At 46.3% G+C, this 143,294-nt stretch overlaps 6 protein-coding genes across 11 annotated transcripts in view; 2 read left to right on the top strand and 4 right to left on the bottom strand.

Moving 5' to 3' along the window:
- Positions 1-4,046, bottom strand: part of slc25a48 (solute carrier family 25 member 48) — a 7,418-nt gene extending 3,372 nt beyond the window's left edge. The window contains exons 1-5 of the mRNA XM_068325425.1: positions 3,881-4,046; positions 2,815-2,858; positions 2,315-2,386; positions 1,050-1,302; positions 72-359 (exon numbers count right to left, since the gene is read on the bottom strand). Coding sequence (XP_068181526.1) covers positions 72-359; positions 1,050-1,302; positions 2,315-2,386; positions 2,815-2,858; positions 3,881-3,935 — 712 coding nt within the window. The 5' untranslated portion in view covers positions 3,936-4,046. The remainder of the gene's footprint in view (positions 1-71; positions 360-1,049; positions 1,303-2,314; positions 2,387-2,814; positions 2,859-3,880) is intronic.
- A 40,368-nt stretch (positions 4,047-44,414) lies between these two features.
- Positions 44,415-86,814, top strand: glra1 (glycine receptor, alpha 1). 2 transcript variants are annotated; one of them, XM_068325066.1, is made up of 10 exons: positions 44,415-44,504; positions 55,305-55,429; positions 65,054-65,092; positions 73,718-73,785; positions 75,839-76,062; positions 78,046-78,128; positions 78,217-78,354; positions 81,068-81,282; positions 81,385-81,531; positions 85,608-86,814. In XM_068325066.1, the coding sequence occupies exons 1-10, from the start codon at positions 44,434-44,436 to the stop codon at positions 85,890-85,892; spliced, it is 1,395 nt and encodes a 464-aa protein (XP_068181167.1). In that variant the 5' UTR covers positions 44,415-44,433; the 3' UTR covers positions 85,893-86,814. The 2 variants fall into 2 exon arrangements, with proteins under 2 accessions (XP_068181167.1, XP_068181168.1); XM_068325067.1 differs by lacking the exon at positions 65,054-65,092.
- Positions 86,815-89,921: 3,107 nt separating this feature from the next.
- g3bp1 (GTPase activating protein (SH3 domain) binding protein 1) lies at positions 89,922-94,534 on the bottom strand. The gene is made up of 11 exons (XM_068325059.1): positions 94,411-94,534; positions 93,095-93,209; positions 92,939-93,020; positions 92,688-92,861; positions 92,518-92,608; positions 92,349-92,442; positions 92,034-92,271; positions 91,856-91,960; positions 91,529-91,775; positions 91,338-91,447; positions 89,922-91,252 (listed from the first exon to the last, which is right to left on the bottom strand). The coding sequence occupies exons 2-11, from the start codon at positions 93,187-93,189 to the stop codon at positions 91,004-91,006; spliced, it is 1,485 nt and encodes a 494-aa protein (XP_068181160.1). The 5' UTR covers positions 93,190-93,209; positions 94,411-94,534; the 3' UTR covers positions 89,922-91,003.
- A 1,858-nt stretch (positions 94,535-96,392) lies between these two features.
- On the bottom strand, positions 96,393-105,627 carry sparc (secreted protein, acidic, cysteine-rich (osteonectin)). The gene is made up of 10 exons (XM_068325068.1): positions 105,538-105,627; positions 102,014-102,079; positions 101,868-101,924; positions 100,714-100,801; positions 98,751-98,872; positions 98,436-98,556; positions 97,782-97,915; positions 97,553-97,701; positions 97,031-97,179; positions 96,393-96,945 (listed from the first exon to the last, which is right to left on the bottom strand). The coding sequence occupies exons 2-10, from the start codon at positions 102,068-102,070 to the stop codon at positions 96,917-96,919; spliced, it is 906 nt and encodes a 301-aa protein (XP_068181169.1). The 5' UTR covers positions 102,071-102,079; positions 105,538-105,627; the 3' UTR covers positions 96,393-96,916.
- Positions 105,628-108,946: 3,319 nt separating this feature from the next.
- atox1 (antioxidant 1 copper chaperone) lies at positions 108,947-110,446 on the bottom strand. Its single transcript, XM_068325069.1, has 4 exons — positions 110,332-110,446; positions 109,571-109,646; positions 109,357-109,491; positions 108,947-109,272 (listed from the first exon to the last, which is right to left on the bottom strand). Exons 1-3 carry the CDS (start codon positions 110,335-110,337, stop codon positions 109,367-109,369), a joined length of 207 nt encoding a protein of 68 aa, XP_068181170.1. The 5' UTR covers positions 110,338-110,446; the 3' UTR covers positions 108,947-109,272; positions 109,357-109,366.
- On the top strand, positions 109,624-123,858 carry slc36a1 (solute carrier family 36 member 1). Of its 5 annotated transcripts, XM_068325061.1 has the most exons (13): positions 112,028-112,562; positions 112,651-112,820; positions 113,171-113,311; positions 115,389-115,503; positions 115,574-115,664; positions 117,143-117,231; positions 117,542-117,631; positions 118,050-118,134; positions 118,557-118,781; positions 119,294-119,392; positions 119,484-119,650; positions 119,740-119,909; positions 122,273-123,858. In XM_068325061.1, exons 3-13 carry the CDS (start codon positions 113,278-113,280, stop codon positions 122,539-122,541), a joined length of 1,434 nt encoding a protein of 477 aa, XP_068181162.1. In that variant the 5' UTR covers positions 112,028-112,562; positions 112,651-112,820; positions 113,171-113,277; the 3' UTR covers positions 122,542-123,858. The 5 variants fall into 5 exon arrangements, with proteins under 5 accessions (XP_068181163.1, XP_068181161.1, XP_068181162.1 ...); XM_068325062.1 differs by lacking the exons at positions 112,028-112,562; positions 112,651-112,820 and adding an exon at positions 109,624-109,760; XM_068325060.1 differs by lacking the exons at positions 112,028-112,562; positions 112,651-112,820 and adding an exon at positions 111,800-111,960.
- The last annotated feature ends 19,436 nt before the right edge of the window (positions 123,859-143,294 follow it).

The raw sequence follows: 143,294 nt of genomic DNA, 5'->3' as shown, positions 1-143,294 counted from the left end.
TTTGGTGGTGTTTTGGAACCCAAACACCCCGAACATAAATCTGTTCTGACTTTATAAACAAGTCTTTTTACCTGCAAGTCCTCCAGCCAGCCAGATGGAGCAGGGATGAGGGCTGGACGTGGCGTCTGGCTTCAGCAAGTTGCAGAAGATGGTGTAAGGGATGAAGTAAAGCACGTATCCAGGAACGTCCCTCAGGATCATGGCTCCGGCACCCCGGTACAGGCCCTGCAGGCCCTCGCTCTGCAGGATACTGCTGATGCAGTGGACGGGCCCTCGGTACAATCTCTGGTCGGGAATGTCGATGGAGCGCAGACGGAAGTTGCTGACGGCTGGCATGTTACCGGCGAGTTGCAGGTTCTCTGTGGGGAAGGTTTGAAATGGGTTGGGTCAGTGATGTATCCCACAGCAGTAGGACCTGAGGGGGTCCTGGTCCAAGCTAAACACTGGTGGAAGGACAAAGACCCTTCAGTCAAGAACTCTCGAATCCGCATGGATTTGGTGGAAAGATGGAGGCCAATAATCATTACAGCCGATCCAGGAAAACCACTGAAACAATTTCCTCTGGAGTTTTGTAAAAAGGATTTGGAAAAATAACCAACAACATACTGATTTATAGAAAACTGGGTTGAAGGAAGAAGAAATGAGAGATCTGATTCTATTTGTCCTTGAATGTTGAAACTAGTTTAGCATTATTGGTCTATATCAGATCTTCCTCAGAGATTGGTCGCTGCATCTTTTTATTGTATTTAAACTCACATTTGAACTGGTTGGACACTGTTGCACAATCGTAATAGTAGTCAAACAAATAAGACGACGGCTGTAAACGTGTCCATAGACGTAAATGTTTCACGTGCCGCTTACAGATTAACCCATCGTTCGGCGGGTTTATTGGTTTAGCAGATAACAATTTATGCTCCTATATCAAGCGGCTTCATATCTCAGAATAACCCATCCAGGCCTACAGAACTAACTGTAGTCCATCTGGACTGAGGAATCGTCAAAATTCCATCCTAGAAACAGACGGCGCTGGACATTAAACCTTTGTTTACCTGTCAGAAGCATCTGCGTCTGCATTTGCAGTCGGATCTTGACCAGATCCACCGGGGCGCCAAGACCCACTGACACCAGTCCAGTCAGCATACTGGCCACAGTCAGATCCAGCATACCACAGGGACGCCGTCCATCGCCATAGCGATACTTGCTGATGAGTCTTTGTGTGTTGCTGAAGAAGCCAAACACGACTGAGTTGTAGACAGCGATGCTGGCCAGGGGGAAAGACATGCCCCTAAAGAAACCAGTGACCTGAGGGGGAGATGGAGGTACGTTACAGAGGAATACACTCTACACACCTACAAACGTATGCAGGGAGAAGTAGGTGACTGTTGTGGAAAGGATTCCTTCACATCGGTGGGGGGGAGACGCGTCTAAACACAGCTGTCCGCCAGCGGACAAATGATGAGACCTCTGAGAAAAACAGGGAAGGAAACAAACTGGAGCTCAATATAAAGCAGTTTCTGAGCAAAGCCCCAAAAAAATGCAGAGCACACCACCAGTGGAAGCTCCGTCTCCCACGGAGGAAGGATAATTGAACCTCCAGCTCTAAAAAATGTGTTTGACTTGCAGAAGTTTGAAAAAGTCCTGCCAGGAAACTGGAGCAGCAAAACAAGCGAGACTTCAGAGACTAGAATCAAACGGGAGACAAACCAACAGCGTTTAAATGAAAACACAAACCGACTGAAAAGTATGGGAACGCTGCTGGAGAACCCGATCCAACTGGAAATGAAGTGTCGTTCGTTTAAAAGGGGCCTAGATAAGTTAAAAAAGGAAGATGCACACATTTAAGACCCTACAGGCCCCTAAAGAGATGTAGCCTTTTAAGACCCCTGCAGAGGTGCAAACCTTCAAGACCCCCATAGAGATGCAGACCTTCAAGACCTCTATAGAACCCTACATGGATCAAAACATGAACACTGACAGAGGAGAATCAGGTCAACTTTGGCAGGGACATCTACAAGGCTTTTTCTTTTTTTATATATATATTTTTGGGGTTAAAAACCCCCGTCTAGTAACCGAGTTTGACTGACTGACAGGAAGAGTTGGAATTATTAAAACCAAACAAAGAAAAGATATTTTTTGTAGAGAAACATTTAACTTCCAAGTTCTGATTTTTGAGTCGTCCTAATAATAAAATAGACATCCAGACAGATTATCCAGGTCCAGCAGGTCTGGATCTTTTTTCTAATTCAACGGTAGGAAACAAGAACTGCTGCCAGTCGTACAAGCATTGGCTTAGCGGCATTAGTTTGGTGTTTACCGTTTCCTTCCTGTAGATGGTCAGGATGCAGTGCATCATGTTCTTGTAGCCTTTCCCCGCCTGGAGACGAGTCTGAGGGACAAGAGAAAGCAACTTCAGAGCAGAACGCAACGAAACAGAACAAGGAGCTCAAGTCTTGACCTTCAGAAACCAGTCCTGATCTGGTTTCTGAAGGTCAAGACTGGTTGCTCCCTTAGAATCCAACAGAGCCTTGACTTTGTTGACCGCTGATTAATGTTTGCTGGTTTCGGCTTCCGGGACCAGTACTGACTGGTTCTAGAAGTCTTTCTTGTCTTTCATGGTGCTAAAATCATTATCTTTGGGTTTTGGACAAAAACATACAGAGACAACTTTTTTGTAGGAATTGTGAAAAGCTCTTCTCTGTACAACCAACCAACCAACCATACATGCTTGTTCAAACATATTAAAATCGCACCAATCAATCAGACCAAAGGATCAATAGATATCAGGGATGGATGAAGTTATTGGAGGTCAGTTACCTTCACCGTGTCCAGAGGGTGGCCAACAACAACGCTGGAGGCTCCTGCAGCCAAAAACACAGGAAGACGACAAGAAACCAGTCAGACATAAGCAGATGTAGTAATAGATAGAGGCACCAGTGGAACCAGCTAGTTTTTGTGTTCCACATCACAACACGTTTACATTTATGAAGATGAACAGGTGCGACAAAATTAAGTCCTCTAGGGGGCACTAGAGAAATGCTGGTCAAACATGACGACCATCGCGGGGCCCCGTTGTGCCCTCCCTGACCCCCATGTTCCTTCTGTGTATTGTGTGGCCCTCATTCCACATCACCAGCGACCACGGAACACACGGCCTACTTATCTCATCGAAAACCCAGTTAGCAACCAGTTAGCATCCAGTGGGACTCCAGTCAGCGGTCACCAACAAGTGTCATTCAACAAAGCAATTGATAGGAGACGCTGGCAGGTTTAACCTCGGCGTGGACGCCGGATCCCTGATCCAGAGAAGGGGGCGGGGGGGTTCCAGCAGTTCTCCAATGTGATCTGGGACACAATACAGTTCTAAAAGTCTGATCATATGACCCAGCAAGGAAAATAAGTTGGACTTTTGGTTTCTGTCGATGTTCTGCACATATAAGTTTTTAAGGACTCTTTCGCCCAAACAAAGAAAATCCAGGTGTTAGCCCCCCCAATAAAAAAACCCCACAGAGCCAATGGAGATGAGGAGTAAACATTTCATCACCTTTTTATTTCAGATTATTAGATAATTTAAACACAAATGTTCAAACAACTCTGGAAAATTTTATTTTTAGTTAAATTTTCTTTTTTTAAATTTCATTTCCACATCCCATCTTTTCGAACGAGTCTCTGCTCCTTTCTATTTTATTTGTTTGTAGAGTTTATGTAGAATAAAAGGTTTGTTGTGAGGCAGCAGCGCTCCTACCGGAGACACGTGACACGTCAACGTAAACAAAAATAAACAAAAACAAAAGCAGCGTTTTTGAAGTTTGTCTTTTTTTATATGCACACACACACACACACACACACACACACACACACACACAGAAATAAAGTTTCTCACCGCCGATCCATCCGGCGAGAAAGTCATCCAGCCGGAAGTTGTTGGAGGACTTCATGGGGGGCTTCGGGTCGCGGGTTCGAGTGAGGCGGGTGGGGTTCGGCTCCGTGAGAAGCTGAGGACAAAACAAACGCACCTCCGCTCCGGTCGGCTTTCATAACGAGCCTCTCCGCAGGTTCCAGCGCCAGCAGCCAATCAGGACGGCGAGTGGAACTTCATCAGCCAATCAGGGTGGAGCTCTTCAAAGGCGCACAGCCTATAGGGACGTTGTCATGGAAATGAGCCATGAGGAGGAGGAGGAGTGTGATGAAGACCCCCGAGCCCCCAAAACAAAATGAAATAAAAGCACAATGGAGCAGGAAACAACCGGCTGGGATTGGCTGAGAGCGGGAGGAGGGGCACATTCCCCAGACAGGTGGACACGCCCACTGCCGCAGGGGCTTCAAACCCTCAACCATATTATGGGATGAAATAAAACAAATAAACTCCATAGGTGTGTGTGTGTGTGTGTGTGTGTGTGTGTACGCGGAGGGGGGGGGGTCACGGGACAGGGTGGATGTTGTGGCAGTTGTTTTGCTGACCCCTCCCTCTGCTGCTTCCCCCCTCTGATAAGATGCTGATAAGCCCCGCCCTCTCCTCTTCTTAGGCGTTGTTTCTTCTGAACTGTGTGTGTGTGTGTGTGTGTGTGTGTTCACATAAAGTGTGTGTGTTCCCATGACGTGTGCGTGTTTGTGTGTGTTAACATGTTCTTGAGGTCACATGTTTCACCTCTTCAAAACAAACTGTCACACAGAGTGTGTGTCCTTGAGTGTGCCCGGCTGTGATTGGTCGGTGGACACAGGTGTGGCTGACATCAGGTCAGCTGTCGTCATGGTAACGCTGCTCCAGTGTCTTGATAAGAAATAAAACATCAACATGAAAGATTTGAACCAACCAGAAAAATCGATGTGTTTGAGGTTCTCTGCTTTCAACAAACGGACCAATCACAGCGCAGCGAGTCGCCACACTGCCTTTCTTTGTGTACACCCACTAAACACAGACAGGCTGGGACTCAAACCCACAATCCTCTACCACCAGCACCTCGCCGTCCTGCCTTATGGAGTAAAGGTTGGTCACCTGACCTGCGTTCTGATTGGCTGCTACAAAACAACACCACAGCTGTCTGTGTTGATGTTCTGTGTAAAGTTCACCGACCATGAAGGACCATCGACCAATCAGAGGAAAGATGAACCTCAGGTCAGTGACTGACGGCGAGGAGAAAACATCTCTTCGCTTCCAGTTCCTGGTGTTTCTTCATCAATGTCTTCCTCAGCATCTCAAGGAGAAGATTTTCATTTTTGTTTTCGGGTTTTTGTTGCTGCTCACTGGTTGGTTGGTTTCTGTACAACTGGATCAGAACCAGAACCTGGTGGGAGGAGCAGGACGGAAGTGAACCTTAGCTGCTGGTGAGGATGACATCATGACGTCTTCTCTTTAGTCTAGAAGGTTGTTCTTTTAGCTAAAGATTGGTCTATAGTTCACAAAGACCCTCCCTCACATCATAACTCCGCCCCGATTAGCGTTCCTCAAGCTAGCATGCACCCCTGTTAGCAGGTGTCAGCTTCTGCTAGATAGAGACAAACAGAAGCAATGCTAACCAACCAACAGGAACTAGTGTGTCCAACACTTCCACCCTCTGTGCTGGATCCCAATCGGGTCAAGCCGTACCATAAAACACACCGACCCACAATGCAACTCCGAGAAGCCTTGCCAAGTTTGAACCAAAGACAAAAGAATGAGTGTATGGAGGGCTTGGATCCAAAGAGGCCCTACCGGGTGAGCGGAACAGTTTGGAATAATCACCCATTGGTGCTACGTGAACGTACGGACAGTCGGACTTGATTGGAGGACTGAGGTGACTCGGGAACCTTCCTAGAATCATGAAATCTGCACATTTTAGTAACGTAAAAACATCGATGGGAAACAGAAAACCTCGAAGACTAGGGTTCCCCCAACCCTAACCCCACCTGTTAGTCTTTCACACATGTAACACCTGGGTTTCAAGTTCTTTCACCACTAGAACATCGAGTCAGAACCTGGATCCAATCAATGCCGGGAACAATCCAGTCTTATTGTCCACAAACATCATCTGGAATGCCTACGAGAAAAAACCCCCAGAAGTTTCTTGCAAGATTATCGGGACTTTTGGAGGAACCCTGCTGATGGATAGTTTGAACATGACGGAGGTCATGAAGTTAAAAACTACAACCAGAACTAGACTACAAAGTCTAGTTATAAATCCACTGATTCGCACTGATGACCCAGATCCACCAACAGGGTCCTGGATTGAAACGTAAACTCAGTGGATTAATACATATCAGTTAAATACACCCATTTTTCCGTTTAACACAGCCAACAACACAGAGGGTCAAAGGTCAGATATGTGTGTGTTGAGGGAGGAAAGCTGTTATAGAGCGGAGAACGTGTGGGGACTGTGGAATCATGTGGAACATAAGACGTTACAGTACCTGACTGCTGCCAGCAGGGGGCAGAAGAAGCTCATCTTAGAGCACCAGGAGGGAAGAACATTAATTCTGCCTTTTTTCAATGTCACAGTTTCAATTACCTGCGACCTTTTCGCCTTGTGCTGCAGCGCTCATGTCATGGACCGTGTGATCCTGATGGAGTTCCTCCAGCCGACCAGTAAATATACCTGAACCCAGTGCACGTCACCACAAGCAGCAAACACCTGAAGCTGAAGCTCTGGCGGTGAAGCTCTGATGGTGAAGCTCTGATGGTGAAGCTCTGATGGTGAAGCTCTGATGCTGCCAAGATGACCACATCACTACCTCCTCCATCAGGTCCTGATGTTTGGTTCAGATCATCCATCAGGTCTTCAAGTCGCTGACCAGTTGAGCTAATGGAACCCAACAGAGGGATTGATGACCCCAGTTACCTGAATTAGTCAGGAAGAGCTGGGTCATCCAGAGACTCCGAGAGAGGTCGGAGGTCAAACAGTGATTGTAGCCTTAAATCAGGAAGAACTGTCGGTGAGTGATCACACGTTTCCATCAAAATGACGAACCAGGAGGTTCTCTGATCGATAGTTCGACTCCCACCTCCCGGCTGTCTCCGTCCTGGGTTTCCTGTTTGCTGGTGTCGCGTCTCCTGCTTTTCCCTCCTCTCTGATTGGCTGATTGCTTCCACCTGAACCCAGATGTGTGCAACTCCTTCTTCCACCTGTCCGTCATCGTCTCGTCACCCGTTAGCTAGCAGGCTACCACCTACCTGGAGCTCTAACCAAGTTCACGTGTGAGCGGTGCTAACGCTAAGCTAGCCTCCAGCGGCTCTTTGAAGGGTGAGCGTTCTTAACGTGGACTGACAGAGGGAACAGAGACCAGGCGTGAACGTGTGACTGCCGCTAGGCCAGAAGGAGAAGAAGAAGAAAGACTCTGAACGCTCCAGTAGTTGGTGTTTGTTCCTCTGACGACTTTTAGACGTAGAAATGTCTCCGGATTCCCAAACTGATGCACGAATATAAAGAAATGGATGGCTTCAAACTCTCAGAACTCAAAACTAGACTAAACAGATCCTGAACCCAATCAGAATAAGTTAGTCTCTGGTCCATTTCTTCTTTTCTAATTGTTGTAAACTTCCTTTAAACCAGAGAACAACCAACAGACACCAAACGTTTACATCCAGAACCAATGATCGTGTTTTCCTTTCAAAGCTGTTCTGGAATTCGTATTTGTTCTAGGGTCGGTTCCCTTCATTGTGGGTCGGTTCTGTTTAAAAAGAATTTTTTTTCATGTTGATATAAATCTTTATTTAATGTTAGTTTAGAGAACACAAAACCTTTATTGTTAATAAATGTCTTCCTGTTTCTCTCTTTTTGGCAGATTTCTTGAATCTTAGAGGTTCTCTATGATCTGGGCTCCTTCCTGTATTTTTGCTCCACCCCCCTCGCTGCCAGGGCGCCGGCTCTGACCTCCGACCTGACACCCGACAGCGAGCTAAAGATGGACCTGAGGTTCATGAACAGGTGGAGATCCGTCTCCCAGAGAGGAAAATCAGGCAAATGGATCCGCATCTCGATCCAGAACTGGTTTTTATTCAGAGTTGGAGCGGAATCCATCTCAGAGACGTGAACCCAGACCTTGACTGGTGTTCTGATCCACTACTTCTGCCTGCGGCGGCGAGTCGTAACTCGTTTTGTCCCGACTTTATCGCCGTCCTTCGGGCTGCTCCAGATGGTGTTAGTATTGACGGAGCAGCTCAGCCAATCAGCTTCAGACCTTCAACTTCAGAACTTTTATGGAACTAGCATCCGTCTCTGTGGGATGCTGGTAATTTCATCTCGCCTGGAGACAGACGTAGATTTCATTCGTCGTCGGGTTGGAATGTACGACTTTCTCTACTACTAAATATTCCGGATGTTCAATTTCCATTTGAGGGAATGAAACTCCATTTCATTCCGATTCCTGCGTGACCTTGAAAGCACCAGGTTCGCTTGTCGGATGTCGTCGCACACCCAGACGCCGCCGCCGCCGCGCCAGCTGGTGCCGATCTGAGGGATGAAAGGCCTCGGTGTGGGGGGGCGGAGCCCCGCCTGGTTCATCGCGAACAGATGGCGAAGACACGACCGGAATTAGTTCCCGCGTCATTTTATGGCTCCGACAAACATGAAAGTCCTTGTAGGTTTGTTCTGTCGCGTCTGGAGAAAAAAGTCCTGACTCAGCAGCGGCAGAAGGGGCGGAGTTGAAAGTCGACCAATCAGCACGTGAATTACACGTTTAATTTACACGTGAAATCGTCACGAATTCCACCAGCAGCTATCAGGTCCAAACTGATCAAAGATCGATTGATCTGACATTGATGTTTCACAAAGACACATCAAACGTACTGAGGCCCCTCCCTCTGGGGGCGGAGTCAGTCATCTCTGAGAGCATGGGACAGACATCCTTCACGAAACCACAGAAACCAGCCTCAGCTTCACCCGTTAAGGCTCAAAGGTCACGGACTCCAGTGATGAGATCGTCCTGACAGCTCCGCCTACCCTCCAGCCATGTCACGCCCCCTCCTTCTCCTCCTCCTCCTCCTCTTCCTCTTCTTCTTCAGCAGTCTGTTCACTCAAATTCAATAATCACTATTTTGCCTCAGAAAATTTAAGTCAAGTCATATCCTGGTCTGAAGAAGTTCAGGATCAGAGGTTAGGAAGGAAGGAAGGAAGGATGGAAGGAAGGATGGAAGGAAGGAAAGAAGGAAGGAAGGAAGGAAGGAAGGAAGGCAGGAAGGAAGGAAGGCAGGAAGGAAGGAAGGAAGGAAGGAAGGAAGGAGGGAAGGAGGGAAGGAAGGAAGGAAGGAAGGAAGGAAGGAAGGAAAGAAGGAAGGAAGGAAGGAAGGAAGGAAGGATAGATAGATAGATAGGAGAAGGAGGGGTAGACATCCAACACACACGTGTGTTGTCGTGTGTTTGGCGGTTAGGTCGGTGCAGGCCGGCGGCGGGTGGCGGCGGCCCCCTCTTATCCTGCTGGCCCCCCCATGCTGAGCTCCGGCCCTTGGATGCGATCTAATGTACAGAATCAAATTGCTTCTCTTGTAGGAGCAATCAGGCGGCCCCCGGGGGGGGGGGGGGGGTAATGGGACATACAGGATGACACCGCTGTGCTCTCACATCCCAGCAGGGAGCCGCTGGGAACGCCGGAGCGGAATATCTGACACCTCCTGACCCCGACTCCAGGTGTGTGGGGGAGGGGCTTCTCTTTATCACACACTGACTTAAATGTCACATCATCACAGCGGGACAGAAGACATCAAAGCCCCCCCTGCAATAAAAGTGTTGGACTATCTCGTGGTTCTGTAGCAACCGTCATGGTGCGACGGAGGGTGTGGTCATCTGTTGTCATGACAACCAGAGAGATGGGTGATGATAGGAAGTCAACTTTCGGCAGAACTGTGTGTGTGTGTGTGTGTGTGTGTGTGTGTGTGTGTGTGTGTGTGTGTGTGTGTGTGTGTGTTGCTGCAGTGCTGCCAATAAGTGCTTGATGACCGAGTCGTTGACTCTGCAGCAGCTCAGAGATGGATGTCTCCCCTCGGCGACTCTCATCTCCCTCCATCCTCCCCTCTTCTCTCTCTCAGATAATTTTACTGTCAGCTGCTGCAGTTAGCTCAGTTAGCAATGTCGCTAACCTGCGAGGTTACACTAGATGTTTAGATATTAGATGTTTCAACCCTGCGGTGCTAAAGAATCTGTACCATTTCCTGTGCTGTTGTAGGCGTGGCTCAACTGTACCACCACGTAGCTTAGCCATGTAGCCTCCAGAGGCTGGACCATCACACCTTCACACTACTAAAGCTAGGAGATGATTCCCAGGTGTCCAGCTAGCGCGCTAACGGCCTGATGCTCTCCCACCAAACGGACCCGAAGCTGTTTTGAACTCCTGCTGTCTATTTCAGATTAATTTTACAGTCGGACTGAGACCACAGCCGCAGTCCGGTCTGTAATTAGTGAGCGTGCACCAGAGGAATGACGAACGGTCTGCAGACATCTGCACACCGTTACAGCCAAACAGAGGCCCATTCAGGCTTCCTCTGATTGCCCGATTCTCAGCAGAGATACACAACACAATTATCCATCGGAGCACCGAGTCGCAAATGAAAGGTTTTTCAGGTGTTGGATCCGGGCACCGCTGAGTGGCTACTTCCTGTTCAGAGGAAGCTCAGGGTCTCCTGAGGGATTAAAGATAGTTAATCTGCTAAGCGCTCTCTGGATAAAGACATTCTAATCTCAGGAGGCAGCAGTGCTAACAGCTCCGTCCACACAAGCTAACACCGACCTTAGGGCTGGTCCTATCTAGTGAAGGAGCTCAACAGCAGGACCTCAAGGGGTGTAATGTGTCAGGCATCAGTCACGCCCTCAGGTGTTACCATGGAGACAGTGGTTATTTTAATATTTCCTGGGATAATGCTGCATCTCCTGGTTCTGACCTCCATGCTACCCCATAGTTCCCAATTGTGGCCCCTTCAATTGACACCCGCCCCTCCAAAGTCAATTCTGACCTTGGTCGTACATGATGGCGCCTCTTATCGTCCTCTAAGTCCACGTTCCTGTCCTTTAAGGACCAGCATCAAGCTGGTCTGAGTCTTATGACACACAACTGTTCACACAATGTGGGTTTTCTTTCAATAATGTCATTGGCAGACAAACCAACAACCCTCCAGGTTGGTGAGTCTCCACAGGCAGATCGGCCTCGACAATTAGAGGACTTATCTCCTGTGACCGGGATCAACAGGGCAGACCAGAACCCAGTTCAAAGACGGTAGCCGATGGCTAGCTAACACAGTCATCGTTGAAACGTGAAGGCAAACCAACTCACATTCCAGCAACCCCGCCCACATCACACACCACGCATGACAAGTGAAGGCACCGCCAGCACCAATCAATGGACTCCGAATTCAATGCCGCATGCTAAATGAGAGCATAAATTCCTGCCGTGCCCGAGCCGGAGTGCTGCATCAGCGATTTCAGGGTGGCGCCCTGACCTCCACGGTCCGGGTATAAATACTGGACCGGTGCTGTGTAGAGGACAGATATTGATTCCTGAGAGACTCTTCTGAGCAGGACCTTCTCCATCACCTGCCCCGAGGAGGGGGCATTCACGCCATCGTGGTGTCCGTTAGCAGGATTAGCATCCTGGTTGCTCAGCGGCCAACCAACCCAACTAACCTTCTGCGTCTTCCCTCCTCTTGACGGGGTTGTCTGAGGGTCTTCTGGACACCTGTCAGCAGTCTTTCCATCGACAGCAGTCGTGTGTCCTGAACCTGACTGATATTATAAAGACAATTAAACTCCATGATATTCCAACTCTGAGAGATTAGCTTAAAAACTCCACTTTTATATGGGGGTCAAAGGTCAGGTAGCTTTTACAAAGCTAATCTATTAGCGGGTGTTTCTAGATATATTGAACCAGAAAGTTGGTAATGCTTAGCTGTAGATGATGCTACAACACTAGACGCTAAGCTAACAGTCTTAGCTCAGACGCTATAGTCAAGCTTTAAACTAGTCTCTTCTTCAGGTGTTTAAACTAGTCTCTTCTTCAGGTGTTTAAACTAGTCTCTTCTTCAGGTGTTTAAACCAGTCTCTTCTTCTTCAGGTGTTTTAAACTAGTCTCTTCTTCAGGTGATTTAGACTAGTCTCTTCTTCAGGTGTTTAAACTAGTCTCTTCTTCAGGTGTTTTAAACTAGTCTCTTCTTCAGGTGTTTTAAACTAGTCTCTTCTTCTTCAGGTGTTTTAAACTAGTCTCTTCTTCAGGTGTTTTAAACTAGTCTCTTCTTCTTCAGGTGTTTTAAACTAGTCTCTTCTTCAGGTGATTTAGACTAGTCTCTTCTTCAGGTGTTTAACCTAGTCTCTTCTTCAGGTGATTTAGGCTAGTCTCTTCTTCAGCTGTTTAAACTAGTCTCTTCTTCAGGTGTTTAAACTAGTCTCTTCTTCAGGTGATTTAGACTAGTCTCTTCTTCAGGTGATTTAGGCTAGTCTCTTCAGGTGATTTAGACTAGTCTCTTCTCCTTCTGAAGCTCCACAGATGCTCAGGACCTCAGGAACCTCCTGACTGGTCCAGACGAGGTCAGACAGGTGACTCCAGGCTGTGTTTGGTTCCTATCTCAGACTAACATGTTCGTCTCCAGCGTTCGGGTCGGCTGCTGTCTTATCGATGCAGAGGCTGCTTGGGTTCTGGCGTCCGTTGGCCGGAGGACGATTTGGTGACTGAACCAGACGGATCACACGGCCGTCCAGCTGCAGCCCGTCTGATGGATTTCGAGCTGCTGCCGGTCGCCACAAGCCTTTCCATTCATCTTCTTTTAAGCCTTTCAGTGGGGAACCGAATGAGAAATCCAGTTCTTACCCCGGGACCGGGCTCAGACATTTAGCAGCAGCTGGGGCCGGCCTCGTGAGAGCTGAATATTGCCTTTATCACCAGGAGAGCCGTCACACACTCCTTTCCTGCTCGGGTTCTTTGTGGTTTTGTTGTCGCTCTGTCGCCTGGAGCCAGGAAAAAGTTTCCTTCCACCTGGACGGAACTTTTAATTCCTTGACTGATGGTTTTCTTTGCTGCAGGACAAACCCCTCGAGAAACGCTTGTTCAGTTCATTCATTCATTAACGTGTCGATCGTTACCCGACGCCATCATCAGATCTGTGAGCTTCATCACTGCTGTGTAATTTCAGCAGACTTCACGACTTCCCTCGCTTTCCTCACCTAGGCTGCACAATTGCACATATAGAGTTAATGGGGATCAGATGGCCTCTACTCCTCCTCCTCTTCCTCCTCTTCTTCTTCCTCTCTCTCCAAAACTACACTTCAGAAAGAAGATGTGAAAAACCTCAACATTTTGATTCTCGGCTCAATGGCTTTTCATCCGTCCCCCATTTACACCCAGAGCAAACCTGCAGCATCCAGTCGGACTGATTCACTGCGTGTGTGTGTGTGTGTGTGTGTGTGTGTGTGTGTGTGTGTGTGTGTGTGTGTGTGTGTGTGTGTGTGTGTGTGTGTGTGTGTGTGTGTGTGTGTGTGTGTGTGTGTGTGTGTGTGTGTCTCACAGCAGCTGCTGAGCTCTCAGATCAACAACCATCAACGTGACAAATAAACTCTAGAATCATGTAGGACAACAAACAGGAGCTCCTCTGCAGATGTAATCAAACAGTAGGGGGGGGGAGTGTGGGGAGGAAGTGTGTGTGTGTGTGTGTGTGTGTGTGTGTGTGTGTGTGTGTGTGTGTGTGTGTGTGTGTGTGTGTGTGTGTGTGTGTGTGTGTGTGTGTGTTAGCGCATGTGTTAGAATAGATTTTACCAATAAATTACATGAAATGACCACAAATTGAAAAAAATTCCATCTACATAATTTATGAATGAAGCGGAGGGATACCTTCATGTTTTTAATCATAAGTTGTGGGGGGATCTGGGGGGTCCTGGAAGCAGCTGATTGGTGGAGGGAATAATTAGATGAGTGATAAGAGTATTTGTGTTGCTGTGAGGCCCTTCTGAACGTTCGGACGCGTTAGAATCACTCGCTCGTGTTTTCCTGCGTTCGAGGCTCGGCCAGCAGGGAGCGACCGTAGCCTCGGTCAGGCTGAGGCTCCGGGTCTGCATTGCAGAGGCTGTCCGGACGCCGAGTGATTTGTTGCTACTGGGACAACACTGATACGTTAGCGAGAGCTCCCACGTCAGCAGCCGGCGTCCGATTGCCGTGTGAGGGGGGGACCGGAGGGGAGGAAGAGGAGGAGGAGGAAGAACACCTCCACCTTCCTGCATACTAACACATCTGCAGTTCCTTCATGAGAAGAGGAGGAGCGCCGTGTGAATGTTAATCAGAACCAGAGAAGCAAACACGTCGTGGAGGGAGGGGGTGTGGGGGGGTGGGGGGGGCTAGACCTCTACCAAATAATAAGTTTCTATCTCATCCCAGACGCGACCAGGTTGAAGCTAAGTGACTCAGAAGGCTCGTGTTCGCAGCTCTGCGAGGCTCCGCCATGCAATCAATGGTAAAAGCTTTATTTCCAAGGCGCCACGGAATCCGTTTGATTTACGCTCCCCATCGGACCCGCCTTGAATCACCCAGAACCGCCTCCCATTCAGGGCCGACCTTAAAGTACCCGTTCCCAACTGAAAACGCCATAACGGCCTCTGGTAGAGCCCCGCTAATAGTATCAAGGAGTCGTCGTTCCTTTTTCGCTGTTTTTCTGTGCATTGAGCCCTGAAATACAATTACAGAGGATCGACGGCGATAGCGCCACACAACCCCCGTCACCGTTTACAGGAAACAGAAACATGGTCGCTCATCAGGAACAGTTATCAGTGTTATCGCTAAACGTCCAGTCTGTTCACGGCGCAGGAGAACCTGACGGATTTATCTCCTCCGACAGCTGCTGGTTTCACTGGGATCATCCGTCATCTTTTAATGGGAGTCCTTTGGTTGGTTTAACATCAGGATTATTTTAGGCTGAGGTGGTTTGTTTCGAGGCTGGAGAAAAGATCCAGATGCAGGAGAAGATGGAGGAGGATCAACACCAACCTTCTGGTCAGACTGGACCTGATGTTGCGGAGGTCAAAGCTGCTCTACGACTTTCCTCAAACTTAATTTTCATGAGTAAAACCAACTGAAACAGATCGGTTCTCTGAACACAGTCGTCTGATAGGCTGACCCTAATCATGTGACTCCTACTTGATTTAGAAAAAAAGATTTAATCAGGATCAACAGATCCAGAAAATGACCTGGACCCAGATGAGACTGATGGTGACATCGTTATTATTATTTTTTTATCTGAAAGATAAATCTAGAAATTGTCCCAAAGAGTCTTTTAAAGACATTTTAGATCTAGATGATGATCCAGATCACCACCAGAACCCAATGGACCAGATCTTTTTGTCAGAATTACTGTCATGTCAGCATGTTTTCACAGTATATTATTCATGTGATCGATAATGTGATTGCTCGGTCATCAATACGTCTCTTGCTGTGTTGGGCCGTCACCCACTGACATCCTGCGTATTTCATTGACCTCTGACCTCATCGCTATCAGTGCGGTGATCATAAATAAAACATAGATATCTACCCCGCATGCAGATCAATACAGTTCATATCTATGTGTCTGGGTCTAGATGCACTCTAGCGTGCATCTAAATCAGCCAATAACACTCCAGGATTAAATCCAGTTTAGCCGGACCAGAGTTCCCCAGTAAAGACCAGTTTGGGCTCCACCTGATTGATGCTCGGGGAGCCGGACAGACCACATTCATCTCACCGTGGTGACGTCCAATAAATGGGTTCGTCCAGCATGAATTAGTGAGAACCGTAATCTATACGGAACACATTAGCATAGTGAGTTATGTTCTCTTTAGCTCAACCTCCAGGCAGCAGGACACGCTTCAATTATTCATGCAGGCGTGTGAAGTCTAAAGGAAGTTTACCCAACAGGTCTGTGGAGGGTTCCACTGAGGATGGACCTGAACTTCTTCCTATGTGTTCTTCTTCTGACAGCTGGAACCTGGTGGTTAACTCTGATGCCTTCAGCCTCACACTGCAACCAGGAACTGAGATGTTTTCTGCTAGCAGCAGGTGATGGTACCTCAACAGGAGGTGAAGACCAGCAGTAAACTCCTGGTTCTCCACCTCACGTCTGACCTGGACTGCAGATTAAAGTTATAAAGATCATAAGTCTGTTTCTGCTGACAGTGTCGTCAAAAGCGATTGAAATGTCAGGCGCTTCCAAACTGCTGCCTTGACAACAGATCAGTTTTACAATCCTGAAAATTTATGATGTTATCAGATTAAGCCAGAGATCAAACAGACAAGAGATCAAATATCTCAGGGTCCCGTTCATGAGAGGGAATGATGGGTGGGAGATTGATCGCCTGATCAGATTTGATCACTGGCATCTACAGGTAGTGTGTTCCATAGTAGATATCTATAGGTAGTGTGTTCCATAGTAGATATCTATAAGAAGTGTGTTCCATAGTAGATATCTATAAGAAGTGTGTTCTATAGATGGTGTGTTCTATAGCTGGAATCGATAGGTAGTGTGTTCTATAGGTATAATCTATAGGTAGTACATTCTATGGGTGTATTCTATGGGTAGTGTGTTTTATAGCTGGAGTCTATAGGTGGTGTGTTCTATAGTAGATATCTATAGATAGTGTGTTCTATAACTGGAGACTATAGGTAGTGTGTTCTATAGCTGGTGTGTATAGGTAGTGTGTTCTATAAGTGTACTATAGAGGTAGTGTGTTCTATAGCTGGTGTCTAGGTAGTGTGTTCTATAGCTGGTGTCTAGGTAGTGTGTTCTATAGCTGGAGACTATACGTAGTTAGTGTGTTCTAATAGCTTTTATCTGTAGCTGGTCTTCTCTCCTGGTTTTGGTCAGATGATTTGCAGACATACTTTTTGAAATCAATCGTATATATATCCATATATCTATCTATATTTATATCTACCTAGTTATCTATCTTCCTATCAGGCTGTACAGAAACACCCACTCACGACACCATCGATGTACCAGAAACTTGTTTTAACGCCGTCTCCACACATTCTGTTCCAGAAGCCTCAGACGTCTCCCATATGACTGATGAGGGCGCTCAGTAGCTGTTGCTATGTCATCCTACAGCATCGCTAAGGAAGGAGGGGAGGAGTTTCCACGCTGACCAATGAGAGCAGGAGAGAAAAAAGTTCTATAAAAATGGGAACGTAAAACCGTCCCGGAACATCTCGTGTAAGGAGAGCGGGAGGACAACACTGTCATAAAAAGGATAAAAATATAAATAGAGTTCTGGAAGTGAAACAGCATGAATGGGCAGGAGGAGGGGGAACAGGAAGAAGAGACAGGAGGAGGAAGAGCAGAAAAAAAAGAGATGGAGGATCAGGACGGGAAAATAATGAGGAGGTAGACAAGCAGAGAGAAGAGGAAGAATAAGAGTAGGCAGAGCATGAGGTGTGGCTTCAGTTCGATGATCTTTTCACAATGACTTGTCATGGCATGAATACACACGTAAAATCGAATGGAATGGCAGGAGTAGATGAAAATGAAGCAATGTGAGCGATGCTACGCTAACAATAGAAAAAAGCGGGGAATTTGCTTGAGCCTGTGAGGCATTTGGATGTGTACTGTAATATACTCTACCGTAGGGGTACTGTCCCATAGTATTCTGCATTCTCAGTAGAACACACTGAGGAACTCCAGTCAGTCCGGTTGAAGTTTGACACACAGAAAAACTTGTAGTCCATAATGCTATCAAATTAGCAGTAAACACAGACTAGCTGAGGCTAATTGGATGAGTATTAGCTTCTTCCACAAGTCATAAAGTTTTGGATAAACTGACTTGATGAGTTCATACTTCACCAGATTGAACAGTAAAGGACTTTAAACAGCAAGAAGTGCTATTTCAATGTAAAATCACCGGAGCAGCTAAGCTAAACATGTTAGCTTGCTACCAGTCAAGATCTTGGCGTACCTGCATTGACCTGCCAGTCTTACCTCCAAGAGTTTCAGGGTTCTGGCTGCATGGAGTCACTGTTGGAAAGTATCTTCGGCCTCATCCAGAGCTCCCAGGTTGAGAGTCCTTCATGCCTGTGGTTGGTCCTCCAGAAGAAACACATGTGATCTTTAAACCTCTTATCTGTACGGTGGTGACTTCCTTCTCTGGAGCTCGGACCCGGTCTGCCCAACCATTATTCATGCATCTTCAACTGTGGATAGTTTTCTTCATGGTACCACCCTGGTGAATAAATTTGACCAAATGACACAACGGTGACATAAATTAGCATCCTCTGGTCTCTGGTACCGCTACGCTAAATTCAAACTTAATTTCCCACAAGCCTCATGACTTTTGTTCCCTCCTCAATAAGGATTAAAATATTGTCTGAGGTCCCAAAAAAATTTAAGACATGTAAAAAAACACAACATAGCCTCTACTGCCTCCTGTGCTCATATTGCCAATGAATGATAAACAGTAGCATTGGAATTATGACAGATCTGTTGGCATAGCAACCCAATAATCAGAATGAAAGTTGTTTAAAGCTGCTGTGTGTTTCTGGAAAGAATGGAGATGCTGAAATTTTAGAAAACGTGACAACAATTCTAATCTGTCGGATGAATCCAGCCTCTTATTTTCAAAGTCTGGTGCAGCTCTTCCTCTGCAGCTGTCCAGTGTTACCTACTGATGGAAGTGGACTATGTGATTAATGGTGCTGGTAATGGGTTGGTCAGTGCTGCATATGAGACCAGCTACCAGCTAGCGCTGGGCCCTAACTGAAGTCGACAGCGGAGTCACCTTCAGGACCTCCTCTTCCTTGTTTCTGCTCCTGCTGCTGTAAAAATAGAGCAAGAGTTAAAGGCAAAGAGGTAAAGAGACAGGAAGTAAAGGAAACGTGTTCCATCTCAGACAGGAAGTGGACCATGGAGTCTGTTGGGTTGTTCCAGGTTCTGGTTAGCCAACCATTTTGCTGACTTTTGATCCTCAGGTGAATCAATGGGATGTCACGGTAGGTTAGGGTACATTGGGTAGGGGGTTTTTAAACTCTAATTAGGTCAGGTAAAAAAAGCTGCGTTGGACTAGTCTTTGACAGTTCTTCTACGTCTGTCTGCTAGCTAGCGGGCACAACATCCTGTTTAGCGAGTGACGAACGGCTCGTAGGTGCTGCTGCCTCCCGTAACCACGGCGCCGCAGTCAGTCATCTGCACATCCAGATGTTTCATATTACAGCCTCCTCTCAGCTGGAATAAGATGCTCATGATGAACGATCTACCCTCAGAGGAATAATTCACGTCGGAGCAACCAGACAGCTGCAGAATTAGGCGTAAATACACCTTTATTAGGCAGAACAAGAGCTGCAGCGATCAGAGAGGCTAAACCAGCAGCACGGAATACACATTTGGATTTTAAGTGATATTTCCTGCAGTAAAGCAGAATTCAGAACTGTTTTATTGGCCTCCAGCCGCAGAGAAACCTGATCTGACTTCAGCACTAGAAACACAGACGTTTACCGGAGACATTCAGATTGGTTGGGTCGCATCCCAAATATAACAAAACAAAATGATACGACAAGAAGAAAAACTGTTTTTTTTCTAAATATAATAATAAAGTTGAATCCAGTTTGTATCAACTTTATTAGCAGCATCCTCGTAACATCACACCAACGTTTGTTTCTTTAGCGGTAATGAATTATTTGTTAGCGGCCGGAGCGGCCCCTTTAAGTAGGTAGTCATGACCGGTACCAGTCCACGACCCGGATGTTGGGGAAACTGATCTACGACCACATGTCAAACTCACACCCCAACCCAATCACCAATTTATGTCATTGAGGAAATTGATCTTTTCAAATTGAAATTTTCAGATCGAAATCTTGCAGGAATTTGAAAATAAAAGTAAAATAAATGTAAAACAAAGAAAATAAATTAAATATAAACTCTGTTTGACCCAAGTCTGCGTCTTGTTGTCCGCTGGTGCACTATGGGAACACGCCTATAAGACATCCTGAATGTCCGGGAATGATTCAGGTCTTCGCGGTTGATCTTCATCACTCTAATCGTTCGGTCAGACAAGGCCGCTCGTCTTCAGCCCCTGCTAGCTGCTGAGCTAGCATGCTAGCCCATCACCTGCATTGATCCCCGCTCTGCATTCCATTAGCGAGTGTAAATACCCATTAAACGCACTCGGCTGTAACTAGAGTCTTTTCTCATCCTTTACTCCACTGCATCACAATGTTTGCCCTTGACTCCGCCTGCAGACCACCAATGAGCAGAGCCCCCTATTGGTATGCATGAGCGCTAAAGGTGAGCCGGGGAGAGGGTGGGGGGGATGGGGGGTGGCAGCAGCGATGCCGAGGCCATTTCGCTCCAACACCATGGGAATAAACCGTCAAGTCCTGCCGTCACTCCGACACGCCATCCTGAGCCCCCCGTGCCTTCATTTCCTCTATGTCAACCCGGATTCAATCCAAATAAACAGACAGAACAGATCCCGCCCCCTGCCACCCCCCGGCCCCCAAACCTTCATAAGCAAATTTATTGCTCATTGTGTTTGGATGCAGCTCAATATAAAAGATACCCATTCCAAAGTCATCGCGTTGATCAGATAACCTGACCTTGGTTAGTAATGCATACATGATGTGTATGTGTTAGTAACACACACACACACGCACACACACAGACACACACACACACACACACACACACACACAGACACACACACACACAACATATGGGACGCTTCAGCTTCTTTCAAGCACCTCCTGCAGACCAGAGGAGAACGTTGGAGTGTTATCTGAACGCAGGCAGACCCTCACAAAACAAAGCAATTTAAAAGTAAAGAGGGAGAGAGAGGGGGGGGGGGGAGAGAAGGAGAGAGAGAAGGAGAGAGAGAAGGAGAGAAGGAGAGAGAGAAGGAGAGAAGGGGGTGTAATCCATCATCAGCTCAGGAGAGTCTGGAAGAAACATTAAACACTGCTAGACTTCGAAGAGACTCATCGAGTCCTCCAGGATACTGATGGATGGATGATGAATGGATGGATTAAATAGATAGATAGATAGATAGATAGATAGATAGATAGATAGATAGATAGATAGATAGATAGATAGATAGATAGATAGATAGATAGATAGATAGATAGATAGATAGATAGATAGATAGATAGATAGATAGATAGATAGATAGATAGATCGATGCTAATCGTTAGCAGGAAGCGGCTAACACTGGCTGGTGTGTGAGGCTGAATGTGCAGCCTTTAATTGGACGGTGATGAAGCTGCGGTCGATGGGTGACGGATGAGGAACCTGCAGCGGAGGAGAAGAACCGTTGTTCTCTCCATCCGTCTCCCTCTCTCCTCCAGTGGATCCCAGATATTCCTCATTTGGTGCATCTCTTTTGTCTCTCCCTCTCCTTATCACTCGCACACAATAAACGGCCTCTCATCTGCAGGAACACCCCCCCATTGCCCCCCCCCCCTCTGGCCTGTCGGAGAGTTGGATATGGAGCCAGAGGGAGGATGGAGGAGAAGAAGCGAGGGAGGGAATAGAGAGCACAGGGACATCAGCCAAGTGTGACAATGGAGTCGTATTTCTTTGCTCCGCTCGTCGGATGTGGGCTGAATACTGATTGGCTGCTGCAGAGCCAGAGGACGGATTCCACAGGAGGAGGACCAGAGTCCTCCAGGACCAGAAGAACGTCGGGTCCAGGTTCAGAGTCCTCCAGGACTGGAAGAACCACGCATCAGGTCCATCAGTCTTCAGTACTTCAGTCTCCCTGTGGAACACCGTCCTTGAATTCTGGATGGCGCCTAGCGCCCTCTGCTGGGGGGAGGACTACAGGTGAAGGTCTTCTTTGAACAGAACCAGTATGGACTAGATGAAATGGTGGTTCAGAAACTCCCTTCCATCCTCTGGGTGTTGACAGTAAACATCAGACTCCACCGGATTAGCAACTGGTTCAGCCACCGACTCTAATCATGATCGTATTGGGGGGGGCTTGTGTGTTGGGGGGGTCTTTACAGTTTGATTCCCGCAGGCGGAGCAATATCTGCAGGAAGGATCGAACACAAACACACAGAGTTAATTAAAACCTTCCTCCACGCTCAGCCGGGGAGTTTTCATCGCCAAACATCAGCACCATCTTAGCCTACGGCGGCAGCCGATTCCACGCCGTTAAAGCCCCCCATCGTCCAATAACTATGTAGGATCCAACGTCTTCAGACAGTAATTGCCCCGCCCATCCGTTGTGATGCGGAATAATTAATTGACGGGCTTTAATAGTGTGAGAATAGCCGGTGGGCTCCTGGCACGCAGCATTAAAATGCAAATGAGCTCAGTGACATGCACAACTGAGATCCACCAATGAATCACCAGCGTCCACCATCATCCCCCCTCCCCCGTCCCCCACCCCCGTAGGGGGCGGAGCCGAGGACGAAGCAGAGCCATCCATCTATCAAAGTTCCATCAATGGAATCAGCACAGGAGCAATAACTCCGTGTTTCACCAAAAAAATGGGCTGATGTTGCCACGCAACACATCGGCCAGTGAGGAGAGGGTTTGCAAGGTATGATGGGAAATATTGCGCGCAGCATCGGAAAAAGAATAAATCTGCTAAATAAAAGGAACGCCGGAGGATTTTCCAGCTTTTTCTTTGACACGAGTCTCAATGTGAAAAGATGTTTTCTGGATCAAAGAAGTTTGATGCTTGAAATTTGAACAGCTGGACTTTGAGATCTGCTTGATTTCATCAAATAAGAATAAAAGTTGGTGATGAAAACTCAAATTGAGCAGAACTGTCTCGTTTCGTTGCTCCAGCATCCACCTCACTTAAAACTAAAGTAAAGTAAAAAAAGTCCGATTTAAACTTTCTTCTGATCCTCTTGGAACGAACGTCAGAATGAAAAACCGCCCTTTCTAGCGCCCCGCTAACATGCTAGTGTGATTGTAGACAATGTTTATAAGGCATTTAAAGGGAGGATACTCCTGTAAAAAGGTCTCCCTGTTTCCATGGTAACACGTGGCTATGCTGATTGAAGTGATGGGATGTAGAGAGGAGAGTTAAAGAGGTTAAACTAATAATTGTCAAAGAGGTCAGTTTTACATTAGATTCTCCTTCACTCCCGTTGTTAGAAGTCGGTGATTCGGGGAGACGTTCGGTTCTTGAGACTCTTGGAGTCCAGGTTCTCGATGATGGGGGGTGGTGGTTGTGGGGGGGGGGGCGGTTCCATAAGCGTTCAGAGCTGCGTAGGAACGAGTTCCAGAGCGGCGCATCGGACTGATATCGGATGGAGTCATGAGGCTGCTGCTGGAGTCATGATGGATAAAGTGGAGAAAGGGCAGAGCTGGTGAACTCCGATATGACGGATTGGACTCTGGGGATCCTGTCCCAACAAACGTCTCCAGAGGCAGACGTGAAACCGATTTATTGGCCCCGGAATCAATTAGCGTGACGTTTGTTCTGTTCGGTTCCTGGAACCTGATGATCAGACCCTACAGACGTCACCAAGAAACGCAAACAAGGTTAAAAAAGGTGGCAAAACGCCCTCCGATGTCTCCACGAAGGGCCTCACCTGGTGTGACGCTCCACGTAGCTACAGTTAGCTCGTTGTTCACCGGCCTCACTCCATCAGCGTGCAGCGAGCAGATGGCGAGCAACTCAACAACGAGAGGAAGAAGAAACTCGGCCGCTTCCAGCGATTCAAACGTGATGTCACAACTAATCCCGTCAGGAAAACACCGCCAAGTCTGTCGCCTCCCGGCGGCGGTCACGCCGATTGGCGGTGGCAGCAGCGGTGGAACGGATAGGTCTATAAATACACCCCGGCCCTTTGTGTTGTCATTCGGACTGGACTCATCCGACGGGGAGATGACCCCCCCCACCGACTGGAAGCCAAAACACTCGACCTGATGTCATCTGGTCGCTCCATCACGCCCCGGCGGCGGCGCTGCCGCCAGGCGCATCACGGTCGCCAAGCGCATCACAGTGATGCGCTGGTCGAGCGCCAGCTCCCAGGCTGCTGAGGGATCAGATGCTGCTCCTGTGCAGTCGGACGCAGAGGCGGGACATTCATCTTCATCATCACCATCCGTATGACATCATATGGGTAAATATAAACAAACACTCAAAGTGATCACATGACTCCATCTTTAGCCGCACCAGCAGGTCCTACTCAACGTAGCATTGTCACAAGCTAACTAGCATACCGTAAATGAGCCTCATTACGACCAGAATGTGGCCTGATGGGAATCGGGAGCTTGAAGCCCCCAAACCATTTCGGCCAATGACAGACGTGCCCTCCGGGGACTGGTCAGATGACCCGCGAAGAGTTAGAAGCGAGGCCTGTTTTGAACCCTCCTGTCTTCTGATTGGTCGTAATTCTTGGAGTTTTAGCGAGCGTAACCGTCGGACCGAACGCTAACGTCCTCTGACAGGAAGTCAAGGCGTCACGTCGCGTTAAACAAAGATGGAGGACGACTGAGCGCCTCCTTGACAAACAGGAGACAGACTCTGCCTCTCGGAGGAAACGCCCAAAGCCGGAGGAGGACGATGGGAGCGAAACGAAGCCGCCGAAGGCCACAGACGTGAGAGTCATACCGAATTCCCTTCACTGTGATGGACGCCCCCACCCCCCCAACATGGATCAAGAAGGAAATCTGGAAAACTGTCAGTAAAGGAGAACGAATGACTGCTAAAGATTTTTGTGATAAATTTTACATTTGAAGGAAAAAGTACGACAGCAACCAAAAGACAATCTGGGAGGCTGATGCAGTTTTTAGCATGTGTGCTAACAATGCTACGAATTAAGACGTAGCTCGTGTGTTCTCGTGACTTTTGTGTTTCTTTTTCAATCTTTGTGTATCTTATATATAATTCATTATACACAAGTAATGTCTGCATGTCTATTGGTTGATAAAAATCTGTTTTTTTAAATGTAATTTTGGGGTTTGGGGCTTTTTTACAAGGGTGGAACGGATTAAAATTATTTTAGTTGTTTTAAATGGGAAAATGTTTGATCTATGAGTTCAGACACAGAACAGATTAAACCTGTATATCTCGAAATTCTACCGTATTATAATCTGAGGTTCTACTATGTTATAATCTGAGGTTCTACTGTATTATTATCTATGTTTCTACTTTATAATGATCTGGGGTTCTACTATATATGTACATGTTTGAATGAGGGTTTAAATGACCTGTCAGTCGTCATGAATTCAAATCCCTTAGATTAAAAAATAATGCAAGGAAATCTAGAGAGGTTCCATCACTAATTAAAAGACTTAAAATATTTCATTCTGTGTGGAATGAAAATAAATGTTTGTTCCCCTTTAGAATGGAATGCCTGAAATAAATTACATTTCCTGCGCCTGCAGAAATAAACCATCATGTTTACTGAGAACAAATCAGGTGAAATTCCTGGTGAATGAAACTGAATCAACAGTCCTGACCTCAGATCAGGTGTTTCTGATCCGCCCATTGTTAAAATCCTGGAGCTAAATACAGCTCAGTGTGACAGCCATTCATTATGTCGTTACACACACACACACACACACACACACACGGTACGAGTGAAGGATGTGTGAACGCTGGTTTTCACTGAGTTGGCAGCGTTGCGTTTGTGCAGCGTTCACAGCCGCAGTCACGCTCTGTTAAAACCCTCCATCAGCATTCACACCGTGTTAAATGTCAATCCGGTTTAACGCGTTCTGACTGGTCACCAGTCTGCACCAACAACAGATTAATGGTTTCAATGGTTCTGCTCAGAACGGCTCAACCTCCAAAAAATCTATAAAGTCCAAAAAAATAACAACAATAACAGGCAACAACAAGGAAAAGGTCGATAATCTGACAGGAAGAAACCAAAAGACGCCAAAGCTTAACGGAATTAGAATAAAACGATGAAGCTGTCGTCTTTACCTTCATCACATTTCAACCAATCCTTTGCTTTCTTCTTCATTTCCTCTTCATTTCCATTTCCCCGCTCCGGATGAAAACATCAGGGGACCCGCGAGGCCGTCGTGAACCCGTGAGCGGCAATGGAGCGAATTCACCTGAGGTTTGGTGATTTATTGCGAGGAGAAGCTGAAGTCAAGTCGCCAAACTCTAATTAGAAAATCCTGCACAGCAGCAGAGAGCCGTAAATCTGAGGCGGCGGCGGCGGATGCAGCAGATCTGACCTGAGATCAGCTCAGCAGGAGGGTCTCAGGTCGTCACGAGATGAAGGAGAACCCCAGGGCTCCTTTCCCAGCCCTCCTTTATTCCCTACCTATGCATCTATATGTATAAATGCGGGGGGTGATTTGATGGGGGGCTAGGGGGGATCATCCCTCCTCTGGTTTTTACATCTCTACCGCTGCTGGATAAATTTTCTCCTGGGGGATGTCGAGGCTAAGCCCGGCTTTAATCCACTGAGGTGTTCCACCACACAGATGTGAATGACGCGCTGATGTCACTTCCTGGTCATCAAAAGTCAGACACGCCCCTTTATGTTTGATTGCTCTGTTTTATTTCATTCAGTTTCTCAGTTAACTCCACCAACAGTTAACATCAACTAGTAAACATTCAGAGTTCAGCGTTAGCGTCAGTGCAGAAACCTGACCCGGCCAACATTGGTTCCTACATCATTTAGTTCCTACAGGAGGACAACATTGGTTCCTACATCATTTAGTTCCTACAGGAGGACGACATTGGTTCCTACATCATTTAGTTCCTACAGGAGGACAACATTGGTTCCTACATCATTTAGTTCCTACAGGAGGACAACATTGGTTCCTACATCATTTAGTTCCTACAGGAGGACAACATTGGTTCCTACATCATTTAGTTCCTACAGGAGGACGACATTGGTTCCTACATCATTTAGTTCCTACAGGAGGACAACATTGGTTCCTACATCATTTAGTTCCTACAGGAGGACGACCCCATCAATAATGAATGGATGTGAACTAACAGCAGGTGGTGATAGCTTTCTGACAGGTAGTCTATCGTCTACATTGCTGCTCTAACTTAAACCTGAATTGTCTTCAGTCTTCATGTTGGTGAACATCTCCACAAACAGAAATGCATTGTGGGTTCGTTTCCCGCTCAAAAGTTCATGGTCCTGAAGGCTAATTACAACATCATCATCGTCATCCTTTATCTGAACCAATCAGGTTGCAGGGACTCTGATGGACGCTACAGATCCTTAAGGTTCTATAGCATGTGGAACAACTGTGACACTGTGAATTATTACAGTTTGGTGAAGTTTTCACTTCATTGCTGTTCCACCGCTGCTCCCATCCTGATTCAGAGTTGGAACTAAACACCGAAAGCCGTTCAAAAATGTTTACGTTCACCTCGGTTCCGTCTCCTTTGCATTCATCTGACAGAGGCTCAACAACTCACAGTGATAGCATCTTTATGGTTTGTCACGTTGTGACCTCCACAGAGTAATTCTTCGCTGATGACGCTTCTCTCCCAGCTGTCGGCTGAAATAATAGCGGTTGTGTGGTGGAGCTGTAAAAGCTCGCTTTCAATTAGCCGTCCTGCAGTAAAATTGCTGCCTGAATGCTAACAGCGAGCTAAGCAGTCATGCCGCAGCCAATCCTATTCACTGGATTTTAACTCAGATACAAACACTGTTTTCACGTACACACCTGTCAATAAAAATAGCCATGATAGCATCCTACCTCTCATTTTAAGGTAACATGAGTTACTTTACCTCCCTGGTAGTCATAGAGGCTAACGCTAATGGTGTATTTTCCTTCTTTTGACCTTCAAATGTTTTTTATATGCTAAAATCTGCACCATTAACTATTTAATGTGCGCTGACATGGTATTACTAACTGCAACCATTATTATCTGTTAGCATCAGCATTAGCAAACATGAATAAACAATAAACGTGCGACGAGGCTGCAGTGAAGCTTCGGTTCACGGAGGAAAGCCGCCGAAGGTCGGTTATTACAAAGAGCTAGCAGCTAATTAGCCACAGAGGCCCTCAAGCTCGGAGACTCAAAAAGCAGCTATTAGCAGTTAGCAGCTAGTGCGATTAGCGCTCACCCTCCAATCAGAGGACGAGGATTTATTAAACTACATTCTGGGAGTTTAATTCATTCTGAGTTTAATATTCTACAACAGTCGCCTCAGGGCCCAGAGGAGGATTTACCCCCCGCCCCCCAACGTCTACCCCCTCACCCCCCCCCCCTCCACCCCCCCGGTGGGTGTGATTAAGTGTTTGGAGAAAGTGAAGCCAATAAAACTGAAATCTTCTCTCAACTTTGATCAAAGCGTCAGCTGATGGCTCTCTGGTGAGGAATCCTCTTTATGTTACCACACGCGTTTAAAAAGATGAGGACACACACACACACACACACACACACACACACACACACACACACACACACACACACACACACACACACACACACACACACACACACACACACACGTCTCTCTGTCTAAAAAGAAAGGCTTCCCTCAGATTCTGTTTGTGAATGTGATCCAAGAAAATCCTGACATAGAGGATAGATGGATGATGGATGGATGATGGATGGATGATGGATGGATGATGGATGGATGATGGATGGATGATGGATGGATGATGGATGGATGATGGATGGATGATGGATGGATGGATGGGAGTGTTGTTACCCTGAGGCCAAGGGGGCGGAGTCAAGTCATACCTCAGAAGGTTCGACTGGATTCGGTGCTCATTGAAGTTTCAGTCACAATGAAACTAAAGTCATCAGCTGATCAAGAAGAGACAGAAGAATGGAGCGGCGATGAAGGGATGAGGAAGAGGAGCGGCCATGACAGCAGCGCCATCAGCACATCTATTCATTAACCCGGCGCTTTCCTCAGGGTGCACCCTCAGCCCTCTGGCTGATAGGATCTCCTCTTCTTCCCCATCTCTTATCTGATTGTCTTGTTTTCCTCCGTCCATCTTTCTTTGCTGTCAGACTTTAGTCTGTTTTCCTCTCCTTCATCTCCGTCCCCTCTGGTGCTGAGTCATCACCTGAGCGCGGCAGCGACCTTTGACCTCCATCTTTCTGATCCCTTCAGAAACAGCTTTTCTGACACATTTCTGTTTCATCATTTCATCTTTGACCTCACGATGAGTCAAACATCAGTCGTTGGATCCCAACCCAAAGACAGAACAGTGACCTTTGACCCAGATCATGTGACCCGGGTCATCGACGTCTTTGAAGGGTTTCTTCCATCTGATTTTCGGTTGATATCTCAGGTCATATGATGATGTCGTGGTGGGCGTCGCCTGTCTGATTACACCACATCTTCCTTGTAGTCATGGTAACCGGATTTGTTTATATGCTACCTGTACTTTCTTTAAGGAAAGATGAGGTGTCACCGTTCTGACTCAAGAGGATTGTTGTATTCAAGTAAAGCTTCATCATGATCATCATCATCATCATCATCATCATCATCATCCTCACTCTGGCCACAGGTGTTGCCGCCAGGAAACGAGCCCTCGCCGAAAGAAATCACTTAAAGGCAGCAAAGAGGAGGAGAACGTAAAAACAGAGCGATGGAAAGACGAAGATGAAGAAGAGGAGACTCAGGGCTCTCATCATGGCCCATAAACGCCCCCCCCCCCACCTCCCCAACCCCCATCCCAACGAGGTGTTCTTCTCATTTCTTGGTTGAAGAAACAGACTTTTATTCTGTCCCTTCTGTATCTTTTATTTCATTTCTTTTTTCTCGGATGAAGGCGATTCATCAAAGCCGACGAGCGACAACAAAAAGCTAACGTCTGAGGGTGGTGGGGGCGGGGTGGGGGGGTGATTTATCTCCACCCTCTGCTCCACTTTCCTCCCTCATCACAAAAAAAGAAAGAAAGGAGGAGAATCAGCTGCTGGATGGAGCGATGAAGGGATGGGTGGAGACTTTAAGACGTGGTTTTAATTCGCTGCAGAAGAACCAGGAGGTTCTCACGTCAGAACTTCTCATAACGATGATTTGAAGTCGGTGAGGTTCGGCTGGTGTTTGTCATTCCCATCCACCGCCGTCGCCAGCACCGCCGCCGCTGATTGTTTATCGAGCCGGGAACAACGGCTGAATCTGTAATGCAGGGAAATGTTGTGGGAAAAAGACTGATTGGATTTTTAGTTGTGAATCTGATGGAGGCCGGCGGCCATGTTTACTCTTCACCCCGAGGAAGAGGAGCGGACAGGAACACGCCAACGCTCACACGGACACGCCCAGTCAGGTGGCGTCTGGGCGTGTCCTCATTTACATTCTTTATGTCCCAGGTGTTCATCAGGACACGTTCAAGTTGCAAGATGAAGATGAAGATGATGGTTTGGGCTGAGAAAATCTCCAAAGCTTCAAAACATGACAATGAATCTTCTCTGAGTCTCCATGATGGAGGATCGGATATGTTTCCAGTCTTGGAAGAACTTCCAACCTTCAATCCGCGGATCGGCTCAGATCCTGTAATACCCCAGCTGCCTGTAGGGGGCAGTGTGACATCTCTCCTCCCTCCACTTGACAGAAAACGGATCCGGATCAGCATCTGGATCTGGTTCCAAACAGTGAAAGAAAGTATGGCTGGTTGTTTCAATCACTATTGGTCAAAGAAAGAGAATCCAGGTCACATGACCTCAGGTTGGTTCCATTCCTTACTTTCTTCTTCTCTCCCCGTTCTTTTTTTTATCTCTCTCCTTGTTTGGATCGTAAAATCTGCTTTCATGAGGTCCATATAAACTGTGACACTTTGGGACGTCGTAAAAAGCAGACAGTAAACCTGACTGGTGAATTTATGTCAGTATTTCAATCTGCTGAGCCGGAATGAAAGAGTTTATAGCTGCGACTGGAGGAAAATGAAAACTAAAAGGAGTTCAGTTTGGAGCTCCGACTGCAGGAGTTCATCTGGAATAAGATGAAACGTCTCGGATTATCGTTCTCTAATCTACACGATGATGTCATGAAGATGATGTCAGAGTCCATCATCCACACATGAGCTGCCTTGAAGGAGGCTTCAGGTAGTTCTAGTCTCCTTTTCGTGTCCTTGCGTCCTCGCTCTGCCTCCTTCCACTAGCAGACATCTGAAGCACCGTCGAACGCCTCGGGCAGAACATCTCCAAGGAAACGGCGCCGACACACGGCGCCGACCCACACCGACGCTCTGGAGTCCAACAGACAGGAAGTCAAACAGGTTCTGATTTGTGTGGGTGACCTTTCACCTCGCCGGACTGCATCAGGAACTGACAGTCTGGACTCAGAGGATGTTCTTCCACCACAGGCGTTCAGCCGGTCCCGTGAGGATGACGGGATGGTTTCTGATTGGTCGGTCGCTGCCCTTTGAGCCCTGCCAGCATCCATCAGCAGCCGATGCGGGATGTTTCTCTTTCTTCATGAATGAGTGTGTGGTTTGTTACAGGACGTCCTTCATCGCTTTAAAGTCAGGTCGAAACGCAGCCAAAGCAGCAGAAACGGCGCTCTGGGGGCCCCGCCTCCCCCCCCACTCCAGGATGGAAGGCCAAACGTCCAATCAAATCAAGCAAAACTCTTCTGAGAGGAGCTGCCCACTAATCAGGTCCTCCAAGTACTGAATACCTTCAGCAGCCTCTCCACCCAGAGGAACGCTGCCCCTCGGTTGCCACGGCAACATCGCATCAGCACCGCTGACTGTTCATCAACAACAGACCAACCCTTCAACCAGATGTCAAAACATGACATGAGGATGATCAGAGGTTATAACAGCTCTCAAGGTCATGTGTGCGCAGATGACATGGGTTCTCTTCTGGGATGTGCTGTTGCCATGACAACCACCTGGTTTCACTTCGACTCCTTCCGTTTCTTTAAGTTGTCCCTTTCAACGATAGAGGGGAGAAACATTAGTCCTCACAGAGGCGGCGATGGTGGCCATATCCATGGCAACCTCTCCAAATATGATAATGGTGTTAATCCTGTATGTAAATAGAAGCTCCGCCTCCTCCTGCTTCCAGCTGATGGCGGTTTTCAGGAGCGGAGAGATTGCGTGTCATCCTCGGCGGCCCGGTGATTAATGCACCTCTGCGCCGCGGCAAAGTGAACCTCGTCGCCACAGCGTCATCAATCACGCGCCGCCGCGCCGCCGAACGCTGAGGTGAGACGACTTCCTCCCAGAAAGCATCTACAACAAACAACAACAACAAAAAAATAACACTGGATGGAGGAATAGGAGGGAAACCAGAGAAACAATCTGACCCAAAAACATTCAAACCTGCTGATCGAACCATTTACTCACCAGAGGGGAGCATAAATCACCAGAACCCAAACAGAACACTCTCGTTCTGGTAGTCCAGAGAAATATCTTCATCATCACAACTAAAACTGTTTCAATACCAACCAAAAAAACAAAAATAACGAACAAGTTTCAGCGAAATGCCACCGAACCCCTCTGAGGAGGAGGATTTGGTTCAGTCTGATCAACTTCCTGTAGTTAGAACTACAACTTCCTGTATTCAGAATTGCTACTTCCTGTATCCAAACCCTCATTCCGACCAGAAATTGTTTGCTTGTAATCAACCGATCAATAACCTGAGTGTTCAGGTGTGTTCTGTCCCGGTTTCCCCAGAGGACCCTGAAGTGTCCTTTAGGCTCCTCCCCCTCCTCTCACACACATAATCGGATTAAGATGCTGTGAACATCCGACAGCCCATCGTCACAGATGAAGCACCGCCAAAGACCCGCCTTCGACCTGATCCGCATCATCCCTGTGTTCGAGGTCACGCCCCCCGGCGTCGGGCTGACGGCGGGCGTCGATCGGGTCAGGAGGGGGTTCGGCTGGTTCCTCATCCGATCTGCTAACCAGGAGCCAAGAGCAGTCCCAACCACAGGTGACATCGTGAGGGAAAGATGGAGGTCCAGGTAGTAGCTGGACCGCCCTGAGGTCATTGACTGTCTGTTTGTTTGCATATTATAAACATATAGATAGATAGATAGATAGATAGATAGATAGATAGATAGATAGATAGATAGATAGATAGATAGATAGATAGATAGATAGATAGATAGATAGATAGATAGATAGATAGATAGATAGATAGATAGATAGATAGATAGACATTATAACATTATTTAACGGAGCTTTGCTCAGAAAAGTCTGGATTATCTCTTCTCCTTCATAAACAATTCAGAATTATTTACAATAAAATGAGTAAATTAATGGGTCGGTCCGGGTCAGTCATTTCAGTCATTTTCTGCTGCCTCCTGCTAGCAATGCTATGCTAACAGTGATGTCATTGGTTTCTTCACATGTTGTTCCTCTTGTGAACTCTTGTTTCTACAAGAGGAAGAAACAAACTGACGGAGGTTAGAGTTAGAGTTAGGGTTCAGGTTCAGGTTTGGATTCGGGTTCAGGTTCAGGTTCAGGTTCAGGTTCAGGTTCAGGTTCAAGTTTGGGTTCAAGTTTGGGTTCAGGTTCAGGTTCAAGTTCAGGTTCAGGTTAGGGTATGGATTAAGTCTGATTGTCATGGTAACAACCTCTGACGTTTGCAGCATTGCACCAGGCAAGCCTCAGCCCGGCTGCTGCCTATAGAAGGGGCCGTCCTGAAGAGATCGTCCAATGGGAGCTACTTGGAGGCTGCGCCAGGTGGAGGCGTTGCCTGTGAGACAAGTCAACTGAGGTGATGACGTCATCCTGAGGGACTTCCAGCGTGACTCGTTCATGAGAGGGACGTCCTCTTGTCATCTTTAACTCGTCTTCCCGTCATTCCGTCTCTGATCTTTTCCTCGCCGTCTGTCCTCGGAACATCAAGCGCCATTAAAGAGAGCAATGGAGGCGTTTAACAGCTCAGCAGATGTCACTGCCTTCATCTGACTCATCCTCATCTGGCAGCTCGACAGCATCGTCCTGTCGCTGTGGGGTCCACGAGATCTGAGCCGACACAGACTAGTTTAAACTAATGAAGAGGAAACTAGTCAAAACTAATGAAGAAGAGACTAGTTTAAAACACCTAAAGAAGAAGAAGAACCCGACCAGGACCGGGTTAACGCTCTCTAATGCCTCAGTTACCCCAGGTGATGCCTGTGTGTGTGTGTGTGTGTGTGTGTGTGTGTGTGTGTGTGTGTGTGTGTGTGTGTGTGTGTGTGTGTGTGTGTGTGTGTGTGTGTGTTGCACTGGAAGCCATCCATCATCGTCAGGCTTCTATTGATGTGAACGTCAGACCCGGTGAGGACTCAGATGCACTCAGGCTAATTAAACACACAAGCTCACATGTAGCGCATGCCAGATCTAAGTGGACACACACACACACACACACACACACACACGCACACGCACACGCACACGCACACGCACAGCACACACACACACACACACAGCTGGAATAGACAGAGTTTTTTTAACCTTCATTTTTTTCAGGATATCATCAGTCGGATATTCTGTTATTATTGACCCTTTATTAATGCTTTATTAATGTGTAATACTGTGTTAGTAAAGCTCTTAATTCATGATCTCAAACCTCCGTCAGCTCCGTGTTAAATGAAGAGCTCCGTGTTCCCAGAGGAGGATGTCTTACACGTCCCGGACGAACACCAACATATGGAACGAAATATTAAAACATACCGAGGCGCTGCCAAGCATGAAGAAGACGAGGAGGAGGAGGAGGAGGAGGAGGAGGAGGAGGAGGAAGGCCTACAGATGACTCACAGCGCTGACAATGAAGATTTGTTTTTCTTCATTTTCTTTTTTTTTTCTATCGTTGGAGAGTCAGACTTGCGGGAGGCGGCGAGGCTTCATGTCTGCGGCCGGAAACATCTGTTCCCTCTGCCCCGCGGGAATCCAGCTGGGCTTCAGGAGGACAATACAGAGGAGACGAGGAAGAAGAGGAGGAGGAGGAGGAGGAGGAGGAGGGAAGACAATCATTTCTGCTTTCATAAACTTCACGTCTTGCACACGCCGTCCCAGAAGTCCTTGTTCTGACGCTGTAATGCAGACGCGTCCGCCACGGCCTCTGTCAGAGGTTCTGATGGTGCATCTCGATCACTCAATTTAACCAGAGAAGAACCGGATTCATCCAGAAAACCTGAACCACCATCAGGACCACAATCCCAATGCAGCAGGGGGTCCAGAACCAAAAACACAACCCCCAAGCAGGGTTGGGTTCTGGCCAGAGAACCGATGGTTCACGTTGGCTCTGTGTCCAGAAATAAGTGGACAGGATGGAGAACTCCCCCTTAAAGTCACAGCAAACAGCAGATAGGACGAAGGTGATGACATCATCCATTATTAATGAGGAAACATTGATGACATCACTTGCAGTGGCCCTCCCACGGCAGGAACCACAAAGTTGTCCTTATAGTTTGTGATGTTTACCCACAATGCACTGCAGCTTAACCTCATCAATGATTCAAATCCGGAATCTGGCATTGATGTTAAGGAATGTTCTGTGTTCTACATAGTCCAGGTTCACACAGTGAAACAGTCCAGGTTCACGCAATGAAACAGTCCAGGTTCACACAGTGAAACAGTCCAGGTTCACACAGTGAAACAATCCAGGTTCACACAGTGAAACAGTCCAGGTTCACACAGTGAAACAATCCAGGTTCACACAGTGAAACAGTCCAGGTTCACACGGGAAAACAGTCCAGGTTCACGCAATGAAACAGTCCAGGTTCACACAGAGAAACAGTCCAGGTTCACACAGTGAAACAATCCAGGTTCACACAGTGAAACAGTCCAGGCTCACGCAGTGAAACAATCCAGGTTCACGCAGTGAAAGAGTCCAGGTTCACGCAGTGAAAAAGTCCAGGTTCATACAGTACATGCCATAGGCTAATACCTGTGTGCTACACCACACTACATGCTGTTGTATTTGTCACACCTCTCTGGCCTGAGGAATTATGGGACATTTTCCCATAAGACTGGTCAAACATTCATCCATCAGTTGTAGATCAGATGTACCTGAGAATGGATGATGACATCTTCATCACCTTCATCTTCATCTTCACCACCAGTAACTTCTTCTTCACCCCTGAAGCAGAACCTCCACTGGTTCCACAGACACTGCGGAGCCTTCCTGACGCTGTTAGCAGCGTGATCAGAAGTGTTTAGCTTTAGCTTCTGATCACGCCTTCATAAACAATCTCCCCCTGGCTGCGGTGTCTCGTCTCATCAGGATCTCCACGGACGTCAGTCGGAGCAGACCGTCTATAAACAAGCGTGTTCTTCATCGTGTGATTCATGCCACGGAAGCTGTTTGTTCTACGTCTTCCTCCAAAGTGCCCCAGGAGCTGCTGACTCGCCTCATGTTTACCATCAGGGGCAGGTTTGCATGCAACCCCGAGGAAGGAAGTGGGTTCACGCTCTGCCGCCCTGATGAGGTCCGAGTGAGTCTCACGTTCTGTCACGTTTGTTCACACCTCCAGAAAAACTGTCCCGACTTCCTGTTTCCTCCTTTACAGAGTCACCGAGAGTGTTAGCGTGCCTGTTGTTGGTTTGAGTCCGTTTTATGACTTATTATTTATATTTTATGATATTACTTTATTTGATACTATATTTATTATAGATTTATATTATCAAATTATATTCTAAAGATCCAAATATTCCTTTAAGGTATTTTCTGGGATTATTTTTAACATTTTATGTTACCTTCAGATAAAAACCACGCATCCGACTACGCCGGCTACTAAACTACACCTGATACTAAACTACACCTGATACTAAACTACACCTGATACTAAACCACACCTGATACTAAACCACACCTGATACTAAACCACACCTGATACTAAACCACACCTGATACTAAACCACACCTGATACTAAACCACACCTGATACTAAACTACACCTGATACTAAACTACACCTGATAATAAACTACACCTGCTACTAAACTACACCTGATACTAAACCACACCTGATACTAAACCACACCTGATACTAAACCACACCTGATACTAAACCACACCTGATACTAAACCACACCTGATACTAAACCACACCTGATACTAAACCACACCTGATACTAAACTACACCTGATACTAAACTACACCTGATAATAAACTACACCTGCTACTAAACTACACCTGATACTAAACCACACCTGATACTAAACCACACCTGATACTAAACCACACCTGATACTAAACCACACCTGATACTAAACCACACCTGATACTAAACTACACCTGATACTAAACTACACCTGATAATAAACTACACCTGCTACTAAACTACACCTGCTACTAAACTACACCTGATACTAAACTACACCTGATACTAAACTACACCTGATACTAAACCACACCTGATACTAAACCACACCTGATACTAAACCACACCTGATACTAAACCACACCTGATACTAAACTACACCTGATACTAAACTACACCTGATAATAAACTACACCTGCTACTAAACTACACCTGATACTAAACCACACCTGATACTAAACCACACCTGATACTAAACCACACCTGATACTAAACCACACCTGATACTAAACCACACCTGATACTAAACTACACCTGATACTAAACTACACCTGATAATAAACTACACCTGCTACTAAACTACACCTGATACTAAACCACACATGATACTAAACCACACCTGATACTAAACTACACCTGATACTAAACCACACATGATACTAAACCACACCTGATACTAAACTACACCTGATACTAAACTACACCTGATACTAAACTACACCTGATACTAAACCACACCTGATACTAAACCACACCTGATACTAAACTACACCTGATACTAAACTACACCTGATACTAAACTACACCTGATAATAAACTACACCTGATACTAAACCACACCTGATACTAAACCACACCTGATACTAAACTACACCTGATACTAAACCACACCTGATGCTAAACTACACCTGATACTAAACTACACCTGATACTAAACCACACCTGATACTAAACTACACCTGATAATAAATTAAACCTGGTATTAAACTACACCTGGATTATGGTTTGGCTTTGCGGCCATGACGACCAGACCTGCTGGCGGCGGTCACTAGGTCAGGCTTCAGGTGTTCCCTCAGAGGTTAACACTCCTCCCATTGGAAACCAAACACACACGTTTGCTAGCACCGCACAGCAGAGCTCCCCTAAAACAACTAGTGCAGCACAGATACACGCATTAACATATTTATGTAAAACACACATGAGCAGGTGATTCCCACGGCATCTGAGCCAGAAAACACGACCTCCAATCTAAATGCAGCGATGAAACGCGCATGAGGCCGATGTGTTTGTGTTCCAGCCAGAAGGTGGACCCCATCACACCTCTCTCAGATCCAGCAAAGGTGGACCCCATCACACCTCTCTCAGATCCAGCAAAGGTGGACCCCATCACACCTCTCTCAGATCCAGCAAAGGTGGACCCCATCACACCTCTTTCAGATCCAGCAAAGGAGGAACCGATCACACCTCTCTCACATCTAGCGAAGGAGGAAGGCCTGTGAGCAGAGTCCTCCTCGCTGTCGCTGAGGCCGGGCGTCTGGGGACGACACGCCGACGCCGCTCTGCTCTCCGGCTTGAGAGTCTGCAGACTAGTCCGCAGGGCAAAGTCACCGCAGAGCTCGATAAGGACTTAATTAAAAAAGGTTGGAATCTTTTACTGTGGTCTTAAATGTTTCTTTGTTGGAGGCTCGGTGATAATGGTGTTTGTCTCTGATTACAAACCCAAACGGCCTCTGTGGTGACTCTGACACCACCCGGCTGGTTTCACCTCTAAACGCTCAAACGCAACCAAACAAACGTGAAATGAACCTCAGTAGAGCTTCAAACCACATCCAGACTCAATCCTCAGACTGCAGGAGGATCTGAGCTCCAAAGCTATCTTCTCCTAGCTAAACAACAAACCCCTCCTGCTGTCTGGATCGGAATCTGGATCGAGATCCAGACAACATCAACAACAACAGCCGAAGTCAGCTGTTGATGCTGATGATCCACAGTACGGTACTGTAATATGTAGCATGTAGCTTACCTTTAAAGTGAAGGAAGCGGAGGAGTTATTGTCAGTCAGAGGCAGAGTTGTCTTCAGAGAGATTTGATGTTTGATGTGGAGACTTCATAAACGGCTCGACAGCTGAAGTTTCTTTATCCACATTTCTGGAGCTTCATGATGAGTCAGCGCTCTCCTAAACACTTATTTATCTTCACGTGTACATAGAAAGATAGTTCGTTTATAACAGTACCGAAAACCCATACTGCCAATTTAATCCCAATTGAACAGCTCTGACGGTTTGTCAGCTCCTCCTCCTCCAGCAATATCTGATGTCGGCCTCCTGAGGTGTCTCCTTCTCCTCCTACTCCAGCATCTCCTCTTCCTCCTCCTCCTCTTCCTCCAGCGGCGTCTAATGTCGGCCTCCCGCCGGTCGTCCATCATGATGTTCCTGTAGAGCTCTCATAACTCAGCGGGTCCTCACGCACCATGAGAGCACAATTAGGTGAAGTGACAACTGCATTTTTCTCATCTGGGGTGAGGCGGGGATGTTGACGGATGTAATGAACGGATGGTTTCCTGCTGGGTGGGGGGGCCTCCGCCTCCAGCCTGAGGTGAGGAGCAGACTCTGTTTTTAGGTTGTCATCGTTCCAAAGTGGGTCAGCTGCATTTAAAGGTTGGGACCGAGCAAAGTAAAGGTCACAGAGTCTCCCTTAAATGTGGCGCACCTGAGGGTGACAACCGCGGCTGTGGTCGGCTAAATGTCAAGAGAAGGGTTGTGTTTGATCTGTACCAGCAGGGCTTTAAACCCCTAAACACCAGGCTACGCTAACATAAACACCAGGCTATGCTAACATAAGCCGTCATCAGAGAGCGCTAGCCTGGAGCAGCGCACCGGGATGGGGTGTCTGGATGGACCAAATGGTGGTTTTATATCTGTTAACGTGAAAACTGTTTTCTCCTTGTTCTATCTTTAGAGTAGTTCAGGATTTAATTACGATCCCGACAGTAAAACTCCCTCCGACAGTAAAAACCAATCCTGATCGCTCTCTGGAGGGGCGAAGATATTAGCGATCATAAGGACAAGATAACATTCCAGTCTCCTAATCTTCATCCTCATTCAGGAAGAAGCTCATTAAATGAGATTAAATCCACAAGATCATCTGGATCCAAGAGTTTAAACTAGTCTCTTCTTCAGGTATGTTAAACTAGTCTCTTCTTCTTCAGGTGTTTAAACTAGTCTCTTCTTCATGTGTTTTCAATTAGTCTTTTCCTTAGGTGTTTTAAACTAGTCTCTTCTTCAGGTATGTTAAACTAGTCTTTTCTTCAGGTATGTTAAACTAGTCTCTTCTTCTTCAGGTGTTTTAAACTAGTCTCTTCTTCAGGTGTTTAAACTAGTCTCTTCTTCAGGTGTTTTAAACTAGTCTCTTCTTCAGGTGTTTTAAACTAGTCCGTTTCTGTTAGTGGTCTCTGGGTGGACAAGGTGACTTTACCAACTGGTCTGAGTTCTCCTCGGTGCTCCTCTAACATTATCAAAATGTCCTCCTACCTGTCCCCTAACACACACACACACACACACACACACACACACACACACACACACACACACACACACACACACACACACACACACACACACACACACACACACACACACACACACACACACACACACACACACACACACACACACACACACACACAACCTTGAGTTATGGCGTTGCTGCCACTGGCAATCACATTAAGAGACACATTCCTTCATTTTCACAGGAGACCTCAGCAATCTGCTTAATTTAGCCAGACTGATGAATTGTGTTTGCCCTCTTCCTTCATCCCTCCATCAGCAGGTCTTCCTCTTTTGTCCCTCCTTGTCATCCCTTCTCTCATCCTGGTGTCCTTGAAAACAGGTTCCCCAAATATCAGAACAATCTAAAACAACCAACCAGCTCCACAGTCACTCTTTCACCCGTCCTCTGTAACACTAGCGCTGTTATTCCACATCATCATGGAATGACATCATGGCATGACGTCATGGATTCTGTCTTGGTTCTGTGCGTAGTTCATCTTCTCCAGATATCGAATCTCTTTTCAGTTCTGGTCCAGCTCCGCCTCCTACAGCGGCCATCGATTATTTACTCAGAGGTGAAAAACGTTCCAGGTCAGGCCTCTCCTCAAGCGTTGGTCTGCAGACATCCAGAGAGGACATGAAGACGAGAACCGTCAGAACCATCTGTCTCTATGGGAAGAACCACAACCAGGCTGGAGAACAATGTTGATGTCCTGTCCACCATGAGTGGGATTCCTCTTTCGCCCCCCCCCTACGTTTGCACCACCCTCTTCATCATCGGGCCAGCCAATTGGGTCGACACACTCCAAACCCACTGAAGCCAATTACAGCTGGGGACGACCATCAATAACCAGAAGAGCACTTAAGCAGGTGGTAACGTCTACCTGATGTGTAAACATCCATCAGGACACCGTCCTGAGATTCAGGAAGTACCAACGTCTGGGTTAGAAGGGTTAGTACGATTAGTTAACAGGTACAGTGATGTTATCAACTGTCTGACCTGAATTATTATTAGTATTATTTAAGAAGACTAGTTTAAATCACCTGAAGAAGAAGAGACTAGTTTAAAACACCTGAAGAAGAGACTAGTTTAAAACGCCTGAAGAAGAGACTAGTTTAAAACGCCTGAAGAAGAGACTAGTTTAAATCACCTGAAGAAGAAGAGACTAGTTTAAAACACCTGAAGAAGAATAGACTAGTTTAAATCACCTGAAGAAGAGACTAGTTATAGCATAAGGTACTATACTGAAGCTACCTCCACGTAGCTGCATCCTGTTAGCGCCGCATGTGATGCTGTGCAGGTTCCCCCTTCAGGTTGCACTGTAGCGGGGCGGGGGGGGGGTGTTCTACACCGATCCCTGTGTCGTCGTGGAAACCATCTCCATGTTAACATATGCTTCATCCGGCCGACTTGACAGAGGTCGGCAGATGGATTGGGACGGCCGATGACGCAGATTTGTTTTACTGGACTTCATCAATCAATGACGCTCACATGAGGACGTCCATTAAACCCCCCCCAACCCCCCCAACACCACTCCAACCACCCCACCCAGCCCCAGTGGTCTGTAGTAACAGCAGCTCTTATAGCACACTAATGAAGACATCGGATCCATATTCAGCTGTGTGTGTGTGTGTGTGTGTGTGTGTGTGTGTGTGTGTGTGTGTGTGTGTGTGTGTGTGTGTGTGTGTGTGTGTGTGTGTGCGCGCGCCCCAGTATCGCTCATCCCTGTGATGCCTTCACAGCCTGCAGGGCATTTAGAATCAGAGTCACGTTCCAGCGGACGCTTCGGACAAAACGGTCCTGAGGAGGAGGAGGAGGGTGTGTGATGAAGACGGGACTCCAGTGGGATCCCAGCGGACAGCAGAGATTATCACAGCGTGTACAGCAGAGTGGGAGTGGGCTGTGATCACAGGACGCTGTGGGGTTGGTGTGTGAACAAGTAAACGTAACAACATGTAAATGATGTTCAGCTGATGGTGAACACGTTAAAAATGCACCAATAACAAAACAGTAATCTAAGAATACTTTATTCTGATAATGCTGTAGTCTTAGAGTACTGTATTCTATTAATACTGTAATATAGAGTGCTGCTATCTTTTAATGCTGTAATCTAAAACTTCTGCAATGTACTAATACTGTAATCTATTAATTCTGCAGTATAAGAGAACTACAATCTAATAATACTATAATTTTATTGTACTTTATACAATTTTATGGTACTTTATAATAAGGGTACGGTCTTTTAGATGCACGTACCTTTAGTATGTGCATCTAAAGGTACTGTAATCTAACAATACTGTAAACTAACAATACTGTAAACTAACAATACTGTAATGTTATAATATTTATTACGAGGATAATTTATTCTACTACTACATTGATCTAATAGTACTATAATCTAACACTACTGTAATGTTATAATACTGTAATCTCACAATATTGTAATGTAACAATACAGTATTCTAACAAGGCTGTAATCTAATAATACTGTAATCTAATAATACCGTAATCTAACAATACTGTAATCTAATAATACTGTAATCTAATAATACAGTAATCTAACAATGCTGTAATCTAATAATACAGTAATCTAACAATACTGTAATCTAATAATGCTGTAATCTAATACTGTCATTTAAAAATATTGTAATCTAATAATACTGTAATCTAATCATACAGTAACAATACTGTAATCTAATGATACTGTAATCTAACAGCATTTACTGAATGTATTGGAGTACAAAATATAAAAGTAGTATTACTGTGCTTTACAGTATTTTTGTGCTCCAGTTTTTGTTATTTGATTCCTTTAAATTATCATAAATCTCATTGCTGCAGGAAGTCAGATTAGAACAAAGTGTCAGTAATCCTCGATCTGCAGGACAAATAAAGTTTGGGTCGTGAACTGCTGGAACCAGACCTCTGACAGGTCCCACCTGCGTGACGTCATCCACCCCAGTGACCTCATCACGTGACTCCTGGATCCCACTGGCACTAGTTCCAGTTTACCAGACTAGTTAGTCTCACAACCGGATCAACTCACCACAAGTTTAGTTCCCCTGCCTGCTCCTGAGAGCCGGTGGGGGCTGCTGACACCTGCGCCATCCAATCACCGCCAGCCTCCAGGTCCGCTCTGACCAATCACACCATCCGGTGGGCGTGTCTAGCCGCTGCGAGGCGCGTTCCGTGGAGTTTGCTAAATGACTGCAGTAGGAGCATCCGGTGTGGGAGCGCACGCAGTCCGGGCTCGACTCTACCTCTGCGGGGCGTGCGTGGTGAGCGCGCGGCGGGCCATGGGAGCGGGTCGGACCCACGCGTGTTTGTAACGTCTCTGCTGGGGGTGGGGGGGCATCTGTTATCAGGATGGGAGCGGACCGGGAGCACCGACACCAGCGCGGTTCCAACTTGACCGACAGGAGACAATGGGAGTAGCGGAGCCGCTCCAGCGCCAAGTACTACTACTATTACTACTACTACTATTACTATTACTACTACTACCACCAGTACTACCGGTACCACTAGTACTACCAGGACTACTGGCCCCGTGGAGCCTGGGTGAGGGCGCAGCGTCAGGAGGAGGGGGTGTCGCACCTGCAGACCCCCTCTCCGAGCAGGAGCCCCGGGACTCCCGCTGATCCAGAGGACGGTCCGGCCGCTCCGGGATGATCGAGGATCTGGGGGGGGGTCTCCTCCTGGACCGGGATTAGAACCCCCACCTCGGCACACAGCGGAGGAATTAGGAGAAGGGATTATGTTTTTTCGCGTGACCCGTGACTCTGGAATAACGGGGGGAGTCAATTAGTTTGTGATCGGTAACCTTCCTCCCCATCCTCGTCCCCCCCCCCCTCAGCCTCCTCCTCTTCGTCGTTGATGTGGACATTTATTCCTGTGCGGATATTTTGGGGGGGGTTTTGTCGCCGGCCGTGGAGGTCATGAGCATCCCGCGGCTCAGCACCGGAGACCTCCGCTCACCTTGGGAGTCTTAATCCACGCCCCCACCCCCCATCCACCCCCCCTTTTCTTCCACGGAGGGATTCTTTTTCGGAAGTGGGACCCCCCCACCCCCCCCTACCCAACCTTCACCCCACGCGCCTCCAGATGAGACTGGCCAAAATGTGTCGCGTGAACGCGCTGGGGATCTACCTGTGGGAGGCGGTGGTGTTCATCAGGTAAGCGCGAGACAGGTGTGTGTGTGTGTGGGGGGGGGGGTCCCGGCTTCCCCCCCCCCCACTGTGGGACTCAGACTTCACGCAGGATCCACTTGAAGTTGAGGCGCGTGCTGCTGTTGTGCGTGTGCGCGTTCTCGCGTTAAGGTCGTGACGTGGACGGAACAGCGCCCCCCAGCGGGAGGCCAGTCCGCGGGGGACCGGGGGGACTCACCGCGCGAGGTGAGGATGAGGATGGTGAAGGTGGGCGGTTACCGTAGCAGATTGGAGCTCGCGCGGGGCGGAAACTCATCGGTGTTCGTCGGGTCGCCTTAAAACGGCGGCCATCTTCCTCTGACGTCACGCTCCGCTCACCGGGGTCGGAGGTCGCGTCCGGTCGTGTAAACACGAGATAAATCGTCATCATCTTGTCTCCTGGCGACAAAATCAACAATGTTAGCATTATTTATAAGATAATATTAACATTGAACGCTTCCTAGCTAGCTAAAAAATACCAGAGTGTGGAATTATGGGACACTTCTCACCCCCAGAGGTCGCCATCTTGGCTACAGACCGGAAGAGGAGGGGCTTCAGGTCTAGAACGACAGATCGCGCTAACGTAAGTACTCATTAGGTAGCATTTAGCACGAAACAGGTAGCATCAAAACGTTAACACTAACGTATGGGAAAAGTCTTTCAGATTTGGGGGAGGGTCACATGATTTGGTCACGTGCTGTGTCGTCATTTCCGTATCGCGGAGAGAATGCCAACGGAAGTAGTTAATTTGATATAATCTGGGGTTTTTTGCTACCGTTCAGGAATAATTTGTCAGAATTTAGTAATTAATAATTAATAAATAGTTAAATAATAATTAACACATTGTTATTTATTCATTCAATAATAATTAAGAAATAGTTCAATAATAATTAACACATTATTTAATAAATGTATCTATTCTGGAAAATTTTTAGATAGCATTAACTACAAATGTTTGAATGTTAACATTATCGATTGTCAAGGTCAGGAAACATATTTGCTAACTAGTTAGCTAACATTAGATAGTAAAAAAAATGCTCAAATCACTTCCTTGCCAACATTCACCACAAATTCAGTACAAATGATTTTAGGTTCAGGGTTAAATAAATGTGTTCAGGATCTGTCTTGGTATTTGTAGAATTCAAAGCTATTGAGGTGGAAGTAACAGTCTGGCTGGAACAAATGGTGACGTCAGCAGTTGGAATCAGATGTGGTTGTTAATCTGGATTGAAGAGTGAAGTGGTCGGACTGCTTTGGATTCTAACTGGGACGCCATTATAAATTATTCCAGCCTGTACGGCTCCGGGCGTGACTTGAGATGAGAATGGTTGCCATGCAAATATCTATGATAATATTATTTAGAACAGGCAACTTACTGGTGCGTTCAAGGACCCTTGCCCCTTGAAAGCACGTAATATGTCTGTTGTGGTGGGTCTGTTTGTTTGCCAGCAGCTATAGCCAGACATTTATACGTGTTTCGTTTTCCTCCGCCCTGATTTAATCCCTGCTGCCTCCGCCATCGCCTGTTTATCAAGGCCTGGAAATGTTCTGCATGCAGAACCTTCCAGAACTCAGTCCTGATGCGGTCGCAGCAGTGCCACCGGCGTTTGTCGTTTATCACCTCATAGGGTAGAACACGGTTTTTCCTAGTATGGGGTACATGATTTACGTACATAACAGGCATCATGACTGCTTTGTGGTATATACACATCATTTACACTATACAGGGCAGCACACAGGCGTACTGTGTAGCGCATTCGCCTCAAAGCAAGAAGGTTCCGGGTTCGATTCCCGTCCTTGTATGTTCTCACCATGTCTGCGTGGGTTCTCTCCGGTTTACCGACTCATGAATTGTTTTCACCTAATTGTCCATTAGTGTGAGTATTTGTGCGTTAGTGGTTGTTTGTCTTTCGGGTGGCCCTGTGATGAGCTGGCGTTTCGTCCGGGGTGTACCCTGCCTCTCAGTCGTGGTCAGCTGGGATAGACTACAACAGACCTGTGACCTGTAAGGCGGACAAGCGGCTCTAGATGAGACAATAGGATGGATGGATGGATGGATGAATATGCTATGCTATGCTATGCTACGCTAAGCTATGCTATATAATCATATAGTCAGCTGTGTCCAGGATTGCTTCATATGAACCGGGTTAACTGAGTAAATACTGACTAACATGAGGTTTTGAGTATTTTTATGTCCAATTTAAGGCTGCTGGACAGTTTTGTTGCCCTCATAAAGAATAAGAAACACAAAGTGATGAGAAATTGATCGCTGAAGGTTGTTTGGTCTGCGTGATTAGATCAGATGGAGCATAGAAGAAGAAGCTGGCTGCGGGTCAGTTATTTCATCATTGAAGTCCTTTTGCTGGTTTTAAACTCCCTCCTGGGATCATGGAGACCAGCAGCAGGTTGTAGCAACAGGAGTGTGTGTGTCACCAGTGTGTGTGTCCCTTCATTACAACAGAAAAGAACACACAGCTTTGAGACTATTTTAAAATTAAGCACATTTTTTATTTGTATGTTAATGATGCTGACTAAGGGCCGTTGTTTTCACCAGCAGCAACAGAATGAATCTATAACCAATCTAGTCGATTTAGTGGTGAAACTGAAATAAAGGAATTCGGAACGACCTTTTAATTCACCTCTAATGTTATTCCCTTCATCACTTTGACGAATGTAGTTCAAGGTTACTGGATTATAAACGCGTTTAAACCAGATGGATTTCACAGTCACGAATCACAACCACCTAAATATGTTTGACTGGGAAAATTTAGGTATTTTATTTCATTTTTCAGGAACTAAAGACGATGAAAATCTTCTACTTGTGATGGGTTCTATTATTTTAATGGTTCCGATGAGCTGACAAACATACAGAACCTGTTTTTAACCCTCAGATGGTTTTTTATGTTAGATTCTGACGGTGCTGCAGTCCTGATCCTTGCTTTGCTTGCCCCTGAACGCCTCTTACGTGTTTGTATGTTCGTTTCCACACGGCTTCCTACCTGCTGCAGTGACTCGGTCGCCGCGGTCGACTTGTGAACAGGATGCTGCTGCATGCAGAACGCCGTTCGCTTAATGAAGCTGAAGTTGGGATATTGCCGTCTCAGCTGGACTCTGCGTTTCCCCGTTAATAGAAATGTCTCCCCGGCCGACCTGGAACGGCACATCTCATTCCAAAGTCAGCCTGATTACTGAACATCGATTGGCCTGTCGATGGTCGGAGAAGTCCTGATGAATACACAATTTAAGGCCCGTGCATCTCCATTCTTCATCGATGAAGAGGAGAGGAGAGCATCTCAACTAAACTCTTAATCTGCAAATTCTGTGAAGACGACTGAAAAGAAGTGTCGGGGTGTGTGTGAGGTAACAAGTAAAAACATGTTTAATCAAGCGGTCGAGTGTTTTCAGACCATCACTGAAGGCGTCACCGTGGACGATCCGAGACGCCGTGTGGTTCTGATGTTCCTCGATGAGTCACTGGAGGAAAGGGCCGCGATCTAGAAATGACAGTTTGTATGTCAACAACTCGTAAGTCAAACAAATGTACCCCATTTGAAATTACTAAAATCATTTTAATTCGTTTCAGCTTTGTAAAAATGCCCCAAGCACCCTAAATAAGACTTTACCTGTTTATAATTAATTATATATAAGTTACATAAACAATGACAAAGAATGAAAACAAACACAAAAGTCACAAGAATGGACAAGCTACGTCTTTACTCCTTCAATGAGAACAAGATCCGGTCTCACTGATGTCATATCCATCCACTAACACGTGGTAAAGAACGAGATCTGGTCTCACTGATGTCGTATCCATCCACTAACACGTGGTAAAGAACGAGATCCGGTCTCACTGATGTCGTATCCATCCACTAACACGTGGTAAAGAACGAGATCCGGTCTCACTGATGTCATATCCATCCACTAACACGTGGTAAAGAACAAGATCCGGTCTCACTGATGTCGTATCCATCCACTAACACGTGGTAAAGAACGAGATCCGGTCTCACTGGTGTTGTATCCACCGCCAAGACATGTCGTACAAACCCCGTTCGACATGAATCAAATGGTACCAAAGCTCAAATGTCAGTAACATGGGGGCAAAAACGGGGTCGATTACACCATGGCGCTTTTTTCCCAAAACATTAACTCCTGATGTGGTTTGACTGTTTATCTGAGTGGCGACGCTGTCCTTTGGCCTGAAAAGGTTCTAGAGTGAGGTGTAGAAAATATCTTCGTTCTCATCAATTTCTAAATGGGTCATACGCAACTCCTCCGAACACAACACAGCTCGTTTTGTGGTGTCTCATGCTAGTCTGATGCTAATTAACCCAGTAGGATTTAAGTCGATCTCACAGGAAGCTGCAGGTTTAGTTTAACCAGCTGACTAACCAGCCTCGGCAGAAATACACACTGGAATAGACCGAGGTGGTCCTCGCCTTGACGTGACGACCGGTCCGATACGTCAGCATCATTTAGAGAATGCTAACGTACGACGGTGGTCGGTCAGGATGACTGACGGGTGTCTGACGGGTGTCGGATGCTTCCAGGATGCTGTGGGAGGTCAGCACAGGAAGTGTTGCGAACGTGTTCTGTTCTGTCTGTTAACACCTTCAGTCTTCCCTCCCAACCCGTGTAGCGTGTTCCTGATCCGACTCCCCTCCTCCTCCTGTTCCTCCCCCGTCTTTGAGGTTTCCTCGCAGTGTTTTCCTCGTAAATCCCTTCTTCATCTTCCTGAGCCTCGGCAGTTTGTTCCGCCTTTAGCTCATGTGTTTTTGATTTATCCCGGCCTCGGTTCTGTTTTGGTTGCCTGTCAGTTTTTCTTGTCTGGGCTTCAGCTTTATGTTCTCACCTCCGCAGAGGAGCTTCTATCTTTACCTCCAGTCTTACTTTGTTTGTCTGCAGGGTTAAAGGGAAAGTTCTCCACTCACAGTTTTGCGATAAGCAAATCTGTTCGATTTGTTGACGATTCATGGTCTCTGATAGAAACAACTGAAGGGATTAAAGATCGAACGCCTCGCCAGTCTCCAATGCCGTCACCTGAACACAACCAGCAGCTCACCTTTTCATGTATAGATGTCTATAATCTATAAATCTATTGATTACGTAGCGACGCGTCGTCCAAACGTTTGGCCTCTGGCCTGAATGCCGCCTCCAGAGATCTGTGGTTGTTGGAGGGAAAAACGTTTGCGGCGGTTCAATCTATAATTCCTGTTAGTGGATGTCGGTGGGTGACCTTGAGCTGGCCTTGAAATGGCAGCAGCAACTTGGAATGAGATGGAAAATGAAATCTGACTCCTCCAAGTTGGGATTGGAAGCCTGTAGAGTCTGGATGTTCATAGAAAAACGCTGTTTCTGGCGGTGGCTTCATTAAGGGAAAGGTTAGGTCGTCAGGAAACACTGATGTCGTCCGTGATATTTCACATCTGTTACGTGACATTTATTAGCTGTCCGACTGCCGTGACCCGTCATCGGTATTTACAGTCACGTCACAGTTTTCCTACAGTCGGACCATCGCGCCGAGCGACTCTTTTTCTGAAGGTCAAACATGAAGCTGGAAGGAAGGGAGAAAATCTCTTTCTCTGGGGAAAACTGGCTGCTGCTTTAAACCCATGAGACGAGCTGACGAAGAGGTGATGAAGAGGAAGAAAACAGTCGGCAGATTTGTTCCAGTGACAGTTTTCAACCTCAAGTTTATGTTTTACTCATGTCTGGTCTGCTTTAACCAGGAGAGAAGAAGAAACAGCGCCACCACCTGTCTTTTCTGTTGTGTTCATGGATTCAGACGCAGGAAACATCTTAGCTGCTTAGCTGTCTTAGCTGCTAATTAGCATGTTGCTAAGACAGAGTCAGTGAATAGCTTTCAGGGTAATCTTTCTCTAGTGAAAATGCGAAGCTGACTTCAACAGCTTATCAAACTAAACATGCTAACATTAGCTGCAGTGTGTTTCTTGGTCCAACCTGTTTCCTCAGGTTAGCATGTTTCACTACCCAGTGATGATTTTCGAATGATCAGGATTTAGTGACCAATAAAATGCTGACGTGGTCCTCTGACCCCGCCCTTCCCCTCACCCCACCCCCCCAGGAGGTACTGATCTGTCTTCCTTCTTAGTGAACATGACCACCAGGGTCAGGGTCCCCCACCGACCAGAACCTCTGCAGCTGCTGCAATTTATTTTGTTGCTCAAGGCCACCACCCTAACACACACACACACACACACACACACACACACACACACACACACACACACACACACACACACACACACACACACACACACACACACACACACACACGCTCCTGCTTCAGCCAATGAAAGTTATTTATGAACTTGTCCTCCAGCTGTTTCATTGGTTCTGCAGCTTCCAATCAGAATTAATCATAACACACATACATACAATATATTTCTACTATGATCAATTCCTCAGGTCCTCTAATGAAAATCGATCACATCCTTCATCTCTGCGATAATTAACTCCTAGGCAGATTCATTTCCAAAACTTGATCTATGATAATACGTTATTGATTAGCAGACGGACACAGATCTGCACCGTAAATAACGTTATTAGAAAGACTATTATCAATATTCAGTGTTCAGTCGGGTTTATGGTTGCAGCTCAGGTGAGTTCATGGAATCAGGTTTTGATTGGCCGACCCGTTTTCAGATGATACCTGGATCAATGATCAATGATCAATGGACGTCAGCTTTTGGATTGTGGTCCAACAGTCTTTCCTGTGCGCTACTCGGTGCCGGGACGAGACTGGTTAGGGATCTGGGTCTTCAGAGGCTTTAGGGACATAATGAGGAACACTTAGCGCTAATGATCTGAACCCACACCTTGCTCTGTGCACATTAGCCTGGCACAGGATGACTCAGCTGTTTCTTTTTCTTTGCTGCCTCAGCGTTGGACACGGGTCTCCAAAGTAGCCGGCATTGATCCCACATAATTAAAGTAAATCCAACCTGAGACCTCGGAGGCCCAGACACTGACGGGGAGAATGGACAGATCCATCAAACACACTTGACTCCAGCTCTGCTTCTGTGTTTACATGGATAAAACCACACCAGAAACCAGACCCGAGGGCAAACCGGTCTGAAAAGCTTCACATCCACATGGATTGGCCAGTCCACCGCCTGAACCCACATGATCGAGTTAAAGTAAGCATTTGGACCAAAGTCAGCTAAAGTTTTAGGTCTGGACCAGGGTCAGACTCAGCCTTACCTCTGTATTAGGTCTGGACTGGAGTCAGACTTGGCGTTAGGTCTGGACCTTGGTCAGACTCAGCCTTAGGTCAGGACCCGAGTCAGACTCGGTATCATGAACCGTCGATACCAGAGCTCGTCTCTTCAAGTCCCTGGTGGGTTCCTCGCATCCAGAGATGTTCCAGGAAGGAGACTGTCAGTGACTCACAGAAGGAGGTGGAACTATTTATAGAAACTGAACCTGGAAACGAAACTTTTACGCTCACTTTAGAGCGATGTTGTGCTCCGTTTGGTGAATTCGTCGCGTTCGGCTTCGGGCCTCATGAATATATACCTCACAAAGCAGCAGAGAAGCAGAAACGAACAAGAACGAAAAGAGTCCGATGGACACAGAACAGAACCTATGATCACCAACCCAACTTGAGAAGGAGTTTACAGAAACACAGAACCACAGGAGAACCACTGAACTAATCAAAACCTGATCAAGTGATTGATCCATTTGTTAGTTAGGAACCAGCAAAAGTTGAATATCATAAAGACGTCGATGGAATCAGTTTCCCGGTTGGGGTGGGACTTTTAAAGGTGGGCTCAAGGGTCAAAAAGAGGCTCTGTGTCACATGTCCAACTCTCCTTAACTGGGTGTGACTCAGTCCACTGATATGCTGTAATCCCAGTAAGCTGATTGGTAGCACGTTTGTTCTATGATCAATTTAGAGCCGATTCAAACAGACTTTTATTGTTGCATCTCCAGACGACACAGTTTGATCCTATCAGGCGCCCACGTATTAGCCTCCGGATTAGACTTGGAATGATGGCGGCGGGAATCACCGCCACCCAGATCATCTCTCACACGCCTAATCTGCTGCCACAGAGCGACGCACTGGAAGGCGGGACATCTTCTCATCAATTGGAGATGTCTGGCTCGGCTGTTTTGGTCCTTTATCTGGTTATCGATGTTTCTAGATGTTTCTAGGTGTCTTTCTCAAGGCTATCACCTGATCACCAGCAACACATGACCTCCAGTGACACCTGACACCCGTTGACCTCCTGCCAAATTGTCCGTAGGTGTGATTGTTTGTCGTTCTTGTGGTTCTGTGATGAGCTGGCGTGTCATCCAGGGTGTACCCGCCTTTTGATCATAGCTAGGATGAGATCCAGTGATCCGCAAAGTGGTTAATTAGACTAATAAAAATGGGATGATGGGGGATTTGAAGCGGCATGTCTAGGTTGGTATTGACAATCACAGCTCTTTATTTAACATGGAACAGGTTTGATGAGATGAGATGCCACACCATCACACATCTATCCATCTATAATCCATTATTCATCCTTCATTTATCGTCCATCCATCCATCCATTTGAAAGCAAAAGCCAGTTAAACACTGAAGTGAGAAAATAAGTTATTAGCTTTAGCCAGCTAGCTAGAATTCATCGTGAAATTAAACCGTAAACTAGTTTCTCATCCAATCTTTATATTCATAGATTATCATGTGTTTTCACGTTAGCCTAGCATGGCGCTGTCATGTCATGTCTGACACTTCTGTCTCTGTGACACTTGAGGCGTGACAACTTCTGCTGTGTGCAGTGACATTTACCGTCTGCTCCGAGCGCGAGGTCGCCACCGAAAGGTCAAACCTGCATCTGCTTCCTGATTGGTCGAAAGTGTCCCATCAGCAGCAGCTTTATTAATCAGAGATATTTATATTTTCCTGCGCAGCTTTCATCAAGACCTGCTTTAATTCACTGAAACTGAGCTCATAAATTATGGGATGGTTTATTTACAGCTTAAATGTTTATTTTCTACTAATGAATGGATGAACGGATGGATGGATGGATGGATGGATGAATGAAGCAGGCTGAACGTTGATCAGTCTTCAGGATGAGATTTCTGCTTGTGGCAGCTCTAGATGGAGTTTAAATGTTTATTACTGGTGAAAAATAAATAACAAACATCAATAACCTTCATCAGGATGATCACATTAATGATCGTATGATCAACGATGAGCACTGAAATGTTTCAGTCTCATCATCATCATCAGTCACTTGGCTGTAATCAGGTTACGCGTGTTATGATTGATGATCATGATGACATCATCAGCTTCATCATTCCTACCTAGTGCTACCAAGATGTTAGCGTTACTGTTACTGATCCGTGATCAGGAAACAGGCTTTATGTGGGCGTGTCTGCCACCGGTGATGTGAAGGTCATGTGACAGCTGGAGACATTCGATGTGAAACCAATGACAGCAGGTTGTTTGGAAGGTGGGCGTGTCTGTTTGTCCCGTTTTGTTTTCTGATCACGGACGCTCCATAATTCTCTCCTTCGCTTCAGTGATACTGATCAGGGCTTTCTTGATAAAGCTGCACTGCATTATGGGTTTTCATGAATGGCTAATGGCGTTATTTATCATGTGACGCACCAAGGTTTACCAGAATAAAAGTCACGATTTATAATTAAAGCGTAGAAATTAATGATCGACCCGTTTGTCTGTTTGGACATTTTTAAAGGTCGAGCAAATCAGCAGATTTCAGAACAAGTTTCAAATCCATCCAGTCGGTGGTGGGGAGAGGGGGGGTTGGAGAGCTGGGGACCTGAATTTCGGGGGTACCATTATCCTTACTTGTGATTGGCTGCCTTCCCTGCTGGAGGCGGGACCTTGGCTGAACAAAGTGGCGTTAAAAGTAGTTCCAGCTGTCTGCAGAAGCTGATCAACAGATCAATAACTTTAATGATGGATAGGTCCAGACCAGTTAAATTTTTGTTAAATATAGGATTTATTTATTTATTTGTGATTTCTACTGATATTATCGTACAAATTTACATGATGACTTGGGCTGAAGAAAAGTGTTAGAGAACAACAAGCTAATAGGCTAAAAGTAAAAGAAGACTTGATGATTGTGGTTGTTGCTGCCAGCAGAGATTCACACAGTGAAACAGTCCAAGTTCACAAGGTGAAACAGTCCAGGTCCACATAGTGAAACAGTCCAGGTTCACGCAGTGAAACAGTCCAGGTTCACGCAGTGAAACAGTCCATTGAATGTAATAGACCCATGAAGTTGACCTTTTATTTGTTGTGTTGACCCGGACTCTCAGTCGGTGATCCTCAGTGATTGGATGCGTTGTTTCCGTCAGCGTCTACGTTCTTGTTACTCCCTGTTGGTTTTGGGGTTGTTGTCCATCTGTGGACTGGAGGCCATGAGGGGATTTGACATTAAGCAGAGCGTCTAATGATCCTGATGAGGTAAAGAGATCATGCTGGTTAAATGAGTCAGAGCATTAATGTGTGTAATAAGCTCCAATCAGCATGGATCATAAAAGATGGCTCTTAATAATTCTCTTGTAATTTTAAACGGATAATAATAAATGATGATAATTAGGTCTCAGCCTTCTGAACCTTCGGGAAGCGATATTATCAATCAATTTATTACATGTAATAAATTATGGCTATTGTTCATGTTCTTCTACCCAGTATAGAAGTCAGTGTGAATCATCAGATCGCTGCTGCACTCAAATGCCGCTTGTTGGGTTCACGTTGCGAGAGATTTTTTTGCATCCATCTCCAGCTGAATCCTTTCTGTCTTCCAGCTTGGCAGCATCCAAAGAAGCTGCAGCGAGGAAAGCTGCCTCCCCGATGCCACCCTCCGAGTTCCTGGACAAACTCATGGGCAAAGTGTCGGGCTACGACGCCAGAATCCGACCGAACTTTAAAGGTAGGAAATGCCACCAAGACTCAGTCGGATAAGACGGGAATGTAGCCAAACAATAATGTGAACAAGCCTGTAATGTGTTTGTACATGTCCAAACCTTCTCCAAATGTTTCCTTTAAGGATTTAGCCAAGTTTATCACAGAGAACGGTTGGTATTCACTTGCTAAAAGAAGTTTATAGAAGTTTATTTAACTATAGATGTTACTAAAACTCTTTTGCTTTGTGTTTTTCTATTATTGGTTGTTCTCAACCTGTCGATGTTTCATTTGTCCCTTGCAGTTTGGAACAAAGGTAATTCTGCTCATTGCTCAACATGCTAAAGACCGATTTAAGGAAAATCCCTGTCCTCGCCCCAACCAGACAGTGATAAACATTCCCATTAAGCTATTTTAGGACCTACTGCTAGTTGGCTACATTCCTTGGTATCCAAAAAGTATCCTGAGTGCTTGTTTTGGTGGTCAAGGTAATGTACCGCTCTGCTAGAAGCGTGCTGCTAATTCTGATGACATAGCGTTAAGCTAACCCTCAATGGAGTGCCCATAAAGACACATGTCAGAGGTTTCTATATTAAAAGTTATCACATCAGGGACGCATTCAAACGGCTGTAGGACATCAGCTTCATGAATAATACCACAGGTTTAAAGCATCGAACTCTGGAACAGACTTTCATCGTCAATGTAAACTGATATTGATCATTAATAGTGTAACATGTCACATCTGAGCCTTGTTGCATGTGAAACGTTAACGTTTCTTAACATATCCAGAATGGATGTGAATTATTTCTGTTGCGATGTTTTTAACTCTTGAGGTCACTTGTGTGTTCAAAGTTGACAAAATATTAGTACCCTTGCGATTTTTCACCGTTAACCCATGCTACAAGCTCACGTCTTCACCTCCTCTTTACCTTTAGTCACTTTAAATTTTCTTGAATGGACCACACACACACACACACACACACACACACACACACACACACACACACACACACACACACACACACACACACACACACACACACACACACACACACACACACACACACACACACACACAACACACGCCACATATCCTTACACTTAAAATACAGAATGCAGAATAAAGCCTGATGTCTAACTTTAGAGGATGTAGAAACACAGTAAGAAATTAATAAGAGGACAGAATACAAGCTGAACTAATTACTGTGAGGGGAAGACTAATGAGACACAGGTTCAACTAATCACTAGGAAGGAAGGACTAATGAGGCACAGGTTTGAATAATTACAATAGAGGGAGGACTGATGAGTCACAGGTTAAACTAATCACCAAGGAGAAAAGAGTAATGAGACACAGGTTTAAATAATTACCAAAGGATGAAGACTAATGAGACACATGTTAAAGTAATCACCAAAGAGAGAAAACTAATGAGACACAGGTGAAACTGATCACCAGGGAGGAAGGACTAACAAGGTACAGGTTAAACCAATCACCAGGGAGAAAAGACTAATGAGACACAGGTGAAACTAATCAACAGGGAGGAAGGACTAACAAGGTACAGGTTAAACCAATCACCAGGGAGAAAAGACTAATGAGACACAGGTGAAGCTAATCACCAGGGAGGAAGGACTGACAACACACAGGTGAAGCTAATTGTCAGGGAGGGAGTACTAATGAGACACAGGTTAAATGTGTCACTAGGCAGGGAGTACTAACGAGACACAGGTGAAGCTAATTCCAGTCAAATTTGCTGTGGTGTTGTTGATGCCATCTGTCTTGTTAACGTTAACTTAGTGATTTTAAGCTCAGTGTTGGTGAAACCCGACCGGCTGGTGGACAGCAGGTCTAACACGACATCAGCAGGTGTCCTAATATTTTGTCCACTGAACACACATTGAATCAAACTGCTGGAATGTGCAGTAACAGCTTCTGTTTTTGAATGCTGCCATGGAGCTTCTGTTTGTTTTGATTTGTTTTGCTGAGCTCATAATGGCACAACTCATGATCAGGAGATCTGTAGGCGGGACCAATCCATAGAACTGAAGGGGTGGAGGGGTTGACCGGGCTATGAAACTGCTCATCATCCCAAACCTGCCAAGAATTAGTTCGGTATTTTGGGTTTTTAATGTCATCATGAGTCAATTTTCTGTTTCATTAAATTTCTCAGTTGTGGTAGACCAGTCTTATTTACCACCGCAGTGACCTTTACAAAGAATTTGAAAGTACTCACGTGATGCTGGACAGAATACATAGATTTTATGTTTCCCTCTATTCTTGTAATGTACTGTAGTAAAATATAACTTGGATCGAACCATTATTTTGGAGCTTGGTAGCCATCTAAGTTTTTATGTAAGCTAGTTTTATGCAAGCAGATGAGACACAGAACATCCAAACCATTAAATAGCCCATTGACATAGTTCTACAGACTCGCCTGTGTGCTTTAGCGGCAAACGATGCTACGACATAAATCACATGTGAGGAGGTCAAAAAGATCGACTGCAACCGTGAATGTGTCTTGATGTAAGTAATGAATATAAACTACATGTGTACCTCTGAATCCTCTAGCTGAGGCCGGACGGACTTTATTTCTATTACAAAATAAAGAAACTCTAACAAGCTAAACTTCCTTTCATCTTGTCCCACTAACAGTCGTCACAGCGACTCATCCTTTTTCCTTTTTAGATGAACGCTCATATTTGTATGGCAAAGTTTTTTATGCCGGATGCCCGTCCTGCCACAACCCTCTGCATTTATCCCAGGGTTGGAACTGGCCTGCAGTTGACAATGGCCTGTGCCCTCGTAGGGCTGCAGATGTCGGGAATTGAACCTGGCTAGACTGCAGACGCCCAGCGGAAGAGGACGTCCCCGTTGGGCTTGTTTTGTTAAACTTGAGCTCTTAAGACACGTTTGGACACATGTCAGTTGTCGTCTCCTGTTTTTACAGTGTTGAGCGTCAGGTTGTCGTTTCCGCACCGCCTTGTGTGATGTGATCTCAGCCCTACTGCTGTGTCGTGTGATGTTGGAGGTGTGAATGGATTCCTGTCCTGTGAAGAGCATCAGGCTCAGCACGCAACCCTGTGGAGTCCATGAGCTCAGGAAGGTGGAGGAGGGGTGTTCGCCAGTCCTTACCGTCCGTCGCCAGTTAATGAGGGACTATCTACATAGGAAAGCTGTCACCCTGGTGTTCATCCACAGCTTGTGGTTGCTTTGTTTGTCTTCTGTTATCACAGTTAACATAGTCCAGGATTGATTCTGCGTACCCCCCCAGTCTGTCCTCTCTGTAAACAGTTTGTCCATCCACGGCAGTCCTGAAGTGCTGAGTTGGCCTCATCAGGCCATGATTTGCTCTTCTTGTTGTTGATGTGTGGTCTATACCCGCAGGCCACCCGGGGGTGGGGGTCCACTGGTCGTTACTCCGGGGGTCTGACCGTATTGGGATTGTTAGTGTAAACCTGGTCCAACACAATGTTTTCTCTTTTTAGGGGGTTCTCAGAATGTGGGCTTGGTCAGCTTGATGTGCCGCTATGATCCAAGTTAGCTTTCAGCTGTCATGTAGCTTAACTAGCACTTACTCGGTCTTAGCATAGCCGTAGTAGTTACTGTTGGGAATTACCTCTGGAGAAAGAGTAGTCTTTCCAAGAGAAGGGTATGTAATCCGGAGACCAGATCAGTACTAAACCTAAACCAGTAGCACCTGTGCCTCACCAGTTCCAAAGTGGGTCAGACGTGTGTGGAAGCTAGTGGGAGTCTACTTACCATCTCCTCCAATCGGAAGCCTTGTTAGTTGGGGAATAGATTAGATTGATTGGAAGCTGTGAACATGGCAGCATGAGGAGGGATGACTCCGATCGTAATCAAGGGTCCAATAGGTTCTTCCTTGGGGGGGCAAACACTCCTGACATATTTGGGACAAACCAATTAGAGTCCTTGAGCGCCGTCATTCTCTCATTCTGCTTCCTTTATCTTCTGTTGTGTCTTCTTCTCTTTCTTCATCCAGCCCTCCTCTCCATCCCTCACTCATTGACCGGTTCACGGTTTGATGCTGTTCTTGTTTATTTCTTTATTTCCTTTACTTTTCCTGATCAATCAGTGAATTTCAGTCTGTAGTTCTTTCCTTCCTTTCTTCCTTGTCTCTTTCTTGTATTTGTTCTTGTCTATTTTTTATTTCAGTACTTTTACAGGCTGAAATAACAACATTTATCAGGTCAGAGAAGAAAAAAGTTATTTTCGATTTCTTCACTAAGAGTCTAAGAATGGATTCTAAATTCTAAATGTAAACTCTAGATTGTCAGAGTAGATTCTAGTTTCTCAGAGTAGATTCTAGACTCTAAGAGTAGATTCTAGATTCCCAGAGTAGATTATAGATTCAAAGACAAGATTCCAGATTCTTATAATAGATTTGTGATTCTAAGAGTAGATTCTAGATTCTAAGAGTAGATTCTACATTCCCAGAACATATTTTAGATAAAGAGTAGATTCCAGATTTTTAGATTCGATTCTAAGAATAGATTCTAGATTGTAAGAGTTGATTCTAATAGTAGATTCACAGAATACAATCTAAGAGTAGATTCTTAGAGTAGATTCTAAGAGTAATTGTAAATTCTAAGAATAGATTGAGTAGAGTAGATTGCCTGAGAAGATTCCAGAGTAGAATCTAAGAGTAGATTCTCAGAGTACATTCTAATTGGATCTAAAAGTAGATTCTTGAATAGATCCTAGATTCTGAGTATATTCTCAAATTAGATTCTCAACAGTTGATTCTCAGGGTAGATTTTCAGAATAGGTTCTAGATTCTAGATTCTCAGAGTAGATGTATTTTCTTCCTGAACTTTGACTCATCTGTTCAGAAAGTTCTCAATCGGCCCATGATCAATGATCAATCAAATTGATCTTTTAAAATTCCTGCTGGAGATCCTGAATCAAATCCATGTCTTCTACATTCTAGGGGGTAGGAACAGGAAGAACTCCTTTAACTTTGTTGAAGGGGAGGAGTCAACATTTGCAGATGGAGCTGCCGGATGTTTGAAACATAATCAATTGATTAATCCATCGTTATATCAGTCGTCATTTTTCACACATCCCTTTTCAGACACACATCTTCTTTGACCATCCTTACGTCTTCTCCTTTCTTTTCAAGGTTACCAGTGATCACCCCCTCCTCCTTCCCTTGACCTTCCTCATCCATCCCCTCCTCTCTAGTCGATTTCACTGATTGGTCAGTTCAACTCTGACCGGCTGGGCGTCGCAGCAGGACCCGTAAATGTGGGTGTATGGCGAGGCCTTCCTGGTCAACCATCTGCTGCGTAGCTTGTGTGTGTGCCCTGCTGTGTGTGGACTGGATGAATGGCAGGCCACGCCTCCTCTCGCTGCCATAACCTTCCTCTTCTTCATCACTCAAGTCAAGCAGCGGCAATCAACCGGAACGGGCCGGTTCCCTTTCCGTTTCATTTTTCAGGTTATTATTAACATCTCAGTCGATCTGGTGGAACCAAACTAATAGTTCTGACCCAACAATATGAATGGTTCAGAAGCATCTCTGCTGAAAATGGTCCGATGTCACTTTAAGAAACACATCCAGATGTGGAATGTACTCTGATTGGCTGATGCATTCTGAGCCACACCCACCAAGCATTCTGACCAGTTTAAAGTTTGACAATACAGTAGACTGAGATGGTTTCAGTCCCAAAATGTCTGATTATTTGTTCCCCAGGTAGAACTGAAACTTTGAGCTCTGCTACCCTGAGGAACATTCAGAAGAACTGCTTTATGGTTCTGTTAGAAGGGAACCAGATATCAACTGGTTCTGTTAAGATGGACCAGCTCCATGCTACAGTAGTGCCTTTAAGAGGGAACAGGCTACTACCTGGTTCTGTTTAGAGAGAACTGGTCTGTAGATGGTCCTGTTAGGAGGGAACCAGTTACTTGCTGGTGCCATTAAGAGGGAACTGGCTACAAGATAGTGTCTTTAAGACTGAACTGACTACTTGATGGTTCTGTTAAGAAGGAATTGGCCACTAGGTGGTTCTGCTTGGAGGGAACTGACTACTACTTGGTTTTATTAAGAGCGAACCAGATACTAACTGATTCCATTAAGAGGGAACTGGCCACAAAATGGTTCTGTTTAGAGGGAACCAGCCACAAGATTGTTCTGTCAGGGGAGAATCTGCTACTAGAGAATCTGCTACTAGATGTTAGGAGAGCACTGACCAGTAGATGGTTCTGTTAAGTGAGAACCGGTCACTAGATGGTTCTGTTCAGTGGCAGCTGACTCTTTTAATAGGGGACCGGTTATGAGATCACTCTGTTAAGAAGGAACCCTCCACTAGATGGTTCCGTTAAAAGAGGAACGGACACCAGATGGTTCATCAGCGTTTACTCATAACCCTGTTCTGCTTCAGGTGGATCTCATCATCAGTCTCTGAACAGAACCCATTTTCTCCTTGATGTCCTTTCATCTCATCATCACCCCCCACCCCCCCAGTGATGATCAATGTTCATCAACAGAACTCTGTTGAGACGCCATTGGTTCTATTCTGTTTCCTTCCTGTTGAGTAAACGTAAAGGAACTCTACCCACAGGATCAGTCGCTTCTCTCCTCCCGTCTCTCCTCTTCCTCCATCCCTCGCTCGCCAGCCCTTCACTCATCTTCCTGCTCCTCTCCTCACCTCCTTTTCTCCTCGCCAGCGTTGATCGTGCCGGCGTGGGACCGTAGTTATTAGCTGTCGGAGCTTGACGTTCATTTGGTGTTATCAGCACTTGTTTAATGGCTACTTAATGGGATTAATGGGCATAAGGTAATGAGCGGGGGAGGGAGGTATGGAGGGATGGCTGTGAGGGAAACAACAGAGCAGCGAGTGAGGGAGGGGGAGAAGTAAAGGTGGCACAGCAAACGCCTTACCGACTCCCAGGGATTTGCTTACGACAGGAAATTGCAATCCAGGGCTTCATGCTGCAAACATGGAAGAATTTCCGCTAGTTTAGTGCCAGAACATCGATGCTAACACATTTCTCAGCGGGCTTTGCAGTTGCTCAGTTACGTCCAACACTTGCAGCTCCGAGATCCTACACGTATATGTTTTTTTCTACATCAACACAAACTGAGAAATCTGCAGGACATTTTGGCGAAAGGCGGGTCTTCAGGCTCCGTCAGGATTCTAAGTAATGACCCTCTCCTTTCCAAGACAGCAGATTTGGACGGGGACTATATTGCACAGAGCGAGGAATTTTAATGTTGTCGCAGAGGTGACTCTCCCCTGAGTTATGACAAAAATATCGATCACGCTTTAACGTCTAGCCGGAGGAGGCAGAACGGCGAAGGCGGTGAGGAGAAGAATATTGGTTAGGGGGGTAAAACCTGCGAGGACACTCAAAGGAAGACCAGCCACGGATTATTCAGCCAAAAAGTAGGAATTGGTGTTTAATCAAGAGCTGGAGGAGGCTGATAATTAGAGTCCCGTCAAATGAGCCATGTGTTGACATGAATGAGCTCCATATCTCCTTGGTTTGCTATAAATACCTCACGTCATTATTGCCTCTTCTTCCTCTAAAGATAGTGGAAACCTCTTTAGCTTCAGGCGATGCAGAGCTAATCTGGGATGTGTAAGAACATTACTCTGTCTTCCCCTCTCTGCAGTCCACTGGTCCATAGCTAATAAGTTTATAAGGAGGGAATACGGCTGTATAAAAGGCCATTCAGTCCTCCTGTGGAATCCCATCACACCTCTAATTACCAGCTTGAGGGAGGAAGGTAGGAGCCCACCGCAGAATTCTAAACGGCCTGATGGAAAGGTTGAGGCGTAATTGTTTACCGCCGTGACGCAAAGCTGTTGTACTAAGGTAATAAAGGGCAAAAATGTCGAATAATCCTCTGATACTACAGTCGACGAGGACAATAACACAGAAAGAACATTCAACAAAATCCCTTTTCTAGTCTAATAGCTTGATTTTCCAACACAAAGGCTTTTTTGGGTTTTGCCAGGAGAAACGATCCAACGCAGCGCTAGTAATTAGCTCCCGTTATGAGATCTCAGCTGCCAGCAAAGCACAGCCCCAAAAACCAAAGCGATTGGGGTCTTAATGCCAGGATCAGCTGTTGGACAGGCGGCCGGCCGGGGGGGCTAAGCCTGGGCTTAGTCCTGACGCGGAGATTGTCGTGTGCAGGGAGGAAAAATTGCCTTTCACGGATTCAGGCAGATTATAGAATTTAAGTCACCTGTCGACAACAGTTCATGGTCGCCGGCAACACCTTCCATCCATCTCCGGAGCCGCTTCCTGTTCTCACGCCTGACAATGACAGATTATTATATCAGGACCAGACTTCTGTTCGCTGAGTCGCAATCCCTCACAAAGGCAGTTGTCAAGTACAGCCGAACAACGCCGGGCCGGTCGGTTACGTTTAGGGCAGTTCACAGGGTGGGGCGTGACATTCGCTAGCCAATCAGAGCCACGAATGGAACCAATGTCTGTAAGTGTGGGAGGAGTTGTTTTAGTCTCTCTGCCAGGTGCAGTTTAAGTACTGGGTGCAGTTTAAGTACTGGGTGTAGTTTAAGTAGCAGGTGTAGTGTAACAGTCAGGTGTAGTTTAGTATCAGGTGTAGTTTAGTATCAGGTGTAGTTTAGTATCAGGTGATGTCATCAATATTCTAGTTATTATTGATGGATTACTTCATCACCTTCATCCCATCAGATGTTAATCGCAGTCACTGACTGTGATTGGCTCCTTCACTGCACCATCATCATCCTCCTTCTCCTCTGTTACATATGGCTGACTTTGCTCCTGTGCAGTCAGATGATTGGGTGAGACGCTAGATGTGAGGGGGGGGGGGGTTCCACCTGGGACTGTTTCTCACCTGCAGAAGAAGAGAACGGTGGGATTGATTTGTTATCAGCTGATCAAACAACAGCATAACTTTCTTCTTCTTCTCTGACGTGAAGCAGCAGGAGGATCGGTCTCTGATGGTGATTCCTGGATATTAGTTTGGTGATTTTCACTCATTTCAGCTTGTTGAGAATCGGTCGAACCCGTATCGTTCTGATGAATCCGTGACATTCCAGTCGAGTGAAGACTGAACGACGCTCATTTGAAGCCAGACTTGCAGATCGCTGTGTTCCCGCGGCGAGGCACCTCCGTAGGCGAATCCATTCACAGATTCTTCTTCATCCCATTTAAAAAGTCATTCTGAGTTATGTAAACGAGGAAGAAGACGTGAACAAACATTCAGAGGAAGCCAGTTTGACATGTAGTCTTTGCATTCTCCCTGCCCTCCTCCTCTTCCTCCTCTTCTCTCTCTGCATCTCCTCTAGTGCATTTTGCTAGTAACTCCACCAAACTGCATTGCAACCCTCCTCCTCCTCCTCTTCATCCTCTCCTGCCCGCTGCAGTATGGCAGTAGATTGTTCCTCCCTATTTCCTGCTATCGCCTTCGCAGTATGTTGCCCCCGCCCTCCTCCTCCTCCCCCTTCCTCCTCCCCCACTGCCACACACTCACCCCCCCAGCTGAGTGTTGGCGGCGGCGCGACGCCTCAGATAACCGAGCCTTGCTGTCTTGCTCGCTCCTTGATGGATGGTTGTTTTCCTTGAGGAGGACAAACAACGTGTCGTTGCTAACATGTTGTTAGAAAATGCTCTGTTTAATTCTGATCTTTTTTTTATTAGACCCCAAAGGCTCCAAAAATGAGGCTACTCACAAGAAAGGTACTTTCATTTTCTTTGTCCCCCCCCCAATTCCCTCTCTTCTGTGTTTGTCCCCATGCAAGGTGAGACATGTCCCACAATGCCTTGTGTTTGACTCCAGAACATCTGGCGGCAGAATCTGACGTCAGCAGAATATCGTTGAGTCAGACGTTCCTCGGCCTTAACGTCGTGCTAACGCTTTCGTTAGCGCTCGGGTCTGACTGCAGGTACTTCCTGTCAAGCAGCAGCTGATTGGTCGGAGGGCAGACGCTCGTCTTTAACGACGGACCCACCTCCTTCCCCTTGACAACCGCTCGTCCTGTTCGTGTCTGATGGAGCGAATCAGATCATTTCACTGCCAGGAGATTAAACGATCCTGGATCAGTTAAAACAGGTTTACTATTTGTGTTTTAACTAGAAATGTAAAAATCCCACGAGTTTTAACTTCAGATTTTCTACTTTAAATGGTTTACGTAGAAATGTTTTAAATGTTAACATGGTGTGCAATTTATTTATTTATTTATTACAACTTTAAACTTTCAAATGGTACAGCAGATTTACCATGTTAAAGATTAGGACACTAGATTATAGTACGCTAAATTAAACCCCGTTAAGCTATAGTAGAAGAGATTAAACCAGATTACATAATGGTACAAAAGATTATAGTGTAGTAACTAAACCAGGTTACATTATAGTACAGTGTATTATTGTACAGTAGATTATAGTACGGTAGATTAAACCATTATAGTACAGTGGATTATAGTACAGTAGATTATAGTATGTAGTACAGTAGATTATAGTACAATGGATTACAGTACAGGAGATTATGGTACAATTGATTATAGTACAGTCGATTATAGTACAGTACATTAAACCAGGTTATATTATTGTACAATGGATTATAGTACAGTGGATTAAACCAGATTATTTTAAATACAACAGATGTAGTACAGTAGTTTAAATCAGGTTTTATTAAACTACTGTAGATTATTGTACATTAGAAAAACCCGATTGCATTATAGTGCAGTGGATTATAGTATGATAGATAAAACTAGATTACATTTTAATACACTAGATTGTAGTACAGTAGATTAAACCAGGGTACATTCTAGTAGATTAAAGTACAGTACTGTACATTACAGCACAATACATTTTAGTACTCTAAATTAAACAGGTTACATCAAAGTACAGTAGATTATAATGCATTAGATTAAATTAGAGCAACCTAGAACTGGAATTTTTTAAAATCTTAAACCAGGTTACATAATACTGCAGTAGATAAAACTAGGTTATACTATAGTACAGTAGATTATATAACTGTAGATTACAGTACAGTGGATTATGGTAAAAGATTATATTAGGGTGGTTTGTGGTAATGCAGATTTTTGTGCAGTAGATCAGGTTACAGTGGATTAAACCAGGACAGATTATTGTACAGTAATTTAAGCATCAGTAGACTGTAACACGCTGGATTAAATGACAGTAGATTATATGAACATAGATTATAGTGCGTTACGTTATGGTGCAGAATAATCTCTGCGTTGCACCTTTTTTGTTCCGCGCTGCAGAATCTCTTTCAGCCCATTTCTCCGATTAGCTTCACATGCTAACAGCTACAGCAGCATGGGGCTTTTACACAGCGGCTCATGTCAGTCGTAGATAATGTGTATGGCCCTAATTTACGTTCACGTGGGATGGCCTGGCCGACACACACACACACACACACACACACACTCACACACGCTTACACTCACGCATACATTCAGGTGAAGTTCTCCCTCACAACTTGATGAGTCCTCACCGTTGTGAGGATTCAAACTCGGCCGGAGCGCCGGCGCCGTCCTTATATGATCCTCTGCGTCTGATCTCCGTGGGCGACCGACGCCGCTGGAGACGCTCTGACGCTTCGCAGACTAAAGACCTCAATTACCTTCTGAGCTCATTCTGCCGGACGAGACCGTCGGCTTCACAGGAGACGGCGTTTATATTAGCAGGCAGGCCGTCTGCCTCCAGGCTGCCGCCACGCATAACTTACTGGCTCGACCGTGGAGGAAAAACTGCAATGCTAATAAGAAATAATTTCTCATTTTAATGTTCAAATAACAGCGTGGATTTGTAGCCTCGGAGCGCGGCGCAGGAATGTCATTTCCAGCTGCGCCTCCAGGCGTTACCCAGAAATGACAGCTTAATATAAATGGTTGTAATTACCGCGGCGCACGCAGTTTGGTAAGGTCAACCCCTCCCTCATCGAGTGCGCCAAAATGCTATGCTACATGCAAGCTAACGCGCCAATCACATCGGGGACGCGTCCAACGCTCTGACAGCGAAACGTCAACACAAAAACCAGTGGCGGTGGAAGAGGAAGAGGCGATAACGTGTCTATAAATACGGAGATAACGACGCTGCAGGAGTTTTATTCTCGTTTCCATCTTCGCTGCTTCCGTAAATAAAAACGTTGAAGCTTCCTGTCGGCGCTGCAGAAAGCGTCAACGTCAGTTACGGATAAATATCCGTCAGCGCGGACATACAGTTGTGATTTCATGTAAACTTAGACGCAGGACGGGAAAAGGCTTCTTTCCCAGCATGCTCAGCGGCGGCAGCAGCAGCAGATCGGGGCCTGGAGCCTCACCAGCGCCGCTCTGCTCCTCCTTCTGTTGTGGGACGTGAAACGTTCCACCCAAGCGCCTCCTCGCCGGGAGGTGTTTGTCTCCGAGCCGGAGGCGGCGGGATTCAATCTGTCTGTGTGGATTTACGCTCCTTCAAGCGTTGGCTTCGGCGCGGCGTCGTAACACGATGTGACGTTTTCAGGCAGGTTGAGCCGTATTGCAGTTGTGTTATTTTTTTTTATTGAGAGGAAAATCTGCTGTTATGTAGATTTATGCTCATCCGAGTGGCCCGTCTGGTGGAGAACACCTTTATAATGCGATTGCAGAGCGCTGCAGAAAGCTAACGCTGCAGAATAATTACAGCAGGCTGGAGCTCACAGAGAGGTTTTAGAGAATGAGCAGCAGAATATCCCCTTAAAGCTCAAATGACCTGTTTTATAGAGGAGAATATGGATGCACGGTTCCACAGGAAACGAAACCAACAAACCTCAACGCAACAAAAAGAATCGTTCCAGTGACGTCCGTCAGAAACGCTCCGGTGCGCTGCTGTAGAACCCGTCAGGTTCTGTCTAGAAGGAGGAAATTAAAAGGTCTAGAGAACCTGGAAGAAGCTGGTACCATGTTTGTCATCTTGTTTTTGTCTCCATGATTACAAGATATAGTCGTATCTCGAGATACAGGTTTAAATCCGTTCCGTGAATGAACTCGTAAGTCAAATATTTACCCGTTTAAAATAACTAAAATCAGCTAAATCCGTTCCAGTTTTGTAAAAAAATGAAACTAAATTATGAAAAAACAAACATTTTTATCAACCAATAGACATTCAGATTTTACCTGTGTATAATTAATAATATATGAATTACGTAAACAATGATAAAGACTGAAAGGAAACGCAAAAGTCACGAGAACACATTTACTCCACCAACGAGAACAAGATCCGGTCTCACTGATGTCGTATCCATCCGCCAACACGTGGTAAAGAACGAGATCCGGTAGCGTTAACTTCCCAAATGGACTTGTTGGCCCATCCCACCTGTAGGGGGCGGGGTCACAACCTGGACCAGGTGCCAGACCAACAACCAATCACACTTTGGTTTATGATTAGCACAAACATGAGACTGTGTGACCCATAAACAGAGGGAATTCTGGGAGAATTCGCTCCCAGACACAAACAAAGGCATTCAGTCCAAACCTTCCTCCTCAGCTGATTTCCGCCCAGACGTCCGTCCGTCCGTCCCGCGTCCGCCTCCCGCTCTGAATTCATCCCGTCTCATAATGAAACCGCCTGTGGCTGAAAGAGAGACGACGGAGAGCAAAAGAAAGGGATGAAGGAAGACGACGTCTCCCTCGCTCGGGGAGCTAAATTAAGTTTCCTCCTGAAAGTTCTCTTCTGTGAAGGAGCTGAAGATGGATGGACGAACGAGGAGCAGCCGTTCCTCATCGCAGCGCTCCAATTAAAACGTGACAGGAAGTAGTTATTTTGTTCCCTCGCCGCTGATCAGCCGCGCTGTTTATGGTCGCCTTAAAGCCATGGGGGCGCCGCAGCGTCCTCTCCTGAAGTGATGAAGAGGAATGACTCTCCGTATCCTCAGGTTTAGGGGAAGGTTTCGCCCGGGATCACCGCTTTTTCGCGTTGCGGTCGCTCCTGGCGACAACATTCCCATCTTGGCCGCTCTCTGGAGTTTGAATGTCGGCTTTCCTGCGGGGTTTTTCTTCTTAGTTGAAGCGTGAGCACACATTTAATGTCAGATTCTACCTGAGCTTCACACTCCCTCCTCTTCCTCCACCAGCTCAGGACTTTTTCCTCTTTTTATGCTCAATCTGTTTTATGGCTTTCAGCAAACTTTTTTAGCAATCGAGCTGAGTAGCATTCATGAATATAAAACTGGGAGCGTGATTGAATGTCTGCTCCGTTTCACCGCCGAGTCGGGGTGGTGGTGGGGTGGGGTGAATGATGGCGTCTGTTCCCTGTTGCTGGGGTGTCAGCGGCGATGTTTATTCATTGAGGATCACATTAAAACGATCATCTGCTCCTCGGCCGTCCTGTTTGGACATAATAGCGGAGAAAAAAATGGCAATAGGAGAAAGAAAATGAGTTTCCAGCTCTCTGCCCTGCGTGTGGAATGAGCCTCTGCTTCATGAGCATGTGAGGGAATAAATATTAGTTCAATAAAAAGTAAAACTGCTTTCCTGGGAGCGTGTAGCCTACAGACGATGCCCTATAAATATTTAACGTCTGCAGCCATTGTGGTATTTCTGCTGAAGGCAGCTCGATTGCACATGAGCTGCTCCGGTGTAATTCAGGGTATTTTTCATGTAATTTGTTGCCCACGACTTTTCTCGTGCCCTTGCTTCCCTCTGCTTTGTTCGCCGCTGAGCTGTTTGTTGTGTGAATGAATTCGGCCTCGCCGCTACGGCGCCGGGGCACCGGGGTGTCACCGAGACGACCGCAAATTAGCCATCAGGAGAGGAGGGTGTTAAATAAATCATCTGTGAGCAGAGCCGAAACAATCCTCTAGATAGAGCCCTCCTACGGCCTGACGGGGCAAAAACACCACCGGATCACCCCTAGATCACCACCAGTTCATCAATAAATCACCACCAGTTTACTACTGGATCACTGCTAGTTCATTACTGGATCACCAATGGATCACCACTAGTTCATCAATAAAACACCACCAGCTTACTACTGGATCACCACCATATCACCACTGCATCATGATTAGTTTACCACTGGATCACCACTAGATCATTACTGGGTGACAACTGGACCATTACTGGATCACTGCTAGTTCACTACTGGAACACAACTAGATCATTACTGGATCACTGCTTAATTACCATTATATATCATCACTGGATCACTGCTGGGTCACCAAAGTATCACCACTAGGTCCCATCTGAGTCATTACTTGATTACTACTCGATCACCACTAGATCAATACTGGACGACCTGTTTTCGACTGTCAAATTCCAGTGATCCAGTCAAGATACAAAACCAGAGGATTAACCAGTTGGAACTGTTTTTGTAGTTCCACATGTAGTCACATAGAATAAAATAACAATATAATATAATAATACAAATAATGTCCGTTATCCATCTGTTCATCCGTTAGTCATCCGTCCATCTCTGCTCCAGCCTTCACCTGTGGACATGAATGACTTCCTGTGAGACGTCAGAGTGTTCATGGGACATGTGAGGTCATCGTTGTGTCATTCGTTCACTCCCAAACCATCCTTCCAGTCAGAGTATCTGCTGTGATTCGGGCTACGGTGGCCCTCAGGGACAAACTAAATGCTGTGTTTGACATTTGTCAGCGGTGTGTTACACAACCACTGAGGTGTGTGATGGGATGTGTGTGCGTAAACCTGTGTGTGTGAGCGCTACGCGTAGATTGTAGTTGTGTATTTGCGTGGTGACTCCAGAGCTAGCCCAATCAGAATCAGCTTTACCGTATACTGGTACACTGTGAAGGGGAGGGGCTTGGGCCGCCCGTCCTCCGTGACGGTTAATGAGCCGTCGTCTCCATTCCTGCTGCATCCCCGTATTCTCTGTTTTATTGGTAAGCGATAAAGGCGGCGTCGCTCCTCTCCTCCTCTGGATGGTTATTAAACGAACTGCTGCAGGAGGAGGAGCCGCTGTTAGCTTCTCGTTGCGTCACACACTGCAATGGACGTCAACAGAAGACGAATTACAAACATCCGTCTCCTGGCCTCGCTCCTCCAGGAGGACTCAGGAGTTTGGGGGCGGGACGGCGAGCAGAGGATCGGTGTCAGACGACTGAGTTAGGCCTGAACGCCAGAGATAAACTAATACCAGCTGGTTTAGGGATAAACCCGCTGGAGCTCTGGTGTCAGAGACCAAAGAGCCTCCAGAGACTCTTTATCTTTACAGCGACCCGGAATGCTTAGCGATCGGTTCAGGCTGTTAGCAGAAAGGCTCTAAAGCACATTGTCATCTCACTCTTTAGATGTCAGGGAATAAATAATGTCCATCATCATCACTCCTCACGGCGGTGGGAGCTCCGTCGTTTTCTCCAAAGTAGAGATAGTCGAGATCCAGAACCACCTCTGGAGAATGTGTCCAAAACAGACAGACTTGTTGGGTTTAGCTTTAGCTTCCTGGTTTTGTTGGTTCTTCGTGACGGTTCCATGAACATGAAGCAATCCCAGTCTAGACTAGATCTGGTCCTCTTGTTGAGTTCTGGCTCCACCAGTAAACCTTCAACGGGAAGTCTCAGGAGACCCAAACCAGAGGTGGAACCACCTCACCTCCTCTGGACAGGAACTGTCTTGACTTTGGTGGTCAGATCCCTTTTTTAGGTCTGACCGTAGGTCACAAGGTTTGATGTGCGTTTCCATACGACCTTTGTCCGCCGTGCTTCCCCTCCTCCGAGCTTCCGTTTCCTGTCATACTCTTGAAAGGACGTCGGCTCAGCTCGTTCCGTTTGAATAAACCCACTTCTTGCGTTTCATCGACGTCACTGAGATCAAACCTGGTTCATTTAATACGCAAAACTTTTCTTTTACTTCCTCTTCTGCTTGTTCCGTCCTGTGAGTAATCCGTTGTTGCTTCTAATTAGATTGTGTAAATGTTAGTCACGTTGGAACCATTGCCTCCGGCCAGCTGTAATGATTTCCCCCCATCTTAGCTTTATGATTTTTCTTAACCGCAGTAGCGTGGCTGCGTTAGACGGTGGATCCCGGTGGCCTCCGGCGGTCCTCAGACTCTGACAGGACGAGTAATTGGCCATCAAAATAATGCCAACCCCTTTCCTTCATCCCCGGCTCACCGCCATTCGTAGGAATCAGACACCAAGTTTAGCCCGGGACATTAAAACCCATCGTCCTGTTTACGTGGACATGAACACATCATTTATAAATACAGCTGAATATTTTTAACTGTGGATTGGATGGTTGTTGGGTCGTTTCCTCATCCAGATAATCCAGGGAATTTCTCTTCATTTCCTTCTTACTAAACTAGGCTAATCAACTCTCCTTCATTTTCATGCTTACCTTCATACGTACTGCCTTCCCTGAACAAATTGATCCGGTTGCTGAGTGGATTGACCATCAGTTGTCTTCAGACCTGTGACCGCAGATCAGTAGAGCTCTTAAAGCTAACATCGTAGCCGGAGAGGGACGAGCGCCGGCTGTTTGACTGTCCTCTCCCGTCGCAGAGTAATCACATTTGTGTTTGTACAAGCTGGTAATACAGCAAATTGATGGAGCGGCCGCCAAAGGCCGGAGAGCTATTTACTTTCACTTTGAGGCGCGTCTGAAGACAACCTTGAAGGTCTCGGCTCGGAGAGGAGGGCAGCGGGGGCTGTTGGCGTCCTGATGAAGCTGCTAAATTGACCGAGTGGACTTTAGGAGCCTCAAACGCATTGATTCCCTCGTGTGTAGTTCTCTGAAGTTTAATGGGACTCAAACCGGATGCTGTTTCTAGTCCCGTAGAAGGGTTTAGGTTCAGACCCACGGACTCAACCGGACCGGTTTAGCTCTGCTCAGCTTCAGTTTCTGCTGAAACACCATTAGAAATCCTGATCCAGACTGGGCCAGGCCTTCAGCTCCGACTGTAATAAAGTAGTAATACTCCTCCTCTGCTGCTAGTTGTACAGCTAGCATTACCTTATCTGCAGCTGTAGTACAGCTAGCATTAGCTCATCTGCAGCCAATGGTACAGCTAGCATCAACAGTGTTGTGATATCATCATGTAATTAATTAGCTCATTTAATCGACTGTAGTTTGAGGTAACTGGTCTTTTTCGCTGTCTTTATTGCATTAGCGTAGCGCGTTTTCTAGCACTAGTGTCTGAACTTCCTGGTCGGGTTTCTCCAGCTGGTCTCGGATCTGCTTCCTCCTCTTTAGACGCCCTTACGACTTACGTCTTCCATGTTTGATTGTTTTGAACCGCTGGAGGTTTTATCCGATGGACAAACCGTCCGTTGGGGTTCCACAGACGTTTTTGTTTTATGTTGTGTTTAAATAAAGTTTAAACGATGCAGCTGATGACGCCTGTCCCTCCCCCTCTCTGCAGGACCGCCGGTGAACGTCACCTGCAACATCTTCATCAACAGCTTTGGGTCCATCGCTGAGACGACAATGGTGAGCTCTGTTCTGCTCTCTCCATTTAGCGGCGGTGTGTGAACGCCGTGGTTTCATTTCTTCAGCACTGGCTGATGGGAAATTGACTTTTTTAAATTTCACTCTAAAAGCTGTGATTCACTGGAACGACAGCGGCGCATCGCCACTGTCTCATTTGCATAAAGGTGCAGCGTTAGCGCTTTGTTCGCTAATGTACCTGGAGCATAAAGTGCGTTCTAGCACGGAGCTGTTAGCGATGCCAGAGGTGATGATGACATTATCCCCAACTGGAAGCCTTCCACCAATCAGGATGCAGCATTCATGTCTGAACTGAATGAATTCAAATAAATTGGTTCATATAAATATGTAAATTTTATACCATATATTCTATATTAGATTGTTTACTTTGGATGTAATTCAAATGAAAAGAGGAACTGAAGTAACGGTTTTCTCTCGCGCACACGCACGCACACACACACGCACACACACACACACACGCACACACGCACACACACACACACACACAGATGGAGGAATGAGGCAGTGTGTCTCGACCTCCCAGCGGGTCCATTCCTGCTCCTCTCTCTCTCCTCCTCCCACTCGTTTTTTCTCCTCCTGACAGCACAGATCTGATTTCTCTGGAAAACACTTAGACGTCCAACACTTAACCCCCTCGACCCCCACTCTACCCCACCCCCCTCCTCCCATCATGCCACTGATGGGACCATGAATCCTGGGAGGCTGGACGTTTCCTGAACGTGTCAGACGTTCCTCAGCTCAGCCCAAAAAGATCTTGAGGAGCATCTGCTACCGTCTCCTCCTACCTGAGCATCACAGCAGGAGTCATGAGGAGGTGCTGCTCTGTCTGAGTCTGAGTCTTTGTTGTTAGAGAGGAGGAGGAGGAGGAGGAAGATTGCTCTCTCTCATGCGTGGTTTAGTGCCTGAGTTTAATACTTGCTGAAATGAGGTTGGTGTTGTGTAAGTACAGCGTTTCTCCTGCTGATGGTTTTGTAGCAGAGTTGGGGGGTAATTTCTGGGAAGCTTTTAACAGTGTAGACCTTAGACTCAACACCCTCTTCAATAATCTTGGGGTTTAAACGTCCAGCTCAGCAGGAGAGCTGGTTCACATCTCTTCTGTCTTCCCCCCTCATCCCTCCGTCTCTAAGGACCCACCTTTAAAAACATGTCAGGATCCTGAGAAGGAAATGACATCTGGATGAAGACCTATCAGCACCTGCTCGTCCGTCCGTTAAGCCCTGTCCATCATTCATCCCTGCTGCCGCTGGGATCTGTCCATCCTTCCCTCCGTCAGCAGAGCTTCCCTTCATCAAACCTTTATTCCTTCCTTTATTCCCTAAACGCCGTCCATCTATTGGAGGTGTTTCCTTCAGAAATTAATTTCCTTTCCTGGTCAGAGCCGAATCCGGCTTCATTTCAAATCCTTAAAGTCATTCTGGTGTCCATGTTACAACCCGAGTCTACTATGATCAATATTTTCGATCTGGTTGCTGAGTGAAAGAAAATCCAGTAAACAGACGAAAAGAATGAGGAGTCAGAAGTTAAATATAAAGACAGGAGCCGTCCAGCTGCTGTCCAGATTCTATTTTATAATTTAATGTGGATCAATCGCTGATATCTGTCTGGAAAAAAATCCCAATTTAACCAATATTGTAGGTATTTGGTTGATGAATCAATGACTGATCAATGCTGATGGACACAATCTGTAGATCTATAAAGGCACGAGGACAACGGGCGAACCCCAGGGCTCCGTTCTCAGCCCTCTTTCATTCCCTTTCTATGCATATATGTCGCTTCTATGCAGATGACTCTTATTTTACAGATTTCATGTCAACTCTGGACCGTCATCTTTAAATTCTGCTAAAAATAAATGTTTGATGTCTCCAATTCGAATATTAAGATTTGTACTCCTACTTGCAGAACCTGAACCCGTTGGCTCGTGTAGTTTCTTGGGGTTCTGGTTGGATCCAGACCCTGCAAAGTCAAAAATTTGAGCTGTATCCAGATGAATTTGGACAAATACGAAATCTCATTTACTATGACTCTGTCTTCTCAGGACTACAGAGTCAACATCTTCCTGCGGCAGCAGTGGAACGACCCCCGGCTGGCCTACAGCGAGTACCCCGATGACTCGCTGGACCTGGACCCGTCCATGTTGGACTCCATCTGGAAGCCCGACCTGTTCTTCGCCAACGAGAAGGGGGCCAACTTCCACGAGGTCACCACCGATAACAAGCTGCTGCGCATCTCCAAGAACGGCAACGTGCTCTACAGCATCCGGTGAGTGGAGGCGAGAAGATGGGCTGATGGTTCTGATTGGGTCTAGATCCGGAACTTTAGAGGATCAATCAGATCTCAGGTCAGTCTGGAACAGATGAGGATCCAGATCTCCACCAGAACCTCATGGTTTGCTGCCTCAAAGGAACCTTTACCAGAACTTAGCCAAGACTTTTAGAATCCTGACTGACTATCTTCCTGGATGGAGGCGATGAAGATGCCAGTGGAATTTTTATGCTACACGCTAAACGTCTTTGACCTTCCTCCTCTGGCGCTCCTCCTCCAGAGCCGTCCTCCATGTTCTCGCCTCTCCCAGACGTCTCAGGGGAGGCTCTCGGAGTCACCTCCACCTTCTGCCGCCGCGTCTCCTCCACCTCCTTTATTGGCTGGACTCGGACATGAATGACAAGCAGCCTGTTGGTATTCCGCCGGCGGCTCCCATCCGTTATCTCAGCTTTCGCCTCGGCGTCCGGCGGCGGCAGCTGGAGGAAGGAGATTGGCGGCGGCCTTCATTTTTTAACTCGACACCATCAGAACGAAGCTCCGCCGATCGGCCCGACCTCAGCGCCTCCGGATATTGAACCCATCCTCAGGGAGAAAGTGGATCTTGTAAATTTTGTTTGCTCCGTTTTATTCGTGTTCATCACTCAGCGGTGGAAGAGCTGGAGGAGGAGTCGTGACCCGCGTCTCCTCCAAGATGAAACTTTCTTTGATTGGAGAATCTGATTCCGATTTAAACCCAATATCCTGTAGCTTCCTGCCCTGACTTGACCTCTGGTGTCACTTCTGTCCAGATAGAATCTACCCCACCTTCTGTATTAGAAAATAACTCGGCTGGTTACCATGGAAATTAAAAAATATAAACAATAACAGGAAACACTTTGAGTGGATGGAAAGAGTTATGTTCCAGGAATAAAAGACGACAGTGTCGTTTCCAGTCGGGATAATAAAGCAAACATGACAGAAAAAAAGATGAAGGACGCCCAGAAGAGGAAGAGGAAGAGGAAGAAGAAGAATCAGGGATGAAGATGAGAGGAAGACACCTGGAAAGCTAACGCTAACTCGCCACCGCCTGAAGTCCTGCTGCCATCTTTGTGTGGACTTTGTGTGTAGATAAACCATTCTTACATTTATATGATTATTCCTATTAAAATTTAATTTTTGAATATTCAGATAAAAACACTGAATATTTATCATAAGTGCTGTAAATATCAGATATTTATACTAAATATTAAATATTTAGGTCAAACTCTACATATTTTCATAAAGTACATGTTGAGCGTCTTTATTAAATAATAAACCCGTGGCTTGATTAAATGAATGAACACAAACAGAAACATGAAGTTAAACAATAAGTCAGATCCATTTTTTTAACGCATCTATGGAATCCGACGCCCGTCTAAATGAACTCGTTGTTGTCGGACGAACAGAAGCCGAATCCGTCAGAGCTCAGGAGGATAAACTGGGCCGTCACTTGTCAGCATTTAGCGCCACAGACAAAAAAAATCACAGCATTCTGGGAAAGTGGGCCATCTGTGGAGGCGTCCCGTGTTTACAACACATTCAGCATCCTGTCAGCAGCGCCGGACAATTTGCCGACGCGGCAGTCTTTATTCGGTACATCAGGACGACGGGCCGGACCGACGCTCGCGAGAAATCAGCTGCAAGCGTGGACGGAACCGGAGTCCGTCCGGAACCGTCGTTTAAGAAGCATCGAGTTTAACGTTCATGTGACGTCACGCACAGGTCATGTGACCCAGAGGGGCGGAGCATGACGTGACATAAACACAAGTGTCTTTAACAAAAGTTTAAAAAGTCCAGTGATTAACCTTCATAACGGTTCTCACAACGGAGCAAATGATGAATATTTATCTGTGTGTGTGTGTGTGTGTGTGTGTGTGTGTGTGTGTGTGTGTGTGTGTGTGTGTGTGTGTGTGTGTGTGTGTGTGTGTGTGTGTGTGTGTGTGTGTGTGTGTGTGTGTCCAGGATCACCCTGGTTCTGGCCTGTCCCATGGACCTGAAGAACTTCCCCATGGACGTCCAGACCTGCATCATGCAGCTGGAAAGCTGTGAGTACCACTCTGATCAGGCGTACTGTCCCTTTAAGAAGGTAAGACCACCTGACTTGCTAACCTCCTGCCCACCCCCCTCCCCCAGTCGGCTACACCATGAACGACCTGATCTTCGAGTGGGATGAGAAGGGGGCGGTGCAGGTGGCCGACGGCCTGACGCTGCCTCAGTTCATCCTGAAGGAGGAGAAGGACCTGCGCTACTGCACCAAGCACTACAACACAGGTGAGCCAGGGGGCGGGGCTACAGTCTCACCGTGGCCACGCCCACCTGTCGGCTCATCTCCGATGAGTCGACTCCAACCGAAATGGATGTTTGTCGGTTGAACAGTGATGTCGTACCAGCAACAGCCAGCAGGGGGCGGGGTCACCAGAGGTAAAATGAGTCACATGACTTCCTGAAGCTGCCGCCGCCCCCTGGTGTCGGATTCGTTTATACAAACGCTTCAACTTTTTTTACCGAGACGTGTGACAGCAGCACGTTGTAAACAATCAGTCACATGATGACAAACGTCCTGTTGCATCTCTGTCACATGACGGTTGATCTGGTCCGTGATTGGCCCTCTCCTCAATCTGCATGCATTCGCTTTCAGTTAGCTGCTAATGCTGCTAAGTGCAATGGATGGATGATGGATGGATGGATGGATGGATGATTGATTGATTGATGGATGGATGATGAATGATGGATGGATGGATGATGAATGATGGATGGATGGATGGATGATGAATGATGGATGGATGGATGATGGATGGATGGATGGATGATTGATTGATTGATGGATGGATGATGAATGATGGATTGATGGATGATGAATGATGGATGGATGGATGATGGATGGATGGATGGATGGATGATGGATGGATGAAGGCTTAGATGAATAATTCCAGTCTTTTCAGATAAAAATGCAAACAGCACCAGAGAGCTCCTCCTCTTCCTCCTCTTCCTCCTCCTCCTCCTCCTCCTCCTCCTCTCTCTCTCCATTGCATCACATCCCCCCCCATCCCTCCATCTTTGGGGTTAACTCTAATTGATTAGTCTCTCATTGATCTCCTTTGATTAAATGGATCGTCGGCCATCTTGCTCCCTGCCTCTCATTACATTACAGAGCAGAGGTTTGTTTCTGCCTTAATGGAATTATCTCCATCGCCCTCCTTCAGCTTTGTGCACCAGGAAATACTTGAGTCCCCCCCCCCTCTGGTATTGATAACCCCCCAGCGGTGATACGATCGGGGGTTTCTCGGAGGTTTGCTGCAGAAAAGCAAAAACAAAAGAGGTTTGAAGCCTGAAATGCAGACAGAAGAGCGTCTGATCGGTTGGGTCAGCAGCTCTTCCTCCTCGTCTTGGGGGGGTTATTGGGGGGCGGGGGGGTCGCTGGTTAATGATATGGAGATGAGAGGCGGCGCCTCAGGCTGGCGGCGGAACCACATCCACAGTGTTTGATGTTCTGAACGTTTGTTCCTCTAAACTCAGTTTCAGGTTGTCGTCTCTTAAACTGAGGAGTGATTGAAGATTCTGGTTATAAAATACTAACCTGAGGCGGGGGGGGGCACGCCCCCCCTTTAAAAGACGAACATCAGACTGAATAACATCCACAGGGATCCATTCATTTAAAACCTGACTGGGTTCAACAAAGACATCAGAAAGAAAAGAAGAAGAGACTAGTTTAAACACCTGAAGTAGAGACTAGTTTAACACCTGAAGAAGAGACTAGTTTAAACACCTGAAGAAGAGACTAGTTTAAACACCTGAAGAAGAGACTAGTTTAAAACATGAAGAAGAGACTGGTTTAAAACATGAAGAAGAGACTAGTTTAAACACCTGAAGTAGAGACTAGTTTAAACACCTGAAGAAGAGACTAGTTTAAACACCTGAAGAAGAGACTAGTTTAAACACCTGAAGTAGAGACTAGTTTAAACACCTGAAGTAGAGACTAGTTTAAAACACCTGAAGAAGAGACTAGTTTAAACACCTGAAGAAGAGACTAGTTTAAACACCTGAAGTAGAGACTAGTTTAAACACCTGAAGAAGAGACTAGTTTAACACCTGAAGAAGAGACTAGTTTAAACACCTGAAGAAGAGACTAGTTTAACACCTGAAGTAGAGACTAGTTTAAACACCTGAAGAAGAGACTAGTTTAAACACCTGAAGTAGAGACTAGTTTAAACACCTGAAGAAGAGACTAGTTTAAACACCTGAAGAAGAGACTAGTTTAAACACCTGAAGTAGAGACTAGTTTAAACACCTGAAGTAGAGACTAGTTTAAACACCTGAAGAAGAGACTAGTTTAAACACCTGAAGAAGAGACTAGTTTAAACACCTGAAGTAGAGACTAGTTTAAACACCTGAAGCAGAGACTAGTTTAAAACACCTGAAGAAGAGACTAGTTTAAACACCTGAAGAAGAGACTAGTTTAAACACCTGAAGAAGAGACTAGTTTAAACACCTGAAGAAGAGACTAGTTTAACACCTGAAGTAGAGACTAGTTTAAACACCTGAAGAAGAGACTAGTTTAAACACCTGAAGAAGAGACTAGTTTAAACACCTGAAGAAGAGACTAGTTTAACACCTGAAGTAGAGACTAGTTTAAACACCTGAAGTAGAGACTAGTTTAAACACCTGAAGAAGAGACTAGTTTAACACCTGAAGTAGAGACTAGTTTAACACCTGAAGTAGAGACTAGTTTAAACACCTGAAGAAGAGACTAGTTTAAACACCTGAAGTAGAGACTAGTTTAAACACCTGAAGAAGAGACTAGTTTAACACCTGAAGTAGAGACTAGTTTAACACTCCTCTTCTCATCTCTTCATCATTTCCTGTGAACTCTGACATCTTAACGTTAGCGGTTCGATCTTTGTGTCCTCTCCATCTTCCTACTTGTGTCCATCTAAATAAAACTCTTCTGTCTCCGCCCCCTCCTTATTCCCCGCCCCCCCACCAGGTAAGTTCACCTGTATCGAGGCTCGCTTCCACCTGGAGCGACAGATGGGCTACTACCTGATCCAGATGTACATCCCATCGCTGCTGATCGTCATCCTGTCCTGGGTGTCCTTCTGGATCAACATGGACGCGGCGCCGGCCCGGGTGGGGTTAGGGATCACCACCGTGCTCACCATGACCACCCAGAGCTCTGGGTCCCGGGCCTCGCTGCCCAAGGTGAGATTCCTGCTTCCTGTCTCCACAGGAAGTTGTCCTGTTCACCAAACAAACAGAACAATAACCCGTCTGGGTTCTGATGTCCCCGCCCCCCTCCCTCAGGTGTCCTACGTGAAGGCCATTGACATCTGGATGGCCGTGTGTCTGCTCTTCGTCTTCTCCGCCCTGCTGGAGTACGCCGCCGTCAACTTCATCGCCCGCCAGCACAAAGAGCTGCTGCGCTTCAGACGGAGGCGGCGACACATGAAGGTGAGCGCGCCCAGGTGTACGAATCAAACGCCAGGTGTACGAATCAAACGCCAGGTGTACGAATCAAACGCCAGGTGTACGAATCAAACGCCAGGTGTACGAATCAAACGCCCAGGTGTACGAATCAAACGCCAGGTGTACGAATCAAACGCCAGGTGTACGAATCAAACGCCAGGTGTACGAATCAAACGCCCAGGTGTACGAATCAAACGCCAGGTGTACGAATCACACGCCAGGTGTACGAATCACACGCCAGGTGTACGAATCAAACGCCCAGGTGTACGAATCAAACGCCCAGGTGTACGAATCAAATGCCCCTCCTATCACCTGTCCAACATCTCTGCTGTGTGTCTGTGAGAACGATTCAGAACCAAACCCTACAGAACCAAACCCCATAGAACCAGAGACTGCAGAACCAAATCCTATAGAACCAAACCCTACAGAACCAGACAATACAGAACCAAACCCTACAGAACCAGACAATACAGAACCAAACCCTACAGAACCAAACCTCGTAGAACCAGAGACTACAGAACCAAACCCATAGAAACAGGCGATGCAGAACCAAACATTACATACAGGAGCTAAAGGCTACAGAACTCTTGCACCAATCAGGTGACAGGACACCGTCAGTCGTATCGGTAGGTTTTAGTAGAGGTTATCATGACTCAGGTCACAGCCCCCCCAGTGTTCATGTACATGTTCACACTTACACATGAACACGTGAACACGTGAACACGTCCGTGTTCAGCGTCCTGCAGCCTTTGTGTGTCTAGATGCAAACGGACCCGTCTGTCTGCAGAACCGCTGAGTTCTGTTTTTCCTCCTCCTCTTCCTTTCGTTTCTTTTGTCCCTGAATTATTTAATCCATCACTTCCATCCGTCCGGCGCCGTTAATCAGGACTCAGGCTGTCAGACTGTACAGAGCGTAGAGCACAGAACGCCGCCTGATCAACCCGGCGAGGAACAGCGGCGATAAGCCTGCAGTAAACAATCAGGGCGGTCAGGGATGTGGATCCGTGTGATCACACCTCTGTGAACACGCGTGACCGCCCTGCATGCTAATGTCAGGGGTGCGCTTGTTCCTGCAGCGGCTCCAGCTGCCGGGTGGAGTTTAGAAGGGAGGTGTGATCATGGTGAGTTGACAGGTGAGGTTCTCTTAGGACCTGTCACCGTCTGCGGCGACCCGGTTGATGGCGCCGGTTCCAGGATGATGGAGCCGGCCCGGTTCTTTATTGATCCGTCAGGAACACGGATCGTCAGGAGAGACGACCTGCAGCGGACCGCCGTCCAATCAGAACGAGAGAGAGAGAGATGGAATCCACAGAGAGAGAGAAGAGGAAGAGCGGCTCCTCAGGCGCAGACCAACATCTCCCCCTGCTGGGCCAAGACAGAACTGCAAGGATGGGCCTGACGGGGAGGAAAGAGGAGGAAAGAAACAAGGAGGGAGGAAAACGTTTAGTTTTTGTTTGACTTGATTTTGAACAAATTAAAAACTGAAAATTTCAAAACTTATTGTTGAGAAAAACTTTGAGAAAACCGTTAGCGCCCAGCTAGTTCCCAGGACAGATTCCCTGGAGGACGAACCGGGTCCAGAACTCACCTCTGGTACTACTTCCTGCCTCTGGACCAACAGGATTCCAGCCTTCAAGACAAAACAGAGGAAAAAATGACCTAAAGAAACGGATCAGTCAGAGCCAGGCTCCTCCTACACGCCGGGGGAATCAGGAAGTGTAGCGCCGGGCGAGAAAGAGACGGGTGATCGTCGGTGGAGGCTAACTCCTGGTCACCGGAGGCTAACGTTAGCATGAGGTACAGGTTAGCATGATAGCAAGTTAGCAGCATAGCAGGATAATTGGTTAACATGATAGCCTGATACACTTTGTTTATGTCAATCTGTTCCACCAATCACATCAGCAGCAGACGTAAACGCTCCAATCAGAGTGCGGCATCACCAACCAATCAGATGCTCCTTTTTTCCGCATTTAAAGACTCCCATCCATTCATCCATCATCCATCCATCCATCCATCCATCCATCCATCCATCTATCCTTCCTCATCAGGCTCTGATATAATTCACCTCCCAGCCAATCAGAGGCTGCGTCTCTGCTGACGTCGTAGCTGTTTTTGGGGTTTTTTTGCCCTGATCTTCGTCTGCCAGGCGGCGGGACTTTCTACTGTTTTCATTTTGTTCCCCCGTCGTTCTCCCCGCCCACCCTTCCCTCCCTCCCCCCTCTCTGGTCGTCCTCCTCACGTCTCTCCAGCCTCCACATTAATCACATGACAGGCAGAATGAGGCGGCGCATCAGTAATGGTTTAGTGAAGGACGGGTAGAGGTCGGCCGCGTCCCGGTCCAGATCCAGACCCTGAGTGGGTTCACCATAATAGATGGGCTGGTGGGGGGGCAAGGACAGAACGGGGGCACGGGGATGGATCACTGGTCTGACACAGACACACACACACACACACACACACACACACACACACACACACACACACACACACACACACACACACACACTCCCCTAGTGTTTTCATTCAGTGTTTAAAGCACACAGTCACATTATTAGTACCACTAGTAATACTACTACTATAATACTACTACTACACTAATATTGTACCTGTCCTATACTACTACTATCCTTCTACTACACTACAGTACCACTACTATACTACCACTATATTATGACTGCACTAGTCCTATTCTACTACTATACTCCTGTGCTACTACAAAATACTATAATAATACTAATACTATACTACTACTATTGCTACCACTACTACCACTATACTACTACAATAATACGACTACTATACTACTACTATAATATACTATTATTACTACTATTACTACCGCTATACTTTACTATACTACGACTACTATACTACTACTATAGTACTACTATTCTATTACTACTACTATTACTACCACTATACTACTACTGTACTACTACTATACTACGACTACTATACTACTACTATAGTACTACTACAACTACTATACTACTACTATACTACTAGTATTGCTTCTACTACTACAATACTACTACTGTTACCACTACTACTATACTACTATTATAATACTAATATACTACTACTACAATACTACCACTACTACTACTACCATACTACTACTATTACTGCTACTAAACTACTACTGTACCACTACTACTACTTTATCACTGCTTTAGCACTACTATACCATAACTATACCACTCTAATACTACTAATATACTCCTCCCGTACTACTGTTATACTACTACTATACCACTACTATACTAATGTTATAACACTACTATACTACTACTTTACCACTTCTATACCACGTCTATACTTCTCCCGTACTGCAGTAGTATAGACAGAGTTCTGCTGTTCTTCGTGCTGATTGGTTCCTGGGACCCTTCAGGCCCCCAGGAGCCACAAATTTAATCACAAATTTGTTTTATCACAAAAACGTCGAGACAAGAAAAATGACTCCTTATCACTGGAGGAATTTTTATTGGATAATTTTTCACTTCATGGCCATTGTTTTAGCACACACACACACACACACACACACACACACACACACACACCAGATAACGATGACACTGTGTCTCCTTGAGCGAGAGGCGGGGTAACGGACAGATCTCACCTGTCCAGGTGACAAAGCCCCCCTTCCTACCCGATCTGGACTCCAGTAGTAATCAGTCGGTCACGGTCACCAAGTCACCAATCAGAGAGCTGCATGTCAGACAGACGGACAGGAACGTTTGCTATCACGACATTCTGGGTTGTGGGACGTGATGCTACTCAGTGCGAGTGCTAATCGATTCCTAATGACGTTGCTAGGCAACAGGAACCTCAAAATGAAGGGATTCAAACAATGATAACCAGCAGGCGACAGACGACCGTCTGGACTTCCTGGACCGGGTTCTTGATGTCTGATGAGTGTGTGAACATAACTCCTCCCCCTCATAACCCCACCTCCCCCCACCCCACCCCCATCATCTCTGAGCTCCTCCCAAACACTCGCGCCTCCAACCGTAACGTCTTTCTCTGGTTCCTAACAGCCTGAGTCTTGGCCTGTGTTGCAGGAGGATGAAACAGGCGAGGGCCGCTTCGGTTTCCCCGGTTACGGCATGGGCCCCACCTGCCTGCAGGCCAAAGACGGCATGGCCATCAAGGGCAACAACAACAACGCGCCCGCCTCGGCCGCGCCCGAGAAGAGCATCGACGAGATGAAGAAGCTGTTCATCAGCCGGGCCAAGCGCATCGACACGGTGTCCCGCGTGGCCTTCCCCCTCGTCTTCCTCATTTTTAACATTTTCTACTGGATCATTTACAAGATCATCCGCAGCGAGGACATCCACAAGCAGTAGGATGAGTCCTAGCAGACGTTACTGGAGATATTTATTGCTTCCCCTTCGCTAACCCCGCCCATTTCTTCACACCTCCTGAATAATGCCGACTGGTGCAATAAGCAATGCAGTAAAATGCATGAAATATGAATGTGGCAATACATTAATGAGACGAAGGACATGGGTTTGATGATGATGATGATGATGAGGATGGTGATGAAGAGGAGGAGGAGGAGCTTACAGCTATGTATTATACTCATGTACTCTCATCAATGGGAAGAATGACTTGGAAACAGGAAGTGACGGATTTTTTCACCAAAAAACAACAACAACAAACGATCAGTGCTTCCATTAAACGGGCGGATTTGTGGTCGATGTATCCGGATACGCTTCCCGCTCCTCCACGCTTCCCCACCCCCCACCCCTTGCCGCCGTCGCTTCTAGGACCACACAGACGATAGCGACGCCTGGACGGGCGGCGGCGGCGGAGACTCAAACCTCTGTGGTGTCGTTCGTTTCGTTCACCTCGACGCCTCCAGGTCCACGTTTGCTTTTTTTCCCCCCGTTGAGACTGAAACACGTTTACATCTTATTAGTGCTTCCGTGCTTTTTTGTCCCGCCTTAATGTGACCCCCACACACCCCCCGCCCCATCTGTCCAATCCGCTGAGAAGATGATGATGTAAATTCTACAGATTATAGCACCTGTTGTTGTGTCTCCACCTCGTCCGCGCACCAACGGTAGCTTCATCGCTAGCTAGCTAGCAGCAGCAGAGACGCGTTTAGCCGTAGCCATGCGAGACGGGAGCGATCGGTTTGATTTGTGCCAGCTTCTCTATGCAATGATCACTATATGCAATTATGATTTGTCCATCTGTAGGCTGCCCCGCCCCCCATCGCTCTTGCAACCCTACTGGTAAAAATAGAAAACGACTTAATCCCGCCGCCCCCCCCAAAAAAATACAGATAATTAAATGATCCACAAACAATCAGAATTGATGAAGAATTCCAGCGATGCAGGTTATTTTTCTTATTTTTCCGCACAAACGGTTGTAATTTATTTCAAAGTTTACAAAAAAAAGTCCCTAAATTTTTATTTTTTTCTGTGAAATTTATCGAAAATTTGAAATGTTTCCTTGAAAGCTGCTCTTATTACGTCTTCCAATGTTCGTTCAACTCTTTGCTTTCCTTACAGCAGCAAGTCGAGACCGTCAGTAGCTTAGCTTAGCTTAGCATGACTGATTTCATGGTTTATTTGTCTACGTGTTCAAGAATTGAGATGTGATGAGTTTGATAAGAACTTGTTGGTTGATTTTTCCGATTTGTCGACTTTAGAAGGGTGCATACTAACAGTTTCTATGTTTCTAGCCTCCATGCTAATGTGGGCTAGTAGATTTCAGCTCCAAAATTGTCAATAAGGTGAGTGAACAAAAAATTAATAATTTACTGAATTATTTTTTTGGAAGGCAAAATTACAAATAAAAAGTTTTCATTTTAATAGAAATAAAAACCTACAAAAGTTTTAAGCTGCTAATTCCCAGAGGTTAAGGGAAACTAAACGTTGTCCCTGAGATAATCCAGTTTAAATCAACAGTATAAAGAGTTTATCTTTCATGACCGAATAGTTTTTACCTTTTAAAAAAGCTTCAATAGATCTGATTACACCTTCGTATCGTCGGTCTGTCGTAACGCTAACACTTCCTTCATTGTGTTGTCATGATGTTACCGAAGGGCTACGCCATGCACGTGTTCCTGTTCCGTCACGTCGTAGAACCCACAACCCTCAACGATGCATTTAGTTCAGCCAATTATTTCCAGAGTCGAAAAACCGGGACAATTTTTAATGATTTTGTTGCAACAGATGCTAACGCTAATTTTCAACCTAGCATTTAGGAAGCAAAACATCACATTTAGACACATGACAAGCGCTAATATCCCTTCTGAGGCTGCAGGTTTGCATCTAAAGCTAACTAAAAGCGAGTTTGGGTGGTGAGAATATAATTCTAATAGGGTCGGATTTCCACATTCCTACTTTTACTAATAAATTTTGCTTCTATGGTGTTTGCCACACAGAGCTAATGCTAGCATTATCAAGAGAACAGGCACTTTTCTTAGCTAATCACATGCTCTGGAGCCAGATCAATTTTTCAGCATTTTTTCATGTGAGCGTCACAAATAAATTTCCAATGAAAAACCTTCAACCAGTACCTGTGGGGGCAGAGGAACAAAACATGACTGATGTCACCAGAAAGCTGAGCTACATGCTCTTTAGCTTGCTTGAAATGAAAGCATGGTAGCATTTTTTGGGCCCTTCCTTCATTGTATTCATTACCAGTTAGCACCAAAGCTAATCAGACCACAAAAAGGCTTTGAATTGCCGAAACACAGCTTAAAGCTAGCGCTAACATTTGGCTAGTGAAGTTTGTTTCAAGCCTCAGACATTAAACCGGCTGGATGGAAAGCTAAGATGCTACTTAGCGAAGGCTCCTGTTCTTTTGCTGAACGTTGTAGGACGTTGGGTTTTTTAATGTACGTAGCACAAATAAAATCGTTTCATCATGTGAATTCCAGATTCATGAACCTACCATTTCCTCTCATACATGTGTTTTATGTCGTGCTAACAAATGAAATATAAAATAAATCATGTGTTTGGCTTTTCTGATGGTCTGTCGGTAAAATTCACCCAGAATAAAGAAGGAAATACAGCAAATTTAGGTGAATTTACAATGTAAATAAACAGAAGAATCCGTTCTTTGGGCCTGCATTCATGATGGAACACCTTTATTTCCTGGACCAGTTCTGTCTAATTACTGGCAGAATTCACATTTCATTCCGTGCCATGTCTGAACTGGAGTCAGAACCACTTGTTTTGGGCTCCTCGTGCCAAAAGGGGTAGAATATGCAACCAGAAGGACCTACGAGCATATCGCGCATTCATTGGCCGCGCCACGTACGCTTCCTCGGGCGTGGCCACTGTGTGTACAGGCCTCACCTCATCGTGTTCATATTGTTATAATGTAAGGGGAGGGTTCGTAGATTCGGGGTTTATATTGCATTACGGCGTGATGTGATGCTTAAAGGCCGAGCAACGAAGGATTTTTGGGGAGTTTATAAATCCTTAAGTTCCGAACTGGATTTTAAAGTAGCATGGTTTGATTTGTTGATGATTAATGATCGCGTTTTGTTCCTCCTTTTATTGTATGTATAGTATAATCTGACGCCCTGAAGGGCGAATGAAAAATACTCCTGAACTGCTGTGAATTAAAGGAAATATTATTATTATTAAAGTTATTCTATTTATGAGTTTCTTTGCACACGTTGGAATGGCCTTAATTTTGCTTTCTTGGCTTCTATTGTGTATTGGCACAAAGTGCACCTGTTTGATTTGCATAAATGACGTTATGGCGCTTCTGAGCAGAGTGCACATCAAAAACAGGATGAAAAAAATACAAATCGTAAAATCTTTTTATTTTCATTAATCTGAGAAACAATATTTTGCATGAATAAATAAAATGACAGATATTTTGGCTTGTACAAAAAAAAATGTGAAGCAATTTTAGAGAATAAAAAAGAATGTACCGTTTCTGCTGTATCTGTATATATCTAAATATTTATTGAAATATGTCATACTACTAATTCTATTAACGATTAAAGGTTTTCTGAACAAAATCTCTTTTTGAACATTGTCGAGGTTGTTGGGAGTTGGATCTTCTGTTTTCTGTTACTCAACTCAAGGATCTGTGTAATCATTAAAGAAAATATATTAAAAAATGCAAATAAATGCTGGCTGTGGGTTCTGTTCTTGTCATGTGACACTTAACATTCTGGATCTTCACCCTCCACCCAGCAGGGGTCGCTGTGGGCGAACAGGAGTCTCTGTTTCGGTTCGTATCACATTTTATGTGGACAAAAGGACAGCTGGGAAATCTGGTGACTGTTTCCGACCGAACGGATCGACATCAGGTCAGTATGCTAACATGCTAACATGTTTATGACATTATTCAAGTTTACAGACTGATCTGATGTAGACTTTTGGTCAATATTTCAATTTTAATTTTTTTATATTCCTATGGTTTTGTTGAGTAGTGAGAGTAGAGGATTCTGGGTAATCATTAAAGCACTGAAGGTTTGTTAGACATGTGACCCGTTACTATACCTTTAACTTGACACCAGAGGGCGCCTCACCCTTCGTTGGGTGTTTATGGTTATTGGGTGGTGCTACAGGTAGTCATGGTAACATGGAAGAACAATAAACAGCTGTCAGTTGGTTTTTCCAGACGGTACTTTATTAACAGCATAGTGGCGTTCATGATCTGTTTTTTTACTGGCGCTACAGAGAGAGTGTTCCCAGGAAAATCCGAACTGAAACTTCCCAGCTGCACCTGAAGGCACCGTCACGATTTGAAGCAAAAAAACAAAAAACAAAACAGACCCAAAAACAGTTTCAAAACAGTAAATCTTTTTTTTTTTTTAATTTAGTTCTCATCGGCGGGTGAGTTGGGTTCAGACATGACGACAGGAAGTGCATCGGTGGAAGAAGCCGATGGGATTTTGGATTCATGCTCCGTTCAGACGCGTCCGTTCAAACCAACATCACTCAAGATAAAAAGCACAAACAAGTTTTCAGCTTCGTGACCTGACAGAATAAAAAGATATAAGACAGATCCATCGCAGATAAACGGTGGCAGCAATACACAGGATTGCCCAAGCAGTAAAGAACACGTTCCTTTAAGAAACAGGGATGAGAACGCGAAAAACTAACCTCTGGGTTGAATCCCCGATTCAAGTAGTAATCACCCTTTGTTGTTTTTTAATCTGTTTGCATCTTTGATTCTGTAATAAATTCAAGTTCAGCATGAAAAACAAAACAAAAAGGAGTCCAGATAATACAGGATGTGTTGGAGGAGGCGGAGACAGGACAGGAAGGGGAGGGACATTCAGGAGGAAGAGGAGGGGGGGGAGCGAAACCCCACGCGTCCACTAGGGGGCGCTTTTATGAGAACAACCCAAATGTAATGGAGGGGAGGGCGTGGCTACATTTTGTCCAAACGGTTCCTGCTGCGGTAGAAATCAATAATCAATCCAAACAGTAATCTAATTCATGTTGGGGGGGGGGCCCCACCTCCCCCCTGTTCACTGGCGCTGGGCCGGGTGGCGGCCCTCGCTGGGGCCGGCGCCGCGTCCGGAACCGAAGCTGGGTTTCTGTGCCATGCCTCCTCGGGTGGGCGGGCCACGTGGTCCGCCGCCGCCGCCTATTCTCTCCCGAGGGCCGCCGGGCCCCCCCGGGCCCCGGGGCCTCATGTCCCGCCTGTCGCCCTCTCGGGCCGACCGGGTCTTCTTCTCCTCCACGTTGAGACGGACGTCGCCGCGGAACTTGATGGGCTGCGTTGGAAAAAAGATCCGTTAAACACCGTAACCATGACAACAGAGTGGGGTGGGGGAGTGGTGGGGGGGGGGGGGGCCTCACCCGGTTGCTGAGGATCTTCTGCACCGGTTCAGAGTCGTCAAAAACCACAAAGCCAAAGTTGGGCAGCTTCCCCCCGCTGTTGATCCTCAGCTCCAGGACCGTACCGTATTCTGGATGGGGGGGGGACACAGGTTAGAAAAACTTAACTCGAGCCGGGGTACACCCCACGCCGCTGCGCCAGGTCGACTTACGCTCAAAGAACTCCTTGAGTTCGCTCTTGTCCACGTCGTGCGGGACGTTTCCCACGAACAGCTGCTGGGTGTCAGGGTACCGGACCACCCTGCGCCCCTCCGTCTCCCCCTGCTCCCCCTCCCGACCCGGTCTGGGCCCCCCCCTGTGGACCGCCGGGGGCCCCCCTGGTCTCTGCTCCCTGGGCCTCTGGTCGCGTTGGGGCCTCTGCGCCGCCGTCTGGGACTCGGGCTTCGACTCAACTCGGACCTGAAACAGACGAGTCAGTTTCTGTCAGGGCCCCCCCTGAGTCCTTAAGCCCCCCCCCCAGGGACAGGAAGTGGACCTACCGGCGCTGTGGGGGCCACTTTGACGACATGTGGAGTGAATCCGGATAAGGGGGCGGTCCCGCTGGGTGGGAGGTTCTTACTGGTGACCGACGCCCAGGAGAACGGCTGCGGGACACGAGACGTTAGAACCCGACCCCCCCATCATCATCATCATCATCAACCCCCCCTCTGTATTTACCCTGTTTTCCTCAGGGGCAGCAGGGGCAGGTTCAGCCGGCGCGGTGGCGGGTTCTGTGATTGGCGGGACGGGGGCGGGGCTCTTCTCCGTCGAGTCGTCGGCTGCGTCCGCCAGCGTCTCCGCTGCGGCGTCTGGCTTCAGGTCGACGCCCACGGGCTCCGCCTCTTTCTCCGCCTCCGGCTCGGGACTCGCTGACGCCGCCTCCTCTTCCTCCTCACCAGGCGCCGCCGGCCCCGAACTGGAACAACCAATCAGGAGTCGCGATGAGACACGAAACATAATAACGCTTTGACATCCGTCACCGTGGAAACCTACCAGGGAACCGGGTCGTAGAACGGAGCCGAGTCGTCTGCGGCGACGTCTGGGGAGGGGACTCGCTCCTCCATCTCCTCCGCGTCGTCCTCGGATTCTGGAAACACAAACTTGTTGAAGACTCCGCCCCCTTTCTGGTGACCCCTCCCCCCCACACTTCCTGTCCAATCACCTTCCGGCGGCTCCGAGTCGGAGTCCCCGAACACCTCGTCCTGGTACCGGAACACGTCGTTGTGGACGTAGAACTTGTTGGCGACGGTCCCCTGGAGGAGAGACGGAGACGTCATGACGACGGCTTCACGCGACACGTCTCACCTTCACAACGGTGGGCGGAGCTCCCACCTCGGGCGCCAGCACGAAGGTCTGCATGAACTTCCTCATTGGCTGCATGTTGTTGGACAGCTCGCCCATCACCTGGACGACCACGCCCTCGCTCAGCGTGGCGTGCGCGTCCACGTGACGGATCTTGGTGTGGCAGTCGCGGAAGCTCAGCGCCATCACCCGCTTGTGGATCTCCTGCAACGGGGGGAGGAGGGGGCGGGGTTTAGCATCAAACAGGTGGTCGTGCCGGTTGCCGCGGTAACAGAACTCACCGATTGTCCGTAAACGGCCTCCGCCGGCTTGCCGTTGCCGTCCAGGCCGCCGTGGACGTAGGAGGAGTTCTTCCCGTAGAACCTGAGCAGAAAGGGACGGCAGTTAGGGGGCGGCGGCGCAGGGGGTGGGGCAAAATGAAAGGGGCGGGGTCTCACCTGTGCAGGTAGTCGGGGGCCTGGTTCAGGAGCGTGTAATACTGTCGGACAAACTCTCGCCCGACCAGCTGGGCACTTGGCTTCTCCATCACCATTTCTTTGGTCAACTGGAAATCTGAGGGGGCAGGGGGGCAACAAGGAGGGTGAGAAAAACCAACACACCCTAAACGCACCGGGGTTAACCCGACTGTCCGTGATGTCACTTCCTGTTCAGCCCCATTCGCCAGCGACTGATTGATCGAAACTGCCATATCTTTAACATTTCTAGCAGTTAACGTCTCAGACCCAGTCGACCAATCAGCATGCAGCAGGGGTCAAAAGGGCATCCAATGAGGTTGTTTTCATAATGTCTCATTTTACCTTCATCACAGCCAATCAGATCTGACTTCCTGTTTCCAGCTCCTTCCATAAACCTATTATACCTTAAACCCCGCCCCCCCAGTTAATCAATAACTTATAACCATTGAGGTCGACCAATCAGGCGACAGCGTTTCCTCCAGCAGGTCACACAGAGGAACCCTGGAGGTTCTAGCAGGACCCCCCCCCCCCCCCACCGAGCCACACCTGGTGTAGCTCACCTGAGACCACGTGAGTCCCACGCGACCTGTGGGGAGGTACCACACGAGCTTCCGGTCTGCACTTCAACAACGGGGGCACGCGACCGTGTCGGGCAGCAGCTACAGTGACGGCATGGCGCGAGACAAAGGCCCCGCGTGCACGCGCCTCCGTGCGCCCACCACGGCGCAGCCTGTCGAGGCGCAGTACCCGGGCTTCCGGTGACCCACGAGCTCCCGGTTCCCTCCGGACCGGGCAGCTTACGGCCTCCAGCTGGGGGGGGGGGCAGCCCCCCCAACACGTGCCTCGATAGCCCCCCCCCCACCACACCCCTACCCTCCATTAGCTCCCAGCGAAGCTAACCGGCTAACTGCGTGGAGAAAACGTGAAAACCGAAGAGGAAAACCCGCGAAGGGGGAGTCTACCGAGCCGGAGTCACGACCCTATGAGAGCTAACGGGGGGGCCACACGCCGGGTACGGCTAACTCCTGGACATCCCTTGAAGCTGGACCGTGACGAGCGTAACCCACCCGTGTGAAGAATCACGTGAGTGACCACAAACGTTAACGGTATCGATTAGCCCACGCGACCACAGATCAGATCGCCAAATGCTAACGCATGCTAACACCGCTCAGCTGCGGCTAGCCCCCAGGATGTAGACGCGGCCTTGGGATGTGACCCAGTTTATTTACCGATTCCGACCCAAGAACTCCGTTTCTAACCGGTCACTTCTTCCGGTTTACCGTAAAAAAACGACTTACCGGTGGGTTAGTTATCAAAAACCGTTGATTGGGAACCAGCGACTTCCTTGAATCGCCTCTGCGGGAGACAGGAGCACTGAAGCGGCTTCACAACGTGCTGAAGTGCTTCGTTACCGGTTCCAGCACCGCAACCTAACTCTAAGTCCCGCCTTTTCAGAGCAGCTCAACCAATGGGGTTCAAAGATTGAAATTCAACCACCAATTACAAGGCGCTCTTCTAAGCCCTCCTGAATTGAAGCCAATCACGAAGGCATGTGGGTCGACCTGGAGGGCGCAGTGCGGCCAATCAAGTATTAGTGACGTCACATAGACGATTGTTTAATTAAGCGGCGTTCAGCGGTGTATTTTTGCCTCAGTGAGCGGTGCGCTGCAGCCTGGTGCCCACCTGGGGGCGACAAAACGCTTTTAAATTGGTAATTATTGGACCAGTCGAACGGAAGACATCAAATGATTCCGTTTGAGCCAATATTAATTCTGTTTTTAATTTTTTGGAGAATTCCAGTTTAATTCTGTATATAACTGTATGTAAATAAAACTTCCTACCGTTCTGTAGATTTTCGGGTCCATTTTCACCTCCAACTTTCACTATTAATATTTTTTAGTGAATAATATTTAGATTTTAGAGTCTAATGTTTGTTTTGTTCAGAATACCAAAAAGCTTGATGTTTTTATCAGTACATGATTTTAAATAATCAGTTTGTCAACCGCAAAACTTTAGGTTCAAGAAGTTAGACCAGCTAAAACGTCTACAACTGGTCTGATCGGATGATCTTGTTTACATAAACAAAAATCATGAATTTTATATCCATCCATCCTGTTTTTATTCACAGAGTCCATTATTGAATCCTGCCAAGAACCAAATATGCTTCTAATGTTTAGAGACGTGGGCCCAGTGTCAGGCCTGGTGGAACGCCACATTTAACTCAACCCAAACAGTACTCCTTCTCTTGATTACCCCTGGGGTAACTGGTTCCATGATTACCACAGTATAAACTTGATGGTTATCACCAACCCCCTACCCCCCTCAATCCTAAACTATCACACTCTGGAACAGGAACCACAGAGAAAACAACAAGACCGTTACTAGTTCCCATCTTCTTAAAGTCTGTCAGTGATGTGGAACCAGGACAGGTAGAACCAGGAGAGGTAGAATGTGGACAGGTAGAACCAGGAGAGGTAGAATGTGGACAGGTAGAACCAGGACAGACTTTTTAAAGTTCACAGTGACATAAAGTTGAACATCGACAGGAACCCTGAAGGAGAACCATGATAGGATGAACCCTGTAGAGACTCGCCTGTTGTTCCACGTTCTTGGCTGAGGAGTCTGGATGAAGGGGTGAGGATGGTGATCAGGTATCTGTCTCCCACAGGACGGTTTGTGTATTTCACTAAACGTTCTGCGGTTCCTTTTAAGTCTGTTCTAATTTTAGCCTTAATGTGAAGAAAAACACAGAAATGGTGTAAACATCCGTCTGAGGGGAATGAACTGTTTTTAGAATGTTTATGATTCTCTGGATATTTTAAAGACGTGTTTAAACTGTTTCCTTGAAGACGTGTTGGATGAAGCTCCAGGTTTTCATCCTGTTTAAACTTGTTCTATTATTTACGCGACGCTCCAACAGAACATCCATTTTTCATTTTCACTTCCTGCCTGAAGAACTGTGAAGAAAATATTTACAAAGTCGAAGAAAGGATCCAAATAAGTTTGACTTTGTTTTCTCGTCACAGAGCTGCTAACAAAAAAACAGACAAACAAACAACATGTTGTTGAGTCTTGAGGTTTTTAGTTCGTCCTTCAGAGTAGAAGTCTTCCTGAGACGGGTTTAAACCCAAAACGCTGTCGTTTCGGGGTCGTTCGCACAAAGGCACCATTCAGTGCTGCCTAGCGCCGCCGCCTCTTCTCACGTTTCACTCTGATTGTTTGTGACACTGGATTATTGTCCGTGCATGAAACAGATAGGAAGGCATGCAGAGATTCCACGTCTTTTCAGAGTCTTTTATTCATGAAAGCGTTTCGCTCAGGCCCTCGCTAGAAACATCAACGATCAGAAAAAACTCTCAGCCTGCGAGATTTTTCCCTCCTCAAATTCCAAACAGAATATCGTCTTTATTTTATTTTAATCAGGACACAACAGTTCAACAAACAAAAGAAGAGTCCACCACCCAAAGACAGCAAAAACTAAAGGTGTAGAAAGCGAGCAGAGGGACCGTTTATTGAGAAACTTTATTTCGACTTTTACAGTTTCACGTCTAATTGAAGCCCTGATCCAACATGAAAACTCAAATATAATTTACATCTTTACTGCTTTGTCCAACGGAATCCAAGGTTACTGTGGCGGGATGTTAGTAGAAACTGCACATTTCTCTTTTGTCATCTTTTTTTTTAGTGGTATAGGTAGTAAAAATAATTAGCAATTAGCACCGTTACAGTTTTAACTTAGGGATCAGCGCCTCGCCCGGTTGGCGGCCGCCGCCGCCAGGAGCCGTCACGTTGCCGTGGAGGAGCTCAGATGATGAGGTCGTTGTCGATGTCCTCTGCAAACAGACGGCGACGCTTTAGATTAACTGGCGTCCAACCGGAAAGGAGATGATGGTGGCGGTCGGTCGAGTCGGTACTCACGCTCCTTGATGCCGAAGCAGGCGGCCCACTCCTCCAGGGCGATGTATTTGTCGCTGTCGGCATCGCACTCTTCAAAGAAGCGGGTGGTGCAATGCTCCATGGGAATGAGGGGGGCACGCAGGGGGGACAGCTCTGTGTGGGTCAGGTATCTGTAGGGAGACACAAAACCACCAATCGGGACCGGTGAGGTTGGGGTCAACATAGGAACAAAGCTGTCAGTGAACCATGAGACTGTCCTCAAGGCGAATTCACGTTTCCCGAAACATTTGGCCACCTTAGCCAATCACAGTTGAGTTGTGACGTTGCAATTTACGTACTATGCCCAAAGATCTTTGGGTGCACTATGCAAATTGCGACGTCAACTCCGCTTCGATTAGCTATGGTACATATCAGTTAGCCGAATGGTTCAGGAAAAATACATCTGCGTCCTCCAGCACCAGAACAAGCAACCAATCATCTGTCAGCCTGCCAGGAACACGACCGGCGTCCTGAGCCCGGTGACTCTGGTGCAGTTCTACTTACCCGTCAGCGGGGTGCTGGTCCAGCTGTCCAAACTGCCAGTGGACGGGGAAGATGTACATGTTGTAGTTCTTCTGGAAGTCGTGGGCCAGCAGGTCCAGAGAGTGATCGCCGGCCTGCAGACGCTTCTCGTTCTCAAAGATCTTCTTTACCTGAAGGGTCGACAGTCGTCAGTGCGGCGGAGAAGGGTTCTGGTGAGCGGCAGGTTTCAGAACGTTCCTGGAACACTCACCCTGAGCTTCTGCTTCTCGCTCAGCAGGTTGTTGTCTTCATCGCGCTCGTACAGAGTCACCAGAACGTTCTTCAGCCAGTCCCTCATCCTCAGTGGAAACTCGTTCAGCTCAGAGTCCATGCAGGGCTCGATGTCTGCAGATCAATACATCAAGAAACCACGTCTGGTTGACAACGACATGACAGGAATATCCTCAAATCCTGACCTGAGTCCTGTTGGACCGTCCTGAACTCAATCCTGATCTCCATTCGAACCCTTCACCCCTGCTTCATTTGATCATTGCAATGAAACCCCAGCATGACCAGACAGGTCCTCCACCCTCTCCATCCGTCAGCGCTAACAGCTCCACCCTAAGTGTAACCAAGAGCTCGACAATAGTGAGGTTCTTTTGGGGTTCTGGTGGAGGGATTGGTTCTGACTGCAGGTTTAGTTTAGTTCAAACAAAAGTTTTAATGTTTTAAAACCCTGAATAGAGAAAATTAACTCAAAATTTTATTCCGCCTAATTTTCCTGCAACTAGAAAAGAACATGAGTCCCCTGAGAGAAAGGTTCCGGGTGGAGTCCACCCACCCAATCACGTCTAGAGGTTCTTTCGTATGCTGATGAATCATGGACCTAGTTATGGACAGTTAGCGTTCCTCTTTTTTAGCTCACATTTGCAGGGTCCGACGTAGTCCAGGTGCAGCTTATGGCCCTTCTTGGTTCCCTCCAAGGTGCACTTGGTGGCAAAGAAGTGGCAGGAGGTATCATAGGTCTTGTTGTCGGTGCCGCAGATCTGCGAAGGGCACAGCTGATGTTAGCTGGCATTTATGCTACATTTAGCCTAGCTAACATAGTGTTACACAATAGGAAAAGAAACACGGAGTGATTCTAGGATACTGAAACCAATCCAGGACACAAGGAAATGAGTTTGGGCGTTTGATGAGTTCACAGCCAGACAGGAAAAAGGAAATTGCACCATCCACTCACGTGCTCAAACTCTCCCTCGGCGGCGGGGCAGCTGGTGGGGTCCTGGCACACACAGATGGGTGTGTTGCTTTCGTCCACCTCGCACACCTTTCCTTTCTTGCAGTGGTGTTCCAGGCAGGGATCTGAAACGAAAGCACAGTCCAGGTTAGAAGCTTTCCACCAACGTTCTGTCCAGAGACGCCGTCGCCTCATGGAAAAAACAGGCATCATGGAAATGCCTGCAGCCAACCAAAGTGTTGGAGCGCTGTTAATATCCCATAATAATGTGGTACTTTTATCCCGCTGACGACATTCCCTGACAGTCAACCTGTCTCATAGAAACTTTCCAGTTTCCTTCTTTCTTTCTCTTCAGATTTTATTCTGCTTTAATATTCAGATGTCAGAAATTCATCTTCATTTAATCATCATCTGATTGGACGAGTGCTGTGGTTCAGTTGTCACCTGGTTAGTTGGTTAGTTTATGGAATTGATTAAGTGTTTGCTTGTTGCTCCTTTAGTTTGTTGGTTCATTGTACTACCATTGTTGGTCCATTTTTTGGTTCTTTTGCTGTTTGAAGACAGAAACAGCCATTTAAAGCAGTCTACTTCCTTGAAGAAGTGGGCGTGGCAAGGCAGAGGAAATTCTGGAGAAGACGACTGTGAAGGTTCTTAATCATCCAGGTCATGGTTATCCACTGGAGTTGTAGAAAGTTCCTTGAAGGAACCTCCTTCAAGGAGAGAAACGACTATCAAAGACAGCAGGAACATCACTGGAGAAAGGCAATGGAGGACCAGTTGGTTGGTTGGTGTTGAGGGAGGCGTCTCAGAGACACCTCAAGCTGTATTTTTCCAGCTCTTTCAGCTGCAGTGAAGCTGAAACTGATCCTGAACATTTTGTCCGGACCTGCTTGTGTTGCCTGTGGTTCAGTAGCTTCCCCATTAAAAACAGGGTGGAACATGTAATTGCAGCTGTCTGCTATTAAAAACGCTTGATCTGCCTGTCTGAGGCGCCGTCCAACCGCCAACCCACAAACTGCAACGCCAGCGCTCCGTTTCTCTGACTGCTTTTTTGAGGCAACAGCTTTTATTCTCATTAATTTTTTAAAATCTTTTTTGACTAAAATAAAAATGAAACATTCATATTTGTGGTGTGGTGCTGGCCTGCTGGTTAATATTCATCAACATGTGATCTCTACCCTTAGATGGACGCGATCGTCCACCATGTTTGTGTCATCCATGAAGGTGTCTCTCCTTTAGCTTTGTTGGATTTCTAGTCACCACCAAGCTCATCTATTCTCATCTAGAGTCTGGTGGTCTGGATCTACCAGTGGATGTATGTTCTACCCTTACCTAGAGTCTTGTGGTTTACTATGTCTATGTTCAATTCTCATCTAGAGTCTTGTGGTTTGGATCTACTGGTGGATCTATGTTCTACTCTCAACTAGACTCCTGTGGTCTACCAATGGATCTATGTCTTACCCTCATCTAGAGTCTTATGGTCTGGCTCTGTTCTACCCTCATCTAGAGTATTGTGGTCTGGGATCCATTTCCTATCCTCATCTAGAATCTTGTGGTCTGGATCTACTAGTGTATCTGTGTTATATCCTTATCTAGACTCTTATGGTCTGCTTCTACCAGTAGATATACAGTATGTTCTACCCTCATCTAGAGTTTCATGGTCTGGATCTATGTTTTACCCTCATCTAGAGTCTTGTGGTCTGGATCTACTGGTGGATGGTCCAGAGTTTTGATGGTCTCCATGTTTCTCTGTGTTTCTACTGCTCTAGACTTTGTCCAGCTTTATTTTTACGTGGTTCCTCATACTCTGGATCAGTCCCTAGCCTCCACAGCTGGACACCTCTGAGCTGATCCAAAAACTTCAGCAAAAAAACCTCCTCTGTGGTTCTGGTCAACCTCCTGGGATTGGGAGGCAGTGAACGTCCTCCTAAATAGTGAACATGTGTTTCCACATTTGTGAACTTACTCTCGTCAATAGAGTCATCAAGGATCTCAATGGCCTCATCAAACTCTCCAACCTCAATCTGCACCGGATTGGCCCCCACCTCGGCCTCCTAGAGAGAAGACAGATCAGGGGTCAGACTGGAAGTGGCTCCTGGTCACATGTAGAGGATTTTCACATCATTTGTGCTCCAGAGGGAGAACCTGAACCAGTCAACAACTACCTCCACCTAGAAACATGTCTATTTCTGCTCAAACCAAACCGCCTAAATACCCCTGGGTGAGGTTGACGTGCCACCGCTAGCAGCTCCTCCCTGAAGACCAAACAGGGTCTGGGAAGTCCGTCCTATGCTGCAATAACAAGCAGCTGGTCCACATGTGGCCACGGCATGGAAACGTAACGGCTTCCTGAGCAGACGGCTAAAATTAACAGCTGTGGGATCTCTGGTCCAGCTGGACCGCGGCAGCAGGAAGCAGATATTCTGGTCCCTTAACTGTTTGGACCAGGTTCTCAAGGACTTTGTGTCCTGAGAAGGGGAGAGAGGGAACATTTTTCTCTCCTTTAGCAGGAAAATTCATGGAAGGATTTGAGTTCTCAACGCATCCAAAGCCTCAGAGTTCTGGGTGTGAACAGACAGCTTAGACTGGGTCGCCAGGGCCAAACAGAACATCTGGTTCTCCTTGGAGAAGCTTCACCAGAACATGTTTTAATCAGGATTGGGGGGGTTGTTTATTTTGTTTCTGTCCTCAAGTGAAGGTTCAGTAGTGGTGCGTTCAGGTGCACCTCGGATGTGTGCCGACAGCTGGAGGTGTCCATCAGGAGAACCTCATTGATGGAGCGGGATAAACACTGGAACCATGTGGGGTGGGGGTGGGGGGGCTGGTTCCCAGGCTCAGGAACTCTTTCGGGGATTCACACCAGATTTACATCGTGTGAACAAATGTTTGGCGGCGCCGTCACCGATTGGAATGTCTGTCAGAACAGCTGCTTGGATCAGGAGAACCGTTTATCAGTTTGGTGGTTTTTGTTTACTCCAGCTATCGTCTGTGACACCAGAGGGAGTTTAGGAAGCACAATCAACCAATCAGCGCAGAGCTACGCCTCCATTTGACCAGGACTTCAGGGTTCTGTGAATCTGATTCCTCTGAGAGAAGAACAGGAAGAACATCTGGACTGACCTCAGCCACCGGCTCCTCGGTCACCATCTCCTCCACGACGGCCTCCTCCTCCTCAGTCTGGAAACAAACACACGCTAAACCACAAGAACTCCTTTGTATGGACACACACACACACACACACACACACACACACAGGTCTAACTTACAGGAGCAGCCCAGGCGCTGCCAGCCAGGCACAGGATGAAGAAAATCCACACCCTCATCTTCAAAGTCTGTGGAGACAAAACAGATCAGATCAGCCAGTCAGGAAGAAGAGACTAGTTTAAACACCTGAAGAAGAGACTAGTTTAAACACCTGAAGAAGAGACTAGTTTAAACACCTGAAAAAGAGACTAGTTTAAACACCTGAAAAAGAGACTAGTTTAAACACCTGAAAAAGAGACTAGTTTAAACACCTGAAGAAGAGACTAGTTTAAACACCTGAAGAAGAGACTAGTTTAAACACCTGAAGAAGAGACTAGTTTAAACACCTGAAGAAGAGACTAGTTTAAACACCTGAAGTAGAGACTAGTTTAAACACCTGAAGAAGAGACTAGTTTAAACACCTGAAGAAGAGACTAAACTAGTCTCTTCTTCAGGTGTTTAAACTAAACACCTGAAGAAGAGACTAGTTTAAACACCTGAAGAAGAGACTAGTTTAAACACCTGAAGAAGAGACTAGTTTAAACACCTGAAGAAGAGACTAGTTTAAACACCTGAAGAAGAGACTATTTTAAAACACCTGAAGAAGAGACTAGTTTAAAAACCTGAAGAAGAGACTATTTTAAAACACCTGAAGAAGAGACTAGTTTAAAACACCTGAAGTAGAGACTAGTTTAAACACCTGAAGAAGAGACTAGTTTAAACACCTGAAGTAGAGACTAGTTTATTTTGATTTTTTTTTTATTTCCTTGCTTCATTTTCATATAATTGTTTTATTTCTTCTTTGATGGTTAATCTCGTTGTCCATCATCACAGCTGGTTGTTGCGGTTCGTCTGGTTGGCATGGCAACTCATCAAAATCATATCAGACATCATCGCACCTGTTGGTTACGCCTCATACAGTATGTTTTCGCCGTATTTACTGCTGCTGAACACAAACACATGACTTCAAGCGTGTGCATGTGTGCGAACACTCGTGTGAACGCAAGCGTGACCTTTTATGGTCGTGTTCAGACGGCGTTCCTTTCCGTTATCTCCGGCTCACGTTCTCCATCTGATGTCTGACTGTCGGAACGTTCGCCTCCTTCCTCTTCCTCTTTATCGCGTCTCGTCTGGACGACTAAATAAGGGCGTCTTTGATCCTTGATGTTTCCTCCTCCTCATCCGGAGACCAACCAGATGGTTCTCCTGCTAGAATGGACGTTCCCTCTGGAACGCTGGGAGATCAGCGGGATAAGCGGATTTAAAAAATAGCTGGAATTCCTTCAGCTGCAGTTTAAACCGATTCTAAACCAATAAAACCAGACGACCTCCTCTGGAGGTGAAGGAATGAGTTTGAACACTTGAAAAATGCAGGAAGGCCTCCGGACAAACATGTTTGGGCAGATCGGTGGAAGCCTCCAGTGGCTCCAGATCCAGAACCTCCCGTCGCTGGAACAAAGACGTTTGTTGTTCCCCGGAGGAGCCGTTCCCAAAAACTGCGTGTCTGAAACGTTTCCGAACGGTCCGGAGACGTGAAGTCATGAGTCGCCTGGAAAAACTTGAGAACTCCAAACAACTCGGCGCACAAGGGCGCTCCTCTGTTGGGGGGTGGGGGGGTGTAGGGAGGAGTGATCTCACTCCCCAGGTCTCATCACCTGGAGTGAGGGTGTTTGATTTGGAGGGACACGGCGTTCCCGTCGGATCCGGACAACACTGACGTCACAGCAAAACAAATTATTTTATTTGGAACGGGGGCGAGTCGAGCTCATGAAGAGGTTCTTGTTCGGCTCCGCCTGTTTAGTTTGGGAGCAAAACAACCGGCGCCGCGCTCCGGTATCTCCCCTTCCTGACGGGAACAGGTTGAGAGGAATTCTTTCTTCTTCTCTCTGATGAAAGAGTGAATTCAAAACATCCAGTCAATAAAGTCGGATTTCCTGTCAGGAAATCTTCATCAGTCCGTCTGGAGTCATCCTCGAGCTCTCATTGGTTGCTTCTGTTTTCCATCTGGAGCGTCGGTTCCGCCTTTAAACCGATGGAACGGAGAGGTTCTGGAAAATCATCCTGTTGAGGAAGACGAGGCTCCTTCGATTCGGGCCTGAAACACGCGACCCCATCTTTGTTGTGTCTGATGTCAAAATTAGATTAGAAATAAAGACATGTCTTATAGGGGCTCCTGATTGGCTGTCAGGAGGTCAGGTGACTACCAGATGTGCTACCTCTGATGGACGGTGTGTTTAAGTTTACCATTGGTGAAATAATGACGGGATGTGCGTTCAGGAACTGTTGTGGAGACGTTTCAGAGCGAAACGGGATCTTCTCCCCTGAAGGTGTGTCTGGATGCTGGAGCTGTTGATCACATCTTTTCCTCCTCTTCCTCAGTTCACCTGAATATTCCTGCTGTTCCAGGAGCGCCGGATCAACTTACCGGGACAAAGAGCGTTTTCAGAGCGAGCAGAACGGGAGGATAGAGGATGGAGGTAACCTGAGCTTCTGGTCATGTGACCTCCTGACCTGCTCTTTGACATTTTTTTCACCCTGGCATTGTTGATAAAATACTGCTCTCTGATTGGACGCCTGGTAATGAGGGTCGGTATGATTTGATCTCATATCAGGACCAGTAGGGGGTTTAAAAAGGGTTCTGGTCCAGACGGTTTGGATCAGCAGCACCAGCTGACCTCACCATTTTTTCCTCTCCTCAGGGCGGCTCAGCCCTTCCTTCCTGTCTGGGATTGGAGGTTTTCTGGAGATTGCCAAGTGGCCAAATATTTCCCATCGCCCCCCACTCCTCCTCCTCCTCCTCCCCCCTCAACAGCTAACCCACCAGAGACACCGAGTCTGTTTCACAGCTCGTAAAAATCCTGGACAGGTGTGACAAACACCCAAAACAAGACCCTCTGTTTTAATGAGGTTCCCACTGGTTCCCACATGGATCACACTGGTTCTACTGGTTCTACTGGATCACACTGGTTCTATTGAGTCCCACCGGTTCCCAGAACACTGGTTCCACGTCTCCATCAGCCCCCCCCCCCCCCCCCTTGCAGACGTGCGGCGTCCGTCACTCAAGACAACCGAACTAATGGAGTTGTTTAAACAGCTGGTCGCCTGTTGCTATGGCAACACACATTCTTCGACATGGGAGTGTGTGCGTGTGGGGGTGGGGGGGTCACAGTCTGATGAGGAGAACAGGGAGGGAGAAATATTTGTCAGACAAACACTCCCAGTACACTAAGCTGGAATCCATCACCCCCCCTCCTCCTCTTCCTCCTCTTCCTCCTCATTCTGATTTAATTTCAGATTGAATTCAGATTGAATCCAGATTAAATCCAGATTAAATCCAGATTAAACTTGAGCTGCTCAGAAACAAACGTGAACGGAAACGTGGGTTTGGACCTCCGTAGACCTCCTCCTCATCTTCACCCCTCACACACCAAACACACACCTGTGAAATATCGAGTTGTCAAAGTTCCTACACCCCATGACCCCCCCCCAGACCTGACCCCCCACCCCCACCCCCAGACAGACGGCGGTCACATGACGAACGCCTTACCTTCGCTTCAGAGCAGAGAGAAGTCAGCGGTGTTCAGGGCCGATCTGACCGCCTCCACCGCTCACAAAGAAGACATTTCCAGTGGGACGTCCCAACCGGGATGCAGGCCCCTCCCCTCCCCCCTCCAGGCCCCGCCTCTGGAGGGCGGGGTTTAAGTTCTCCACTGCTGCAGCTGAAATGGAGCCATCAGAGCATCAGGATGGAGGACAGAAGATCAGAGGCTTTGGGTCAGAACAAAATGAATATTTAAAAAAAAGAAGGTAATAAAGCGGCGGGTCATGTGATCAGATCCCGTCAGAGGAGAGAAACGGTTTTATTGAGTCTCTGTGACAGGAAGTGGGTTTGGTTTAATTACAGCTCCAGTCGTTCAGACGCAGCGGCACAAACATTCATTTTCACATCAGAAGAAATGAGCTGCAATTTATTGTGTGTGTGTGTGTGTGTGTGTGTGTGTGTGTGTGTGTGTGTGTGTGTGTGCGCGCGCACATAAAATACATTTTTAAATAAGAAATATGTCTGAAGGCGTGAAGCGTTTTCACACAGGTGGAATCACATCTTTATTACACTTTCACTTCCTGCGTGTGATTTTATTAGCATGTTGCCATGACGACATAGGCAGTAGCATTAGCATCCAGTGTGGTGTTTCATTGCACCATCATAATTCATCACATGACAACAACTGTTAGCGTCCCTGCAGCACGCGGAGGATCCTGTCCTCTGATTGGATGCTTGTCTTGTGCTTTGATGAAACTAGAACAAAGTCACTAGATAAGCTAACCCGAGCTAACATGAGCTAACGCCAACCCGTTGAACAGAGTTCACACCAGATCAGCAGACAGCATGAAACCTTGACCCCCCCCACCCCCCATGTTAACACTGTAATCACATCTCTGCTTTCATCTTCATCCTGCTGAGCGCTAACAGATGCTAAGAGTCCTCTTCTTCCTCCTCCCGTCTCTTTGCAGTGGGTGATGTGGCAGAGAGACACGTTCAGACCTGTTGCCTCCATCATCTGAGATAAATACAGAGATAACTGCCACGTATACAGAGAGATGGGGGAGAGGGGGGGGAGAGGGGGAGAGAAGAGGGGAGGGAAGAAGGGTGAGAGGTAAGAATGAGAAGTAGACAGAAAGGTAGAGGTGAGGGAGGGCAGGAGGGATGTGGGAAGGAAAAATAATGTCCTGGTGTAACGGCGCCTCCCTCCCCCCACCTCCTCCCACCCCTCCTCCCCCACCTCCCCCCTCATCAGCGCCACGTTGCATCCAGCTGTCGTTACCCTGCTGTTCGTCTCCGTGGGAACCGACCGGGTGTCGGAGCCCATCTGGACCGGCTGCTCCTGTCTGGACCCGTCCTGAACCCGGAGAACAGGTGGGAAGTTCTGCTGAGGTTCCGTTAAGTGGAGCCTGAGAGGGCGGAGCCTCAAAACCCCCATCATCTCTACTGGGATTGACCTTTGACCCTGTGTCACCTGGGGCAGACTCCACGCCCTGTGACCTTTAAACAAAGCCAGCAAATCTCAATGTCTTTCCTGTCAGCGCTAAGAAAGAGCTAGTTAGCGCTAATGCAGAGCTAGTTAGTACTAATGCAGAGCTGATTAGCGTTAATACAGAGCTAGTTAGCGCTAATGAGGAAGAGAACCCGGTTAGCGTGTGATGAAGAGGAAGCAGCTGCAGACGGTTTGATGGCGTGTCGAGCAGCTGGGACACGGAGTTCAGACACGCTACTGGTTGGTGTGGCCCCTCCCACTGATGCCCCCCCCTCCCCACACACACACACACACCGCATAGGAAACGCTGCCAGCTACCAACACAGCAGCTTCCCCTCCACCCACACAGAGACTCCTGTCAGAGGGCTGATGTTTACAGGTCAAATCCACTTAGACTCTCCATCCTGACACGACAACAAACAACCAACACAACCAGCAGCGTGTTTATTCACTGGAACCAGTGGCTGGATGGGCTAGGGGTTAGGGACTGGGTTTAGGGTTAGGGATTGGGGTTAGGGTTAGGGATTGGGTTTAGGGTTAGGGATTGGGGTTAGGGTTAGGGATTGGGTTTAGGGTTAGGGATTGGGTTTAGGGTTAGGGATTGGGTTTAAGGTTAGGGATTGGGTTGGGGTTTAGGTTAGGGATTAGAATTTGGGTTTAGAGATTGGGTTAAGAGTTGAGTTTAGGTTTAGGGGTTGTGAGTAAGGGTTGGGTTAGGGGTTGGATTTAGGGTTAGGATTAGGATTAAGGGTTTGGATTAGGGGTTAGTTTTAGGGCTTTGGGGTTGGGATTGAGGTCTGGGTTACGGGTTAGTCACCACAACAGCAGTGAAACTCATTTCAACCCGTCATGATGGTTTTCAGGATGTTCATCACAGATACCCTAAAATCACAAATTGAACAGGGGGCACCAGGGGAACCCCAGAGTTCTCCCCATGAGGGTATCCCCTTCAATTCATCCTTAGTAACTCGTGTTTCCTGATGGCTAACAGAGGAGAACAACAGTAGAACCATGGCACCGGGTCAGTGGGGCCCCAGGTTCGTCAACCAGGACCAAAGACCCCTGCTCGTGAGCAGGGGTCTTTGGGTGTGTCATGTAGGGCGGGGTTGGGTTCTAGTTTTGCCAACGCTTCCATCAGACACAGTTCATGTGAGGACATGTCTAAAATGTTCTTCAGGTGATTGTGGCGTTCTGTTTGTGTCTAGCATGAATTAAATAATCCACATTCCCATCGCATCTCTTTTCATTCACGACCGTCTGCTCCACATTCAGGAAGTCTTTCATTTTCTGAACGCAAATCAAAACTCCGTCGGCTGTCGCCAAAACAAGGAAGCGGCAGCGGCGGCCGCCACGTGTCTGAACGCCTCGTCTCGCCGCGGCGGTGGAACGAACACTGGGGTGTTGCTCCGCCCACCTGTGTAACACATCAGAAGCACTTTTTTTTTTACACCGTGGACTAGAATACTCGTCGTTTGGCGAACATCTTCTTGATGTCTGTTTAGTCTACTCAGATTGCAACGCTAGTTCCCACCTTGCTAACATCAGCTGCAACTCAGAGATTTAAAATAATGAATTCAAATCAAATCCATAAATAAAACCATGGTTGTTGTTTTCATCCTTCAGCTCTGTAGGATAAAAACCAGCCACACCTGAGAGACCAGCAACGAAACCTGAAGACAGGAAAGTAGGCGGATGTCGGTGATACATCGCCCCCTGGTGGCCAGAGCGCTTAACTGCAACGTTTTCACACCTTTTGAACCAGCGCTCACCGAGGTTGAGTTACTGAAAACCAGTCATGTGACAGGAATACTGGATTACCTCATCGTGTGAACCAGATTACCTGTGAAGTGGGAGAAAATGCTTCAGGAACTTGTGACTCCATCAGGGTGGAAGTGAGAACAAATCAGTGAGCTTTCTGTTTCTGGGTTGAGGGTTTTATTATTCAGGGGGGAACATCAGAACGGTTACAGACAAAAGATGGAGGAGGTTCTTGCTTTTTTAAATCATAATAAATCTCTATTTTGCTCCTCAGGCCAGGCCAACGAGGAGGAACACCATCGCAGCCTCCACGTCGCTGGAGGATGAAGGTTCTGCCACAATACGTCGATGTTTGGGTTCGATGTCCGTCAGGAGTTTATTGACAGGAAAAGAGCTTCAACCGAAAAAACAGCCATGACGTCTTCGAGAAAATCCAAGGAGATGATGAGAAGGAGGTCGATGAGGGGATGAGCCAGTAGACGCTAACATACCTACAGGAAATTAAAATAGTCATGATGATGATGATGATCTGCTGCAGGTGAAGCTGTTTCATCCTCTGCAGGTAGGTAGATCACCTGTCCTCCTTCATACGGTCCCGACGTACGTCACCTTCTTCCCACACTTCTGCAGCGTTTCCTGGAGGACCTGCACATCCTTGTCGGACTCGATCCAAACCAGCTTCTTCTCCAGGTCGATCTGAAACTGCACGTCTAAGAGGAACACAGAGACACGCGTGAACGTCAGCAGCTGTGATGTCACATCCCTCTGACTTCCTGTTCGCCGTCTCACCTCCCAGCTTGTTGAGGACTCTGGTGACGGCGTTGGAACATCCCTCACAGGTCATCTCCACCTGGAACTCGTGTTTCTGTCGGACACAAGTGACAAACGTGCTGAGTCGTGGATCCAAAAGCATGCGGTCAATAACTGAAGATCACCTCCTGGGATCGACAGCAGCCCGACCACCAGGATGAGGTCAGAGGTCAGTTCCACCCGTCCACATCTCACTCAGATTAAGGCTTCCTTTTACCCTTTTACCCAGATTATGGTAGTTTGACACGGCATTACGTCGTTGGATCGAGACCCAACCTACCCGGATTAGATCAGCAGATAACCTGGATATCATTTCCTAATCTACACAGACTAAGGACCAAATGTGGGTCAATCATCTTCAATCTCAGACTATTTCGTCTCTTTAACGTGTTTTCCTGTTTTTTTCCACGTTATCACGTGGAGATGCATCACGTAACGATGACTGTTCTCCTGTGACGTCATAAAGCAGCAGCTCGCGTGTCTTTTATTAAATACATTTATTAACACATTTATTAATCAGAGCTGGCTTCATGTGGAGATAATTTCACACTATCACCAGGGTGACGGTAACAACAACAACAACAACAACAACAACAACAAACAACCGGTTCGTGGACGAGATGCAGTCATCGTTACAAGCGGATGCCAAAGTTAGCTTGCTAGCTGCTTATGCAGTAAATATTTATATTTTGTATTAAAACGAAACTAAAGTAAAAGTAAAATATCAGGATGTAACTTACGGGCATGTTGGAAGCTGTGTGGCGCAAACCAGCCGCGGACGTTCGCTGCTGACTGACTGCAACGCCGGAAGAACGACGGTCAGTGAACTTCCTGTTAAGCTAAACTCCGTGTGGCACAGCACCGGATTTCCGGTGAGAAAAAAAATTATATATTTATAAATGGATATATAATTATTTTTATTAGTATCATCAATATCTAAAATATTGAAATAAAAAAATAATTTTATTTGTGTCGAAATTGATTTTTTTTAAACTAAAAATACGTAGGGTTTTATTTTCTCGACAGGAAGTGTTGAACCAGCAACTCGTTTGTAGTTTCTCTTTACTTGGTTTCCGGGGGAGATTCGATCGTGAAGGAGTAAATAGAAGACAAATGCAAATTCAGAAGGAAGTATCACCAGAATCCGGTAAACATTCCTGTGCATAATTTCTTTCAAAATAAAAGTAGGGTAAGAAGCGACACCCCCATGACGTCATAATTAAATCATGGGAATCGGTGATGTTGCGTTCATATACATCAGAATATGGTTAATTATAGCTGGTTGGGACATTATTTGTGAAGCTGTCAAGTTTTACAATAACGTCTGTAATAATAATAATAACAACAACAATAATAATATAATCTAAAGCTCCGTTGATAGGTACATGATTGATCAGGTCAATAGTCACGATATCTATTCAATTCAATTCAATGCCCAAGGGGCAATTGAAGGCACATTAAGCAGTATTGGTACAAAAGGAAATGCAGAGTTCAAAGAGCAAAAATCAGACTCAATACACAGAAAACCAACACTAACACTAAAATACACAATAAAGAGAAATGCACAATATAAACCGTTATGTACAATGAGCTAATGAATATATTTTTAAAAATCACAGAAATTATGAAACTATAAAGATATTCGTTGGAAACGCTTCATATTGTGGCAGTATTATGTGTGTTGTTATAAACAGTGTAAACAGTGTAAACGTAACAGTGTAACCATAAATAGTGTGAACATAAACAGTGTAAACATGCTGTAATTACTATCGCCATTACTTGTGTAGAGGAGAGGGGCAGGGAATGCTGCAACCTGTTTTTCTGTCTTTAAAATGAATTTAATTTATTTAAATACGTTTAAAGCTCAGGTGGGTCCTGGGGGGGGGGGTGTCTGTATTAGGTATAGATCCAAAACTCATCCAGAAAGTGGGTCATTGTGTACCCCACACCCCGTTAAAAGTCAGTCAGGTGTAGGAGGGTGGAGGCCAGTAGGAAGTGTGGATGCTCGAAAAACCGCAGACATTTGAACGCAGCATGAATTTCCCATAAACGACATTTAAATGTATTTTCAGTCCGAATGGAAAAACACGATTAACAATACAAGTTATAACACCACTCAAAGTGACGCGTACAACTTGTCGGTATCTATGACAACAGCCCGCAGACGGCCCGAGACTCCTCGGCCTCTTGACGGTCACGTGGTCAGACTGCCGCGTCACGTGACCGACTCGTTCGCTCCCCGAGGCGTTGAATCGGTGCAGTGCTTCCGCGCTGTGATCTCACGGTGCTGGCATGAAAACAAGTCAGTAAACGGGTCGTAAAGGCCGCCAGAGAGCCGGGAAGGAGCGACGACACACGGCTCGACCGAGGTGGGTCACCGCGGGGGGGCCGCGGGTCGCGGCGCCGGAGCAGCTAGCTAGCCCGGACTAGCTTATTGCTTGTGATACGTTAGCAGAACCAGAGCAGCCGTGGACGCGGAGCCTCCTGGGGGGGGGGTCACCCTCAAATCACTCCGGGTCGTGTTTTTGTGAAAATTTATTCTCCACTTCTTTTCCCCCGGCCCCCGGAGGCGGGTTTGATTTCTCTCCCGGGGGGGGGCAGGCGTTCGTCTCCGGCTAGGAAGGTGATGGCAGCCGCGCGTCGGCTGGCCAGAGATTAGCTCCCATTTAACGGGATTAACTGGTTAGTCTGGTGACGTCACGTGGATTGAAGGAACACAGCACGACTGATCGAGTCCGACACACCCTGGAAAAACACGGGTCGTCTTTGTCATCTTATCTGGACACGAGGACCGGGTCCACACGACAACATCGACATTTCGATTGTGTGTGTGTGTGTGTGTGTGTGTGTGTGTGTGTGTGTGTGTGTGTGTGTGTGTGTGTGTGTGTTGGCGGGTTAGGAGACAAGACACTGCTGTGTGTTTGTTGCTGCAGGAGTCAGAGAGGAAGCAGAAGTTCTCCACCTCCATCAGGTCAGGGTTGTTGATGCTGCCGATCACCTGGTAATAACCTATAATCAATAGGTTGGTACAGCAAGGGTTAATGTGTTTTTTACTGCAGCCTCTGATTGGTCCAGCTGGTTCTTCTAGAGACTCTGTAACCAGATCCAGATCCTGGTTCCTGAGGAATCTGATCCCGTTCCTCACGGGAGCGTCATCTTCCTCGCAGATGGAGATGTTTCCTCCTGGATTCCTGATGCTTGATGGAATCCATCTGACCCGCTACATTCCGTAGGTTTTTGGTGTAGGGAGGGGGGTCCATCAGATTCATCTTCCTCCCCCAAGAAGGTCTGTTTCGGTTTCACAACGAGAGGATTAGAGATGCTTCTGGGATGAACGTTTAGTTTTGGTTCCTCTAGTCTGTGGGGTCTGTTCAGCTGCGTCATCAGGTTCTGGTAACGAGGAGGAAGTGGCGCTCGGTTCACGATTCCTGTGGGAACTACTTCCTGTTCTGTAACGCCAGGGATTGGATCCTGTCTTATTAATTCAGTCTGTTTGTGTGTGAACGTTTCAGGTTGCTTCTCCTGCAGGAGGAACCCATCATCACCCTCTTTGTTCATCTGTGTGTGTTTTCCTGGTAGCTTTCAATGCGAGACTCCCTGACCCCCCAGGATTACGATCTCTGAGGCTGGAAACGACGATCCCGTCGCGCCCCCACCCTCCTTTCCGGAGTGCTTGACGCCGCGTCATGTCCTCCAGCGATCTCGACATCCCAGGAGAAGGTAACGCTAACGTTTCTGTTTGATCCGTTCCGGGTCGGGTTCCTCACAAACCAAACCAGCGAACCCGGCGTCACCACAGGGCGTCGCTCGCCAGCACAGCACAGATTTCTGATGATGTCATCTCTCCAACACCCATCATAAAAACTGGAACGTTTTAGGACTCCGCCCATAAAACGTGATGTCATTTATATCAAAACATCCAATCATCCCGGCGTCTGTATTTCCATTCACTGACGATTGTGTTGTTTTGGGGTTTTTTAAAAACTTTGTGACTTTGACTCGGTCGTTGCCGTGGCGATGTACGGCTGAGAGACGCTGGAGCCTTAAGGAAAAGCTGATCTTTACTTTCACTCAGGTGTTAGTTTTGGCTTTGCCATGAGACGTTCCGCCTCGTCTTTGCTGCGTATAAACACATGTCAGAGGAGTCACCGCAGGGTTAACGTGCAGAAACGCCTTGATCAAATACACTCAAGGCAAATTCAGCTGACTCTGTCTTTTTATTGCTCTTTAAATTAAAAAAAATAATCTGGTGGATGTAGAGAAAATGTCCCGTCTGATTAGCAGGAAGTTGGGAAGTGGAACCCGGACGACACCGGCCGGAGTCGTTTAGAGGAACGTCCAAAAAAATTGAAATGCTGCGGACGAAATTTTTTAAAAAACGGACTCGTCCACCAGAGAAGCGTTACTCATAAAAGCCCCCGTCGTCCAATCACTGCACCCCCCGTAGTCCTGTCACTAGAGAGGAAGGACATTCCGATTGGGACATTCCAGCAAATGCTCTCACGCAACAATGTGTGCGTTGACACAGACCGGGCCTGGGGGGCCGTGGTGACACGAGATCTGCACACACAGTCTTATTTAAACACGGATTCATCATTTTATTTGCTTTTTGATAAACTAACTTGTCTCACATGCAACGAATCAACGACATTTGATCTTATTTCTTTAAAGCAGTACTGGGGTCGCTCATTTTTAGCCGTTGAAGAGCGTCCCTGAAGGTTTGAGTGTTCTGATTGGCCACTGGTTCTCTCTCCAACAGTAGAAACACCTTTAGAGACAATAATACATATGTTATGAAATCCTGTCTAATGAGATCCACTCTAATATAATTTTATGTAATATAATCTCATGTAGTACAATCTAATGTAATCCAGTCTAGTGTAATCCAGTCTAATGTAATCCAGTTTTATGTGATCCAGTCTCATGTAATCCAGTCTAATATAATACAGTCTAATGTGATGCAATCTAATGGAATCCAGTCTAATGGAATCCAGCCTCATGCATTTCAGTTTCATGTATTGAAGTCTAATGTAATCCAGTCTAATGGAATCCATTCTGTTTACAAAAATGAATTCCATTTTCATTGTCTCTTTTAAAAAGTGAACACAGTCAACTTTTATTAAAAGTATTTAGTTTTTTTATCCTTGATCAGGTTTTTGTTCATTCATTAAATACTCAGTTATTTACTCGTACTCAGAGTGTTCAGTAAATACTCCGACTACGGGTCCAGATATCTGTGTTGAAACCAGATTAATATATTTGCACTGCTGTTGAACTGTCCAGATGTGTGTGCAGAATAATATGTGGTCCTGTGATGACGGGGCAGAGATCTGATTGGTTCAGATGCTGAGCGGTCCGTAATAAACAGTTATAAGATTAGATAAAATAAGATATACAATTAGCAGCAGCATTCATCAAACCAAAAAAAACAGGGAGAATATATGTATGTATATGTGTGTGTGTGTGTGTTTGTGTGTGTGTGTGTGTGTGTGTGTGTGTGTGTGTATATATATATGTATATATATATAAAATATAAAGTGAGTGTGTACTCCTGTCTTCCTGTCAGTCACCTGCTCAGGTGTCAGTTATCGGTGTATTTACTGATCAGACGCTGAAGGTGCTGCTCAGGTGACTCAGGTGTCAGGTAACCTCCTCCGGTCCAACCCACTGCTCAGGATCAGGGAGTGGGATCAGTCAGACACACACACCAGCCTCTCTCCTCAGCCAGTTCCTCTCTCTCACTCCCACTGAGAGCTCCGTGAGGAACCTCACCTCCCCCCCGTCTCCCCCTCCTCAGGTTCCTTCTTCACCGACCAGCATCCTTCAGAAATGGATGCTCTCTGCCCTCCACCCCCTGGACCCTCCAGACCCCAGCGGCACTATGAGAGGATGGGGGAGCGGACAGGAACCTCGTAAGCCTCCTCACACGTAACTGGCTGTAGAATTCTCTGGGTGCGTTCTGATTGGCTGTTCCCTCTCCAGGTTCTGTCAGACCCTCATCCACCTGCTGAAGGGTAACATCGGTACCGGCCTGCTGGGTCTGCCTCTGGCCGTGAAGAACGCAGGCCTGTTGGTGAGTGCTCAGGTCACGTGACTCCTCGTGTCACATGACAACACATTCAAAACTGAAACCCCACAGACAATACTCAGCTTCAATTCCTGTTGTTGGTGGAAAATTACTGAGGTCTCCGTTTGGCAGGTGCAGCGGATTTTTTTAGGATGATTAAGAAGCTGCATGTGATCTATTAATGGAGCCGATATCTGCAGACCGATGTTTGTCTTTCAAATTGCCCAGGGAAAAGCCACACACACAAACACACACACACTCAACCAGAGTTCAGCTCTGAGCTCGAGTCACTGCAGTCCAGGAGTCAGTTTGCTCAGTGAAGCTTTTGATTGGCTGTTCTGGCTTCTGTTTGCATGGTTCACGTCCAGCATTGGTTAGTTATGTTGGGAGAGCTGGGAGCCCAGACTGGTCTGGCTGTGTCAGAATAAACAAATGAGTTATACCATAAATGAACACACACAGACACACCTTAATGGTTAACTGTGTTAACTGCTAACCTGATGTCAGACTGCCAGGCTTAAGATATGAACTGTTTGGTTTTCTAAATTATATCATTGCGGCTATTAAAGTTATTTGAGCTGCACACAGGATGTGAGAGAAGACGATGCAGAAGACGGGGTTCGATGGAGGCTTCTGATTGGCTGTGGCGACCCCTGAAGGGAAAAGCCCAAAGGAAAAGAAAAAGAACTGCAAACAGAAACGATTTAGTTATTCTGACTGAAACTGTAATAACTGATATATGAACTAAGCTATGCTAACTACTATACTAAGTATTATACTATCTGTACTATAATATATCAGCGGTATAATGATAACTATAATACTTATTAGCTATACTATCTGCGGTACTAACCATATAATAGTAACCATACTAATATACTTTACAAACTACTATATTAATAATATATAACTGTACTATATTAACTAATATTATAATATGCTATCTGTTCTATACTACTTGTTGTATAGTAACAACTATAGTAACTAAACTAAAAATAAATATACTGACTGTAATAAGTATGATATACAAACTATACTAGACAAACTACTATACTAACTATATTAACTATTTTATACTAACTACACTGTTCTATCTGTATAATATGGTAGAGTCTATACTACACTACATATTTTATGCAAACTACAATATAACTATACTAACTACCACACTAACTATATTATACTAACTGTACTACTAATACTGTACTTCACTAACTAGTCTATAATACCTTCACTATACTAACTATATTTTAGTAACTATACTAAATCTACTACACTACATGTACTCTAGTAACTAATATTTACTTCACCATACTAACTGTTCTATACTATTATTCTAACTACACCATACTAACTATACTACACTACCTGTATTGTACTAACTGTATTATATTTACTACACTGTACCAATTGTACTATTGTAACTACCCCGTACTAACTACCCTACCTGGGGCTAAGTACTGACGGAGGCTCCTCCCCCACAGGTGGGGCCCATCAGCCTGCTGGTCATGGGGCTCATCGCCATCCACTGCATGCGGCTGCTGGTTCGCTGCGCCAACCACCTCTGTGGACGGTGAGTCCAGCGTCTGCCCCCTCCCCCCCGCAGCAGGTCTTCATGCAGGCCTCGTGTCCCACAATGGCGTGCAGCTTGCGCCCTGAAGCCGTGATAGTCCCCGCCCCTTCCTGTTGACTGTTTGCCTATCGGGAGCGTTCAGCTGCACAAACAGTTCGGTGTCCGGCGGTTGGAGGCGTCTGCCCCCGGCCGGTCCTGAGTAAACAGAGAGGTGTCAGTGTCGCGTGTGTGTGTGTGTGTGTGCGTGTGTGCGTGTGTGTGTGTGTGTGTGTGTGTGTGTGTGTAACAACTTTTACTCTGTCCCGTCCAGGATGGACAGACCCTCCATGACTTACGGCGAAGCAATGCAGTATGGGATGGAAAACGTTTCCTGGCTGAGGAGGCACTCCCACTGTGGAAAGTGAGTTACCTGAGAAGCACAGGTGTTAGCAGGCACAGGTGTTAGCAGGCACAGGTGTTAGCAGGCACAGGTGTTAGTAGGCACAGGTGTTAGCAGGCACAGGTGTTAGCAGACACAGGTGTTAGCAGGCACAGGTGTTAGCAGGCACAGGTGTTAGCAGACACAGGTGTTAGTAGGCACAGGTGTTAGCAGGCACAGGTGTTAGCAGGCACAGGTGTTAGCAGACACAGGTGTTAGTAGGCACAGGTGTTAGCAGGCACAGGTGTTAGCAGGCAAGGTGTTAGCAGGCACAGGTGTTAGCAGGCACAGGTGTTAGCAGGCACAGGTGTTAGCAGGCAAGGTGTTAGCAGGCACAGGTGTTAGCAGGCACAGGTGTTAGCAGGCACAGGTGTGACTGACTTCAGTCTCCTCCTCCCAGACAGACGGTGAACCTGTTCCTCATCATCACTCAGCTCGGTTTCTGCTGCGTCTACTTCGTCTTCCTCAGTGACAACATCAAGCAAGTGCGTGCGCGCACGCACACACACACACACACACACACACACACACACACACCTCTGTCAGACGTGTCGACACGTTACAGTCGTGTTCTGGACTTTGAGCTGCTGTGATTGACGCGCATCACATGACAGAACCGGTACCCATGACCCCGCCGGTGTCTCCTGTAAACATGGACTTTCTCCTGGGGGGAGGGAGGGGTCGTGGTAATGTTTGATTTGTAGTACCCTTCCTCACCACTAGGTGGGGGTGTCCGCCTGCAGTGGTGAAGCATCAGCGTCTGAAATGAAACCAACTTTTTACAAACATGATTTTCAGATTTCAAATTTAATATTGATCTTTTGAAATTTCTTCTGTTGTGATTTGATTAACAATCAACACACGATCAATAGTCGATTTGCCCCTAACCGGGTGGTTTCTGCTCCAGGTGGTGGAGTCCGCCAACGCCACCACCTTCAACTGCCAGAACGCCACCAACCAGACGGCCGTCCTGGTCCCGAGCTTCGACTCGCGCCTCTACATGCTCTGCTTCCTGCCGCCCTTCATCCTGCTCGTCTTCATCCCCAACCTCAAGTACCTGGCGCCCATGTCTCTGATCGCCAACCTGGTGATGAGCGCCAGCCTGGTCCTGATCTACATCTATTCCATCATGGTAAGGGTCGAAGGTCACCACATACTACTTCCTGGTGCTGATGGAGAACCCAGGCTAGCTTCCTCCAGGTTTTCCATCATGCAGGTTCTGCCCCTTCTAGAGGTTTTATTTTATAAATTAATTTAGTTTGTTAACAATTACATTAATTCTACAAAGTTGGGGGGCTGGAAAGCAAGGCTTAAAGGGCCGCAGTTTGCCCATGCCTGGTTTAGTCTGTCCAACCATTCGTTCATTCTTGGCCTGTGATTGGTTTTCTGGTTCTGTTCGCTCTTCCTTCACATATTTAAATTTGGAACCTGATCAGATGCTGCGTGCTGATTGGCTGTGTGTCTTTTCTACCTCTAGGGATGAATAAATAGGTTCTAAAAGAGTAAAGTTGTTAATAAACCTCCACTGAAGGACGTTTGATCGATAGCCGATCCTGAATACGTTGACGATCCAACAGCAGACGGCTTCTGACGGATGAACGAATGAATAACGTGCTTCACTTTCGTTGCCCCTCCCCCCTGCAGAACATCAGGTACCCCATCGACCTTCCGAAGGTGGGCCGGGGTAAAGACTACCCTCTGTTCTTTGGGACGGCCATCTTCGCCTTCGAAGGGATCGGAGTGGTACGTGTGTGGCAGTCACGTCTGAAGCTACCCTCCAGGGTAAACCGGGGTTAGCTTTCAGTCGTTCATGAGACTCGGTCTGGATCTGTAGGTTCTTCCTCTGGAGAACAAGATGCAGAAGCCCCACACCTTCATCCCGGCGCTCTACCTGGGGATGAGCATCGTCACCTTCCTCTACATCAGCCTTGGCACCATCGGCTACATGTGCTTCAAGGAGCACATCAGCGGGAGCATCACCCTCAACCTGCCCAACTGCTGGTGAGGCGCTAACGCTAGCACGTCTCACCTGAACAAACACCTGGTCACGCGCTGTCGCTAATGCCAGCGCGGTTTGTGCCCGTTTCCAGGACCTACCAGGCCGTGAAGCTGCTCTACTGCTTCGGGATCTTCATCACCTTCGCGCTGCAGTTCTACGTTCCCGCTGAGATCCTCCTCCCGTCGCTCGTGGCCCGCGTGGCGGAGCGCTGGAAAAAAGCCGTGGACCTGCTGCTGCGGGTGTTGCTGGTCGTCTTCACGTGTAAGTGGAAACCCGTCCGCCCAGTGGGGGGGTGTTTCTGTCGGACGGAGCGCTTCCTGTTCACCGCAGGAAGTCTGTGCGTCACGCGCGCTTCGACAGATTAACAGTTCGGCGGCGTCCAGCCTCTCCGTCTCATCGCCGCCTTGTTCCCTCAGTCTGTTGATTCGGTTAGCGGAGCGCCGAGCGCCTCGGGATCTTCATTAGCTTTATTAGCTGTGATGTTAGCCTGCAGAGCATTATGCAGATGACATCAAACGGCGTGTAGGTTTCTGCACACGCATGTAGATAAGCATATAAAGGGGAATACATGCATACCAGCGCCCCTTCATGTCTGCGCGTCATTTGCATGGCGGCTTCGTTGCATCGAGAGCGGATAACAAAAGGCTCACCTCCTGCGGGACCCGCTGATGCTCGCCTGAACGGCGGCGGCGAGGGATCGCGGGAGGAGGCACGTTCCTCTGATTTGTTCACGGCTGCGAGCAGGAGATTGCTCCCGGTTCCCGATCTGAATGCGAAATGAGACGGAAGCGGCGCCGCCTCCTCCGAGGCGGTTAGAGCCAATCAGGAAGAGAATTCCTCCGAGACCGCCGGCCTCGGAAACGAGGAGTCGATGTCGGCTCTCCGGCTGTCCAGCCGGCGCCAGGGGCTTCGATTGTCGTTGTTGCGTTTTAGCGATGGGAGTTTGCTTCCGTTAGGGTGATCACAGTGTTGATGTTAAGCCCCGCCCCCGAGCGTTTTTTGAGGCTAAAAAAAAACAAGAAACATCTCAAACTAAGAGGAGAAACGACCTTCAGACGAGAGGCGTCTGAAGGTCGTATCTCCCTCCAAGAGGAGGGGCAGACTCCAGAGGTGGGAGTGGCTTAAGAGTTTGGAAGCCACGCCTTTGGGAGCCGTGACCGTTTCCATGGTTTCAGAGTTGATCACATCTCATTTTGTCTCATCAGTCCTGGCTGGTCGCGTCCGTCCTGTCTCATTTGTGTCCCCTTGTTTTAACTCGTCTTATTTAACTCACTAAATCTCGTCTGTTGTATCTTTTCAGACCTCAATTTTATCTCATCGGTCCTATTTGGTCTCATCCAACCTATTTCATTGTAATTATCTCATCTTACTTTACCTCATCTTGTTTTGTCTCATTTTTCCTCGTCTTGTTTTATCTCATTTTCTCTCATCTCATTTCTCTCATCCCTGGAGGCCTCTCCATTAGATTTTGTTGTTGTTTTTTTCAGAGAGGTGACAGGTTACCGTGGTACCCCTGTGTGTTGTTGTAAACATTCCTGTGATTTATTCCTGTTTACTATAATCAACACGTTGACGGATGAGGGGGACGCCCCGCCTCTAGTCCTCGGGCGTCGGCTCGCCGATGAGAATCACAATCGGAGATGAACTTTCTCATCTTGCCCGTGATTGCTGGGCCTGAGGCCCACCTTTGGTGATGTTCTGAATGCACGTTAGTGATTCCAGAATAATAGTTTGAGAGCAGATTGTTATGGATTTATTCATGAAGCTCACTGGAACGCCGTCCATCACAGCCTTTAATCTACAGCAATTATTCCCCACCGTTGTCGTCTTCGCTGCACAAACAGTTTCTGCAATTCTGCCCTGGAGGTGGTTCTGCCTCCTGTTAGCTGATCCTAAGCCCGCGCAGACATAGAACCCGGCGTCCGATGGAGGGTAAACCTCGATTCTGAGAACCAAGCGGTGAAACGGCGTGTGTGTCCTGGTGTTCTGAGAACTTCATTGAGAAGGTGAGAATCAGGAAACACCTTCAGGAAACCAGTCCGAACCAAAAAGGAAACAAGAACACGGTTATACACCAGGTGTGGGAACTCCAAGGTGTGGGTTGTCATGGAAACACACAGCCCTTGTGACAGCATCACCACATCCATCTCCATGACAACGGGCTGTCGGCATGACAACTCCTGAAAAACCAAGTCGTGGTCACAGCAGACCGTTACTCTGCAGGCCCCGCCCCGTTATTCTGTTACACTCGGGTTCTCATTGGTTTTCGTTGTTTCTCATTGATTCTCATCAGTCCTCATTGGTTCTCGTTGGTTCTCAATGATTCTCACTTGTTCTCTTTGATTCTCATTGGTTCTCATAAGTTGTCATTGGATCTCATTGGCCCTTGTTGATTCTCATTGATCCTCATAGAATTTCTTTGGTTCTTACTGCTTTTCATTGGTCCTCATAGATTCTCATTGGCCTTCATCAGTCCTCATTGATTCTCATCAGTCCTCATTGATTCTCATCAGTCCTCATTGATTCTCATCAGTCCTCATTGATTCTCATTAGTCCTCATTGATTCCCATTGATTCTCATTGCTCCATCACACTAATCATCTCTTGTTGATCTCGTCTCCTCAGGCGCCCTCGCCATCCTGATCCCCGAGCTGGACCTCGTCATCTCATTGGTCGGCTCAGTGAGCAGCAGCTTCCTGGCGTTGATCTTCCCCCCCATCCTGGAGATCATGACGTTCCACAGGGAGGGCATGTCGCCGCTGGTGATCCTCAAGAACGTCCTGATCAGCCTGGTGGGCTTCGTGGGCTTCGTCACGGGAACCTACATTGCCTTCGAGCAGATCGTCGCCCGGAACGCGCTGCGGGCGACCGACTCGTCCTCCGCCGTCCACTGAGGACGCCAACGGACCCCCGGCGGGCGGACGCCGCGCCACCGCCGCCCCCAGTTCACGTTTAATTTCTTTCTCTTTGCTGCTGTCGGAGGCGCCGCCCGTTTTGATGCCTCCTTCGCCGTCACGCAGCCTGAGGACCGCACACGACTACGGCAAAGTATTAGGGACACTTTTAGGGAAAAAAGGCAATTTGAGATTAGATTTTAAGAAAAAAAAAGTTACTTGCTTGTAAATTACAGCTTTACTTAACATGTTTAAAAAAATTTTTTTTAAATGTTGCATAATTTCCTGCTCTGACTCCGCCCTCTTGTCTGCTATTGGTGCAATTTTGAATCCAAGAGGAACTCGATCATTCCATCGGTTCTAACGGTTCCAGTGGGTTTTCATTGTTTGAATCTGATTTCGCCGTCTCTGGCGTCCAACTACCTCACAAAACCGGCATCGACCCCGGGCTTCTGATGGGCGTGGCTTCTGCCGTAAAGCCACCAGCGTGGCGCCACACGACACCTTCCTGTTGCACTTTAATTTATGCCTTATTCAGCCGAACGGTGACATCAACATCCACGTCGTACGACGACGCTGTCGTTAGGAACGGCTTTTAGGTTCCGAGGATTCACCATCACGATAATCATGTGTTGAAATCACAAAATCACCTGAAATCAGGCTGAAATCATCCAATCAGAAGCAGCGGGACGATTAATAATAATAAGGGTGTTAATTTGGGATCCGTCGGATCAAACTGCTCGTCATTTCGTCGTCTTTAAACTTTTTTTTTTTTTTTTGGATCTTTGAAATGTATTTTTATTTTTTATTGTATTTGCAAATTGAACAGTTGGGATATTTTTTTTATTCGGTATTGTGCACTTTTAACGGTCCTCACAGATTAACCTTATTCCTGTTTGTATTATGATGTAAATGTGACCTGGAGCAGCTGTTGTGGGGGGGGGGGTTCCTCCCCCAGCAGGAACAGAACCTCTCCGCTCTGCCGCTGTTTTGTTCTCCTTGAAACTATAATCAGAGGAAGGGATTGGAACCGTTCTCCTCCTGTCGTCATGAGATGGACACGTGAAGAGGAGGAGGTGTTGGTTTTCATCCTGTCATTCCTGTTCACAACTGTCTGTTTTTTGGATGTTAAATTGTTCAACATTTTTCTTTGATTTGATTGCAATTTCAAAAAAATTTCATTTTTTTTTGTTCCTTAAAGCAAAATGTAAAAAAAAAAAAAAAATGTTTTCACTTGTTGAGACCCGATGTTTTCAACCAAAGTGAAACCCGTCATATTTTATCATTTATTCTAAATTAAAATTTCGTGAAACTACCGTCATGGTTTGAGAACGTTCTGAGTGTCATGTATTTTCAGGGCAAATGAAATCTAGCATCAAACCAGGTTGATCTGGACTTCCGGTAAAGGTACCTGGTTTGAGGTTAGCTCCGCCCCCTTCGCTGCCTCACACCTGAACATAGAAACAAGGTGGAACTGGAAGGTTTAGACTGGTGAAGTGCTGGTTTCACGATTTATGAAGTGTACTAGAGTGATGACATCATCATTAGTGATAATGACAGGGAGAGCTTGTTCTGGTGCACGGTCGACCAATCAGGAGCAGATCTGAGCAGAGAAGGGCGTGGCAAAGAGTCCAGTGATGCACCAATCGGAGCAGAGCAACCGAGCTCAACGGCCAGAGGAAGCAAGGAGAGACCCGAGAGATGAACCAGGGAACCGGAAAACGTCATCAGGTCTGGTCCGGTTGAGACGCCGTCACATTAATGACGTCATGGTGACAGAAACGATCACGTGTGAACACAAAACAAATGAAGGTAAAATTTGCATAAATGTATTTCCGGTGGCGGTGATGTTTCCACTGACGTCAGTAATGATGGATGACTGGTTCCTGTTCAGATACACCTGGGGGGGGCGTTGGACCACCAGCTTTATTCAGGAGACCCCAGGTGAGAGAAGGGGGGGGGGGGGTCGGTCACACGGAGCCGCTGCCTCGTTGGATCATTGGAGCTACCAGGAAGCGGCGCACCGACCGTGGATGACCCCCCCCCCAGGTGAGACAGAGCCTTTGTTTCTTTGGAGTGACTTTTGTTCCAGGTCGGGTTTGTGGGTTTTTCCGACTCGTCTGGGTGGGTATCAACATCACATGACCGGGACTGGAGCTGACACCCACCGACCAGAACCCCGAACCTGACCCGGTGTGGAGGCTTGGAGGCGGATCTCTGGTAGACCAGGAAACCTGAAGCTCCAATCCGCTGCCAGCCTGCAGCAGAGGAGGTGTGGCCAGAAGTCCAGGTAACCACCAATCAGCTGAGCAGATCTCAGCAGGGAGGGCGTGGCCAGGAACTCAGGTAACCACCTGAGCAAATAAAAGCAAGAAATCCGCTACCGACCAACCGAAATAAAACACAATTTTGGACTGACAGAAAAAACGTTTTTTACACCGTCCGACTAACCACACAAAATTTTGAAGATGACTAACCGAAAGAAGTGGGTGTAAAAAAATGTGTGACACCGACCAAAAAAAATGTTTTTACATCGACCTGACCAGAAAAAATTTTTTTCGACCCTCTGACCAAAAAAATTTTTTTTGACAACCAGCAAAAAAAAAAAAAAAATTTGTAGACTGACCAAAATCATGTTTATTTAACATTTTTTAAGAAAACTTTTGTTTGGTCTAACAAAATTTTCAAAAAAAATTTTTTTTTTTAGATTGACGCACCAAAGACAGATTTTTTTAAAAAAAAAAAAACGACACACTCACCGAAAAAAAATTTTTTTTTAGAAATTGGAAAATCAAAAAATAATTTTTGAATTTTTATTTATTTAATTTTATATTTAAATTTTTTTTTTTTTCAGTTGGTCGTCGAAAAAAACATTTTATGTTCAGTCGCTCGGTCTATACAGCTTTTTTGGATAGTTAAAAAATTGTTTGCGGTCACTCGGTCTACAAATCTTTTCCTGTCAGTCGTTTAAAAAAAAATTTCTCGGTCGGTGTGTCTAAACAAGTTTTTCGGTAGGTTGGGCTAAAAAAATGTTTTGGTTGAACTAAAAAAAAAATTTCTGCTCAGTAGATTTTTTTTTAAAATTTGGTTCGGTTTAAAAAAAAATTCTGGTCGGTCTAAAAGAAACTCTAAGTTGTTAGAAAAAATTTCTTACACCAACTGGGGGCGTTGGACCACCAACTTTATTCAGGAGACCCCCAGGTGAGAGAAGGGGGGGGGGGGGGGTCGGTCACACGGAGCCGCTGCCTCGTTGGATCATTGGAGCTACCAGGAAGCGGCGCACCGACCGTGGATGACCCCCCCCCCCTCTCAGGTGAGACAGAGCCTTTGTTTCTTTGTGTTCCCGGTCGGGTTTGGGGGGGTTTCGTTCCCTACATTTTAGTGTTTTCTATCTTTGTGGTTCTTCGTCCCCCCACTGCTGACCGGTCCCGAGGGGGGGGCCTTCCAGTCGCGTCTCCAAGGATCGACTCCGTTGCGCGCAGCGGTTGGTGCGTAAAGTGGACTTTAGGGATGAAGTTTGTGGACTGAAATATTGCTGGAAAAAGGAGGATTGTGTTGATGAATTATTTAGTCTGAATGTTCAAAAATACACGGCGCCGAGTGACGCAGGGGGTGTTGGTTCATTAGGATTATTTCCAAAACATCCGGATTCAGCAATTTGGACTTAAAGAGAGAACTGGTGGATTGTGGGAAAGTCAGGGTATCAGTCAGGGTCCAAACAGTCAGAACAACCGACCGGGACTGGAGCTGACACCCACCGACCAGAACCCCGAACCTGACCCGGTGTGGAGGCTTGAAGGCGGATCTCTGGTACCACCAGGAAACCTGAAGGTCCAATCCGCTGCCAGGCTGCAGCAGAGGAGGCGTGGCCAGAAGTCCAGGTAACCACCAATCAGCTGAGCAGATCTCAGGAGGGAGGGCGCGACCAGGAATTCAGGTAACCACCTGAGCAAATAAAAGCAGGAGATCCGCGACAGACCAGCCGAAATAAAACAAAATTTTAGACCGAATGACTCACCGACCGACTGACCGACGGAAAAAAAATGTTTTTATATCGACTGACCAGAATTTTTTTTTTGATAACTGGCAAAAAAAAATTAAAAACTTTTGTAGACTGACCCAAGAAATGTTTTTTTAAGATTTTTTTGGAAAACTTTTGGTTGGTCTAAAAAAATTTTCAAATATTTAAAAAAAAAATTTTAGATTGACGCACCAAACAAACTTTGTTTTTTTTAAAACGACCTACTGACCGAAAATTTTTATTTTTTTTAAATTGGAAAATCAAAAAATAATTTTAGATTTTTTATTTATTTTGAAATTTAATTTTTTTTTTTCTTTTTTAAGTTGGTCGTCAAAAAAAAACATTATATGTTCAGTCGGTCTATACCATTTTTTTTGGAAAGATAAAAAAATAGTCTGCGGTCACTCGGTCTACAAATCTTTTCCTGTCAGTCGTTTAAAAAAAAATTTCTCAGTCGTTGGGTCCAAACAAGTTTTTTGGTAGGTTGGGCTAAAAAAAGTTTTTCGGTTGAACTAAAAGAAAAATTTCTGCTCAGTAGATTTTTAAAAAAATTCTGGTCGGTCTAAAAGAAACTTTAAGTTGTTAGAAAAAATTTCTTACACCAACTTTTTCAGAGCCTGATGGGAAACACCGGACATGACGTGCTGCTGGTCTGCTTAATTCTCGTACCCGGGTCCGTTTGGACCCGCTGACACCGAACCGGGTTCGGGCCTGAACAACAGAACCCGCCGGGATTGGACGCAGAGGAACGGCTTCGTGGAAGCGAGTGGCCGCAGAGAGGAGAGAAGGACCCGGGTTCATTCCTGGTTCTGGGCGAGGGTCCAACCCGGTCTGTGGTTCTGGTGTGAACCGGTTCCACCTCGGTCTGGGGCCGAACCTCTCCTGGGAGGAGTGACGTCACAACCCGCTCAGAAAGGGGAACGTCATGATGGTGACGCCCTTGTGCACCGGTGATAAAGGGATGGGGGGGTGAAGCTCCTCTGTCGGTTCGGACTGACGGTTGTTGGGGGGGGGGGGTAACTTTATCAACCCCGTAGGGTAAAATATTCATCATTATTAGTAGGGAGGGCGTGGCTGCTCTGTGACATTAATGACGTCATGGTGACAGAAATGATGACGTGTGAACACAAAACAAATGAAGGTAAAATTTGCATAAATGAATGTATTTCCGGTGTCGGTGATGTTTCCACTGACGTCAGTAATGATGGATGACTGGTTCCTGTTCAGATACACCTGGGGGGGGGCGTTGGACCACCAGCTTTATTCAGGAGACCCCAGGTGAGAGAAGGGGGGGGGGGGTCGGTCACACGGAGCCGCTGCCTCGTTGGATCATTGGAGCTACCAGGAAGCGGCGCACCGACCGTGGATGACCCCCCCAGGAATTCAGGTAAACACCTGAGCCAATGAAAGCAAGAAATCCTCGACCGACCAGCCGAAATAAAACAAAATTTTAGACCGAATGACTCACCGACCGACTGGGCGACGGAAAAAAGATGTTTTTACCCCGTCGGACTGACCAAAAAATTTTTTAGACTGACCTGAAAAAAAATTTGCAGATCGACCAACTGAAAAAAAAAGTGGGTAGCAGAGGAGGTGTGGCCAGAAGTCCAGGTAACCACCAATCAGCTGAGCAGATCTCAGCAAGGAGGGCGTGGCCAGGAACTCAGGTAACCACCTGAGCAAATAAAAGCAAGAAATCCGCGACCGACCAACCGAAATAAAACACAATTTTGGACTGACAGAAAAAACGTTTTTTACACCGTCCGACTGACCAAACAAAATTTTGAAGATGACTAACCGAAAGAAGTGGGTGTAAAAAAATGTGTGACACCGACCAAAAAAAAAGTTTTTACATCGACCCGACCAGAAAATTTTTTTTTCGACCCTCTGACCAAAAAAAATTTGTTTGACAACCAGCAAAAAAAAAAAAAAAAAAATTTGTAGACTGACCAAAAACATGTTTATTTAACATTTTTTAAGAAAACTTTTGTTTGGTCTAACAAAATTTTCAAAAAAAATTTTTTTTTAGATTGACGCACCAAACACAGATTTTTTTTTTTTTTAAAACCGACACACTGACCGAAAAAAAAATTTTTTTAGAAATTGGAAAATCAGAAAATAATTTTTGAATTTTTATTTATTTATTTTTATATTTAACTTTTTTTTTTTTTCAGTTGGTCGTCGACAAAAACATTTTATGTTCAGTCGATCGGTCTATACAGCTTTTTTTGGATAGCTAAAAAATTGTTTGCGGTCACTCGGTCTACAAATCTTTTCCTGTCAGTCGTTTAAAAACAAATTTCTCGGTCGGTGTGTCTAAACAAGTTTTTCGGTAGGTTGGGCTAAAAAAATGTTTTGGTTGAACTAAAAAAAAAATTTCTGCTCAGTAGATTTTTTTTTAAAATTTGGTTCGGTTTAAAAAAAAATTCTGGTCGGTCTAAAAGAAACTCTAAGTTGTTAGAAAAAATTTCTTACACCAACTGGGGGCGTTGGACCACCAACTTTATTCAGGAGACCCCCAGGTGAGAGAAGGGGGGGGGGGGGTCGGTCACACGGAGCCGCTGCCTCGTTGGATCATTGGAGCTACAGGAAGCGGCGCACCGACCGTGGATGACCCCCCCCCCTCTCTCAGGTGAGACAGAGCCTTTGTTTCTTTGTGTTCCCGGTCGGGTTTGGGGGGTTTCGTTCCCTACATTTTAGTGTTTTCTATCTTTGTGGTTCTTCGTCCCCCCACTGCTGACCGGTCCCGAGGGGGGGGCCTTCCAGTCGCGTCTCCAAGGATCGACTCCGTTGCGCGCAGCGGTTGGTGCGTAAAGTGGACTTTAGGGATGAAGTTTGTGGACTGAAATATTGCTGGAAAAAGGAGGATTGTGTTGATGAATTATTTAGTCTGAATGTTCAAAAATACACGGCGCCGAGTGACGCAGGGGGTGTTGGTTCATTAGGATTATTTCCAAAACATCCGGATTCAGCAATTTGGACTTAAAGAGAGAACTGGTGGATTGTGGGAAAGTCAGGGTATCAGTCAGGGTCCAAACAGTCAGAACAACCGACCGGGACTGGAGCTGACACCCACCGACCAGAACCCCGAACCTGACCCGGTGTGGAGGCTTGAAGGCGGATCTCTGGTAGACCAGGAAACCTGAAGCTCCAATCCGCTGCCAGGCTGCAGCAGAGGAGGCGTGGCCAGAAGTCCAGGTAACCACCAATCAGCTGAGCAGATCTCAGGAGGGAGGGCGTGAACAGGAGTTCAGGTAACCACCAATCAGCTGACCAGATCTCAGCAGGGAGGGCGTGGCCAGGAACTCAGGTAACCACCTGAGCAAATAAAAGCAGGAAATCCGCGACCGACCAGCCGAAATAAAACAAAATTTTAGACCGAATGACCCACCGACCGACCGACTGACCGACGGAAAAAAAATGTTTTTACACCGTCGGACTGACCAAAAAAAATTTTTTAGACTGACCAGAAAAACAATTTGCAGATCGACCAACTGAAAAAAAAGTCTGTGGAAAAACATGTTTTAGACCGACCAAAAAAAATGTTTTTATATCGACTGACCAGAATTTTTTTTTCCGACCCTCTGACCAAGAATTTTTTTTTTGATAACTGGCAAAAAAAAATGAAAAACTTTTGTAGACTGACCAAAAAAATGTTTTTTAAAGATTTTTTTGGAAAACTTTTGGTTGGTCTAAAAAAATTTTCAAATATTTTTAAAAAATTTTTAGATTGACGCACCAAACAAACTTTGTTTTTTTTTAAAACGACCTACTGACCGAAAATTTTTATTTTTTTTAAATTGGAAAATCAAAAAATAATTTTAGATTTTTCATTTATTTATTTTGAAAGTTAAAATTTTTTTTTCTTTTTTCAGTTGGTCGTCAAAAAAAACATTATATGTTCAGTCGGTCTATACCATTTTTTTTGGAAAGATAAAAAAATAGTCTGCGGTCACTCGGTCGACAAATCTTTTCCTGTCAGTCGTTTAAAAAAAATTTCTCGGTCGTTGGGTCCAAACAAGTTTTATGGTAGGTTGGGCTAAAAAAAGTTTTTCGGTTGAACTAAAAGAAAAATTTCTGCTCAGTAGATTTTTCAAAAAATTCTGGTCGGTCTAAAAGAAACTTTAAGTTGTTAGAAAAAATTTCTTACACCAACTTTTTCAGAGCCTGATGGGAAACACCGGACATGACGTGCTGCTGGTCTGCTTAAGTCTCGTACCCGGGTCCGTTTGGACCCGCTGACACCGAACCGGGTTCGGGCCTGAACAACAGAACCCGCCGGGATTGGACGCAGAGGAACGGCTTCGTGGAAGCGAGTGGCCGCAGAGTGGAGAGAAGGACCCGGGTTCATTCCTGGTTCTGGGCGAGGGTCCAACCCGGTCTGTGGTTCTGGTGTGAACCGGTTCCACCTCGGTCTGGGGCCGAACCTCTCCTGGGAGGAGTGACGTCACAACCCGCTCAGAAAGGGGAACGTCATGATGGTGACGCCCTTGTGCACCGGTGATAAAGGGATGGGGGGGTGAAGCTCCTCTGTCGGTTCGGACTGACGGTTGTTGGGGGGGGGGGGGTAACTTTATCAACCCCGTAGGGTAAAATATTCATCATTATTAGTAGGGAGGGCGTGGCTGCTCTGTGACATTAATGACGTCATGGTGACAGAAATGATGACGTGTGAACACAAAACAAATGAAGGTAAAATTTGCATAAATGAATGTATTTCCGGTGTCGGTGATGTTTCCACTGACGTCAGTAATGATGGATGACTGGTTCCTGTTCAGATACACCTGGGGGGGGGGCGTTGGACCACCAGCTTTATTCAGGAGACCCCAGGTGAGAGAAGGGGGGGGGGGGTCGGTACACGGAGCCGCTGCCTCGTTGGATCATTGGAGCTACCAGGAAGCGGCGCACCGACCGTGGAAGAACCAAGTCCAGGTAACCACCAATCAGCTGAGCAGAGCTCAGCAGGGGGCGTGGCCAGGAGTCAAACGATGCACCAATCAGAGCTGAGCAACGAGAGACGAACCGGAGAACCAGGACTTTGAAAACCGGTTCATGTAAGGAACACGAGAACCAGAAACTTTATGTTTTAATGACCCTCTGCGGGTCTTTGTCTCGGTTGACTGAATGTTCATTTAGGGTCAGACTGGACTTGTTCTGGACTTGTTCTGGACTTGTTCTTGACTTGTTCTGGACTTGTTCTGGACTTGTTCTGGACTTTGTGTTCAGAAAATGATGTAATAAAGAAGATCTGAGTGAGTCTGTCTGTGTCCGCTGACGCGTTTTGTGTTAAAGAGAAATTCTCAACAGAAAACAATTCATGGTCCAAAGCCCTGGTCTAGACCCCCTGTCATGGGGGCAACACCTTTATTCAGGAGACCCCAGGTGAGAGAAGGGGGGGGGGTCACAGAGCTACCAGGAAGCGGCGCACCGACCGTGGATGACCCCCCCCCCCTCAGGTGAGACCGAGCCTTTGTTTCTTTGGAGTGACTTTTGTTCCAGGTCGGGTTTGTGGGTTTTTCCGACTCGTCTGGGTGGGTATCAACATCACATGACCGGGACTGGAGCTGACACCCACCGACCAGAACCCCGAACCTGACCCGGTGTGGAGGCTTGAAGGCGGATCTCTGGTAGACCAGGAAACCTGAAGCTGAACCCGGGTCCTTCTCTCCACTCTGCGGCCACTCGCTTCCACGAAGCCGTTCCTCTGCGTCCAATCCCGGCGGGTTCTGTTGTTCAGGCCCGAACCCGGTTCGGTGTCAGCGGGTCCAAACGGACCCGGGTACGAGACTTAAGCAGACCAGCAGCACGTCATGTCCGGTGTTTCCCATCCAGGCTCTGAAAAAGTTGGTGTAAGAAATTTTTTCTAACAACTTAAAGTTTCTTTTTGACCGACCAGAATTTTTTTAAACCGACCCAAACAATTTTTTTAGCTGTCCAAATAAATTGCATAGACCAACCGACTGAACATAAAAAAATAAAAAACTTAAAAATAAATAAACAAAAATTCTAAAATTATTTTTTTGATTTTCCAATTTCTAAACAAATTTTTTTTTCAGTCAGCCGGTCGTTTTTAAAAAAAATATTTTTGTAGTTGGTCAATCTAAAAAAAAAAATATTTGAAAAATTTTTTAGACCAATCAAACGTTTTCTTTAAAAATCTTAAATAAACATTTTTTGGTCAGTCTACAAAAGTTTTTTTTTGTGACTGGTTGTCTAAAAAAATTTTTTGGTCAGAGGGTCGAAAAAAAATTTTCAGTAGGTCTGTCTAAAAAAATGTTTTTTGGTCAGTCTAAAACATTTTTTCAGGTCAGTCAGTCCAAAAATTTCTTCTTGGTCAGTCATTCGTCAGTCCGTCAGTCATTTGGTCTAAAATTGTGTTTTATTTCGGTTGGTCGGTCGCGGATTTCCTGCTTTTATTTGCTCAGGTGGTTACCTGAGTTCCTGGCCACGCCCTCCCTGCTGAGATCTGCTCAGCTGATTGGTGGTTACCTGGACTTCTGGCCACACCTCCTCTGCTGCAGGCTGGCAGCGGATTGGAGCTTCAGGTTTCCTGGTCTACCAGAGATCCGCCTTCAAGCCTCCACACCGGGTCAGGTTCGGGGTTCTGGTCGGTGGGTGTCAGCTCCAGTCCCGGTGATGTGATGTTGATACCCACCCAGACGAGTCGGAAAAACCCACAAACCCGACCTGGAACAAAAGTCACTCCAAAGAAACAAAGGCTCTGTCTCACCTGGGGGGGGGTCATCCACGGTCGGTGCGCTGCTTCCTGGTAGCTCCAATGATCCAACGAGGCAGCGGCTCCGTGTACCGACCCCCCCCCCCTCACCTGGGGGTCTCCTGAATAAAGCTGGTGGCCCAACGCCCCCCCAGGTGTATCTGAACAGGAACCAGTCATCCATCATTACTGACGTCAGTGGAAACATCACCGCCACCGGAAATACATTCATTTATGCAAATTTTACCTTCATTTGTTTTGTGTTCACACGTCATCATTTCTGTCACCATGACGTCATTAATGTGACCGAAGAGCCACGCCCTCCCTACTAATAATGATGAATATTTTACCCTACGGGGTTGATAAAGTTACCCCCCCCCCCAACAACCGTCAGTCCGAACCGACAGAGGAGCTTCACCCCCCCATCCCTTTATCACCGGTGCACAAGGGCGTCACCATCATGACGTTCCCCTTTCTGAGCGGGTTGTGACGTCACTCCTCTCAGGAGAGGTTCGGCCCCAGACCGAGGTGGAACCGGTTCACACCAGAACCACAGACCGGGTTGGACCCTCGCCCAGAACCAGGAATGAACCCGGGTCCTTCTCTCCACTCTGCGGCCACTCGCTTCCACGAAGCCGTTCCTCTGCGTCCAATCCCGGCGGGTTCTGTTGTTCAGGCCCGAACCCGGTTCGGTGTCAGCGGGTCCAAACGGACCCGGGTACGAGACTTAAGCAGACCAGCAGCACGTCATGTCCGGTGTTTCCCATCAGGCTCTGAAAAAGTTGGTGTAAGAAATTTTTTCTAACAACTTAAAGTTTCTTTTAGACCGACCAGAATTTTTGTTTAAACCGAACCAAATTTTTTTTAAAAATCTACTGAGCAGAAAATTTTTTTTTCGTTCAATCAAAAAATTTTTTTTAGCCCAACCTACCATAAAACTTGTTTGGACCCACCGACGGAGAATTTTTTTTTTAAACGACTGACAGGAAAAGATTTGTAGACCGAGTGACCGTACACAATTTTTTTAATTAACCAAAAAAATGGTATAGACCGACTGGACATAAAATGTTTTTTTTTGACGACCAACTGAAAAAAGAAAAAAAAAATTTAAATTTCAAAATAAATAAAAAATCTAAAATTATTTTTTGATTTTCCAATTTAAAAAAAATAAAAAATTTTGGTCAGTAGGTCGTTTTAAAAAAAACAAAGTTTGTTTGGTGCGTCAATCTAAAAATTTTTTAAAAATATTTGAAAATTTTTTTAGACCAACCAAAAGTTTTCCAAAAAAATCTTAAAAAAACATTTTTTTGGTCAGTCTACAAAAGTTTTTCTTTTTTTTTTTTGCCAGTTATCAAAAAAAAAATTCTTTGGTCAGAGGGTCGAAAAAAAAATTCTGGTCAGTCGATATAAAAACATTTTTTTTGGTTGGTCTAAAACATGTTTTTACACAGACTTTTTTTTTCAGTTGGTCGATCTGCAAATTTTTTTTCAGGTCAGTCTAAAAAATTTTTTTTGGTCAGTCCGACCTGGTAAAAATATTTTTTTTCCGTCGGTGAGTCATTCGGTCTAAAATTTTGTTTTATTTCGGCTGGTCGGTCGCGGATTTCCTGCTTTTATTTGCTCAGGTGGTTACCTGAGTTCCTGTCCACGCCCTCCCTGCTGAGATCTGGTCAGCTGATTGGTGGTTACCTGAATTCTTGGCCACGCCCTCCCTCCTGAGATCTGCTCAGCTGATTGGTGGTTACCTGGAGTTCTGGCCACGCCTCCTCTGCTGCAACCTGGCAGCGGATTGGAGCTTCAGGTTTCCTGGTCTACCAGAGATCCGCCTTCAAGCCTCCACACCGGGTCAGGTTCGGGGTTCTGGTCGGTGGGTGTCAGCTCCAGTCCCGGTCGGTTGTTCTGACTGTTTGGACCCTGACTGATACCCTGACTTTCCCACAATCCACCAGTTCTCTCTTTAAGTCCAAATTGCTGAATCCGGATGTTTTGGAAATAATACTAATGAACCAACACCCCCTGCGTCACTCGGCGCCGTGTATTTTTGAACATTCAGACTAAATAATTCATCAACACAATCCTCCTTTTTCCAGCAATATTTCAGTCCACAAACTTCATCCCTAAAGTCCACTTTACGCACCAACCGCTGCGCGCAACGGAGTCGATCCCAGGAGACGCGACTGGAAGGCCCCCCCCTCGGGACCGGTCAGCAGTGGGGGGACGAAGAACCACAAAGATAGAAAACACTAAAATGTAGGGAACGAAACCCCCCAAACCCGACCGGGAACACAAAGAAACAAAGGCTCTGTCTCACCTGAGGGGGGGGGGGGTCATCCACGGTCGGTGCGCCGCTTCCTGGTAGCTCCAATGATCCAACGAGGCAGCGGCTCCGTGTGACCCCCCCCCCCCTTCTCTCACCTGGGGTCTCCTGAATAAAGGTGTTGCCCCCATGACAGGGGGTCTAGACCAGGGCTTTGGACCATGAATTGTTTTCTGTTGAGAATTTCTCTTTAACACAAAACGCGTCAGCGGACACAGACAGACTCACTCAGATCTTGTTTATTACATCATTTTCTGAACACAAAGTCCAGAACAAGTCCAGAACAAGTCCAGAACAAGTCCAGAACAAGTCCAGAACAGGTCCAGTCTGACCCTAAATGAACATTCAGTCAACCGAGACAAAGACCCGCAGAGGGTCATTAAAACATAAAGTTTCTGGTTCTCGTGTTCCTTACATGAACCGGTTTTCAAAGTCCTGGTTCTCCGGTTCGTCTCTCGCCCCCTGCTGAGCTCTGCTCAATTGATTGGTGGTTACCTGGACTTGGTTCTTCCACGGTCGGTGCGCCGCTTCCTGGTAGCTCCAATGATCCAACGAGGCAGCGGCTCCGTGTGACCGACCCCCCCCCCCTCACCTGGGGGTCTCCTGAATAAAGTTTGTGGTCCAACGCCCCCAGTTGGTGTAAAACATTTTTTCTAACAACTTAAAGTTTCTTTTAGATCGACCAGAATTTTTTTTAAACCGACCCAAACAATTTTTTTAGCTGTCCAAAAAAAATTGTATAGACTGACAGAAAGAAATTAAAAAAAAAATTTCGACGACCAACCGAAAAATATAAATAAGTCAAAACTTAAAAATAAATAAACAAAAATTCTAAAATTATTTTTTGATTTTCCAATTTCTAAACAATTTTTTTTTTCAGTCAGCCGGTCGTTTTTAAAAAAAATATTTTTGTAGTTGGTCAATCTAAAAAAAAAAATATTTGAAAAATTTTTTAGACCAATCAAACGTTTTCTTTAAAAATCTTAAATAAACATTTTTTGGTCAGTCTACAAAAGTTTTTTTTTGTGACTGGTTGTCTAAAAAAATTTTTTGGTCAGAGGGTCGAAAAAAATTTTTCAGTAGGTCTGTCTAAAAAAATGTTTTTTGGTCAGTCTAAAACATTTTTTCAGGTCAGTCAGTCCAAAAATTTCTTCTTGGTCAGTCATTCGTCAGTCCGTCAGTCATTTGGTCTAAAATTGTGTTTTATTTCGGTTGGTCGGTCGCGGATTTCCTGCTTTTATTTGCTCAGGTGGTTACCTGAGTTCCTGGCCACGCCCTCCCTGCTGAGATCTGCTCAGCTGATTGGTGGTTACCTGGACTTCTGGCCACACCTCCTCTGCTGCAGGCTGGCAGCGGATTGGAGCTTCAGGTTTCCTGGTCTACCAGAGATCCGCCTTCAAGCCTCCACACCGGGTCAGGTTCGGGGTTCTGGTCGGTGGGTGTCAGCTCCAGTCCCGGTCATGTGATGTTGATACCCACCCAGACGAGTCGGAAAAACCCACAAACCCGACCTGGAACAAAAGTCACTCCAAAGAAACAAAGGCTCTGTCTCACCTGAGGGGGGGGGGGTCATCCACGGTCGGTGCGCCGCTTCCTGGTAGCTCCAATGATCCAACGAGGCAGCGGCTCCGTGTACCGACCCCCCCCCCTCACCTGGGGGTCTCCTGAATAAAGCTGGTGGCCCAACGCCCCCCCAGGTGTATCTGAACAGGAACCAGTCATCCATCATTACTGACGTCAGTGGAAACATCACCGCCACCGGAAATACATTCATTTATGCAAATTTTACCTTCATTTGTTTTGTGTTCACACGTCATCATTTCTGTCACCATGACGTCATTAATGTGACCGAAGAGCCACGCCCTCCCTACTAATAATGATGAATATTTTAGCCTACAGGGTTGATAAAGTTACCCCCCCCCCCCCAACAACCGTCAGTCCGAACCGACAGAGGAGCTTCACCCCCCCATCCCTTTATCACCGGTGCACAAGGGCGTCACCATCATGACGTTCCCCTTTCTGAGCGGGTTGTGACGTCACTCCTCTCAGGAGAGGTTCGGCCCCAGACCGAGGTGGAACCGGTTCACACCAGAACCACAGACCGGGTTGGACCCTCGCCCAGAACCAGGAATGAACCCGGGTCCTTCTCTCCACTCTGCGGCCACTCGCTTCCACGAAGCCGTTCCTCTGCGTCCAATCCCGGCGGGTTCTGTTGTTCAGGCCCGAACCCGGTTCGGTGTCAGCGGGTCCAAACGGACCCGGGTACGAGACTTAAGCAGACCAGCAGCACGTCATGTCCGGTGTTTCCCATCAGGCTCTGAAAAAGTTGGTGTAAGAAATTTTTTCTAACAACTTAAAGTTTCTTTTAGACCGACCAGAATTTTTGTTTAAACCGAAGCAAACAATTTTTTAGCTGTCCAAAAAAAATTATATAGACCGACCGAATATTTTTTTTTTTTTGAAGACCAACTGAAAAAAACTTAAAAATAAAAAACTTAAAAATAAATAAACAATAATTCTAAAATTATTTTTTGATTTTCCAATTTCTAAACAAAATTTTTTTTCGGTCAGTCGTGTTTTTTAAATACATTTTTTTGGTTGGTCGATGTAAAAAAATTTTTTAAAAATGTAAAAAAAATTTTAGACTAATCAAAAGTTTTTTCAAAAAATCTTAAATAAACATTTTTTTGTCAGTCTACAAAAGTTTTTTTTTTTGGCTGGTTGTCTAAAAAAATTTTTTGGTCCCTACGGGGTTGATAAAGATATCGTTCCCTTTTCTGAGCGGGTTGTGACGTCACGGCTCACCGATCGTGGAAGAACCAAGTCCACCAATCAGCTGAGCAGAGCTATGCAGGGGGCGTGGCCAGAAGTCAAACGATGCACCAATCAGAGCTGAGCAACGAGAGACGAACCGGAGAACCAGGACTTTGAAAACCTGTTCATGTAAGGGCAACCTGTTCAGGGGGCAACAACTTTATTCAGGAGACCCCAGGTGAGAGAAGGGGGGGGGGGGGTCACACGGAGCCGCTGCCTCGTTGGATCATTGGAGCTACCAGGAAGCGGCGCACCGACCGTGGATGACCCCCCCCCCCCCCTCTCAGGTGAGACAGAGCCTTTGTTTCTTTGTGTTCCCGGTCGGGTTTGGGGGGTTTCGTTCCCTACATTTTAGTGTTTTCTATCTTTGTGGTTCTTCGTCCCCCCACTGCTGACCGGTCCCGAGGGGGGGGCCTTCCAGTCGCGTCTCCAAGGATCGACTCCGTTGCGCGCAGCGGTTGGTGCGTAAAGTGGACTTTAGGGATGAAGTTTGTGGACTGAAATATTGCTGGAAAAAGGAGGATTGTGTTGATGAATTATTTAGTCTGAATGTTCAAAAATACACGGCGCCGAGTGACGCAGGGGGTGTTGGTTCATTAGTATTATTTCCAAAACATCCGGATTCAGCAATTTGGACTTAAAGAGAGAACTGGTGGATTGTGGGAAAGTCAGGGTATCAGTCAGGGTCCAAACAGTCAGAACAACCGACCGGGACTGGAGCTGACACCCACCGACCAGAACCCCGAACCTGACCCGGTGTGGAGGCTTGAAGGCGGATCTCTGGTAGACCAGGAAACCTGAAGCTCCAATCCGCTGCCAGGCTGCAGCAGAGGAGGCGTGGCCAGAAGTCCAGGTAACCACCAATCAGCTGAGCAGATCTCCGCAGGGAGGGCGTGGCCAGGAATTCAGGTAACCACCAATCAGCTGAGCAGATCTCAGCAAGAATGGCATGAACAGGAGTTCAGGTAACCACCAGTCAGCATAGCAGATAAAACCTGTGTTGCTTTTATGTTGCAAATATAGAAAGAAATTCTTGCCGACCGACCAGCCGAAAAAAAAAAAATTTGTAGACTGTCCGACCAAATAAAAAAATTTTTTTAGACCAAATGACCGACCGATACCGACTGAAGAATAGCTAACACTGACCAGAAAAATTTGTCTTTAACCGACCAAAAAAATGTTTTACACCGAGCAAAACAAATGTTTCACCTGCCGACCAGAAAAAAAATTCTTTTAGACTATCAACTGACTAAATTTTTTAGAGTTGACCATCCAAAAACAATTTTTTTGGCTGTCCAAAAAAATTTGTTTATATCGATCGACTGATTACAAAAAAAACTTTTAGACAACAAACCATCAAAGAAAAGTTTTTTATTGTATTTTGATTGGTCTGAAAATTTTTTTGAAAAAGTTTTAAAATTTGTTTGACCAACTAAAATTCAGACCAGAAAAAATTGTTTTCAGTTCAAACAAAATAATTTGTTAGACACTGACTGAAAATTTTTTTTTATAGACGACCAACAGAAAATAAATTTATTTGTCCAAAAAAAAATTTTTTTTAACTTTTTTTTGGACCAACCTAGAGAATTTTTTTTTTAATTTAAAAGGTTGTTTTTTTATTTTTATTTATAAAAAAAATTGTTTTTTGGACATCTAAAAAAATCTTTTTCAATCATCTCTGTCTTCAAAATGTCTTTTTTTCAGTCAGTCAATGTAAGAAAACTTTTTCAAATATTTTTTAAATTTGTTTAGATCGATCAAAACAATATTTTTTAAAATCTTATTCCTTTTGTTTTTACATTTTTAAAATTTTATTTCAATTTTTTTATAAAAGATCTACATCTACTTTTTTTTGGGTTGGTCGATCTACAAAATTTTTCTCTGGTAGATTGGTCTAAAATTTTTTTTTTGGTAAGTCAGTTAGTTGGTTGGATGGTCATTCGGTGTAAAACAAATTTTTTTGGTCGATCTGTCCTAAAATATTTTCTTTCAGTCGGTCCGTCTAAAAAAGTTTTTTTAGTGGGTCTAAAATAATTTCTTAGAAAAAACTTTTTTTTCAGTCTGTCAATCTACAGTTTTTTTCCGGTCGATTGGTCAAAAAAAAATTTCTTCCAATCAATTGATCCAAAAATTTTTTGATGATTTTTATCAAAAAAAATTTTTTTCCGGTGGATCTAAAAATACATACTTTTTTTTTAGTTGGTTGCCTAAATAACTTTTTTTGTCTAAAAAGTTTTGTTTTGGTTGGTGGGTCTAAAAAAATTAAAAAATCTTTTTTCAGTCGTTCAATCTAAAACTTTTTTAAAAATTTCTACAAATTTTTGCAGACCGACAAAAAAAATGAAAAAATTTTTAATTAATTTTTTTTAATGTGTTAAAATTTAATTTTTATTAAACAATTTTTTCCATTGGTTAAAAAATGTTTTTCTAATCGGTCAGTCTAAAAAAGTTTTTTTAGTAGGTATAAAAAAATTTTTTACTGATTTTTTATCGGTTGGTCGATCTACAAAATATTTTTCCGTCGGTTGGTTGTTCAGTGAGTCCTTCAGTTTAAAAACATTTTTTATGGTCAGTTGGTCAGATGGTCATTTGGTCGAAAAAATTTCTTTTGGTAGGTCTACAATATTTTATTAGTCGGTCGGACTTAAAAAATTTTTTTGAAGTCGGTCAATCTAAACATTTTTTTTAAAAATTCTTGGAATGTTTTTAAAACATTTTTCTTAAAAAACAATTTTTCTTGTGGGTCAAAAATTTTTGCGGGTGGTCGGTCTTAAAAAATTTTTTCAGTTGGTCAAATCTAAAAAAATTAAAAAAAATTTTTTTACACATTTTTGTAGACCGACCAAAAAAAATTTAAAATAAAAATTTTGTGGATTTTTGAAAAAATTATTTTTGGTCGGTTAATAGTTTTTCAGTCGGTATAAAAAAAATTTACACCAACTTTTTTTCTCGGTCGGTCGATCTAAAAAAATTTTTACCGGTCGGTTGGTCTAAAAATTCTTTTTCTTTGGTCAGTCGGTCATCTAAAATATTTTTTTATAGTTATTTCTTTCAGTTTTTCCAACATAAAAGCATCAAACGCTTTTATATGTTTAGGTTTTATCTACTACGGAATTGGTGGTTACCTGAACTCCTGGCCACACCCTCCATGCGGACATCTGCTCAAGTAATTGGTGGTTACCTGGACTCAGGTTTCCTGGTGGTACCAGAGATCCGCCTTCAAGCCTCCACACCGGGTCAGGTTCGGGGTTCTGGTCGGTGGGTGTCAGCTCCAGTCCCGGTCGGTTGTTCTGACTGTTTGGACCCTGACTGATACCCTGACTTTCCCACAATCCACCAGTTCTCTCTTTAAGTCCAAATTGCTGAATCCGGATGTTTTGGAAATAATCCTAATGAACCAACACCCCCTGCGTCACTCGGCGCCGTGTATTTTTGAACATTCAGACTAAATAATTCATCAACACAATCCTCCTTTTTCCAGCAATATTTCAGTCCACAAACTTCATCCCTAAAGTCCACTTTACGCACCAACCGCTGCGCGCAACGGAGTCGATCCTTGGAGACGCGACTGGAAGGCCCCCCCCTCGGGACCGGTCAGCAGTGGGGGCACGAAGAACCACAAAGATAGAAAACACTAAAATGTAGGGAACGAAACCCCCCAAACCCGACCGGGAACACAAAGAAACAAAGGCTCTGTCTCACCTGAGAGGGGGGGGGGGGTCATCCACGGTCGGTGCGCCGCTTCCTGGTAGCTCCAATGATCCAACGAGGCAGCGGCTCCTGAATAAAATGTTGCCCCCCCCCCCAACAGGTGCGTCTGAACAGCAGCCAGTCATCATTACTAATGTTACCGGAAATACATTCATTTATGCAAATTTTCCCTTCATTTGATTTGCATTCACACAACCTGTGATCATTTCTTTAACACTGACGTCATTAACGTGACGGAGTCACAACCGGACCGGACCTGATGACGTCATATTCCGGTCCGGTGACCCAAGGAGGACCAGGAGGCTCACAGTGGAGGTTCTTTATTCGGGTTCTGGTCGGATCTGCTTCAGTTTCTGACGCTCAGAGGAAACTTTCTGCAAACAGGAAGTGAAACCAGAACCTTGTCTTTTCTGTTTACATCTGATAAAAACAAACAACAAACAACATCCGGTCTGTATGGTTCAAACCCCCCAGTCCTCAGTGGATCTGCGGTCAGCTGGAACCAAACTGGACTGTCCACTGGGAGGCGGAGCCTCACACTTTCATTAATTTACTCCATTTGTCCAAATTTTTATATTTTAGACCCAGAAATAAAACAGTTCATGTTGTGTTCAAGTCTGTAGGAAAACACAGCTTTTCAGAAAAATGTGTGAGCCAACAGGTATTAGCTTAGCTTAGCATAAATCCATCTCTGACTTCACACATGGACAGACGTCACATCAGCTCTCATTATCGTCAAGAAAAGTCAAAGAAGTCATTTTAAAAATTGTCAAAAGATGAATTTGATGATTTGATCTAATTTAAATTTTTTAAATTTGATTTAATTTTTTTTTTTTTTTGGTCATCAGTGAAAGGAGCAGTGATGCTAGGACCTTCTGCTACTTAGCTTAGCATAAGTAGCTCAGCCTAGCAATGTGCATTTCTTAAATTCTGACTTGACGTCTAAATTTTCGACATGATCGTGAGTGAACACACACACACACACACACACACACACACACACACACACACACACACACACACATTCAGGTTCCCCTCTGGAGGCGTGTAAAACACAGTGTTGTGGTCAGAAACTGCTCAAACGTCAGAACTTCCTGTTCCAGTCTCTCATTTCCTGTCTGTGAAGTGAACAGCAGAATCACTTCCTGTCAGCTGACCCTCTCAGGTTTCTTTCA

This window comes from Antennarius striatus, chromosome 10, assembly GCF_040054535.1.
Source record: "Antennarius striatus isolate MH-2024 chromosome 10, ASM4005453v1, whole genome shotgun sequence".
NCBI lineage: Eukaryota > Metazoa > Chordata > Actinopteri > Lophiiformes > Antennariidae > Antennarius > Antennarius striatus.
Note: the sequence above shows the minus strand (reverse complement) of the source record. Positions and strands in the feature narration are given on the sequence as shown.

Coding starts and splice junctions, on each gene's coding strand:
- glra1 (XM_068325066.1), top strand. CDS start 44,434: ATGAGACTGGCCAAAATGTGTCGCGTGAACGCGCTGGGGATCTACCTG. Junction 55,430..65,053: donor AATCCGACCGAACTTTAAAG/GTAGGAAATGCC, acceptor TTTTTTTATTAG/ACCCCAAAGGCTCCAAAAAT. Junction 78,355..81,067: donor CACCAAGCACTACAACACAG/GTGAGCCAGGGG, acceptor CCCCCCCACCAG/GTAAGTTCACCTGTATCGAG.
- slc36a1 (XM_068325062.1), top strand. CDS start 113,278: ATGTCCTCCAGCGATCTCGACATCCCAGGAGAAG. Junction 115,665..117,142: donor TGAAGAACGCAGGCCTGTTG/GTGAGTGCTCAG, acceptor CCTCCCCCACAG/GTGGGGCCCATCAGCCTGCT. Junction 117,232..117,541: donor GCCAACCACCTCTGTGGACG/GTGAGTCCAGCG, acceptor TGTCCCGTCCAG/GATGGACAGACCCTCCATGA.
- sparc (XM_068325068.1), bottom strand. CDS start 102,070: ATGAGGGTGTGGATTTTCTTCATCCTGTGCCTGGCTGGCAGCGCCTGG. Junction 101,925..102,013: donor GCAGCGCCTGGGCTGCTCCT/GTAAGTTAGACC, acceptor GTTTGTTTCCAG/ACTGAGGAGGAGGAGGCCGT. Junction 100,802..101,867: donor CCGAGGAGCCGGTGGCTGAG/GTCAGTCCAGAT, acceptor TCTTCTCTCTAG/GAGGCCGAGGTGGGGGCCAA.
- atox1 (XM_068325069.1), bottom strand. Junction 109,492..109,570: donor AGTCCTCAACAAGCTGGGAG/GTGAGACGGCGA, acceptor TGTTCCTCTTAG/ACGTGCAGTTTCAGATCGAC.
- g3bp1 (XM_068325059.1), bottom strand. CDS start 93,189: ATGGTGATGGAGAAGCCAAGTGCCCAGCTGGTCGGGCGAGAGTTTGTC. Junction 93,021..93,094: donor GCCCCCGACTACCTGCACAG/GTGAGACCCCGC, acceptor CTTTCTGCTCAG/GTTCTACGGGAAGAACTCCT. Junction 92,443..92,517: donor CGACTCGGAGCCGCCGGAAG/GTGATTGGACAG, acceptor TTGTGTTTCCAG/AATCCGAGGACGACGCGGAG.